Genomic DNA, 144,179 nt, shown 5'->3' on the forward strand with positions numbered 1-144,179 from the left:
ACAAGTTTACGCGAACACGAGTTAACAGATGTTCCATCCAATCGGCTATCCGGGTGGCAACGCATTCAACAGCTAAAACAGCATTTTTGGAAGTGTTGGCATCTAGAATATTTGAACGAGCTGACCAGTCGTAGTAAATGGTTCAAGGGGGATCACCAGATCACTGAGAACTCTATAGTCCTCCTCAGGGAGGATCACGTGCCGTCCATGCAATGGCCGTTGGGGCGAGTCATCAAGGTCCATCCAGGCTCCGACGGCATAATTCGCACAGTTACAGTAAAGACTGCTACGAATGTGTTCGATCGGAGCATAAAAAAACTCGTCCCATTGCCAATCCAACCAGATGACGACAACCAAGGACGCAGCAGATCTTCGACAGAAGATGACCAGCCCGGGAATGTTACATTTAGTAATTCATAGATATAAGGCTCTCAGATACACGTACGCCTACGCGAAACATTACATTCATACACGTTACACATCATATATTAGTCATCCACATTGGTCACCACACATCGATTACACTTTCCTCATTTCACTTTGATCGGTTCCCTCTCAAGGCGGGGAGGATGTTCCGTTCTGTAGGACCTCCCGTAGGCCGCTTTCGCGAAAGTTTATGGCGTGGACCAGCGAGGATCACAAAGAGACGGAAACCTTTTTTCCATCTGCAGATCATCGGAGCAGGGTCTTCTGTCTCTTTAATGACCGCGACGCGTCGTAGGCACGAAAGGTCCGAAAAAACAACCCCGTCGTAAATTTGAGAATTTAACGGGTCTTGAGAAAGTTTAGTCCCAACCGTCGCGGGAACGATATCTCAGGCCCCAGGGGACCTCCCGACCACGCAACTACGCAACACCCCCCTCTCCTAGACAAGGCTCGTGTAGGACGATACGAGAGGGTGGTGTCGAAAAGCTTAGAGGACACTGATTGGAAAATCGCAATCTTCGAGAAAAACCAATCAGTGCGTCCCGGCGTGGAGGTGGAGGTTCCTTCAGGGATCTCAAACGGGGGTGACCGATATAAAATAACGCGACCAGTCGGGGCGCGGACAGAAAAACGCAGAAAAACATAGTCATCAACAATCATTACCAGCTCTGTTACTTTAAGTGGGCACAGAGCATCGCGAACCACATTGTCAATTAGAATCGGGAATTTACAACCCCCGTAGACCGAACAACGGTCGCGGTGTCGGTGCGCGAAAAACAAGCTGAACCTTCTACTTCGCTTTGATTTGAAGGTAAGTCATGTGTTCCGCATTGATTTGAAGCTAAATCATGTGTTTCGCATGGATTTGAAGTTAACTCGTTTGTTTCGCATGCAGTCGAAGTTAAATCATGAATATCACAAGTATGTGAAGACAACCCATTTGTTTCGCAAGAATGTGAAGCTAAACAATGTGTTTCGCATCGTTTTGAAGCTTAATCATGTGTTTCTCTTGGATTTGAAACTAACTCGTTTGTTTGGCATGCAGTTGATGCTAAATCAATTATATCACTAGCATTTGAATTTAAACCATTTCTTTCGCAAGAATATGAAGCTAAAACATGTGTTTCGCATTGATTTGAAGCTAAATCATGTGTTTCGCATGGATTTGAAGTTAACTCGTTTGTTTCGCCTGCATTTGAAGTTACTTCATTTATACAGCAAGCATTTGAAGCTAAATCATTTGTTTCGCATGGATTTGAAGCTAAGCCTTCTACTTCGCATTGATTTGAAACTAAATCATGTGTTTCGCTTAGATTTGAAGCTAAATCGTTTGTTTCGCCTCCATTTGAACCTATATCAATTATATCGCAAGTATTTGAAGCTAAATCAATTGTGTCGCATGACTTTGAAGCTAAGCCTTCTACTTCGCATTGATTTGTAGCTAAATCATTTGTTTCCCTTGGATTTGAAGCTAACTCGATTGTTTCGCATGCAGTTGAAGCTAAATCATGTTTATCACAAGTATATGAAGCTGAACCACTTGTTTCGCAAGTATATGAAGCTAAACCATGTGTATCACATTGATTTGAAGCTAAATCATGTGTTCCGCATGGATTTGAAGCTAACTCGTTTGTTTTGCCTGCATTTGAAGTTATATCATTTATATCGCAAGTATTTGAAGCTAAATCATATGTTTCGCAAGGATTTGAAGCTAAGTCTTCTACATCGCATGAATTTGAAGCTAAATCATGTGTTTCGCATGGATTTGAAGCTAACTTGTTTGTTTCCCCTGCATTTGAAGCTACATCAATTATATCGCTAGTATCTGATGCTAAATCATTTGTTTCTGATGGATTTGATGCAGAATCGTCCACATCGCATTGATTTGCAGCTAAATCATGTGTTTCGCATGGATTTGGAGCTAAACCTTCTATATCGCATTTATTTGAAGTTAGTCATGTTTTTTGCGTGGATTTGCTGCTAACTCGTTTGTTTCGCCTGCATTTGAAGCTATATCACTTCTATCGCAATTATTTGAATCTAAATCATTTGTTTCCCGCGGAGTTGAAGCTAAGCCTTCTACATCGCGTTGATTTAAGGTAATATCATTTGTTTCGCTTTTATTTGAAGCTAAATCATGTGTTTCGCATGAATTTGAAACTAAATCATGCGTTTCCATGAATTTCAAGCTATCGCGTTTGTTTCGCCTGCATTTGAAGCTATTTCATTTATATCGCAAGTATTTGAAGGTAACTCATATATTTCGCATGGATTTGATGCTAAGCTTTCAACTTCGCATTGATTTGAAACTAAATCATGTGATTCCCTTGAATGTGAATCTAACTCGTTTGTTTTTGGTATGCAGATGAAGTTAAATCATGTTTATCGCAATTATCTGAAGCTAAACCATTTGTTTCACATGAATATGAAGCTAAACCATTTGTTTCGCATGAATTTTATTCTAAATTATGAGTTTCCCATGGATTTGGTGCTAAATCATGTGTTTCGCATGGATTTGAAGCTAACTCGTTTGTTTTGCATGTATTTGAAGATACCTCGTTTGTTTCGACTTTATTTGAATCTGTACCATTTATTTCGCAAGCATTTGAAGCTAATTCATTTGTGTCGCATGGATATGATGCTAAGCCTTCTGCTTCGCATTGATTTGAATCTAGATCATGTGTTCCGCTTGGATTTGAAGCGGACTCGTTTGTTTCGCATGCAGTTGAAGCTAAGTCATGTTTATCACAAGTATCTGAAGCTAAACCATATGTCTCGCAAGAATATGAAGCTAATCCATGTGTTTCGCATCAATTTGAAGCTAAATCATGTGTTTCGCATGGTTTTTGAAGTTAAGCTTCCTACTTCGCGTTGATTTGAAGCTAAATCAAATGTTTCGCTTGGATTTGAAGCTAACTCGTTTGTTTCGTCTGCATTTGATGTTATATCACTTACATCTCAAGTGTTTGAACCTAAATCAATTGTTTCTAATAGATTTGAAGCAAAGCCTTCTACCTCGCATTGATTTGAACCTAAATCATGTATATCGCATTGATTTTGAAGGTAAACATTCTACATCGCATTGACTTGAATCTAAATCATGTGTTTCGATTGGATATGAAGCTATACCTTCTACATCGTATTGATTTGAATCTAAATAATGTGTTTCGCTTGGATTTGAAGCTAAGTCGTTTGTTCCGCGTGCATTTGAAGCTATATCACTTATAGCGCAAGTATTTGTAGATAAACCATTTGTTTCGCATTGATTTGAAGCTAAGCCTTCAACTGCGCTTTGATTTGAAGCTGAATCATTTGTTTCCCTTGGATTTGAAGATAACTCGATTGTTTCGCATGCAGTTGAAGCTAAATCATGTTTATCACAAGAATCTGAAGCTAAGCTATTTGTTTCGAAAGAATATGAAGCTAATCCATGTGTTTCGCATGAGTTTGGAGCTAAATCATGTGTTTCGTATGGATTTGAAGCTATCCCATTTGTTTCGCCTGCATTTGAATCTATATCATTTATATCGCAAGTATTTGAAGCTAAAACTTTTGTGTCTCATGGATTTGATGCTAATCCTACATTGATTTGAAGATACATCATGTGTTTCGCTTGGATTTGAAGCTAACTCGTTTGTTTCGCCTGCATTTGAAGCTATTTCATTTATACCGCAAGTATTTGAAGCTAAATCATTCGTTTCGCATAGATTTGAAGCTAAGCCTTCAACATCGCTTTGATTTGAAGCTAAACCATTTGTTTCGCATGGATTTGGAGCTGACTTGTTTGTATCTTCTGCATTTGAAGCTATATCACTTATATCGTAAGTAACTGAACCTAAATCACTAGTTTCGCATAGATTTGAAGCTAAGCTTTCTACTTCGCCTTAATTTGAAGCTAAATCATGTGTATCGCATGGAGTTTGTAGCTAAACGTCCTACATCGCATTGATTTGCAGCTAAATCATGTGTTTCGCTTGGATTTGAAGCGAAATCGTTTGTTTCGTCTGCATATGAAACTATATCACTTATATCGCATGTATCTGACGCCAATTCATTTGTGTCGCATGGATTTGAAGCTAAACCTCTTACATTGCATTGATTTGAAGCTTTATCATGTGTTTCGCATGGATTTGAAGCTATGCCTTCTACTTCGCACTGATTTGAATCTAATTCATTTGTGTCGCATGGATTTGAAGCTATGCTTTCTACTTCCAATTGATTTGAAGCTAAATCATGTGTTTCGCTTGGATTTGAAGCTAACTCGTTTGTTACGCCTGCAGTTGAAGATAAATCATGTATATCACGAGTATTAGAAACTAAACAATTTGATTCGCATGGATTTGAAGCTAAGCCTTCTACTTCGCATTGATTTGAAGCAAAATCATCTGTTACGCATGGATTTGAAGCTAAATCATCTGTTTCGCATGGATTTGAAGCTCACTCGTTTGTTTCGCCTGCTTTTGAAGCTGTTTCTATAATACCGCAAGTATTTGATGGTAAATCATTTGTGTCGCTTGGATTTGAAGCCAAACCTTCTACATCACATTGATTTGAAGCTAAATCATATGTTTCGCTTGGATTTGAACCTAACTCGTTTGTTCCGCATGTAGTTGCAGCTCAATCATGTATATCACAAATTCTTGTAGCTAAACCATTTGTTTCGCATGGATTTGAAGCTACGCCTTATACTTCGCATTGATTTGAAGCTAAATCATGTGCATCGCTTGGATTTGAAGCTAACTCGTTCTTTTCGCCTGCATTTGAAGCTATATCAATTATATCGCAAGTATTGGAATCTAAATCATTTGTCTCGCACGGATTTGGAACTAAACCTTATACATCGAATTGATTTGAATCTAAATAATGTGTTTCGCTTGGATTTGAAGCTAAGTCGTTTGTTCCGCGTGCATTTGAAGCTATATCACTTATAGCGCAAGTATTTGTAGCTAAACCATTTGTTTCGCATTGATTTGAAGCTAACCCTTCAACTGCGCTTTGATTTGAAGCTGAATCATTTGTTTCCCTTGGATTTGAAGCTAACTCGATTGTTTCGCATGCAGTTGAGTCTAAATCATGTTTATCACAAGTATCTGAAGCAAAGCAATTTTTTTCGCAAGAATATGAAGCTAATCCACGTGATTCGCATGAATTTGAAGCTAAATCATGTGTTTCGTATGGAATTGAATCTATCTGGTTTGTTTCGCCTACACTTGATGCTATATCTCTTGTATCGCAAGTATTTGAAGCTAAATCATTTTCTTCGCTCGGATTTGAAGATAAACCTTCTACATCGCTTTGATTTGAAGCTAAATCATGTGTTTCACGTGGACTTGAAACTAACTCGTTTGTTTTGCATGCATTTGAAGCTGTATCACTTATATTTGCAAGTATTTGAAGCCAAATCATTCGTTTCGTATGGGGATGAAGCTAAGCCTTCTACTTCTCATTGATTTGAAGCTAAATCATGTGATCCGCGTGGATTTGAAGCTAACTCGTTTGATTCGCCAGCATTTGAACCTATATCCTTATATCGCAAGTATTTGAAGCTAAATCATTAGTGTCGAATGGATTTGAAGCTAATCCTGCTACATCATATTGATTTAAAGCTAAATCATGTGTTTGCTTGGATATGAAGCTAACTCGTTTGTTTCGTCTGCATTTGAAACTATATCTATTATATCCCAAGTGTTTGAAGCTAAATCATTTGTTTCGCATGGATTTGAAGGTAAACCTCCTACATCGCATTGATTTGAAGCTAAATCATGTGTTTCGCCTGGATATGAAGCTAACTCGTTTGTTTCGTCTGCACATGAAGCCATATCACATATATCGCCAGTATCTGAAGCTAAATCATTAGTTTCTCATGGATTTGAAGCCAAGCATTCTACTTCGCATTGATTTGAAGCGAAATCATGTGTATCGCTTGGATTTGAAGCTAACTCGTTTGTTTCGCCTGCATTTGAAGCTATTTCATTTATATCAAAACTATTTGAAGGTAAATCATTTGTTTCGAATAGATTTTAAGCTAAGACTTCTACTTCGCATTGATTTGAAACTAAATCATGTGTTTCGCTTGGATTTGAAGCTAACTCGTTTGTTTCGCATCCAGTTGAAGCTATATCATTTATATTGCAAGTATTTGAAGCTAAATCATTTGTGTCGCATGGAATTGAAGCTATCTCGTTTGTTTCGCATGCAGTTGAAGCTAAGTCATGTATTTCACAAGTATTTGAAGCTAAATCATTCGTTTTGTATGGGGATGACACTAAGTCTACTACTTCGCATTGATGTGAACCTAAATCATGTGTTTCGCATGCATCTGAAGATAACTCGTTTCTTTCGCCTGCATTTGAAGCTATATCATGTATATCACAAGTATTGGAAGCTAAATCATTTGTGTCGCATGGATTTGAAACTTCGACATCAAGTTCGCATTGATTTGGAACTAAATCATGAAATGGCATGGATTAAAAGCTAACTCGTTTGTTTCGCCTGCTTTCGAAGCTATATCATTTATATCGCAAGTATTTGAAGCTAAATCATTTGTGTCGCATGGATTTGAAGCTAAACCATCTACATAGTATTGATTTGATGTTAAATCATGTATTACGCTTGGATTTGAAGCTAACTCGTTTGTTTCGTCTGCATTTGAAGCTATGTGACTGATATCGCAAGTATCTGAGGCTAAATCACTTGTGTCGCATGGATTTGATGCTAAACCCTCTACATCGCATTGATTTGCAGCTAAATCATGTGTTTCGCATGGATTTGAAGCTATACCTTCTATATCGCATTGATTTGAAGCTTTATCATGTGTTTTGCATGGATTTGAACCTAAATCAAGTGTGTCGCATGGATTTGGAGCCAACTTGTTTGTTTCGCCTGCATTTGAATCTATATCATGCATATCACAAGTATTTGAGACTAAACCATTTGATTCGCATGGATTTGAACCTAAGCCTTCTACTTTGCATTGAATTGAAGCTAACTCGTGTGGATCGCTTGGATTTGAAGCCAACACGTTTGTTTCGCATGGAGTTGAAACTAAATCATGTATATCACAAATGATTGTAGGTAAACCATTTGTTTCGCATGGGTTTGAAGCTAAGCCTTTTACTTCGCATTGATTTGAATTTAAATCATGTGTTTCCCTTGGATTTGAAGGTAACTCGTTTGTTTCGCATCCAGTTGAAGCTATATCATTTATATTGCAAGTATTTGAAGCTAAATCATTTGTGTCGCATGGAATTGAAGCTATCTCGTTTGTTTCGCATGCAGTTGAAGCTAAGTCATGTATTTCACAAGTATTTGAAGCTAAATCATTCGTTTTGTATGGGGATGACACTAAGTCTACTACTTCGCATTGATGTGAACCTAAATCATGTGTTTCGCATGCATCTGAAGATAACTCGTTTCTTTCGCCTGCATTTGAAGCTATATCATGTATATCACAAGTATTGGAAGCTAAATCATTTGTGTCGCATGGATTTGAAGCTAATCCTTCTACTTCGTATTGATTTGAAACTAAATCATGTGTTTCGCTTGGATTGGAAGCTAATTCGTTTGTTTCGCCTGCATTTGATGCTATATCACTTATATCGCAAGTATCTGAAGCTAAATCTTTTGTTTCCCATGGATTTGAAACTTCGACATCAAGTTCGCATTGATTTGGAACTAAATCATGAAATGGCATGGATTAAAAGCTAACTCGTTTGTTTCGCCTGCTTTCGAAGCTATATCATTTATATCGCAAGTATTTGAAGCTAAATCATTTGTGTCGCATGGATTTGAAGCTAAACCATCTACATAGTATTGATTTGATGTTAAATCATGTATTACGCTTGGATTTGAAGCTAACTCGTTTGTTTCGTCTGCATTTGAAGCTATGTGACTGATATCGCAAGTATCTGAGGCTAAATCACTTGTGTCGCATGGATTTGATGCTAAACCCTCTACATCGCATTGATTTGCAGCTAAATCATGTGTTTCGCATGGATTTGAAGCTATACCTTCTATATCGCATTGATTTGAAGCTTTATCATGTGTTTTGCATGGATTTGAACCTAAATCAAGTGTGTCGCATGGATTTGGAGCCAACTTGTTTGTTTCGCCTGCATTTGAATCTATATCATGCATATCACAAGTATTTGAGACTAAACCATTTGATTCGCATGGATTTGAACCTAAGCCTTCTACTTTGCATTGAATTGAAGCTAACTCGTGTGGATCGCTTGGATTTGAAGCCAACACGTTTGTTTCGCATGGAGTTGAAACTAAATCATGTATATCACAAGTATTTGAAGCTATACCTTTTGTTCCGCATGGATTTGAAGCTAAGCCTTCTACTTCGCATTGATTTGGTGCTAAATCGTTGTGTTTCGTATTGATTTGATGCTAACTCGTTTGTTTCGCATGCAGTTGAAGCTAAATCATGTATATCACAAATGATTGTAGGTAAACCATTTGTTTCGCATGGGTTTGAAGCTAAGCCTTTTACTTCGCATTGATTTGAATTTAAATCATGTGTTTCCCTTGGATTTGAAGGTAACTCGTTTGTTTCGCATGCATTTGAAGCTGTGTCCCTTATATTTGCAAGTATTTGAAGCTAAATCATTCGTTTTGTATGGGGATGAAACTAAGTCTTCTCTTATTCGCATTGATTTGAACCTAAATCATGTGTTTCGCATGCATCTGAAGATAACTCGTTTCTTTCGCCTGCATTTGAAGCTATTTCATTTATATCACAACTATTTAAGGTAAATCATTTGTTTCGAATGGATTTGATGCTAATCCTACAACTTCGCATTGATTTGAAGTTAAATCATGTGTTTCGCATGGATTGGAAGCTAACTCGTTTGTTTGGCCTCCATTTGAATCTATATCACTTATATTCGCAAGTATTTGAAGCTAAATCATCCGTTTCGCTTGGACTTGAAGCTAGAGCCTGTTACTACGCATTTATTTGAAGCAAAATCATGTGCTCCGAATGGATTTCTAGCTAACTCGTTTGTTTCGCATGAATTTGAAGCTAAATCATGTGTTTCGCATGAATTTAAACCTAAATCACGTGTTTCGCATGAATTTGGAGCTAACTCGTTTGTTTCGCACACATTCGAAGTTAAAACCTTTAATCGCAAGAATATTAAGCTATATCGTTTGTCTGCCACGGATTTGAAGCTAAATCTTCTACTGCGCATGAAGTTGAAGCTAAATCATGTTTTTTCGCATGAATTTGAAGCTAAATCGAGTGTTTCGCATGAATTTGAAGCTAAATCATGTATTTCGGATGAATTATGAGCAAAATCATGCGTATTGGAATAGTTTGAAGCTAAATAATGCGTTCCGCATGAAGTTCAAGCGAAATCATGTGTTTCGAATGCGCTTGAAGCTAAATCATACATTTCGCATGACTTGTAAGCGAACTTATGTGTATCGGAATAATTTAAAGCGTAATCATGCGTTTCGCATGAATTTGAAGCTATCTCGCTTGTTCGCATGTAGTTGAAGCTAAATCATGTTTATCACAAGTATCTGAATCTAAACCATTTTTTTTCGCAAGAATATGAAGATAAACCATCTGTTTTGCATGAATTTAGAGCTAAATCATGTGTTCCGCATGCATTTGAAACTAAATCATGTATATCATGAGTATTTGAAGCTAAACCATTTGATTCGCATGCATTTGAAGCTAAGCCTTCTACATCCCTTTGGTTTGTAGCTAAATCATGTGTTTCGCTTGGATTTAAAGCTAAGCCTTCTACTTCGCCTTGAGTTGAAGCTATATAATGTGTATCGTATGGATTTTGAAGCTAACTCGTTTGATTCGTCTGCATTTGACGCTATATCACTTATATACAAGTGTTTGAGGCCAAATCATTTGTTTCGCATGGATTTGAAGCTAAACCTTCTACATTGCAATGATCTGAAGCTTAATCATGTGTTTTGCATGGATTTGAAGCTAACTCGTTTGTTTCGTCTGCATTTGAATCTATATAACTTATATAGCAAGTATCTGTAGCTAAATCATTTGTTTTGCATGGATTTGAAGCCAAACCTTCTACTTCGCATTGATTAGAAGATAAATCATGTGTTCCGCTTGGATTTTAAGCTAACTCGTTTGTTTCACCTGCATTTGAAGCTATATCATGTATATCACAAGTATTTCAAGCTAAATCATTTGATTCGCATGTATTTGAAGCTAAGCTTTCTTCTTCGCATTGATTTGCAACTAATCCATGTGTTTCGCATGAATTTGAACCTAAATCTTGTCTTCGGCATGCATTTGAAGCTTAATCATGTGTTTTGGATGGATTTGAAGCTAACTCGTTTGTTTCGCATGCAGTTGAACGTAAATCATATATACCACAAGTATTTAAAGCTAAACCATTTATTTCGCATTGATTTGATGCTATGACTTCAACTTCGCATTGATTTGAAGCTAAATCATTTGTTTCCCTTGCATTTGAAGCTAACGCGACTATTCCGCATGCAGTTTAAGATACATCATGTTTATGACAAGTATCTGCAGCTAACCCACTTGTTTCGCAAGAATATGAAGCTAAACTGTGTGTTTCGCATTGATTTGAAGCTAATCCATGTCTTTCGCATGGATTTGAAATTAACTCGTTTGTTTCGCCTGCATTTGAATGTGAATCATGTATATCACAATCATTTGAAGTTAAACTATTTGTTTCGCATGGATTTGAAGTTACGCCTTCTACTTAGCATTGATTTGAAGCTAACTCATGTGTTTCGCATGGATTTGAAGCTAACTCGTTTGTTTCGCCTGCATTTGAAGCTATATCATTTATATCGCAGGTATCTGAAGCTAAATCATTTGTTTCTCATGGATTTGAAGCTAAACCATCTACATCGCATTGACTTGAAACTGAATCAAGTTGTTCGCTTGGATTTGAATCTAACTCGTTTGTTTCGCCTGCATTTGAAGCTACATCATTTATATCGCAAGTATTCGATGCTAAATCATTTGTTTCGCATGGATATGAAGCTAAGCCTTCTACTTCGCATTGATTTGAAACTAAATCATGTGTATCGCTTGGATTTGAAGCTAACTCGTTTGTTTCGCCTGCATTTCAAGCTATATCAATTATATCGCAAGTATTTGAAGCTAAATCATTTGTGTCGCATGGATTCGAAGTTAACTCCTTTGTTTCGCCTGCATTTGAAGCTATATCACTTATATTCGCAATTATTTAAATCTACTTCATTTGTTTCGCTTTGATTTGTAGCTAACCCATCTAATTCGCATTAATTTGAAGCTAAATCATGTGTTCCGCATGGATTGGAATCTAAATCATGTGTTTTGCATGGATTTGAAGCTATTTCATTTATATCGCAAGTATTTGATGGTAACCCATTTATTTCTCAGAGAATTTGTAGCTAAGCCATCTGCTTCTCATTGATTTGAAGCCAGATCAAGTGTTTCGCATGGATTGGACGCTAACTCGTTTGTTTCGCCTGCATTTGAACCTAAATCATGTATATCACAAGTACTTGAAGCTGATCCATTTGTTTTGCATGGATTTGAAGCCAAGCCTGCAACTTCACATTAATTTGAACCTAAATCATTTGCTCGCATGCATTTCTAGCTTAATCATGTGTTTTGCATGGATTTGTAGCCAACTCGTTTGTTTCGCATGCAGTTGAAGCTATATCATTTATATCGCAAGTATTTGATGCTAAATCATGTGTTTTGCATGGATTTGAAACTAACTCGTTTGTTTCGCCTGCATTTGAAGCTGCATCACTTATATTCGCAAGTATTTGAAGCTAAATCTTTCGTTTCGCAAGGATTTGAAGCGAAGCCTTTTAATTCGCACTGTTTTGAAGCTAAATAATGTGTTTCGCGTGGATTCGATGCTAACTCGTTTGCTTCGTCTTCATTTGAATCTATATCACTTATATCACAAGTATCTGAAGCGTAATCATTTCTGTCGCACGGATTTGAAGCTAACTCGTTTGATTCGTCTGCATTTGAAGCTATATCACTGATATCGTAAGTATCAGAAGCTAAATCATTTGTGTCGCATGGATTTGAAGCTAAACCTTCTATATCGCATTGATTTCCAGCTAAACAATGAGTTTCGCTTGGACTTGAAGCTAATGCGTATGTTTCGCCTGCAGTTGAATCTATATCACTTATATCGCAAGTATTTGAAACTAAACCATTTGTTTCACATGTATTTGAAGCTCAGCCTTCTACTTCGCATTGATTTGAAGCCATATCATGTGCTTTGCATGGATTTGAAGCTAAGTCATGTGTATCGCTTGGATTTAAAGCTAATTCGTTTGTTTCGCCTGCATTTGAAGCTGTATCATTTATATCACAAGTATTTGAAGCTAAATCATGTGTTTCGCATGGGTTTGAAGCCTAGCTTTCTACTTCGCATTGATTGGAAGCTAAATCATGTGATTTGCTTGGATTTGAAGCTAACACGATTGTTTCGCATGCAATTGAAGCTGAGTCATGTATTTCACATGTATTTGAAGATAAACCAGTCGATTCATATGGATTTGAATCTAAGCGTTCTTCATCGCATTGATTTGAAGCAAAATCATGTGTTTCGCATGGATTCGAAGCTAATTCGTTTGTTTCGCATGTATTTGCTGCTAACTCGTTTGTTTTGCATGGATTTGGAGATATCTCGTTTGTTTCGACTTTATTTGAATCTGTGCCATCTATTTCGCAAGCATTTGAAGCTAATGCATTTGTGTCGCATGGATTTGATGTGAAGCCTTCTGCTTCGCATTGACTTGAAGCTAAATCATGTGTTTCGCATGGATTTGAAGCTAACTCGTTTGTTTCGCCTGCATTTGAAGCTGTATCATTTATATCGCAATTATGTGAAGCTAAATCATTTGTTTCGCATGGGTTTGAAGCTGACACGTTTGTTCCACATGCATTTGAAGCTATATCATTTGTGTCGCATGGATTTGAAGCTAAGCCTTCTACTTCGCATTGATTTGAAGCTAAACCACGTGTTTCGCATTGATTTGAAGCTAAATCATGTCTTCCGCATGGATTTGAAGGTAACTCGTTTGTTCGCCTGCATTTGAAGCTATATCATTTATATCGCAAGTATGTGAAGCTAAATCATTTGTTTCGCATGGATTTGAAGCTAAGCTTTCTACTTCGCATTGATTTGAAGCTAAATCATGTGTTTCGCATGGATTTGAAGCTAACTCGCTTGTTTCGCCTCCATTTGAAGCTACATCATTTACATTCGCAAGTATTTGAAGCCAAATCAGTTGTTTCACATTGATTTGAAGCTAAGCTTTCTCCTTCGCTTTGATTTGAAGCTAAATAATGTGTTTCGCATGGATTTGAAGCTAAATCATGTGTTTCGCACAGATTTGAAGCTAACTCGTTTGTTTCGCCTGCATTTGAAGCTATATCAATTATATCGCAAGTATTTGAATCTAAATCATTTGTGTCGCATGGCTGTGAAGATAAGCCTTCTACTTTGCATTAATTTGAAGGTAAATCATGTGTTTCGCTTGGATTTGAAGGTAAATCATGTGTTTCGCACAGATTTGAAGCTAACTCGTTTATTTCGCCTGCATTTGGAGCTATGTTATTTATATCGCAAGTATGTTAAGCTATATCATTTGTTTCGCATGGATTTGAAGCTAAGCCTTCTATTTCGCATTGATTTGAAACTAAATCATGTGTTTCGCTTGGATTTGAAGCTAACTCGTTTGTTTCGCCTGCATTTGAAGCTATATCATTTATATCGCAAGTATTTGAAGCTAAATCAATTGTGTCGCATGGATTTGCAGCAAGGCCTTCTACTTCGCATTGATTTGAAACTAAATCATGTGTTTCGCTTGGATTTGAATCTAACTCGTTTGTTTCGCCTGCATATGAAGCTTTATCAATTATATCGCAAGTATTTGAAGCTACATCATTTGAGTCGCATGGATTTGAAGCTACGCCTTCTACTTCGCATTGATTTGAAGCTAAATCATGCGTTTCGCATGGATTAGAAGCTATATCATTTGTTTCCCTTGCATTTGAAGCTAACTCGATTGTTTCGCATGCAGTTGAAGCTAAATCATGTTTATCACAAGTATCTGAAGATAAACCACTTGTTTCGCAAGAATATGAAGCTAAACCATGTGTTTCGCAGTGTTTTGAAGCTAAATCATGTCTTCCGCATGGATTTGAAGCTAACTCGATTGTTTCGCATGCAGTTGAAGCTAAATCATGTATATCACAAGTATTTGAACCTAAATCAATCGTTTCGCATGGGGATGAACCTAAACCTTCTACTTCGCATTGATTTGAAGGTAAATCATTTGTGTCGCATGGATTTGAAGCTAAGCCTTCTACTTCGCATTGATTTGAAGCTAAACCACGTGTTTCGCATTGATTTGAAGCTAAATCATGTCTTCCGCATGGATTTGAAGGTAACTCGTTTGTTCGCCTGCATTTGAAGCTATATCATTTATATCGCAAGTATGTGAAGCTAAATCATTTGTTTCGCATGGATTTGAAGCTAAGCTTTCTACTTCGCATTGATTTGAAGCTAAATCATGTGTTTCTCTTGAATTTGAAGTTAACTCGTTTTTTTCGCCTGCATTTGAAGCTACTTCATTTATACCGCAAGTATTTGAAGCTAAATCATTCGTATCGTATGGATTTGAAGATAAGCCTTCTACTTTGAATTCATTTGAAGGTAAATCATGTGTTTCGCTTGGATTTGAAGCTAACTCGTTTGTTTCGCCTGCAGTTGAAGCTAAATCATGTTTATCACAAGTATCTGAAGCTAAACCACTTGTTTCGCAAGAATATGAAGCTAAACCATGTGCATCGCATTGATTTGAAGCTAAATCATGTGTTCCGCATGGATTTGAAGCTAACTCGTTTGTTTCGCATGCGGTTGAAGCTAAATCAAGTTTATCACAAGTATATGAAGCTAAACCATTTGTTTTGCAAGAATATGAAACTAAACCATGTGTTTCGCTTGGATTTGAAGCTAAATCATGTGTTTCGCATAGACTTGAAGCTCCCTCGTTTGTTTCGCCTGCATTTGAAGCTATATCAATTATATCGCAAGTATGTGAAGCTAAATCATTTGTTTCGCATGGATATGAAGCTATGCCTACTACTTCGCATTGATTTGAAACTAAATCATTTGTTTCGGATGGAATTGAAGCTAAATCAAGGGATTTCGCATGGATTTGAAACTAACTCGTTTGTTTCGCCTGCATTTGAAGGTAAATCATGTTTATCACAAGTATCTGAATCTAAATCGTTTGTTTCGCAAGAATATGAAGCTAAACCATGTGCATCGCATTGATTTGAAGCTAAATCATGTGTTCCGCATGGATTTGAAGCTAACTCGTTTGTTTCGCATGCGGTTGAAGCTAAATCAAGTTTATCACAAGTATATGAAGCTAAACCATTTGTTTTGCAAGAATATGAAACTAAACCATGTGTTTCGCTTGGATTTGAAGCTAAATCATGTGTTTCGCATAGACTTGAAGCTCCCTCGTTTGTTTCGCCTGCATTTGAAGCTATATCAATTATATCGCAAGTATTTGAAGCTAAATCATTTGCGTCGCTTGGCTTTGAAGATAAGCCTTCTACTTTGAATTCATTTGAAGGTAAATCATGTGTTTCGCTTGGATTTGAAGCTAACTCGTTTGGTTCGCCTGCAGTTGAAGCTAAATCATGTTTATCACAAGTATCTGAAGCTAAACCACTTGTTTCGCAAGAATATGAAGTTAAACCATGTGCATCGCATTGATTTGAAGCTAAATCATGTGTTCCGCATGGATTTGAAGCTAACTCGTTTGTTTTGCCTGCATTTGAAGTTATATCATTTATATCGCAAGTATTTGAAGCTAAATCATTTGTGTCGCATGGCTTTGAGGATAAGCCTTCTACTTCGCATTAATTTGAAGGTAAGTCATGTGTTTCGCTTGGATTTGAAGCTATGTCTACTACTTCGCATTGATTTGAAACTAAATCATGTGTTTCGCATGGATTTGAAGCTAAATCATGTGTTTCGCATGGATGTGAAACTAACTCGATGTTTCGCCTGCATTTGAAGCTAAATCATGTTTATCACAAGAACCTGAATCTAAACCATTTGTTTCGCAAGAATATGAAGCTAAACCATGTGTTTCGCATGAATTTGAAGCTAAGTCATGTGTTTCGCACAGATTTGAAGCTAACTCGTTTGTTTCGCCTGCATTTGAAGCTATATCAATTATATCGCAAGTATTTGAAGCTAAATCATTTGTGTCGCATGGGTTTGAAGATAAGCCTTCTACTTTGCATTAATTTGAAGGTAAATCATGTGTTTCGCTTGGATTTGAAGGTAACTCGTTTGTTTCGCCTGCATTTGAAGCTATATCAATTATATCGCAAGTATTTGAATCTGAATCATTTGTGTCGCATGGCTTTGAGGATAAGCCTTCTACATCGCATTGATTTGAAGCTAAATCATTTGTTTCCCTTTGATTTGAAGCTAAACCATGTGTCTCGCATGAATTTGAAACTAAATCATTTGTGTCCATGGCTTTGAAGGTAAGCCTTCCTCTTTGCATTAATTTGAAGGTAAATCATGTGTTTCGCTTGGATTTGAAGGTAACTCGTTTGTTTCGCCTGCATTTGAAGCTATATCATTTATATCGCAGGTATGTGAAGCTAAATCATTTGTTTCGCATGGATTTGAAGCTAAGCCTTCTGCTTCTCATTGATTTGAAACTAATCCATGTGTTTCGCTTGGATTTGAAGCTAACTCGTTTGTTTCGCCTGCATTTGAAGCTATATCATTTATATCGCAAGTATTTGAAACTAAACCATTTGTTTCACATGTATTTGAAGCTGATCCATTTGTTTTGCATGGATTTGAAGCCAAGCCTGCAACTTCACATTAATTTGAACCTAAATCATTTGCTCGCATGCATTTCTAGCTTAATCATGTGTTTTGCATGGATTTGTAGCCAACTCGTTTGTTTCGCATGCAGTTGAAGCTATATCAATTAGATCGCAAGTATTGGAATCTAAGTCATTTGTCTCGAACGGACTTGAAGCTAAACCTTCTGCATCGCATTGACTTGAAACTGAATCAAGTTTTCGCTTGGATTTGAATCTAACTCGTTTGTTTCGCCTGCATTTGAAGCTACATCATTTATATCGCAAGTATTTGATGCTAAATCATGTGTTTTGCATGGATTTGTAGCTAACTCGTTTGTTTCGCCTGCATTTGAAGCTACATCACTTATATTCGCAAGTATTTGAAGCTAAATCTTTCGTTTCGCAAGGATTTGAAGCGAAGCCTTTTAATTCGCACTGTTTTGAAGCTAAATAATGTGTTTCGCGTGGATTCGATGCTAACTCGTTTGCTTCGTCTTCATTTGAATCTATATCACTTATATCGCAAGTATCTGAAGCGTAATCATTTCTGTCGCACGGATTTGAAGCTAACTCGTTTGATTCGTCTGCATTTGAAGCTATATCACTGATATCGTAAGTATCAGAAGCTAAATCATTTGTGTCGCATGGATTTGAAGCTAAACCTTCTATATCGCATTGATTTCCAGCTAAACAATGAGTTTCGCTTGGACTTGAAGCTAATGCGTTTGTTTCGCCTGCAGTTGAATCTATATCACTTATATCGCAAGTATTTGAAACTAAACCATTTGTTTCACATGTATTTGAAGCACAGCCTTCTACTTCGCATTGATTTGAAGCCATATCATGTGCTTTGCATGGATTTGAAGCTAAGTCATGTGTTTCGCATGGATTTGAAGCTAACTCGTTTGTTTCGCATGCAGTTGAAGCTAAATCATGTATATCACAAGTATTTGAACCTAAATCAATCGTTTCGCATGGGGATGAACCTAAGCCTTCTACTTCGCATTGATTTGAAGGTAAATCATTTGTTTCGCATGGATTAGTAGCTAACTCGTTTGTTTCACCTGCATTTGAAGCTATATCACCTATATTCCAAGTGTTTGAAGCTCAATCATTTGTTCCACATGTATTTGAAGCTAAACCTTATACATCGCATTGATTTGAAGCTAAATCTTGTGTATTGCATGGATTTGAAGCTAAACCTTCTACATAGCATTGATTTACAGCTAAATCATGTGTTTCGCATGGATGTGAAGCTATCTCGTTTGTTTCGCCTGCCGTATAATCTTTATCACTTATATAGCAAGTATTTGAAGCTAAATCATTTGTTCCGCATGGATTTGAAGCTAAGGCTTCTACATCGCATTGATTTGAAGCTAAATCTTGTGTATTGCATGGATTTGAAGCTAAACCTTCTACATAGCATTGATTTACAGCTAAATAATGTGTTTCGCATGGATTTGAAGCTATCTCGTTTGTTTCGCCTGCATTAGAATCTATATCACTTATATAGCAAGTATTTGAAGCTAAATCATTTGTTCCGCATGGATTTGAAGCTAAGGCTTCTACATCGCATTGATTTGAAGCTAAATCTTGTGTATTGCATGGATTTGAAGCTAAACCTTCTACATAGCATTGATTTGCAGCTAAATCATGTGCTTCGCATGGATTTGAAGCTAACTCGTTTGTTTCACCTGCATTTGAAGCTATATCACCTATATTCCAAGTGTTTGAAGCTCAATCATTTGGTCCACGTGGATTTGAAGCTAAACCTTATACATCGCATTGATTTGAAGCTAAATCTTGTGTACTGCATGGGTTTGAAGCTAAACCTTCTACATAGCATTGATTTACAGCTAAATCATGTGTTACGCATGGATGTGAAGCTATCTCGTTTGTTTCGCCTGCATTTGAAGCCATATCACATATATCGCCAGTATCTGAAGCTAAATCATTAGTTTCTCATGGATTTGAAGCCAAGCATTCTACTTCGCATTGATTTGAAGCGAAATCATGTGTATCGCTTGGATTTGAAGCTAACTCGTTTGTTTCGCCTGCATTTGAAGCTATTTCATTTATATCAAAACTATTTGAAGGTAAATCATTTGTTTCGAATAGATTTTAAGCTAAGACTTCTACTTCGCATTGATTTGAAACTAAATCATGTGTTTCGCTTGGATTTGAAGCTAACTCGTTTGTTTCGCATCCAGTGAAGCTATATCATTTATATTGCAAGTATTTGAAGCTAAATCATTTGTGTCGCATGGAATTGAAGCTATCTCGTTTGTTTCGCATGCAGTTGAAGCTAAGTCATGTATTTCACAAGTATTTGAAGCTAAATCATTCGTTTTGTATGGGGATGACACTAAGTCTACTACTTCGCATTGATGTGAACCTAAATCATGTGTTTCGCATGCATCTGAAGATAACTCGTTTCTTTCGCCTGCATTTGAAGCTATATCATGTATATCACAAGTATTGGAAGCTAAATCATTTGTGTCGCATGGATTTGAAACTTCGACATCAAGTTCGCATTGATTTGGAACTAAATCATGAAATGGCATGGATTAAAAGCTAACTCGTTTGTTTCGCCTGCTTTCGAAGCTATATCATTTATATCGCAAGTATTTGAAGCTAAATCATTTGTGTCGCATGGATTTGAAGCTAAACCATCTACATAGTATTGATTTGATGTTAAATCATGTATTACGCTTGGATTTGAAGCTAACTCGTTTGTTTCGTCTGCATTTGAAGCTATGTGACTGATATCGCAAGTATCTGAGGCTAAATCACTTGTGTCGCATGGATTTGATGCTAAACCCTCTACATCGCATTGATTTGCAGCTAAATCATGTGTTTCGCATGGATTTGAAGCTATACCTTCTATATCGCATTGATTTGAAGCTTTATCATGTGTTTTGCATGGATTTGAACCTAAATCAAGTGTGTCGCATGGATTTGGAGCCAACTTGTTTGTTTCGCCTGCATTTGAATCTATATCATGCATATCACAAGTATTTGAGACTAAACCATTTGATTCGCATGGATTTGAACCTAAGCCTTCTACTTTGCATTGAATTGAAGCTAACTCGTGTGGATCGCTTGGATTTGAAGCCAACACGTTTGTTTCGCATGGAGTTGAAACTAAATCATGTATATCACAAATGATTGTAGGTAAACCATTTGTTTCGCATGGGTTTGAAGCTAAGCCTTTTACTTCGCATTGATTTGAATTTAAATCATGTGTTTCCCTTGGATTTGAAGGTAACTCGTTTGTTTCGCATCCAGTTGAAGCTATATCATTTATATTGCAAGTATTTGAAGCTAAATCATTTGTGTCGCATGGAATTGAAGCTATCTCGTTTGTTTCGCATGCAGTTGAAGCTAAGTCATGTATTTCACAAGTATTTGAAGCTAAATCATTCGTTTTGTATGGGGATGACACTAAGTCTACTACTTCGCATTGATGTGAACCTAAATCATGTGTTTCGCATGCATCTGAAGATAACTCGTTTCTTTCGCCTGCATTTGAAGCTATATCATGTATATCACAAGTATTGGAAGCTAAATCATTTGTGTCGCATGGATTTGAAGCTAATCCTTCTACTTCGTATTGATTTGAAACTAAATCATGTGTTTCGCTTGGATTGGAAGCTAATTCGTTTGTTTCGCCTGCATTTGATGCTATATCACTTATATCGCAAGTATCTGAAGCTAAATCTTTTGTTTCCCATGGATTTGAAACTTCGACATCAAGTTCGCATTGATTTGGAACTAAATCATGAAATGGCATGGATTAAAAGCTAACTCGTTTGTTTCGCCTGCTTTCGAAGCTATATCATTTATATCGCAAGTATTTGAAGCTAAATCATTTGTGTCGCATGGATTTGAAGCTAAACCATCTACATAGTATTGATTTGATGTTAAATCATGTATTACGCTTGGATTTGAAGCTAACTCGTTTGTTTCGTCTGCATTTGAAGCTATGTGACTGATATCGCAAGTATCTGAGGCTAAATCACTTGTGTCGCATGGATTTGATGCTAAACCCTCTACATCGCATTGATTTGCAGCTAAATCATGTGTTTCGCATGGATTTGAAGCTATACCTTCTATATCGCATTGATTTGAAGCTTTATCATGTGTTTTGCATGGATTTGAACCTAAATCAAGTGTGTCGCATGGATTTGGAGCCAACTTGTTTGTTTCGCCTGCATTTGAATCTATATCATGCATATCACAAGTATTTGAGACTAAACCATTTGATTCGCATGGATTTGAACCTAAGCCTTCTACTTTGCATTGAATTGAAGCTAACTCGTGTGGATCGCTTGGATTTGAAGCCAACACGTTTGTTTCGCATGGAGTTGAAACTAAATCATGTATATCACAAGTATTTGAAGCTATACCTTTTGTTCCGCATGGATTTGAAGCTAAGCCTTCTACTTCGCATTGATTTGGTGCTAAATCGTTGTGTTTCGTATTGATTTGATGCTAACTCGTTTGTTTCGCATGCAGTTGAAGCTAAATCATGTATATCACAAATGATTGTAGGTAAACCATTTGTTTCGCATGGGTTTGAAGCTAAGCCTTTTACTTCGCATTGATTTGAATTTAAATCATGTGTTTCCCTTGGATTTGAAGGTAACTCGTTTGTTTCGCATGCATTTGAAGCTGTGTCCCTTATATTTGCAAGTATTTGAAGCTAAATCATTCGTTTTGTATGGGGATGAAACTAAGTCTTCTCTTATTCGCATTGATTTGAACCTAAATCATGTGTTTCGCATGCATCTGAAGATAACTCGTTTCTTTCGCCTGCATTTGAAGCTATTTCATTTATATCACAACTATTTAAGGTAAATCATTTGTTTCGAATGGATTTGATGCTAATCCTACAACTTCGCATTGATTTGAAGTTAAATCATGTGTTTCGCATGGATTGGAAGCTAACTCGTTTGTTTGGCCTCCATTTGAATCTATATCACTTATATTCGCAAGTATTTGAAGCTAAATCATCCGTTTCGCTTGGACTTGAAGCTAGAGCCTGTTACTACGCATTTATTTGAAGCAAAATCATGTGCTCCGAATGGATTTCTAGCTAACTCGTTTGTTTCGCATGAATTTGAAGCTAAATCATGTGTTTCGCATGAATTTAAACCTAAATCACGTGTTTCGCATGAATTTGGAGCTAACTCGTTTGTTTCGCACACATTCGAAGTTAAAACCTTTAATCGCAAGAATATTAAGCTATATCGTTTGTCTGCCACGGATTTGAAGCTAAATCTTCTACTGCGCATGAAGTTGAAGCTAAATCATGTTTTTTCGCATGAATTTGAAGCTAAATCGAGTGTTTCGCATGAATTTGAAGCTAAATCATGTATTTCGGATGAATTATGAGCAAAATCATGCGTATTGGAATAGTTTGAAGCTAAATAATGCGTTCCGCATGAAGTTCAAGCGAAATCATGTGTTTCGAATGCGCTTGAAGCTAAATCATACATTTCGCATGACTTGTAAGCGAACTTATGTGTATCGGAATAATTTAAAGCGTAATCATGCGTTTCGCATGAATTTGAAGCTATCTCGCTTGTTCGCATGTAGTTGAAGCTAAATCATGTTTATCACAAGTATCTGAATCTAAACCATTTTTTTTCGCAAGAATATGAAGATAAACCATCTGTTTTGCATGAATTTAGAGCTAAATCATGTGTTCCGCATGCATTTGAAACTAAATCATGTATATCATGAGTATTTGAAGCTAAACCATTTGATTCGCATGCATTTGAAGCTAAGCCTTCTACATCCCTTTGGTTTGTAGCTAAATCATGTGTTTCGCTTGGATTTAAAGCTAAGCCTTCTACTTCGCCTTGAGTTGAAGCTATATAATGTGTATCGTATGGATTTTGAAGCTAACTCGTTTGATTCGTCTGCATTTGACGCTATATCACTTATATACAAGTGTTTGAGGCCAAATCATTTGTTTCGCATGGATTTGAAGCTAAACCTTCTACATTGCAATGATCTGAAGCTTAATCATGTGTTTTGCATGGATTTGAAGCTAACTCGTTTGTTTCGTCTGCATTTGAATCTATATAACTTATATAGCAAGTATCTGTAGCTAAATCATTTGTTTTGCATGGATTTGAAGCCAAACCTTCTACTTCGCATTGATTAGAAGATAAATCATGTGTTCCGCTTGGATTTTAAGCTAACTCGTTTGTTTCACCTGCATTTGAAGCTATATCATGTATATCACAAGTATTTCAAGCTAAATCATTTGATTCGCATGTATTTGAAGCTAAGCTTTCTTCTTCGCATTGATTTGCAACTAATCCATGTGTTTCGCATGAATTTGAACCTAAATCTTGTCTTCGGCATGCATTTGAAGCTTAATCATGTGTTTTGGATGGATTTGAAGCTAACTCGTTTGTTTCGCATGCAGTTGAACGTAAATCATATATACCACAAGTATTTAAAGCTAAACCATTTATTTCGCATTGATTTGATGCTATGACTTCAACTTCGCATTGATTTGAAGCTAAATCATTTGTTTCCCTTGCATTTGAAGCTAACGCGACTGTTCCGCATGCAGTTTAAGATACATCATGTTTATGACAAGTATCTGCAGCTAACCCACTTGTTTCGCAAGAATATGAAGCTAAACTGTGTGTTTCGCATTGATTTGAAGCTAATCCATGTCTTTCGCATGGATTTGAAATTAACTCGTTTGTTTCGCCTGCATTTGAATGTGAATCATGTATATCACAATCATTTGAAGTTAAACTATTTGTTTCGCATGGATTTGAAGTTACGCCTTCTACTTAGCATTGATTTGAAGCTAACTCATGTGTTTCGCATGGATTTGAAGCTAACTCGTTTGTTTCGCCTGCATTTGAAGCTATATCATTTATATCGCAGGTATCTGAAGCTAAATCATTTGTTTCTCATGGATTTGAAGCTAAACCATCTACATCGCATTGACTTGAAACTGAATCAAGTTGTTCGCTTGGATTTGAATCTAACTCGTTTGTTTCGCCTGCATTTGAAGCTACATCATTTATATCGCAAGTATTCGATGCTAAATCATTTGTTTCGCATGGATATGAAGCTAAGCCTTCTACTTCGCATTGATTTGAAACTAAATCATGTGTATCGCTTGGATTTGAAGCTAACTCGTTTGTTTCGCCTGCATTTCAAGCTATATCAATTATATCGCAAGTATTTGAAGCTAAATCATTTGTGTCGCATGGATTCGAAGTTAACTCCTTTGTTTCGCCTGCATTTGAAGCTATATCACTTATATTCGCAATTATTTAAATCTACTTCATTTGTTTCGCTTTGATTTGTAGCTAACCCATCTAATTCGCATTAATTTGAAGCTAAATCATGTGTTCCGCATGGATTGGAATCTAAATCATGTGTTTTGCATGGATTTGAAGCTATTTCATTTATATCGCAAGTATTTGATGGTAACCCATTTATTTCTCAGAGAATTTGTAGCTAAGCCATCTGCTTCTCATTGATTTGAAGCCAGATCAAGTGTTTCGCATGGATTGGACGCTAACTCGTTTGTTTCGCCTGCATTTGAACCTAAATCATGTATATCACAAGTACTTGAAGCTGATCCATTTGTTTTGCATGGATTTGAAGCCAAGCCTGCAACTTCACATTAATTTGAACCTAAATCATTTGCTCGCATGCATTTCTAGCTTAATCATGTGTTTTGCATGGATTTGTAGCCAACTCGTTTGTTTCGCATGCAGTTGAAGCTATATCATTTATATCGCAAGTATTTGATGCTAAATCATGTGTTTTGCATGGATTTGAAACTAACTCGTTTGTTTCGCCTGCATTTGAAGCTGCATCACTTATATTCGCAAGTATTTGAAGCTAAATCTTTCGTTTCGCAAGGATTTGAAGCGAAGCCTTTTAATTCGCACTGTTTTGAAGCTAAATAATGTGTTTCGCGTGGATTCGGTGCTAACTCGTTTGCTTCGTCTTCATTTGAATCTATATCACTTATATCACAAGTATCTGAAGCGTAATCATTTCTGTCGCACGGATTTGAAGCTAACTCGTTTGATTCGTCTGCATTTGAAGCTATATCACTGATATCGTAAGTATCAGAAGCTAAATCATTTGTGTCGCATGGATTTGAAGCTAAACCTTCTATATCGCATTGATTTCCAGCTAAACAATGAGTTTCGCTTGGACTTGAAGCTAATGCGTATGTTTCGCCTGCAGTTGAATCTATATCACTTATATCGCAAGTATTTGAAACTAAACCATTTGTTTCACATGTATTTGAAGCTCAGCCTTCTACTTCGCATTGATTTGAAGCCATATCATGTGCTTTGCATGGATTTGAAGCTAAGTCATGTGTATCGCTTGGATTTAAAGCTAATTCGTTTGTTTCGCCTGCATTTGAAGCTGTATCATTTATATCACAAGTATTTGAAGCTAAATCATGTGTTTCGCATGGGTTTGAAGCCTAGCTTTCTACTTCGCATTGATTGGAAGCTAAATCATGTGATTTGCTTGGATTTGAAGCTAACACGATTGTTTCGCATGCAATTGAAGCTGAGTCATGTATTTCACATGTATTTGAAGATAAACCAGTTGATTCATATGGATTTGAATCTAAGCGTTCTTCATCGCATTGATTTGAAGCAAAATCATGTGTTTCGCATGGATTCGAAGCTAATTCGTTTGTTTCGCATGTATTTGCTGCTAACTCGTTTGTTTTGCATGGATTTGGAGATATCTCGTTTGTTTCGACTTTATTTGAATCTGTGCCATCTATTTCGCAAGCATTTGAAGCTAATGCATTTGTGTCGCATGGATTTGATGTGAAGCCTTCTGCTTCGCATTGACTTGAAGCTAAATCATGTGTTTCGCATGGATTTGAAGCTAACTCGTTTGTTTCGCCTGCATTTGAAGCTGTATCATTTATATCGCAATTATGTGAAGCTAAATCATTTGTTTCGCATGGGTTTGAAGCTGACACGTTTGTTCCACATGCATTTGAAGCTATATCATTTGTGTCGCATGGATTTGAAGCTAAGCCTTCTACTTCGCATTGATTTGAAGCTAAACCACGTGTTTCGCATTGATTTGAAGCTAAATCATGTCTTCCGCATGGATTTGAAGGTAACTCGTTTGTTCGCCTGCATTTGAAGCTATATCATTTATATCGCAAGTATGTGAAGCTAAATCATTTGTTTCGCATGGATTTGAAGCTAAGCTTTCTACTTCGCATTGATTTGAAGCTAAATCATGTGTTTCGCATGGATTTGAAGCTAACTCGCTTGTTTCGCCTCCATTTGAAGCTACATCATTTACATTCGCAAGTATTTGAAGCCAAATCAGTTGTTTCACATTGATTTGAAGCTAAGCTTTCTCCTTCGCTTTGATTTGAAGCTAAATAATGTGTTTCGCATGGATTTGAAGCTAAATCATGTGTTTCGCACAGATTTGAAGCTAACTCGTTTGTTTCGCCTGCATTTGAAGCTATATCAATTATATCGCAAGTATTTGAATCTAAATCATTTGTGTCGCATGGCTGTGAAGATAAGCCTTCTACTTTGCATTAATTTGAAGGTAAATCATGTGTTTCGCTTGGATTTGAAGGTAAATCATGTGTTTCGCACAGATTTGAAGCTAACTCGTTTATTTCGCCTGCATTTGGAGCTATGTTATTTATATCGCAAGTATGTTAAGCTATATCATTTGTTTCGCATGGATTTGAAGCTAAGCCTTCTATTTCGCATTGATTTGAAACTAAATCATGTGTTTCGCTTGGATTTGAAGCTAACTCGTTTGTTTCGCCTGCATTTGAAGCTATATCATTTATATCGCAAGTATTTGAAGCTAAATCAATTGTGTCGCATGGATTTGCAGCAAGGCCTTCTACTTCGCATTGATTTGAAACTAAATCATGTGTTTCGCTTGGATTTGAATCTAACTCGTTTGTTTCGCCTGCATATGAAGCTTCATCAATTATATCGCAAGTATTTGAAGCTACATCATTTGAGTCGCATGGATTTGAAGCTACGCCTTCTACTTCGCATTGATTTGAAGCTAAATCATGCGTTTCGCATGGATTAGAAGCTATATCATTTGTTTCCCTTGCATTTGAAGCTAACTCGATTGTTTCGCATGCAGTTGAAGCTAAATCATGTTTATCACAAGTATCTGAAGATAAACCACTTGTTTCGCAAGAATATGAAGCTAAACCATGTGTTTCGCAGTGTTTTGAAGCTAAATCATGTCTTCCGCATGGATTTGAAGCTAACTCGATTGTTTCGCATGCAGTTGAAGCTAAATCATGTATATCACAAGTATTTGAACCTAAATCAATCGTTTCGCATGGGGATGAACCTAAACCTTCTACTTCGCATTGATTTGAAGGTAAATCATTTGTGTCGCATGGATTTGAAGCTAAGCCTTCTACTTCGCATTGATTTGAAGCTAAACCACGTGTTTCGCATTGATTTGAAGCTAAATCATGTCTTCCGCATGGATTTGAAGGTAACTCGTTTGTTCGCCTGCATTTGAAGCTATATCATTTATATCGCAAGTATGTGAAGCTAAATCATTTGTTTCGCATGGATTTGAAGCTAAGCTTTCTACTTCGCATTGATTTGAAGCTAAATCATGTGTTTCTCTTGAATTTGAAGTTAACTCGTTTTTTTCGCCTGCATTTGAAGCTACTTCATTTATACCGCAAGTATTTGAAGCTAAATCATTCGTATCGTATGGATTTGAAGATAAGCCTTCTACTTTGAATTCATTTGAAGGTAAATCATGTGTTTCGCTTGGATTTGAAGCTAACTCGTTTGTTTCGCCTGCAGTTGAAGCTAAATCATGTTTATCACAAGTATCTGAAGCTAAACCACTTGTTTCGCAAGAATATGAAGCTAAACCATGTGCATCGCATTGATTTGAAGCTAAATCATGTGTTCCGCATGGATTTGAAGCTAACTCGTTTGTTTCGCATGCGGTTGAAGCTAAATCAAGTTTATCACAAGTATATGAAGCTAAACCATTTGTTTTGCAAGAATATGAAACTAAACCATGTGTTTCGCTTGGATTTGAAGCTAAATCATGTGTTTCGCATAGACTTGAAGCTCCCTCGTTTGTTTCGCCTGCATTTGAAGCTATATCAATTATATCGCAAGTATGTGAAGCTAAATCATTTGTTTCGCATGGATATGAAGCTATGCCTACTACTTCGCATTGATTTGAAACTAAATCATTTGTTTCGGATGGAATTGAAGCTAAATCAAGGGATTTCGCATGGATTTGAAACTAACTCGTTTGTTTCGCCTGCATTTGAAGGTAAATCATGTTTATCACAAGTATCTGAATCTAAATCGTTTGTTTCGCAAGAATATGAAGCTAAACCATGTGCATCGCATTGATTTGAAGCTAAATCATGTGTTCCGCATGGATTTGAAGCTAACTCGTTTGTTTCGCATGCGGTTGAAGCTAAATCAAGTTTATCACAAGTATATGAAGCTAAACCATTTGTTTTGCAAGAATATGAAACTAAACCATGTGTTTCGCTTGGATTTGAAGCTAAATCATGTGTTTCGCATAGACTTGAAGCTCCCTCGTTTGTTTCGCCTGCATTTGAAGCTATATCAATTATATCGCAAGTATTTGAAGCTAAATCATTTGCGTCGCTTGGCTTTGAAGATAAGCCTTCTACTTTGAATTCATTTGAAGGTAAATCATGTGTTTCGCTTGGATTTGAAGCTAACTCGTTTGGTTCGCCTGCAGTTGAAGCTAAATCATGTTTATCACAAGTATCTGAAGCTAAACCACTTGTTTCGCAAGAATATGAAGTTAAACCATGTGCATCGCATTGATTTGAAGCTAAATCATGTGTTCCGCATGGATTTGAAGCTAACTCGTTTGTTTTGCCTGCATTTGAAGTTATATCATTTATATCGCAAGTATTTGAAGCTAAATCATTTGTGTCGCATGGCTTTGAGGATAAGCCTTCTACTTCGCATTAATTTGAAGGTAAGTCATGTGTTTCGCTTGGATTTGAAGCTATGTCTACTACTTCGCATTGATTTGAAACTAAATCATGTGTTTCGCATGGATTTGAAGCTAAATCATGTGTTTCGCATGGATGTGAAACTAACTCGATGTTTCGCCTGCATTTGAAGCTAAATCATGTTTATCACAAGAACCTGAATCTAAACCATTTGTTTCGCAAGAATATGAAGCTAAACCATGTGTTTCGCATGAATTTGAAGCTAAGTCATGTGTTTCGCACAGATTTGAAGCTAACTCGTTTGTTTCGCCTGCATTTGAAGCTATATCAATTATATCGCAAGTATTTGAAGCTAAATCATTTGTGTCGCATGGGTTTGAAGATAAGCCTTCTACTTTGCATTAATTTGAAGGTAAATCATGTGTTTCGCTTGGATTTGAAGGTAACTCGTTTGTTTCGCCTGCATTTGAAGCTATATCAATTATATCGCAAGTATTTGAATCTGAATCATTTGTGTCGCATGGCTTTGAGGATAAGCCTTCTACATCGCATTGATTTGAAGCTAAATCATTTGTTTCCCTTTGATTTGAAGCTAAACCATGTGTCTCGCATGAATTTGAAACTAAATCATTTGTGTCCCATGGCTTTGAAGGTAAGCCTTCCTCTTTGCATTAATTTGAAGGTAAATCATGTGTTTCGCTTGGATTTGAAGGTAACTCGTTTGTTTCGCCTGCATTTGAAGCTATATCATTTATATCGCAGGTATGTGAAGCTAAATCATTTGTTTCGCATGGATTTGAAGCTAAGCCTTCTGCTTCTCATTGATTTGAAACTAAACCATGTGTTTCGCTTGGATTTGAAGCTAACTCGTTTGTTTCGCCTGCATTTGAAGCTATATCATTTATATCGCAAGTATTTGAAACTAAACCATTTGTTTCACATGTATTTGAAGCTGATCCATTTGTTTTGCATGGATTTGAAGCCAAGCCTGCAACTTCACATTAATTTGAACCTAAATCATTTGCTCGCATGCATTTCTAGCTTAATCATGTGTTTTGCATGGATTTGTAGCCAACTCGTTTGTTTCGCATGCAGTTGAAGCTATATCAATTAGATCGCAAGTATTGGAATCTAAGTCATTTGTCTCGAACGGATTTGAAGCTAAACCTTCTGCATCGCATTGACTTGAAACTGAATCAAGTTTTTCGCTTGGATTTGAATCTAACTCGTTTGTTTCGCCTGCATTTGAAGCTACATCATTTATATCGCAAGTATTTGATGCTAAATCATGTGTTTTGCATGGATTTGAAGCTAACTCGTTTGTTCCGCCTGCATTTGAAGCTATATCATGAATATCACAAGTATTTGAAGATAAACCGATTGCTTCGCATTGATTGGAAGCTAAGCCTTTTACTTCGTATTGATTTGAAGTTATATCATGTGTTCCGCATTGATTTGAAGCTAAATCATGTGTTTCGTATGGATCTGAAGTCATCTCGTTTGTTTCGCATGCAGTCGAAGTTAAATCATGAATATCACAAGTATTTGAAGATAACCCATTTGTTTCGAAAGAATATGAAGCTAAACAATGTGTTTCGCATCGATATGAAGCTAAATCATGTGTTTCTCTAGAATTTGAAGTTAACTCGTTTTTTTCGCCTGCATTTGAAGCTACTTCATTTATACCGCAAGTATTTGAAGCTAAATCATTCGTATCGTATGGATTTGAATCTAAGCCTTCTACTTCGCATTGATTTGAAGCTAAATCATGTGTTTCTCTTGCATTTTAAACTAACGCGTTTGTTTCGCATGCAGTTGAAGCTAAATCATGTTTATCACAAGTATCTGAAGCTAAACCACTTGTTTCGCAAGAATATGAAGCTATGCCTACTACTTCGCATTGATTTGTATCTAAATCATGTGTTTCGCATGGATTTGAAGGTAAATCATGTGTTTCGCATGGATTTGAAACTAACTCGTTTGTTTCGCCTGCATTTGAAGCTAAATCATGTTTATCACAAGTATCTGAATCTAAACCATTTGTTTCGCAAGAATATGAAGCTAAACCATGTGTTTCGCTTGGATTTGAAACTAACTCGTTTGTTTCGCCTGCATTTGAAGCTATATCAATAATATCGCAAGTATTTGAATCTGAATCATTTGTGTCGCATGGCTTTGAGGATAAGCCTTCTACATCGCATTGATTTGAAGCTAAATCATTTGTTTCGCTTTGATTTGAAGCTAAACCATGTGTCTCGCATGAATTTGAAACTAAATCATTTGTGTCGCATGGCTTTGAAGGTAAGCCTTCCTCTTTGCATTAATTTGAAGGTAAATCATCTGTTTCGCTTGGATTTGAAGGTAACTCGTTTGTTTCGCCTGCATTTGAAGCTATATCAATTATATCGCAAGTATTTGAAGCTAAATCATTTGTGTCGCATGGCTTTGAAGATAAGCCTTCTACTTTGCATTAATTTGAAGGTAAACCATGTGTTTCGCATGAATTTGAAACTAAATCATTTGTGTCGCATGGCTTTGAAGATAAGCCTTCCTCTTTGCATTAATTTGAAGGTAAATCATGTGTTTCGCTTGGATTTGAAGGTAACTCGTTTGTTTCGCCTGCATTTGAAGCTATATCATTTATATCGCAGGTATGTGAAGCTAAATCATTTGTTTCGCATGGATTTGAAGCTAAGCCTTCTGCTTCTCATTGATTTGAAACTAAACCATGTGTTTCGCTTGGATTTGAAGCTAACTCGTTTGTTTCGCCTGCATTTGAAGCTATATCATTTATATCGCAAGTATTTGAATCTGAATCATTTGTGTCGCATGGCTTTGAGGATAAGCCTTCTAATTCGCATTAATTTGAAGGTAAATCATGTGTTTCGCTTGGATTTGAAGCTAACTCGTTTGTTTCGCCTGCATTTGATGCTGTATCAATTATATCGCAAGTATTTGAAGCTAAATCATTTGTGTCGCATTGCTTTGAAGCTAACTCGTTTGTTTCGCCTGCATTGAAGCTATATCAATTCTATCGCAAGTATTTGAAGCTAAATCATTTGTGTCGCATGGCTTTGAAGCTAAGCCTTCTACTTCGCATTGATTTGACGCTAAATCATGTGTTTCGCAGAGATTTGAAGCTAACTCGTTTGTTTCGCCTGCATTTGATGCTATATCAATTATATTGCAAGTATTTGAAGCTAAATCATTTGTGTTGCATGGCTTTGAAGATAAGCCTTCCACTTTGCATTAATTTGAAGGTAAATCATGTGTTTCGCTTGGATTTGAAGCTAAGCCTTCTACTTCGCATCGATTTGGAACTAAATCATGTGTTTCGCTTGGATTTGTAGCTAAGTTGTTTGTTTCGCATGCATTTGAAGCTAAATCAATCATATAGCAAGTATTTGAAGCAGAATCATTTGTGTCGCATGGCTTTGAGGATAAGCCTTCTACTTCGCATTAATTTGAAGGTAAGTCATGTGTTTCGCTTGGATTTGAAGCTATGTCTACTACTTCGCATTGATTTGAAACGAAATCATGTGTTTCGCATGGATTTGAAGCTAAATCATGTGTTTCGCATGGATGTGAAACTAACTCGATGTTTCGCCTGCATTTGAAGCTAAATCATGTTTATCACAAGTACCTGAATCTAAACCATTTGTTTCGCAAGAATATGAAGCTAAACCATGTGTTTCGCATGAATTTGAAGCTAAGTCATGTGTTTCGCACAGATCTGAAGCTAACTCGTTTGTTTCGCCTGCATTTGAAGCTATATCAATTATATCGCAAGTATTTGAAGCTAAATCATTTGTGTCGCATGGCTTTGAAGATAAGCCTTCTACTTTGCATTAATTTGAAGGTAAACCATGTGTTTCGCATGAATTTGAAACTAAATCATTTGTGTCGCATGGCTTTGAAGTTAAGCCTTCCTCTTTGCATTAATTTGAAGGTAAATCATGTGTTTCGCATGGATTTGAAGGTAACTCGTTTGTTTCGCCTGCATTTGAAGCTATATCGTTTATATCGCAAGTATGTGAAGCTAAATCATTTGTTTCGCATGGATTTGAAGCTAAGCCTTCTGCTTCTCATTGATTTGAAACTATACCATGTGTTTCGCTTGGATTTGAAGCTAACTCGTTTGTTTCGCCTTTATTTGAAGCTATATCATTTATATCTTAAGTATGTGAAGCTAAATCATTTGTTTCGCATTGATTAGAAGCTAAGCCTTCTACTTCGCATTAATTTGACACTAAATCATATGTGTTGCATTGCTTTGAAGCTAACTCGTTTGTTTCGCCTGCATTTGAAGCTTTATCAATTATATCGCAAAATATTTGAAGCTAAATATATTGTGTCGCAAGGACTTGAAGCTACTCCTTCTACTTCGCATTGATTTGAAGCAAAATCATGTGTTTCGCGCGGGTTTGAAGCTAAGCCTTCTACATCGAATTGATTTGAATCTAAATCATTTGTTTCGCTTGGATATGAAGCTAAACCATGTGTTTCGCATGAATTTGAAACTAAATCATTTGTGTCGCATGGCTTTGAAGATAAGCCTTCCTCTTTGCATTAATTTGAAGGTAAATCATGTGTTTCGCATGGATTTGATGGTAACTCGTTTGTTTCGCCTGCATTTGAAGCTATATCGTTTATATCGCAAGTATATGAAGCTAAATCATTTGTGTTGAATTGCTTTGAAGCTAACTCGTTTGCTTCGTCTGCATTGAAGCTATATCACTTCTATCGCAAGTATTTGAAGCTAAATCATTTGTGTCGCATGGAGTTGAAGCTAAGGCTTCTACTTCGCATTGATTGGACACTAAATCATGTGTTTCGCTTGGATTTGAAGCTAACTCGTTTGTTTCGCCTGCATTTGATGCTGTATCAATTATATCGCAAGTATTTGAAGCTAAATCATTTGTGTCGCATGGCTTTGAAGCTAACTCGTTTGTTTCGCCTGCGTTGAAGCTATATCACTTCTATCGCAAGTATTTGAAGCTAAATCATTTGTGTCGCATGGATTTGAAGCTAAGCCTTCTACTTCGCATTGATTTGAAACTAAATCATCTGTTTCGCTTGGATTTGAAGCTAACTCGTTTGTTTCGCCTGCATTTGAAGCTTTATCAATTATATCGCAAGTAATTGAAGCTAAACGATTTGTTTCGTATGGCTTTGAGGATAAGCCTTCTACTTCGCATTGATTTGAAAATAAACCATGTGTTTCGCTTGGATTTGAAGGTAACTCGTTTGTTTCGCCTGCATTTGAAGCTAAATCAATCATATCGCAAGTATTTGAAGCAGAATCATATGTATCACATGGCTTTGAGGATAAGCCTTCTAATTCGCATTAATTTGAAGGTAAATCATGTGTTTCGCTTGGATTTGAAGCTAACTCGTTTGTTTCGCCTGCATTTGATGCTGTATCAATTATATCGCAAGTATTTGAAGCTAAATCATTTGTGTCGCATTGCTTTGAAGCTAACTCGTTTGTTTCGCCTGCATTGAAGCTATATCAATTCTATCGCAAGTATTTGAAGCTAAATCATTTGTGTCGCATGGCTTTGAAGCTAAGCCTTCTACTTCGCATTGATTTGACGCTAAATCATGTGTTTCGCAGAGATTTGAAGCTAACTCGTTTGTTTCGCCTGCATTTGATGCTATATCAATTATATTGCAAGTATTTGAAGCTAAATCATTTGTGTTGCATGGCTTTGAAGATAAGCCTTCCACTTTGCATTAATTTGAAGGTAAATCATGTGTTTCGCTTGGATTTGAAGCTAAGCCTTCTACTTCGCATCGATTTGGAACTAAATCATGTGTTTCGCTTGGATTTGTAGCTAAGTTGTTTGTTTCGCATGCATTTGAAGCTAAATCAATCATATAGCAAGTATTTGAAGCAGAATCATTTGTGTCGCATGGCTTTGAGGATAAGCCTTCTACTTCGCATTAATTTGAAGGTAAGTCATGTGTTTCGCTTGGATTTGAAGCTATGTCTACTACTTCGCATTGATTTGAAACGAAATCATGTGTTTCGCATGGATTTGAAGCTAAATCATGTGTTTCGCATGGATGTGAAACTAACTCGATGTTTCGCCTGCATTTGAAGCTAAATCATGTTTATCACAAGTACCTGAATCTAAACCATTTGTTTCGCAAGAATATGAAGCTAAACCATGTGTTTCGCATGAATTTGAAGCTAAGTCATGTGTTTCGCACAGATCTGAAGCTAACTCGTTTGTTTCGCCTGCATTTGAAGCTATATCAATTATATCGCAAGTATTTGAAGCTAAATCATTTGTGTCGCATGGCTTTGAAGATAAGCCTTCTACTTTGCATTAATTTGAAGGTAAACCATGTGTTTCGCATGAATTTGAAACTAAATCATTTGTGTCGCATGGCTTTGAAGTTAAGCCTTCCTCTTTGCATTAATTTGAAGGTAAATCATGTGTTTCGCATGGATTTGAAGGTAACTCGTTTGTTTCGCCTGCATTTGAAGCTATATCGTTTATATCGCAAGTATGTGAAGCTAAATCATTTGTTTCGCATGGATTTGAAGCTAAGCCTTCTGCTTCTCATTGATTTGAAACTATACCATGTGTTTCGCTTGGATTTGAAGCTAACTCGTTTGTTTCGCCTTTATTTGAAGCTATATCATTTATATCTTAAGTATGTGAAGCTAAATCATTTGTTTCGCATTGATTAGAAGCTAAGCCTTCTACTTCGCATTAATTTGACACTAAATCATATGTGTTGCATTGCTTTGAAGCTAACTCGTTTGTTTCGCCTGCATTTGAAGCTTTATCAATTATATCGCAAAATATTTGAAGCTAAATATATTGTGTCGCAAGGACTTGAAGCTACTCCTTCTACTTCGCATTGATTTGAAGCAAAATCATGTGTTTCGCGCGGGTTTGAAGCTAAGCCTTCTACATCGAATTGATTTGAATCTAAATCATTTGTTTCGCTTGGATATGAAGCTAAACCATGTGTTTCGCATGAATTTGAAACTAAATCATTTGTGTCGCATGGCTTTGAAGATAAGCCTTCCTCTTTGCATTAATTTGAAGGTAAATCATGTGTTTCGCATGGATTTGATGGTAACTCGTTTGTTTCGCCTGCATTTGAAGCTATATCGTTTATATCGCAAGTATATGAAGCTAAATCATTTGTGTTGAATTGCTTTGAAGCTAACTCGTTTGCTTCGTCTGCATTGAAGCTATATCACTTCTATCGCAAGTATTTGAAGCTAAATCATTTGTGTCGCATGGAGTTGAAGCTAAGGCTTCTACTTCGCATTGATTGGACACTAAATCATGTGTTTCGCTTGGATTTGAAGCTAACTCGTTTGTTTCGCCTGCATTTGATGCTGTATCAATTATATCGCAAGTATTTGAAGCTAAATCATTTGTGTCGCATGGCTTTGAAGCTAACTCGTTTGTTTCGCCTGCGTTGAAGCTATATCACTTCTATCGCAAGTATTTGAAGCTAAATCATTTGTGTCGCATGGATTTGAAGCTAAGCCTTCTACTTCGCATTGATTTGAAACTAAATCATCTGTTTCGCTTGGATTTGAAGCTAACTCGTTTGTTTCGCCTGCATTTGAAGCTTTATCAATTATATCGCAAGTAATTGAAGCTAAACGATTTGTTTCGTATGGCTTTGAGGATAAGCCTTCTACTTCGCATTGATTTGAAAATAAACCATGTGTTTCGCTTGGATTTGAAGCTAACTCGTTTGTTTCGCCTGCATTTGAGGCTATATCATTTATATCGCTAGTATGTGAAGCTAAATCATTTGTTTCGCATCGATATGAAGCTATGTCTACTACTTCGCATTGATTTGAAACTAAATCATGTGTTTCGCATGGATTTGAAGCTAAATCATGTATTTCGCACAGATTTGAAGCTAACTCGTTTGTTCCGTCCTTATTTGAAGCTATATCATTTATATCGCAAGTCTGTGAAGCTAAATCATTTGTTTCGCATGGAGTTGAAGCTAAGGCTTCTACTTCGCATTGATTTGACACTAAATCATGTGTTTCGCTTGGATTTGAAGCTAACTCGTTTGTTTCGCCAGCATTTGAAGCTAAATCATGTTTATCACAAGTATCTGAAGCTAAACCACTTGTTTCGCAAGTATATGAAGCTAAACCATGTGCTTCGCATTGATTTGAAGCTAAATCATGTGTTTCGCATGGAATTGAAGCTACCTGGATTGTTTCGCCTGCATTTGAAGCTATATCATTTAATCGCAAGTATGTGAAGCTAAATAATCTGTTTCGCATGAATCTTAAGCTAAATCATGTGTTTCGCATGGAATTGAAGCTACCTGGTTTGTTTCGCCTGCATTTGAAGCTAGTTCAATTGTATCGCAAGTATTTGAAGCTAAATCATTTGTTTCGTATAAATCTTAAGCTAAATCATGTGTTTCGCATGGAATTGAAGCTACCTGGTTTGTTTCGCCTGCATTTGAAGCTATATCACTTCTATCGCAGGTATTTGAAGCTAAATCATTCGTATGGCATCGATTTGAAGCTAAGCCTTCTACTTCGCATTGATTTGAAGCTAAATCGTGCGTTTCGCTTGGATTTGAAGTTAAGCCATCTATTTCGCATTGATTTGAATCTAAATCATGTGTTTCGTCTGGATTTGAAGCTAACACGTTTGTTTCGCCTGCATTTGAAGCTATATCATTTAATCGCAAGTATGTGAAGCTAAATAATCTGTTTCGCATGAATCTTAAGCTAAATCATGTGTTTCGCATGGAATTGAAGCTACCTGGTTTGTTTCGCCTGCATTTGAAGCTAGATCAATTGTATCGCAAGTATTTGAAGCTAAATCATTAGTTTCGTATGAATTTTAAGCTAGATCATGTGTTTCGCATGGAATTGAAGCTACCTGGTTTGTTTCGCCTGCATTTAAAGCTATATCATTTACGTCGCAAGTATTTGAAGCTAAATCATTTGTTTCTCATGGATTTGAAGTTAAGCCATCTACTTCGCATTGATTTGAAACTAAATCATGTGTTTCGCTTGGATTTGAAGCTAACACGTTTGATTCGCCTGCATTTGAAGCTATATCATTTAATCGCAAGTATGTGAAGCTAAATAATCTGTTTCGCATGAATCTTAAGCTAAATCATGTGTTTCGCATGGAATTGAAGCTACCTGGTTTGTTACGCCTGCATTTGAAGCCATATCATTTACGTCGCAAGTATTTGAAGCTAAATCATTTGTTTCGCATGGATTTGAAGTTAAGCCATCTACTTCGCATTTATTTGAAACTAAATCATGTGTTTCGCTTGCATTTTAAACTAACTCGTTTGTTTCGCCTGCATTTGAAGCTTTATCAATTATATCGCAAAATATTTGAAGCTAAATATATTGTGTCGCATGGACTTGAAGCTACTCCTTCTACTTCGCATTGATTTGAAGCAAAATCATGTGTTTCGCGCGGGGTTGAAGCTAAGCCTTCTACATCGCATTGATTTGAAGCTAAATCATTTGTTACGCTTGGATTTGAAGCTAAGCCTTCTGCTTCTCATTGATTTGAAACTAAACCATGTGTTTCGCTTAGATTTGAAGCTAACTTGTTTGTTTCGCCTGCATTTGAAGCTATATCATTTATATCGCAAGTATATGAAGATAAATCATTTGTGTTGAATTATTTTTTTGATTTGATTGAATTGAATTTTTTTTGATTTGATGCTAACTCGTTTGTTTCGTCTGCATTGAAGCTATATCACTTCTATCGCAAGTATTTGAAGCTTAATCATTTGTGTCGCATGGATTTAAAGCTAAGCCTTCTATTTCGCATTGATTGGAAACTAAACCATGTGTTTCGCTTGGATTTGAAGCTAACTCGTTTGTTTCGCCTTTATTTGAAGCTATATCATTTATATCTTAAGTATGTGATGCTAAATCATTTGTTTCGCATTGATTAGAAGCTAAGCCTTCTACTTCGCATTGATTTGAAGCAAAATCATGTGTTTCGCGCGGGTTTGAAGCTAAGCCTTCTACATCGAATTGATTTGAATCTAAATCATTTGTTTCGCTTGGATTTGAAGCTAAACCGTGTGTTTCGCATGAATGTGAAACTAAATCATTTGTGTCGCATGGCTTTGAAAATAAGCCTTCCTCTTTGCATTAATTTGAAGGTAAATCATGTGTTTCGCATGGATTTGAAGGTAACTCGTTTGTTTCGCCTGCATTTGAAGCTATATCGTTTATATCGCAAGTATATGAAGCTAAATCATTTGTGTTGAATTGCTTTGAAGCTAACTCGTTTGCTTCGTCTGCATTGAAGCTATATCACTTCTATCGCAAGTATTTGAAGCTAAGTCATTTGTGTCGCATGGCTTTGAAGATAAACCTTCTACTTCGCATTAATTTGAAGGTAAATCATGTGTTTCGTATGGATTTGAAGCTAACTCGTTTGTTTCGACTGCATTTGAAGCTATATCACTTCTATCGCAGGTATTTGAAGCTAAATCATTCGTATAGCATCGATTTGAAGCTAAGCCTTCTTCTTCGCATTGATTTGAAGCTAAATCGTGTGTTTCGCTTGGATTTTAAACTAACTCGTTTGTTTCGCATGCAGTTGAAGCTAAATCATGTTTATCACAAGTATCTGAAGCTAAACCACTTGTTTCGCAAGTATATGAAGCTAAACCATGTGCTTCGCATTGATTTGAAGCTAAATCATGTGTTTCGCATGGAATTGAAGCTACCCGGTTTGTTTCGCCTGCATTTGAAGCTATATCATTTACGTCGCAAGTATTTGAAGCCAAATCATTTGTTTCGCATGGATTTGATGTTAAGCCATCTATTTCGCATTGATTTGAAATTAATTCATGTGTTTCGCTTGGATTTGAAGCTAACACGTTTGTTTCGCCTGCATTTGAAGCTATATCAATTAATCGCAAGTATGTGAAGCTAAATAATCTGTTTCGCATGAATCTTAAGCTAAATCATGTGTTTCGCATGGAATTGAAGCTACCTGGTTTGTTACGCCTGCATTTGAAGCCATATCATTTACGTCGCAAGTATTTGAAGCTAAATCATTTGTTTCGCATGGATTTGAAGTTAAGCCATCTACTTCGCATTTATTTGAAACTAAATCATGTGTTTCGCTTGCATTTTAAACTAACTCGTTTGTTTCGCATGCAGTTGAAGCTAAATCATGTTTATCACAAGTATCTGAAACTAAACCACTTGTTTCGCAAGCATATGAAGCTAAACCGTGTGCTTCGCATTGATTTGAAGCTGAATCATGTGTTCCGCATGGATTTGAAGCTAACTCGTTTGTTTTGCCTACATTTGAAGGTATATCGTTTACATCGCAAGTATTTGAAGCTAAATCATTAGTTTCGTATGAATTTTAAGCTAAATCATGTGTTTCGCATGGAATTGAAGCTACCTGGTTTGTTTCGCCTGCATTTGAAGCTATATCATTTACGTCGCAAGTATTTGAAGCTAAATCATTTGTTTCGCATGGATTTGAAGTTAAGCCATCTACTTCGCATTGATTTGAAACTAAATCTTGTGTCTCGCTTGGTTTTAAAGCTAACCCGTTTGTTTCGCATGCGGTTGAAGCTAAATCATGTTTATCACAAGTATATGAAGCTAAACCATTTGTTTCGCAAGAATATGAAGCTAAACCATGTGCTTCGCATTGATTTGGAGCTAAATCATGTGTCTCGCTTGGTTTTAAAGCTAACCCGTTTGTTTCGCATGCGGTTGAAGCTAAATCATGTTTATCACAAGTATATGAAGCTAAACCATTTGTTTCGCAAGAATATGAAGCTAAACCATGTGTTTCGCTTGGCTTTGAAGCTAAATCGTGTGTTCCGCATGGATTTGAAGCTAACTCGTTTGTTTCGCCTGCATTTGTAGCTAGTTCACTTGTATCGCAAGTATTTGAAGAAAAATCATTTGTTTCGCATGGATTTGAAGCTACCTCGTTTGTTTCGCCTGCAGTTGAATCTATATCACTTATATCGCAAGTATTTGAAGCTAAATCATTTGTTCCGCATGGATTTGAGGCTGCGCCTTCTACTTCGCATTGATTTTTAGCTAAATCATGTGTTTCGCATGGATTTGATGCTAACTCGTTTGTTTCGCATGCATTTGAAGCAGTATCACTTATATTCGCAAGTATTTGGAGCTAAGTCATTTGTTTAGCTTGGATATGAAGCTAAGCCAACTACTCCGCATTGATTTGAAGCTAAATCATGTGTCTCGCTTGGTTTTAAAGCTAACTCGTTTGTTTCGCATGCGGTTGAAGCTAAATCATGTTTATCACAAGTATATTAAGCTAAATCATTTGTTTCGCAAGAATATGAAGCTAAACCATGTGTTTCGCTTGGATTTGAAGCTAAATCATGTGTTTCCCATGGATTTGAAGCTAAATCACGTGTTTCGCATAGACTTGAAGCTAACTCGTTTGTTTCGCATGCATTTGAAGCTATATCACTTCTATCGCAGGTATTTGAAGCTAAATCATTTGTTTCGCATGGATTTGAAGCTAAACCTTCTACATCGCATTGATTTGAAGCTAAACCATGTGTTTCGCATGAATTTGAAGCTAAATCACGTGTTTCGCATAGACTTGAAGCTAACTCGTTTGTTTCGCATGCATTTGAAGCTATATCACTTCTATCGCAGGTATTTGAAGCTAAATCATTTGTTCCGCATGGATTTGAAGCTACGCCTTCTACTTCGCATTGGTTTTTAGCTAAATCATGTCTTCCGCATGGATTTAAAGCTATCTCGTTTGTTTTGCCTGCATTTGATATTATATCATTTGTATCGCAAGTATTTGAAGCTAAATAATTTGTTTCGCAAGAAATTTAAGCTAAATCATGTGTTTCGCATGGAATTGAAGCTACCTGGTTTGTTTCGCCTGCATTTGAAGCTAGTTCACTTGTATCGCAAGTATTTGAAGAAAAATCATTTGTTTCGCATGGATATGAAGCTAAGCCATCTACTTCGCATTGATTTGAAGCTAAATCATGTGTCTCGCTTGATTTTAAAGCTAACTCGTTTGTTTCGCCTGCGGTTGAAGCTAAATCATGTTTATCACAAGTATCTGAATCTAAACCATTTGTTTCGCAAGAATATGAAGCTAAACCATGTGTTTCGCATGAATTTGAAGCTAAATCATGTGTTTCTCTTGGATTTGAAGCTAACTCGTTTGTTTCGCCTGCATTTGAAGCTATATCACTTATATCGCAAGTATCTGAACCTAAATCATTTGTTTCGCATGGATTTGAAGCTAAGCCTTCTACTTCGCATTGATTTGAAGCTAAAGCATGTGTATAGCATGGATTTGAAGCTAACTCGTTTGTTTCGCCTGCATTTGAAGCTTTATCAATTATATCGCAAGTATCTGAAGCTAAATCATTTGTTTCTCATGTATGTGAAGCTAAGCCTTCTACTTCGCATTGATTTGAAACTAAACCATGTGTTTCGCTGGGATTTGAAGCTAACTCGTCTGTTTCGCCTGCATTTGAAGCTATATCATTTATATCTCAAGTATATGAAGCTAAACCATTTGTTTCGGAAGAATATGAAGCTAAACCATGTGTTTCGCACAGATTTGAAGCTAACTCGTTTGTTTCGCCTGCATTTGATGCTATATCAATTATATCGCAAGTATTTGAAGCTAAATCATTTGTGTCGCATGGCTTTGAGAATAAGCCTTCTACTTCGCATTAATTTGAAGGAATATCATGTGTTTCGCTTGGATTTGAAGCTAAACCTTCTACTTCGCATTGATTTTGTACTAAATCATGTGTTTCGCTTGGATTTGAAGCTAAATCATTTGTGTCGCATTGCTTTGAGGATAAGCCTTCTACTTCGCATTAATTTGAAGGTAAATCACGTGCTTCGCTTGGATTTGAAGCTAACTCGTTTGTTTCGCCTGCATTTGAAGCTATATCATTTATATCGCAAGTATGTGAAACTAAATCATTTGTTTCGCATGGATTTGAAGCTAAGCCTTCTGCTTCGCATTGATTTGAAATTAAATCACGTGTTTCGCATGGATTTGAAGCTAGGCCTTCTACTTCACATTGATTTGAAACTAAATCATGTGGTTCGCATGGATTTGAAGCTAAATCATGTGTTTCGCACAGATTTGAAGCTAACTCGTTTATTTCGCCTGCATTTGAAACTATATCATTTATATCGCAAGTATATGAAGCTAAATCATTTGTGTTGCATGGCTTTGAAGCTAACTCGTTTCTTTCGCCTGCATTGAAGCTATATCACTTCTATCGCAAGTATTTGAAGCTAAAACATTTGTGTCGCATGGATTTGAAGCTAAGCCTTCTACTTCGCATTGATTTGGAACTAAATCATGTGTTTCGCTTGGATTTGAAGCTAACTCGTTTGTTTCGCATGCATTTGAAGCTATATCATTTATATCGCAAATATATGAAGCTAAACCATTTGTTTCGCAAGAATATGAAGCTAAACCATGTGTTTCGCATGAATTTGAAGCTAAATCATGTGTTTCGCACAGATTTGAAGCTAACTCGTTTGTTTCGCCCTTATTTGAAGCAATATCATTTATATCGCAAGTCTGTGAAGCTAAATCATTTGTTTCGCATGGAGTTGAAGCTAAGGCTTCTACTTCCCATTGATTTGACACTAAATCATGTGTTTCGCTTGGATTTGAAGCTAACTCGTTTGTTTCGCCTGCATTTGATGCTGTATCAATTATCAATTATATCGCAAGTATTTGAAGCTAAATCATTTGTGTCGCATGGCTTAGAAGCTAAATCGTTTGTTTCGCCTGCATTGAAGCTATATCACTTCTATCGCAAGTATTTGAATCTAAATCATTTGTGTCGCACGGATTTGAAGCTAAGCCTTCTACTTCGCATTGATTTGAAACTATATCATCTGTTTTGCTTGGATTTGAATCTAACTCGTTTGTTTCGCCTGCATTTGAAGCTTTATCAATTATATCGCAATTATCTGAAGCTAAATCATTTGTTTCTCATGTATGTGAAGCTAAGCCTTCAACTTCGCATTGATTTGAAACTAAACCTTGTGTTTCGCTGGGATTTGAAGCTAACTCGTCTGTTTCGCCTGCATTTGAAGCTATATCATTTATATCGCAAGTATATGAAGCTAAACCATTTCTTTCGGCAGAATATGAAGCTAAACCATGTGTTTCGCCTGGATTTGAAGCTAACTCGTTTGTTTCGCCTGCATTTGAGGCTATATCATTTATATCGCTAGTATGTGAAGCTAAATCATTTGTTCCGCATGGATATGAAGCTATGTCGACTACTTCGCATTGATTTGAAACTAAATCATGTGTTTCGCATGGATTTGAAGCTAAATCATGTGTTTCGCATGGATGTGAAACTAACTCGTTTGTTTCGCCTGCATTTGAAGCTAAATTATGTTTATCACAAGTATCTGAATCTAAACCATTTGTTTCGCAAGATTATGAAGCTAAACCATGTGTTTCGCATGAATTTGAAGCTAAATCATGTGTTTCGCACAGATTTGAAGCTAACTCGTTTGTTTCGCCTGCATTTGAAGCTATATCAATTATATCGCAAGTATTTGAAGCTAAATCATTTGTGTCGCATGGCTTTGAAGATAAGCCTTCTACTTTGCATTAATTTGAAGGTAAATCAGGTGTTTAGCTTGAATTTGAAGGCAACTCGTTTGTTTCGCCTGCATTTGAAGCTAAATCATGTTTATCACAATTATCTGAATCTAAACCATTTGTTTCGCAAGAATATGAAGCTAAACCATGTGTTTCGCATGAATTTGAAGCTAAATCATGTATTTCGCACAGATTTGAAGCTAACTCGTTTGTTTCGCCTGCATTTGAAGCTATATCATTTATATCGCATGTATTTGAAGCTAAATCGTTTGTGTCGCATGGCTTTGAGGACAAGCCTTCCACTTTGCATTAATTTGAAGGTAAATCATGTGTTTAGCTTGGATTTGAAGCTAAGCCTTCTACTTCAAATTGATTTGGAACTAAATCATGTGTTTCGCTTGGATTTGAAGCTAACTCGTTTGTTTCGCATGCATTTGAAGCTATATCAATTGTATCGCATGTATTTGAAGCTAAACCATTTGTGTCGCATGGCTTTGAGGATAAGCCTTCTACTTCGCATTAATTTGAATCTAAATCATGTGTTTCCCTTGAATTTGAAGCTAACTCGTTTGTTTCGTATGCAGTTGAAGCTAAATCATGTTTATCACAATTATCAGAAGCAAAACCATTTGTTTCACAAGAATATGAAGCTAAACCATATGTTACGCATGAATTTGAATCTAAATCATTTTTCTCCCATGGAATTGATGCTAAATCATGTGTTTCGCATGGATTTGAAGCTAAGCCTTCTACGACGCATTGGTTTGTATCTAAATTATGTGTTTCGCCTGCATTTGAAGCTAAATAATGTTTATCACAATTATCGGAATCTAAACCATTTGTTTCGCAAGAATATGAAGCTAAACCATGTGTTTCGCATGAATTAGAAGCTGACTCATGTGTTTCACATAGATTTGAGGCTAACTCGTTTATTTCGCCTGCATTTGAAGCTATATCTATTATATCGCAAGTATTTGAAGTTAAATTATTTGTGTCGCATGGCTTTGAGGATAAGCCTCCTACTTCGCATTGATTTGGAACTAAATCATGTGTTTCGCTTGGATTTGAAGCTACCTCGTTTGTTTCGCCTGCATTTGAAGCTATATCAATTATATTGCAAGTATTTGAATCTGAATCATTTGTGTCGCATGGATTTGAAACTACGCTTTCTACTTCACATTGATTTGAAACTAAATCATTTGTTTCGCGCGAATTTGAAGCTAATCCATGTGTTTCGCATGAATTTTAAACTAAATCATGTGTTTCGCATAGAACTGAAGCTAACTGGTGTGTTTCGCCTGCACATTGAAGCTATATCGCTTGAATCGCAAGTACTTGAAGTAAAATCATTTACTTCGCTGGATTTGAAGCTATCCTGTTTGTTTCGCCAGCAGTTGAATCTATATCACTTATATCGTAAGTGTTTGAAGCTAAATCATTTGTTCCGCATGGATTTGAAGCTAACTCGTTTGTTTCGCCTGCAGTTGAAGCTACGTCATGTATATCACAAGTATTTGAAGCTAAACCATTTGATTCGCATGGATTTGAAGGTAAGCCTTCTACTACGCATTGATTTGTATATAAATCATTCGTTTCGCATGGATTTGAAGCTAACTCGTTTGTTTCGCATGCATTTCAAACTGTTTCATTTATACCGCAAGTATTTGAAGGTAAAACATTTGTTTCGCATGGATTTGAAGTTAAACCTTCTACTTCGCTTTGATTTGCAGCCAAATCATGTGTTCCGCATTGATTTGAAGCTAAATCATGTGTTTCGCATGGATTTGAAGTTAACTCGTTTGTTTCGCATGCAGTCGAATTTAAATCATGAATATCACAAGTATTTGAAGATAACCCATTTGTTTGGCAAGAATATGAAGCTAAACAATGTGTTTCGCATCGTTTTGAAGCTAAATCATGTGTTTCTCTTGGATTTGAAACTAACTCGTTTGTTTCGCCTGCATTTAAAGCTGTTTCATTGATATCGCAAGTATTTGAAGGTAAATCATTTGTTTCGCACGGATTTGAAGCTGTGTTCCGTTCTGTAGGACCTCCCGTACGCCGCTTTCGCGAAAGTTTATGGCGTGGACCAGCGAGGATCACAAAGAGACGGAAACCTTTTTTCCATCTGCAGAACATCGGTGCAGGGTCTTCCGTCTCTTTAATGTCCGCGACGCATCGTAGGCACGAAAGGTCCGAAAAAACAACCCCGTCGTAAATTTGAGAATTTAACGGGTCTTGAGAAAGTTTAGTCCCAACCGTCGCGGGGACGATATCTCAGGCCCCAGGGGACCTCCCGACCACGCAACTACGCAACACCCCCCTCTCCTAGACAAGGCTCGTGTAGGACGATACGAGAGGGTGGTGACGAAAAGCTTAGAGGACACTGATTGGAAAATCGCAATCTTCGAGAAAAACCAATCAGTGCGTCCCGGCGTGGAGGTGGAGGTTCCTTCAGGGATCTCAAACGGGGGTGACCGATATAAAATAACGCGACCAGTCGGGGCGCGGACAGAAAAACGCAGAAAAACATAGTCATCAACAATCATTACCAGCTCTGTTACTTTAAGTGGGCACAGAGCATCGCGAACCACATTGTCAATTAGAATCGGGAATTTACAACCCCCGTAGACCGAACAACGGTCGCAGTGTCGGTGCGCGAAAAACATTGGTCCTTCGAGCCGGATGTGAGCGTTCCTACAACAAACACATCAAACACAGCATCCCGATTGAATCAGTGCCACCACAACGGACGTCCACCCGAGCATCTCTTTTCAAGACGACAGGACTTCGTGACATCACCGGAGTTCAACCTTCCTGGCGTCCTCACTCCGTAAAGGTAGGCTTGTTTAGAGTATCACTGATTCCCGTGTCGCGCTCCCATTACCATCATGTCCATTCAGAAGCCCGACGGTACTCAATCCAGCACTCTACGACGCAGACGCAATCAAATAATCAAACAACTCGCGGAGATCACTAAATTCCTTGACAATAGCGAACAAACCGGTAATTTAGAAAAACACGTCCTCGACTTTTATACAAACTCAGTAGAGAAGGCATGGAAGGATTACGAGTTCCTTCTAGAAGACCTCGAAGATCCTGAATCCGAAGACGACCGCAAGTTTGAAATTCAAGCAAAATATTTTGCAACACATGGCAGAGCAAAACGAATGCGTGAAGCAATTCAACCGCAAGATGTTCCACGTGACCAAGTCACTAATTCACCTGCTCCTACCATATCGGGTCCGATGGCGATAAAGTTACCTGAAATGCGGCTACCCACGTTCGATGGTTCTATTGAAAGGTGGGCGTCATTTTACGATCTGTTCACTTCAATGATTGATCGCAATGAGAGTCTTTCTCCGGTTCAGAAATTACAATACCTGCGTTCGACCCTTACCGGCAAAGCCGCGGCATGCATTCAATCTCACAACACCACAGATGCTAATTATCTTGACGCGATCGCGATATTGAAAGAGAAATTTGACTGCCCGCGACTAGTCTTACTGCGACATTGCAACGCTATTCAGGAGATTCCGAAACTAGCGAAAGACACACCGCAAGCACTGGGAGATTTATTAGACTGTTTGAAGCAACATCTGCGGGCGTTGCAGAATCTCGGAGAACCCGTGACATCCTGGAACACTCTCCTAATTTCAATTGTTCTCGCGAAACTGAATCCCGATACCATCTGGCAATGGGAACTTACACTACCCGATAAAAAAATGCCTTCGTACGAGCATCTGATCGAGTTCCTCCAGAAACGAGCAAATTGCTCACCTGCAGCTTTTGACAGGGTTGCATCCGCGCCCGGGATACGTGTTTCGACCGGACGCCAAACATTGTCATCAGAGAACTCACGAGTACCTAACCGGGGATTTCCGCGCGTTCAAACTTACGTCACCACAAACACATTCCAATGCTCAATCTGTGAAGGGAGCCACAGAATCGGGAACTGCGAAGCGTTTAATGAATTGTCCGTCAATGAGCGAATGAAGGCCGTTGCTGAGGCCGCACTATGTCAAAACTGCCTGGGTAACGGACACACGTCCAGTGTATGTCGATCGAAGTTTCATTGCCGAATATGCCAACAACGATACCACACTCTCCTACACCGACAAGAACATTCAACACGTGAACGAACTGTCACTCCACCAAGCTCAACACACGATCCGCCCATCCCCACATCACTTCAAGACAAGGCAGCAACCGACGAGAAACCAAGGCCCACATGACTACCATCGCAGAAAATCCCAAGACCCATCCAGACACACACCTTCATAATAAATTCCGACACCAACGAATTATTAGTCACAGCTCAGATTAATGTCGCCGATGTCGATCAGAACATAATACCATGCCGTGCCTTAGTTGACACTTGCTCTACCACCAATTTTATGACAGAAGATCTAGCCAAGAGGCTCCGTTTGCCGCAAGATCGATGCACCATCTCTGTGGGCGCTCTCAATGCGCTGTCGACCATATCTAACCATACCATTAGGGCAAACATTCAATCTAAGGTCAGCAATTATCATCGAACCCTTACATTTTTGATCGTACCAAACATCGCTCCATTAGTACCAGACCAGACAGTCGACCGCACAATGCTCAGAATCCCTCGCAACATCGAGCTCGCCGACTCAACGTTCCATCGACCAGCACCAATCGACATATTACTGGGGGCTGGAACAGCGCTATCGATATTATGCGTAGGGCAAATTGATCTTTCTCAACCAGACGGCCCAGATCTTTTCCTCCAAAAGACAATGCTTGGATGGGTCATCGGAGGCAGTGTGCCAACAGCACAACCAAGGCAGAAGGTCACATGCCATACAACAACGGCACTACAACGCGAGCTAGCACGTTTCTGGGAAATCGAAGAAGGTCCGCAATCTCAGCATCTATCCAAATCAGAATCGACGTGCGAACTGTTGTCGCACTTCCATTTAACGAAAACAAGGACAAGCTGGGTGAATCCAAGACGCAAGCACTGAAGCGTCTCATCTCATTAGAACGGATATTCAAACGCGATCCAGACTTCAAACAGCAGTACCAATCAATCATTCAAGAATATCTCGATCTTGGCCACATGTCCGAAGTGCAGATATCTCACCAAGGATACTATCTTCCACATCACGGGGTCATCAAAATGTCGAGCGATACAACTAAATTACGCGTAGTCTTCGACGGGTCTGCAATCACAAGCACTGGATTTTCACTTAACGACACCTTACACATTGGACCCAAAATACAGGACGATCTGTTCTACATTTTGCTCCGATTTCGCATCCATCAGTATGTTATTACTGGCGACATCGAGAAGATGTATAGGCAATTTCTCGTGCGCCCAGAAGACAGAAGGTACCAGAGAATCCTCTGGCGTGACACCGACAATTGCGTAAAAACTTATGAACTAAATACGGTTACATTCGGCCTATCAGCCGCCCCATATCTGGCTATCAGATGCCTCCAACAAGTGGCACAAGACGAAGGTCACCGCTTTCCTTCCGCCGCGAAAATCTTGCAGCAGGATTTCTATGTGGATGATGCACTCACCGGCGCGTCCACGATCCAAGAGGCCCTCGCGTCACGAAACGAACTTATACAACTCCTTCGCTTATCCGGTCTAAATATCAGGAAATGGGCTTCCAATAACCAAGAATTGTTAAGCGGGTTGTCCGATCAAAATATCAACCAGAAACTTCACCTCGGTGAATCTTCAACAATCAAAACGCTCGGGATCGTTTGGTATTCAGTCGAGGACTCCATTACATACACAGTCAAGCCTCTCACACATGCATCTCGAGTCACCAAACGATTGATCAGTTCTGAAATAGCAAAGGTTTATGACCCGTTGGGTCTCCTAGGCCCAGTCATCATCGTGGCAAAAATCCTCCTCCAGAAAATATGGACTTTGAAAGTTGATTGGGACGAATCGCTACCCATGAGCTTACACACGGAATGGACACGATACTACACGCAACTACCATTGCTCAACAATGTGACATTTAATCGAAAAACCGTAATCACTGCGGCTTCAACCATCCAGTTACATGGATTCTGCGACGCCAGCGAGAAGGCGTACGGAGCCTGTGTATACCTCCGTTCTACAGATGCAGAGGGTCAAACGCAGGTGGAACTCCTAGCAGCCAAATCGAAGGTTGCACCGTTAAAGAGTCAATCTATCCCGCGACTCGAATTGTGTGGAGCCTTATTACTATCATCGCTCATTAATACTATTCATAAAGCATTACACATACACATCGACCGCACGATTTTATGGACAGATTCAACAATAGTTTTGCATTGGCTTAATTCGTCACCTCATACATTAAAAACATTCGTCGCCAACCGGGTGTCCGAGATCCAATCCAAAACAAAGATTGAAGAATGGCGCCACGTTAGCTCAGCTGATAACCCAGCAGATCTCATTTCTCGAGGACAATCAATAGAGGAGTTCCTTCGACCATCCATCTGGTGCAATGGCCCAACTTGGCTTCACCAGGATGAGTCATACTGGCCAAATGGGAAATTAGTACCTGTTCTCGATGACTCGGAGCAACGGGTGGCTGTCTGCTTAGCTATGACCACCATCGACGCAAGTTTACTCGAACGGTTCTCGTCGTGGAGCAGGCTTTTGCGGGTCGTTGCATGGTGCCTACGGTGGAAGCCAGGACGGATGACGAAGGGTACTCTACAGGCAACCGAGCTAGCTCGAGCAAGGACAACCGTTATAAAATTATTGCAACGGTCTTACTTCGCAGACGAATTCCATCTCATACGACAGCATCGGCATCATAAGATCACCGGAAAATTAGCGAGACTACATCCATTCATTGACCAAGACGGGATACTACGAGTCGGAGGTAGACTGAGAAATTCAACGTTGACATTCACGCAAAAACACCCTATTATCCTACCAAAGTCGCACACAACCAACCTCATCATCCAGAACGAACACATAATTCACATGCACGCCGGTACTCAAGCTACATTATATGCAACAAGAAGAGCGTACTGGCCCATAGACGGGCGAAGTCAAGTTTGGAAAACAATTCGGAGTTGCGTCCGCTGTTGTCGAGCCAATCCACCTCATGCCAATTACGTAATGGGTGATTTACCAAAGGCCAGAGTCACAGAATCTCGTCCGTTTACAAATGTAGGAGTGGACTACTGTGGGCCTTTTTTCGTGAAAGAACGAACATACAGGAATCAGCGTCGTATAAATGTATACGTAGCCGTTTTTGTATGCCTCGCGGTAAAGGCCGTCCACCTCGAGCTTGTCGGCGACTTGACCAGTGAAGCCTTTGTTGCAGCTTTGGGACGATTCATAGCAAGACCAGGTTTTTGCAAAAATCTATACTCCGACAACGGTTCCAATTTTATCGGAGCTAATAACGAATTCAAAGAACTTCGAGAATTGTTGCGCTCCGACAATCATTACAACAACGTAGCTTCGTTCCTCGCAGATCGCTCAATTAATTGGCATTTCATTCCACCTCAAGCTCCGCATTTCGGCGGCCTCTGGGAAGCAGCAGTAAAGTCATTTAAGAAACATTTGAAACGCGTTATGGGTGCTGAATTGTTTACCTTCGAAAACTTGAATACCTTAATTATCAACATTGAAGCTATTCTCTATTCCCGTCCTCTGACTCCAATCTCATCCGAACCAAACTATCTTCTTGTTCTTACCCCCGGTCATTTCCTTATCGGTGATGCTCTCACAAGTTTACGCGAACACGAGTTAACAGATGTTCCATCCAATCGGCTATCCGGGTGGCAACGCATTCAACAGCTAAAACAGCATTTTTGGAAGTGTTGGCATCTAGAATATTTGAACGAGCTGACCAGTCGTAGTAAATGGTTCAAGGGGGATCACCAGATCACTGAGAACTCTATAGTCCTCCTCAGGGAAGATCACGTGCCGTCCATGCAATAGCCGTTGGGGCGAGTCATCAAGGTCCATCCAGGCTCCGACGGCATAATTCGCACAGTTACAGTAAAGACTGCTACGAATGTGTTCGATCGGAGCATAAAAAAACTCGTCCCATTGCCAATCCAACCAGATGACGACAACCAAGGACGCAGCAGATCTTCGACAGAAGATGACCAGCCCGGGAATGTTACATTTAGTAATTCATAGATATAAGGCTCTCAGATACACGTACGCCTACGCGAAACATTACATTCATACACGTTACACATCATATATTAGTCATCCACATTGGTCACCACACATCGATTAGACTTTCCTCATTTCACTTTGATCGGTTCCCTCTCAAGGCGGGGAGGATGTTCCGTTCTGTAGGACCTCCCGTAGGCCGCTTCGCGAAAGTTTATGGCGTGGACCAGCGAGGATCACAAAGAGACGGAAACCTCTTTTCCATCTGCAGATCATCGGAGCAGGGTCTTCTGTCTCTTTAATGACCGCGACGCGTCGTAGGCACGAAAGGTCCGAAAAAAACAACCCCGTCGTAAATTTGAGAATTTAACGGGTCTTGAGAAAGTTTAGTCCCAACCGTCGCGGGGACGATATCTCAGGCCCCAGGGGACCTCCCGACCACGCAACTACGCAACACCCCCCTCTCCTAGACAAGGCTCGTGTAGGACGATACGAGAGGGTGGTGACGAAAAGCTTAGAGGACACTGATTGGAAAATCGCAATCTTCGAGAAAAACCAATCAGTGCGTCCCGGCGTGGAGGTGGAGGTTTTTCTTCAGGGATCTCAAACGGGGGTGACCGATATAAAATAACGCGACCAGTCGGGGCGCGGACAGAAAAACGCAGAAAAACATAGTCATCAACAATCATTACCAGCTCTGTTACTTTAAGTGGGCACAGAGCATCGCGAACCACATTGTCAATTAGAATCGGGAATTTACAACCCCCGTAGACCGAACAACGGTCGCGGTGTCGGTGCGCGAAAAACAAGCTGAACCTTCTACTTCGCTTTGATTTGAAGGTAAGTCATGTGTTCCGCATTGATTTGAAGCTAAATCATGTGTTTCGCATGGATTTGAAGTTAACTCGTTTGTTTCGCATGCAGTCGAAGTTAAATCATGAATATCACAAGTATGTGAAGACAACCCATTTGTTTCGCAAGAATATGAAGCTAAACAATGTGTTTCGCATCGTTTTGAAGCTTAATCATGTGTTTCTCTTGGATTTGAAACTAACTCGTTTGTTTGGCATGCAGTTGATGCTAAATCAATTATATCACTAGCATTTGAATTTAAACCATTTCTTTCGCAAGAATATGAAGCTAAAACATGTGTTTCGCATTGATTTGAAGCTAAATCATGTGTTTCGCATGGATTTGAAGTTAACTCGTTTGTTTCGCCTGCATTTGAAGTTACTTCATTTATACAGCAAGCATTTGAAGCTAAATCATTTGTTTCGCATGGATTTGAAGCTAAGCCTTCTACTTCGCATTGATTTGAAACTAAATCATGTGTTTCGCTTAGATTTGAAGCTAAATCGTTTGTTTCGCCTCCATTTGAACCTATATCAATTATATCGCAAGTATTTGAAGCTAAATCAATTGTGTCGCATGACTTTGAAGCTAAGCCTTCAACTTCGCATTGATTTGTAGCTAAATCATTTGTTTCCCTTGGATTTGAAGCTAACTCGATTGTTTCGCATGCAGTTGAAGCTAAATCATGTTTATCACAAGTATCTGAAGCTGAACCACTTGTTTCGCAAGTATATGAAGCTAAACCATGTGTTTCACATTGATTTGAAGCTAAATCATGTGTTCCGCATGGATTTGAAGCTAACTCGTTTGTTTTGCCTGCATTTGAAGTTATATCATTTATATCGCAAGTATTTGAAGCTAAATCATTTGTTTCGCATGAATTTTAAGCCAAATCATGTGTTTCGCATGGAATTGAATCTACCTGGTTTGTTTCGCTTCCAGTTGAATCTATATCACTTATATCGCAAGTATTTGAAACTAAATCATGTGTTTCGCATGGATTTGAAGCTAAGCCTTCTACTTCACATTGATTTGAAACTAAATCATATGTTTCCCTTGGATTTGAAGCTAATTCGTTTGTTTCGCCTGCATTTGAAGCTTTATCAATTATATCGCAAAATATTTAAAGCTAAATCAATTGTGTCGCATGGATTTGAAGCTAAGCCTTCTACTTCGCATTGATTTGAAGCTAAATCAAGTGTTTCGGTTAGATTTGAAGCTAACTCGTTTGTTTCGCATGCAGTTGAATCTAAATCATGTATATTACAAGTATGTGAAGCTAAACCATTTGATTCGCACGGATTTGATGCTAATTCACGTGTTTCCAATGAATTTGAACCTTAATCGTGTCTTTCGCATGTACTTGAAGCTTAATCATGTCTTCTGAATGGATTTGAAGCTAAGTCGTTTGTGTCGCCTGCATTTGTAGCTATTTCATTTATGTGGCAAGTATTTGAAGCTAAATCATTTGTTTCGCATGGATTTGAAGCTAAACTTTCTGCATAGCATTGATTTGAAACTGAATCAAGTTTTTCTCTTGGATTTGAAGAAAACGCACTGGTTTCGCATGTAGTTGAAGCTAAATCATGTATATCACAAATGTTTGTAGCTAAACCATTTGTTTCGCATGGATTTGAAGCTTACTCCTTTGTTCCGCCTGCATTTGAAGCTATATCATGTATATGACAAGCATTTGTTTCTAAATAATTCGTTTCGCATGGATTTGAATCCAAGCCTTCTACTTCGCATTGATTTGAAGCTAAATCATGTGTTTCGCTTGGATTTGAAGCTAACTCGTTTGTTTCGCATGCATTTCAAGCTATATCATTTTTATCGCAAGTATTTGAAGCTAAACCATTTGATTCGCTTGGATTTGAAGCTAACTCGTTTGTTTCGCATGCAGTTGAAGCTAAATCATGTATATCACAAGTATTTGATGCTAAAATATTTGTTCCGCATGCATTTGAAGCTAAGCCTTCTATTTCGCATTGATTAGAAGCTAAATCATGTGTTTCGCATGGACTTGAAGCTAACTCGTTTGCTTCTCCTGCATTTGAAGCTGTATCACTTATATCGCATGAATTGGAAGCTAAATCATTTGTTTCGCATGGATTTGAAGCCAAACCTTCTGCATCGCATTGATTTGAAACTGAATTAAGTTTTTCGCTTGGATTTGAAACTAACTCACTGGTTTCGCATGCTGTTGAAGCTAAATCATGTATATCATAAGGATCTGAAGCTAAACAATTTGTTTCGCATGTACTTGAAGCTAAACCACGTGTTTCCCACGAATTTGAACCTAAATCATGTGTTTCACAAGCACTTGAAGCTAAATCATATGTTTCGCTTGGATTTGAAGCAAACTTGCTTGCTCCGCACGCAGTTCAATCTAAATCATGTATATCACAAGTATTTAAAGCTAAACCATCTGATTCGCATGGATTTGATGCTAAACCACGTGTTTCCCATGAATTTGAACCTAAATCATGTGTTTCGCATGCAGTTGAAGCTAACTCGTTTTTTTTCGCCTGCATTTGAAGCTATATCATCTATATCGCAAGTATCTGAAACTAAACCATTTGTTTCGCAAGAATGTGAATCTAATCCATCTGTTTCCCATGCAGTTGAAGATAAATCATGTATATCACAAGTATTTGAAGCTAAACCATTTGGTCTACATGTATTTGAAGCTAAGCCTTCTACTTCGCATTGATTAGATGCTAAATCATGTGTTTCTCATGGACTTGAAGCTAACTCGTTTGCTTCGCCTGCATTTGAAGCTATATCAATTATATCGCAAGTATTTGAAGCTAAATCATTTGTGTCGCACGGATTTGAAGCTAAACCTTCTACTTCGCATTGATTTGAAGCTAAATCATGTGTTCGCATGGATTTGAATCTAACTCGTTTGTTTCGCACGCTGTTGAAGTTAAATCAAGTGTATCACAAGTATTTGAAGCTAAACCCTTTGCTTCGCAATTGATTCGAATATCAGCCTTCTACTTCGCATTTATTACATGCTAAATCATGTGTTTCGCATGGATTTGAAGCTAACTCGTTTGTTTTGCATGCTGTTGAAGCTAACTCAAGTGTATCACAAGTATTTGAAGCTAAACCATCTATTTCGCATGGATTCGAAGATAAGCCTCCTACTTCGCATTGATTTGAAGCTTAATCATGTGTTTCCCATGGATTTGAAGCTAACTCGTTTGTTTCGCATGCAGTTGAAGCTAACTCAAGTGTATCACTAGCATTTGAAGCTAAACCATTTATTTCGCATGGATTCGAAGATAAGCCTCCTACTTCGCATTGATTTGAAGCTAAATCATGTGTTTCGCATGTATTTGAAGCTAACTCGTTTGTTTCGCATACTGTTGAAGCTCAATCAAGTGTATCACCAGTATTTGAAGCTAAACCATTTGCTTCGCATGGATTCGTAGATCTGCCTACTACTTCGCATTCATTTGATGCTAAATCATGTGTTTCGAATGGATTTGAAGCTAACTCGTTTATTTCGCATGCAGTTGAAGCTAAATCATGTATATCACAAGTATTTGAAGGTAAACCATTAGTTTCGCATGGATTCGAAGATCAGCCTTCTACTTCGCATTGATTTGATGCTAAATCATGTAAATCACAAGTATTTGAAGCTAAACCATTTGATTCGCATGGATTTGAAGCTAAGCCTTCTACTTCGCATTGATTTGAAGCTAAATCAAGTGTTTCGGTTAGATTTGAAGCTAACTCGTTTGTTTCGCATGCAGCTGAATCTAAATCATGTATATTAGAAGTATGTGAAGCTAAACCATTTGATTCGCACGGATTTGATGCTAAACCACGTGTTTCCAATGAATTTGAACCTTAATCGTGTGTATCGCATGTATTTGAAGCTTAATCATGTCTTCTGAATGGATTTGAAGCTAAGTCGTTTGTGTCGCCTGCATTTGTAGCTATTTCATTTATGTGGCAAGTATTTGAAGCTAAATCATTTGTTTCGCATGGATTTGAAGCAAAACTTTCTGCATCGCATTGATTTGAAACGGAATCAAGTTTTTCTCTTGGATTTGTAGAAAACTCACTGGTTTCGCATGTAGTTGAAGCTAAATCATGTATATCACAAATGTTTGTAGCTAAACCATTTGCTTCGCATGGATTTGAAGCCGAGCCTTCTACTTCGCATTGATTTGAAACTAAGTCATGTATTTCGCTTGGATTTGAAGCTATCTCGTTTGTTTCGCATGCATTTGGAGCTAAATCATGTTTATCACAAGTATCTGAACCTGAACCATTTGTTTCGCAAGAATTTGAAGCTAAACCATTTGTTTCGCATTGATTTTAAGCTAAGCCTTCAACATCGCATTGATTTGAAGCTAAATTAATTGGTTCCCTTGGATTTGAAGCGAACGCGATTGTTTCGCATGCAGTTGAAGCTAAATCATGTTTATCATAAATATCTGAAGCTAAACCATCTGTTTCTCAAGATTATGAAGCTAAACCATGTGTTTCTCATGGACTTGAAGCTAAATCATGTGTTTCGCATCGATTTGAAGCAAACTCGTTTGTTTCACCTGCATTTGAAGCTATATCATTTAATCGCAAACATGTAAAGCTAAATCATTTGTTTCGCATGAATTTGAAGCTGAGCCTTCTACTTCGCATTGATTTGAAGCTAAATCATGTGTTTGGCTTGGATTTGAAGCTAACTTGTTTGTTTCGCATGCAGTTGGATCCAAATCATGTATATCACAAGTATTTGAAGCTAAACCATTTGATTCGCATGGATTTGAAGCTAAGACTTCTACTTTGCATTGAATTGAAGCTAACTCGTGTGTATCGCTTGGATTTGAAGCTAATTCGTTTGTTTGCCTGCATTTGAATCTGTATCATTTATATCGCAAGTATGTGAAGCTAAATCATTTGTTTCGCATGGATTTGAAGCTATGCCTTCTACTTCACATTGATTTGAAGCTTAAACATCTGATTCGCCTGGATTTGAAGCTAACTCGTTTGTTTCGCCTGCATTTGAAGCTATATCATGCATATCACAAGTATTTGAGACTAAATCATGAGATTCGCGTGGATTTGAAGCTAAGCTTTCTACTTCGCATTGATTTGAAGCTAAATCATGTGTTTCGCTTGGATTTGCAGCTAAGCCTTCTACTTCGCATTCATTTAAAGCTAAGTCATGGGTTTCGCATGGATTTGAAGCTAAGCTTTCTACTTCGCATTCATTTGAAGCTAAATCATGTGTTCCGCTTGGATTTGAAGCAAACTCGTTTGTTTCGCCTGCATTTGAAGCTATAACATTTAATCGCAAGTATCTGTAGCTAAATCATTTGTGTCGCATGGATTTGATGCTAAACCTTCTACATAGCACTGATTTGAAGCTTAATCATGTGTTTCGCATGGATTTGATGCTAACTCGTCTGTTTCGCCTGCTTTTGGTGCTATATCACTTATATCGCAATTATCTGAAGCTAAATCATTTGTTTCTCATGTATTTGTAGCTAAGCCTTCTACTTCGCATTGATTTGGAGCTACAACATTTGTTTCGCATGGATTTGAATCTAACTCGTTTGTTTCGCATGCAGTTGAATCTAAATCATGTTTATCACAAGTATCTGAAACTAAACCATTGGTTCCGCATGGATTTGGAGCTATGCCTTCTACTTCGCATTGATTTCTAGCTAAATAATTTGTTTCGCATGGATTTAAAGCTAACTCGTTTGTTTCGCATGCAGTTGAAGCTAAATCATGTTTATCACAAGTATCTGAAACTAATCCATATGTTTCGCAAGAATATGAAGCTAAACCATGTGTTTCCCATGAATTTGAAGCTAAATCATGTGTTTTGCATGGATTTGTAGTTAACTCGATTGTTTCCTCTGCATTTGAAGCTACATCACTTATATCGCAAGTATCTGATGCTAAATCATTTGTTTCGCATGGATTTGAAGCAGAATCTTCCACATCGCATTGATTTGCAGCAAAATCATGTGTTTCGGATGGATTTGGAGCTAGACCTTTTATATCGCATTGATTTGCAGCAAAATCATGTGTTTCGCATGGATTTGGAGCTAGACCTTTTATATCGCATTGATTTGATGTTAGTCATGTTTTTTGCATGGATTTGTAGCTAACTCGTTTGTTTCGCCTGCAGTTGACACTATATCACTTACATCGCAAGTATTTGAATCTAAATCATTGGTTCCGCATTGATTTGAAGCTAAGCCTTCTACTTCGCATTGATTTGAATCTAAATCATGTGTTTCGCATGGATTTGAAGCAAAGCCTTCTACTTCGACTTGATTTGAAACTAAATCATGTGTTTCGCTTGGATTTGAAACTAACTCGTTTGTTTCGCCTGCATTTGAAGTTTTATCAATTATATCGCAAAATATTTGAAGCTAAATAAATTGTGTCGCATGGATTTGAAGCTACGCCTTCTACTTCACATTGATTTGGAACTAAATCATGTGTTTCGCATGGATTTGAAGCAGAATCTTCCACATCGCATTGATTTGCAGCTAAATCATGTGTTTCGCATGGATTTGGTGCTAGACCTTCTATATCGCATTGATTTGAAGTTTGTCATGTTTTTGCATGGATTTGTAGCTAACTCGATTGCGTCGCCTGCAGTTGACTCTATATCACTTATATCGCATGTATTTGAATCTAAATCATTGGTTCCGCATGAATTTGAAGCTAAGACTTCTACTTCGCATTGATTTGTAGCTAAATCATTTGTTTCGCATGCATTTGGAGCTAACTCGATAGTTTCTCCTGCATTTGAAGATATATCACTTATATCATAAGTATCTGAACCTAAAGCATTTGTTTCGCATGGCTTCGAAGATAAGCCTTCTATTTCGCATTAATTTGAAGGTAAATCATGTGTTTCGCTTGAATTTGAAGGTAACTCGTTCGTTTCGCCTGCGTTTGAAGCTATATCACTTCTATCGCAAGTATTTGAAGCTAACTCGTTTGTTTCGCCTGCAATGCAGCTATATCACTTCTATAGCAAGTATTTGAAGCTAAATCATTTGTGACGCATGGATTTGAAGCTATATCATTTATATCGCAAGTATGTGAAGTTAAATCATTTGTTTCGCATGGATTTGAAGCTAAGCCTTCTACTTCGCATTGATTTGAATCTAAATCATGTGTTTCGCTTGGATTTGAATCTGAGCCTTCTACTTCGCATTGATTTGAAGCTAAATCATGTCTTCCGCTTGGATTTGGAGCTAACTCGATAGTTTCTCCTGCATTTGAAGCTCCATCCCTTATATCGCAAGTATCTGAACCTAAAGCATTTGTTTCGCATGGATTTGATGCTAACTCGTCTGTTTCGCCTGCTTTTGGTGCTATATCACTTATATCGCAATTATCTGAAGCTAAATCATTTGTTTCTCATGTATTTGTAGCTAAGCCTTCTACTTCGCATTGATTTGGAGCTACGACATTTGTTTCGCATGGATTTGAATCTAACTCGTTTGTTTCGCATGCAGTTGAATCTAAATCATGTTTATCACAAGTATCTGAAACTAAACCATTGGTTCCGCATGGATTTGGAGCTATGCCTTCTACTTCGCATTGATTTGTAGCTAAATAATTTGTTTCGCATGGATTTAAAGCTAACTCGTTTGTTTCGCATGCAGTTGAAGCTAAATCATGTTTATCACAAGTATCTGAAACTAAACCATATGTTTCGCAAGAATATGAAGCTAAACCATGTGTTTCCCATGAATTTGAAGCTAAATCATGTGTTTTGCATGGATTTGTAGTTAACTCGATTGTTTCCTCTGCATTTGAAGCCACATCACTTATATCGCAAGTATCTGATGCTAAATCATTTATTTCGCATGGATTTGAAGCAGAATCTTCCACATCGCATTGATTTGCAGCAAAATCATGTGTTTCGCATGGATTTGGAGCTAGACCTTTTATATCGCATTGATTTGCAGCAAAATCATGTGTTTCGCATGGATTTGGAGCTAGACCTTTTATATCGCATTGATTTGATGTTAGTCATGTTTTTTGCATGGATTTGTAGCTAACTCGTTTGTTTCGCCTGCAGTTGACACTATATCACTTACATCGCAAGTATTTGAATCTAAATCATTGGTTCCGCATGAATTTGAAGCTAAGACTTCTACTTCGCATTGATTTGTAGCTAAATCATTTGTTTCGCATGCATTTGGAGCTAACTCGATAGTTTCTCCTGCATTTGAAGCTATATCACTTATATCATAAGTATCTGAACCTAAAGCATTTGTTTCGCATGGCTTCGAAGATAAGCCTTCTATTTCGCATTAATTTGAAGGTAAATCATGTGTTTCGCTTGAATTTGAAGGTAACTCGTTCGTTTCGCCTGCGTTTGAAGCTATATCACTTCTATCGCAAGTATTTGAAGCTAACTCGTTTGTTTCGCCTGCAATGCAGCTATATCACTTCTATAGCAAGTATTTGAAGCTAAATCATTTGTGACGCATGGATTTGAAGCTATATCATTTATATCGCAAGTATGTGAAGTTAAATCATTTGTTTCGCATGGATTTGAAGCTAAGCCTTCTACTTCGCATTGATTTGAATCTAAATCATGTGTTTCGCTTGGATTTGAAGCTAACTCGTTTGTTTCGCCTGCATTGCAGCTATATCACTTCTATAGCAAGTATTTGAAGCTAAATCATTTGTGTCGCATGGATTTGAAGCTATATCACTTATATCGCAAGTATATGAAGCTAAACCATGTGTTTCGCTTGGATTTGAAGCTAAATCATGTGTTTCGCATGGATTTGGAATTAACTCGTTTCTTTCGCCTGCATTTGAAGCTATATCAATTATATCGCAAGTATTTGAAGCTAAATCAATTTTGTCGCGTGTATTTCAAGCTACGCCTTCTACTTCGCATTGATTTGCAGCTACATCATGCGTTTCGCATGGATTTGAATCTAACTCGTTCATTTCGCATTGATTTGATGCTAAGCCTTCAACTTCGCATTGATTCGAAGCTAAATCGTTTGTTTCCCTTGCATATGAAGCTAACGCGATTGTTTCGCATGCGGTTGAAGCTAAATCATGTTTATCACAAGTATATGAAGCTAAACCATTTGTTTCTCAAGAATATGAAGCTAAACCATGTGTTTCGCTTGGATTTGAAGCTAAATCATGTGTTTCGCATAGATTTGAAGCTAACTCGTTTGTTTCTCCTGCATTTGAAGCTATATCATTTATATCGCAAGTATGTGAAGCTAAATCATTTGTTTCGAATGGATTTGAAGCTAAGCCTTCTACTTCGTATTGGTTTGAAGCCATATCATGTGCTTTGCATGGATTTGAAGCTAAGTCATGTATTTCGCATGGATTTGAAGAAAACTCATTCGCTTCGCCTGCATTTGAAGCTATATCATTTATATCACAAGTATCTGAAGCTAAATCATTTGTTTCTCATGGATTTGAAGCTAAACCATCTACATCGCATTGATATGAAGCAAAATCAAGTGTTTCAGTTGGATTTGAAGCTAACTCGTTTGTTTCACATGCAGTTGAAGCTATATCATTTATATCGCAAGTATTTTAAGCTAAACCTTTCGATTCGCATGGATTTGAAGCTAATCCTTCTACTTCGCATTGATTTGAAGCTAAATCATGTGTTTCGCTTGTATTTGAAGCTAACTCGTTGTTTCGCCTGCCGTTGAAGCTAAATCATGTATATCACAAGTATTTGAAGCTAAACCATTTGATTCGAGTGGATTTGAAGCTAAGCGTTCTACTTCGCAATGTTTTGAAGCTAAATCATGTGTTTCACTTGGATTTGATGTTACCTCGTTAGTTTCGCATGCAGTTGATGCGAAACCATGCCTATCACAAGTATTTGAAGCTAAACCATTTGATTCGCATGGATATGATGGTAAGCCTTCTACTACGCATTGATTTGAAGATAAATCATGTGTTTCGCATGGATTTGAAGCTAACTCGTTTGTTTCGCATGCAGTTGAAATTAAATCATGTATATCACAAGTATTTGAAGCTAAACCATTTGTTTCGCATTGATTTGAAGCTAAGCCTTCAACTTCGCATTGATTTGAAGCTAAATCATTTGTTTCCCTTGGATTTGAAGCTAACGCGATTGTTTCGCCTGCGTTTGAAGCTATATCAATTATATCGCAAGTATTTGAAGCTAAATCATTTGTGTCGAATGGCTTTGAAGCTAAGCCTTCTACTTCGGATTGATTTGAAGCTAAATCATGTGTTTCGCATGGATTTGAAGCTAAATCATGTGTTTCGCACAGATTTGAAGCTAACTCGTTTGTTTCGCCTGCATTTTAAGCTATATCAATTATATCGCAAGTATTTGAAGCTAAATCATTTGTGTCGCATGGCTGTGAAGATAAGCCTTCTACTTTGCATTAATTTGTAGGTAAATCATGTGTTTCGCTTGGATATGAAGGTAAATCATGTGTTTCGCACAGATTTGAAGCTAACTCGTTTGTTTCGCCTGCATTTGAAGCTATATTATTTATATCGCAAGTATGTAAAGCTAAATCATTTGTTTCGCATGGATTTGAAGCTATGCCTTCTATTTCGCATTGATTTGAAACTAAATCATGTGTTTCGCTTGGATTTGAAGCTAACTCGTTTGATTCGCATGGATTTGAAGCTCATCTTTCTACCTCAAATTGATTTGAAGCTAAATCATGTGTTTCGCTTGGATTTGAAGCTAAGCCTTCTACTTCGCATTGATTTGAAGCTAAATCATGTGTTTTGCATGGATTTGAAGCTAACTCGTTTGTTTCGCCTCCATTTGAAGCTACATCATTTATATTCTCAAGTATTTGAAGCCAAATCAGTTGATTCGCATTGATTTGAAGCAAAGCTATCTCCTTCGCATTGATTTGAAGCGAAATCATGTGTCTCGCTTGGATTTGAAGCTAAGTCATTTGTTTCGCATGGATTAGAAAGAAATTCGTTTGTTTCGCCTGCATTTGAAGCCTTATCAATTATATCGCAAGTATTTGAAGCTAAATCATTTTTGTCGCGTGGATTTGAAGCTAACGCGATTGTTTCGCATGCAGTTGAAGCTAAATCATGTTCATCACAACTATCTGAAGCTAAACCATTTGCTTCGCAAGAATATGAAGCTAAACCATGTGTTTCTCATGGATTTGAAGCTAAATCATGTTTTTCGCGTGGATTTGAAGCCAACTCGTTTGCTTCGCCTGCACTTGAAGCTATATCATTTATATCGCAAGAATGTGAAGCTAAATCATTTGCTTCGCATGGATTTGAAGCGAAGCCTTCTACTTCGCATTGATTTGAATCTAAATCATGTGTTTCGCTTGCATTTTAAGTTAACTCGTTCGATTTTCCTTCATTTGAAGCTATATCATTTAATCGCTAGTATGTGAAGCTAAATCAAATGTGTCGCATGTATTTGAAGCTACGCCGCCTACTTCGCATTGATTTGAATCTAGATCATGTGTTTCGCATTCATTTGAAGCTAACTCGTTTGTTTCGCATGCAGTTGAAGGTAAATCATGTATACCACAAGTATTTGAAGCTAAACCATTTGTTTCGCATTGATTTGAAGCTAAGCCTTCAACTTCGCATTGATTTGAAGCTAAATTATTTGGTTCCCTTGGATTTGAAGCTAACGCGATTGTTTCGCATGCAGTTGAAGATAAATCATGTTTATCATAAATATCTGAAGATAAACCATCTGTTTCTCAAGATTATGAAGCTAAACCATGTGTTTCTCATGGACTTGAAGCTAAATCATGTGTTTCGCATGGATTTGAAGCAAACTCGTTTGTTTCGCCTGCATTTGAAGCTATAAAATTTAATCGCAAGCATGTAAAGCTAAATCATTTGTTTCGCATGGATTTGAAGCTAAATCATGTGTTTCGCACAGATTTGAAGCTAACTCGTTTGTTTCGCCTGCATTTTAAGCTATATCAATTATATCGCAAGTATTTGAAGCTAAATCATTTGTGTCGCATGGCTGTGAAGATAAGCCTTCTACTTTGCATTAATTTGTAGGTAAATCATGTGTTTCGCTTGGATATGAAGGTAAATCATGTGTTTCGCACAGATTTGAAGCTAACTCGTTTGTTTCGCCTGCATTTGAAGCTATATTATTTATATCGCAAGTATGTAAAGCTAAATCATTTGTTTCGCATGGATTTGAAGCTATGCCTTCTATTTCGCATTGATTTGAAACTAAATCATGTGTTTCGCTTGGATTTGAAGCTAACTCGTTTGATTCGCATGGATTTGAAGCTCATCTTTCTACCTCAAATTGATTTGAAGCTAAATCATGTGTTTCGCTTGGATTTGAAGCTAAGCCTTCTACTTCGCATTGATTTGAAGCTAAATCATGTGTTTTGCATGGATTTGAAGCTAACTCGTTTGTTTCGCCTCCATTTGAAGCTACATCATTTATATTCTCAAGTATTTGAAGCCAAATCAGTTGATTCGCATTGATTTGAAGCAAAGCTTTCTCCTTCGCATTGATTTGAAGCGAAATCATGTGTCTCGCTTGGATTTGAAGCAAACCATTTGTTCCACATGGATTTGCAGCTAAGTCGTCTACTTCGCCTTGATTTGAAGCTAAACAGTGTGTTTCGTTTGCATTTGTGGCTACCTCGTTTGTTTCGCATGCAGTTGGAGCTAAATCATGTATATCACAAGTATTTGAAGCAAAACCATTTGTTTCGGATGGATTTGAAGCTAATACTTCTACTTCACATTCATTTGAAGCTTAAACATCTGTTTCGCTTGGATTTGAAGCTAAGCCTTCTACTTCGCATTGATTTGAAGCTAAATCATGTGTTTTGCATGGATTTGAAGCTAACTCGTTTGTTTCGCCTCCATTTGAAGCTACATCATTTATATTCTCAAGTATTTGAAGCCAAATCAGTTGATTCGCATTGATTTGAAGCAAAGCTTTCTCCTTCGCATTGATTTGAAGCGAAATCATGTGTCTCGCTTGGATTTGAAGCAAACCATTTGTTCCACATGGATTTGCAGCTAAGTCGTCTACTTCGCCTTGATTTGAAGCTAAACAGTGTGTTTCGTTTGCATTTGTGGCTACCTCGTTTGTTTCGCATGCAGTTGGAGCTAAATCATGTATATCACAAGTATTTGAAGCAAAACCATTTGTTTCGGATGGATTTGAAGCTAATACTTCTACTTCACATTCATTTAAAGCTTAAACATCTGTTTCGCCAGGATTTGAAGCTAACTCGTTTGCTTCCCCTGGATTTGAAGCTAAATCATGTTTATCACAAGGATCTGAATCTGAACCATTTGTTTCGCAAGAATATGAAGCTATATCAACTATATCGCTAGTATTTGAAGCTAAATCATTTGTTTCGCATGGCTTTGAGGATAAGCCTTCTACTTCGCATTAATTTGAAACTAAATCATGTGTTTCGCTTGGATTTGAAGCTAACTCGTCTGTTTCGCCTGCTTTTGGTGCTATATCACTTATATCGCAATTATCTGAAGCTAAATCATTTGTTTCTCATGTATTTGTAGCTAAGCCTTCTACTTCGCATTGATTTGGAGCTACAACATTTGTTTCGCATGGATTTTAATCTAACTCGTTTGTTTCGCATGCAGTTGAATCTAAATCATGTTTATCACAAGTATCTCAAACTAAACCATTGGTTCCGCATGGATTTGGAGCTATGCCTTCTACTTCGCATTGATTTGTAGCTAAATAATTTGTTTCGCATGGATTTAAAGCTAACTCGTTTGTTTCGCATGCAGTTGAAGCTAAATCATGTTTATCACAAGTATCTGAAACTAAACCATATGTTTCGCAAGAATATAAAGCTAAACCATGTGTTTCCCATGAATTTGAAGCTAAATCATGTGTTTTGCATGGATTTGTAGTTAACTCGATTGTTTCCTCTGCATTTGAAGCTACATCACTTATATCGCAAGTATCTGATGCTAAATCATTTGTTTCGCATGGATTTGAAGCAGAATCTTCCACATCGCATTGATTTGCAGCAAAATCATGTGTTTCGCATGGATTTGGAGCTAGACCTTTTATATCGCATTGATTTGATGTTAGTCATGTTTTTTGCATGGATTTGTAGCTAACTCGTTTGTTTCGCCTGCAGTTGACACTATATCAATTATATCGCAAGTATGTGAATCTAAATCATTGGTTCCGCATTGATTTGAAGCTAAGCCTTCTACTTCGCATTGATTTGAATCTAAATCATGTGTTTCGCATGGATTTGAAGCAAAGCCTTCTACTTCGACTTGATTTGAAACTAAATCATGTGTTTCGCTTGGATTTGAAACTAACTCGTTTGTTTCGCCTGCATTTGAAGTTTTATCAATTATATCGCAAAATATTTGAAGCTAAATAAATTGTGTCGCATGGATTTGAAGCTACGCCTTCTACTTCACATTGATTTGGAACTAAATCATGTGTTTCGCATGGATTTGGAGCAGAATCTTCCACATCGCATTGATTTGCAGCTAAATCATGTGTTTCGCATGGATTTGGTGCTAGACCTTCTATATCGCATTGATTTGAAGTTTGTCATGTTTTTGCATGGATTTGTAGCTAACTCGATTGCGTCGCCTGCAGTTGACTCTATATCACTTATATCGCATGTATTTGAATCTAATTCATTGGTTCCGCATGAATTTGAAGCTAAGACTTCTACTTCGCATTGATTTGTAGCTAAATCATTTGTTTCGCATGCATTTGAAGCTAACTCGTTTGTTTCGCATGCAGTTGAAGCTAAATCATGTTTATTACAGTTATCTGAAGCTAAACCATTTGTTTCGCAAGAATATGAAGCTAAACCATGTGTTTCGCATGAATTTGAAGCTAAATCATGTGTTTCGCATATATTTGAAGCTGACTCGTTTGTGTTGCCCGCATTTGGAGCTATATCATTTATATCGCAAGTATTTGAAGCGAAATCATTTGTTTCGCACGGTTTATGAAGCCAAACTTTCTACATCGCGTTTATTTGAAGCTAAATCATGTGTTTCGCTTTGATTTGAAGCTAAATCATGTGTTTCGCATGGATTGGGAGCTAACTCGTTTGTTTCGCATGTATTTGAAGATATATCAATTATATCGCAAGTATTTGAAGCTAAATCATTTGTTTCGCATGGCTTCGAAGATAAGCCTTCTATTTCGCATTAATTTGAAGGTAAATCATGTGTTTCGCTTGAATTTGAAGGTAACTCGTTCGTTTCGCCTGCGTTTGAAGCTATATCACTTCTATCGCAAGTATTTGAAGCTAACTCGTTTGTTTCGCCTGCAATGCAGCTATATCACTTCTATAGCAAGTATTTGAAGCTAAATCATTTGTTTCGCATGGATTTGAAGCAGAATCTTCCACATCGCATTGATTTGCAGCAAAATCATGTGTTTCGCATGGATTTGGAGCTAGACCTTTTATATCGCATTGATTTGCAGCAAAATCATGTGTTTCGCATGGATTTGGAGCTAGACCTTTTATATCGCATTGATTTGATGTTAGTCATGTTTTTTGCATGGATTTGTAGCTCACTCGTTTGTTTCGCCTGCAGTTGACACTATATCACTTACATCGCAAGTATTTGAATCTAAATCATTGGTTCCGCATTGATTTGAAGCTAAGCCTTCTACTTCGCATTGATTTGAATCTAAATCATGTGTTTCGCATGGATTTGAAGCAAAGCCTTCTACTTCGACTTGATTTGAAACTAAATCATGTGTTTCGCTTGGATTTGAAACTAACTCGTTTGTTTCGCCTGCATTTGAAGTTTTATCAATTATATCGCAAGTATGTGAAGTTAAATCATTTGTTTCGCATGGATTTGAAGCTAAGCCTTCTACTTCGCATTGATTTGAATCTAAATCATGTGTTTCGCACGGATTTGAAGCTAACTCGTTTGTTTCGCATGCAGTTGAAATTAAATCATGTATATCACAAGTATTTGAAGCTAAACCATTTGTTTCGCATTGATTTGAAGCTAAGCCTTCAACTTCGCATTGATTTGAAGCTAAATCATTTGTTTCCCTTGGATTTGAAGCTAACGCGATTGTTTCGCCTGCGTTTGAAGCTATATCAGTTATATCGCAAGTATTTGAAGCTAAATCATTTGTGTCGCATGGCTTTGAAGCTAAGCCTTCTACTTCGGATTGATTTGAAGCTAAATCATGTGTTTCGCATGGATTTGAAGCTAAATCATGTGTTTCGCACAGATTTGAAGCTAACTCGTTTGTTTCGCCTGCAGTTGAAGCTATATGATTTATATCGCAAGTATTTGAAGCTAAATCATTTGTGTCGCATGGCTTTGAGAATAAGCCTTCTACTTCGCATTAATTTGAAGGAAAATCATGTGTTTCGCTTGGATTTGAAGCTAAACCTTCTACTTCGCATTGATTTGGAACTAAATCATGTGTTTCGCTTGTATTTGAAGCTAACTCGTTTGTTTCGCCTGCAGTTGAAGCTATATCATTTACATTGCAAGTATTTGAAGCTAAATCATTTGTGTCGCATGGCTTTGAGAATAAGCCTTCTACTTCGCATTAATTTGAAGGAAAATCATGTGTTTCGCTTGGATTTGAAGCTAAACCTTCTACTTCGCATTGAATTGGAACTAAATCATGTGTTTCGCTTGGATTTGAAGCTAACTCGTTTGTTTCGCATGCATTTGAAGCTGTATCAATTGTATCGCAAGTATTTGAAGCTAAATCATTTGTGTCGCATGGCTTTGAGGATAAGCCTCCTACTTCTCATTGATTTGAAACTAAACCATGTGTTTCGCTTGGATTTGAAGCTAACTCGTTTGTTTCGCCTGCATTTGAAGCTATATCATTTATATCGCAAGTATATGAAGCTAAATCATTTGTGTTGCATGGCTTTGAAGTTAACTCGTTTGTTTCGCCTGCATTGAAGCTATATCACTTCTATCGCAAGTATTTGAAGCAAAATCATTTGTGTCGCATGGCTTTGAGGATAAGCCTCCTACTTCGCATTGATTTGAAACTAAACCATGTGTTTCGCTTGGATTTGAAGCTAACTCGTTTGTATCGCCTGCATTTGAAGCTATATCAATTGTATCGCAAGTATTTGAATCTAAATCATTTGTGTCGCACGGATTTGAAGCTAAGCCTTCTACTTCGCATTGATTTGAAACTAAATCATCTGTTTTGCTTGGATTTGAATCTAACTCGTTTGTTTCGCCTGCATTTGTAGCTTTATCAATTATATCGCAATTATCTGAAGCTAAATCATTTGTTTCTCATGTATGTGAAGCTAAGCCTTCTACTTCGCATTGATTTGAAACTAAACCATGTATTTCGCTGGGATTTGAAGCTAACTCGTCTGTTTCGCCTGCATTTGAAGCTATATCATTTATATCTCAAGTATATGAAGCTAAACCATTTGTTTCGGAAGAATATGAAGCTAAACCATGTGTTTCGCCTGGATTTGAAGCTAACTCGTTTGTTTCGCCTGCATTTGAAGCTAAATCAATTATATCGCAAGTATTTGAAGCTGAATCATTTGTGTCGCATGGCTTTGAGGATCAGCCTTCTACTTCGCATTAATTTGAAGGTAAATCATGTATTTCGCTTGGATTTGAAGCTAAGCCTTCTACTTCGCATTGATTTGTTGCTAAATCATTTGTTTCGCATGCATTTGGAGCTAACTCGATAGTTTCTCCTGCATTTGAAGCTATATCACTTATATCATAAGTATCTGAACCTAAAGCATTTGTTTCGCATGGATATGATGCTTACTCGTCTGTTTCGCCTGCTTTTGGTGCTATATCACTTATATCGCAATTATTTGAATCTAAATCATCTGCTTCTCATGTATTTGAAGCTAAGCCTACTACTTCACATGGATTTGAAGTTACAACATGCGTTCCGCATGGATTTGAAGCTAACTCGTTTGTTTCGCATGCAGTTGAAGCTAAATCATGTTTATTACAGTTATCTGAAGCTAAACCATTTGTTTCGCAAGAATATGAAGCTAAACCATGTGTTTTGCATGAATTTGAAGCTAAATCATGTGTTTCGCATATATTTGAAGCTGACTCGTTTGTGTTGCCTGCATTTGGAGCTATATCATTTATATCGCAAGTATTTGAAGCGAAATCATTTGTTTCGCACGGTTTATGAAGCCAAACTTTCTACATCGCGTTTATTTGAAGCTAAATCATGTGTTTCGCATTGATTTGAAGCTAAATCATGTGTTTCGCATGGATTGGGAGCTAACTCGTTTGTTTCGCATGTATTTGAAGATATATCAATTATATCGCAAGTATTTGAAGCTAAATCATTTGTTTCGCATGGCTTCGAAGATAAGCCTTCTATTTCGCATTAATTTGAAGGTAAATCATGTGTTTCGCTTGAATTTGAAGGTAACTCGTTCGTTTCGCCTGCGTTTGAAGCTATATCACTTCTATCGCAAGTATTTGAAGCTAACTCGTCTGTTTCGCCTGCAATGCAGCTATATCACTTCTATAGCAAGTATTTGAAGCTAAATCATTTGTGACGCATGGATTTGAAGCTATATCATTTATATCGCAAGTATGTGAAGCTAAACCATGTGTTTCGCTTGGATTTGAAGCTAGATCATGTGTTTCGCATGGATTTGGAACTAACTCGTTTCTTTCGCCTGCATTTGAAGCTATATCAATTATATCGCAAGTATTTGAAGCTAAATCAATTTTGTCGCGTGTATTTCAAGCTACGCCTTCTACTTCGCATTGATTTGAAGCTACATCATGCGTTTCGCATGGATTTGAATCTAACTCGTTTATTTCGCATTGATTTGATGCTAAGCCTTCAACTTCGCATTGATTCGAAGCTAAATCGTTTGTTTCCCTTGCATATGAAGCTAACGCGATTGTTTCGCATGCGGTTGAAGCTAAATCATGTTTATCACAAGTATATGAAGCTAAACCATTTGTTTCGCAAGAATATGAAGATAAACCACGTGTTTCGCTTGGATTTGTAGCAAAATCATGTGTTTCGCATGGATTTGAAACTAATTCGTTTGTTTCGCCTGCATTTGAAGCTAAATCATGTTTATCACAAGTATTTGAATCTAAACCATTTGTTTCGCAAGAATATGAAGCTAAACCATGTGTTTCGCTTGGATTTGAAGCTAAATCATGTGTTTCGCATAGATTTGAAGCTAACTCGTTTGTTTCTCCTGCATTTGAAGCTATATCATTTATATCGCAAGTATGTGAAGCTAAATCATTTGTTTCGCATCGATTTGAAGCTAAGCCTTCTACTTCGCATTGATTTGAAACTAAATCATGTGTATCGCTTGGATTTGAAGCTAACTCGTTTGTTTCTCCTTGCATTTGAAGCTATATCATTTATATCGCAAGTATGTGAAGCTAAATCATGTGGTCGCATGGATTTGAAGCAGAATCTTCCACATCGCATTGATTTGCAGCTAAATTATGTGTTTCGCATGGATTTGGATCTAGACATTCTATATCGCATTGATTTGAAGTTAGCCATGTTTTATGAATGGATTTGTAGCTAACACGTTTGTATCGCCTGCAGTTGACTCTATATCACTTAATCGCAAGTATTTGAATCTAAATCATTGGATCCGCATGGATTTGGAGCTAAGCCTTCTACTTCGCATTTATTTGCAGCTAACTCATTTGTTTCGCATGGATTTGAAGCTAACTCGTTTGTTTCTCCTGCACTTGAAGCTCCATCCCTTATATCGCAAGTATCTGAACCTAAAGCATTTGTTTCGCATGGATTTGATGCTAACTCGTCTGTTTCGCCTGCTTTTGGTGCTATATCACTTATATCGCAATTATCTGAAGCTAAATCATTTGTTTCTCATGTATTTGTAGCTAAGCCTTCTACTTCGCATTGATTTGGAGCTATAACATTTGTGTCGCATGGATTTGAAGCTAACTCGTTTGTTTCGCATGCAGTTGAATCTAAATCATGTTTATCACAAGTATCTGAAACTAAACCATTGGTTCCGCATGGATTTGGAGCTATGCCTTCTACTTCGTATTGATTTGTAGCTAAATAATTTGTTTCGCATGGATTTGAAGCTAACTCGTTTGTTTCGCATGCAGTTGAAGCTAAATCATGTTTATCACAAGTATCTGAAACTAAACCATATGTTTCGCAAGAATATGAAGCTAAACCATGTGTTTCAGATGAATTTGAAGCTAAATCATGTGTTTTGCATGGATTTGTAGCTAACTCGATTGTTTCCTCTGCATTTGAAGCTACATCACTTATATCGCAAGTATCTGATGCTAAATCATGTGTTTCGCATGGATTTGAAGCAGAATCTTCCACATCGCATTGATTTGCAGCTAAATCATGTGTTTCGCATGGATTTGGTGCTAGACCTTCTATATCGCATTGATTTGAAGTTTGTCATGTTTTTGCATGGATTTGTAGCTAACTCGATTGCGTCGCCTGCAGTTGACTCTATATCACTTATATCGCATGTATTTGAATCTAAATCATTGGTTCCGCATGAATTTGAAGCTAAGCCTTCTACTTCGCATTGATTTGTAGCTAAATCATTTGTTTCGCATGCATTTGGAGCTAACTCGATAGTTTCTCCTGCATTTGAAGCTATATCACTTATATCATAAGTATCTGAACCTAAAGCATTTGTTTCGCATGGATATGATGCTTACTCGCCTGTTTCGCCTGCTTTTGGTGCTATATCACTTATATCGCAATTATTTGAATCTAAATCATCTGCTTCTCATGTATTTGAAGCTACGCCTACTACTTCACATGGATTTGAAGCTACAACATGCGTTTCGCATGGATTTGAAGCTAACTCGTTTGTTTCGCATGCAGTTGAAGCTAAATCATGTTTATTACAGGTATCTGAAGCTAAACCATTTGTTTCGCAAGAATATGAAGCTAAACCATGTGTTTCGCATGAATTTGAAGCTAAATCATGTGTTTCGCATATATTTGAAGCTGACTCGTTTGTGTTGCCTGCATTTGGAGCTATATCATTTATATCGCAAGTATTTGACGCGAAATCATTTGTTTCGCACGGTTTATGAAGCGAAACTTTCTACATCGCGTTTATTTGAAGGTAACTCGTTCGTTTCGCCTGCGTTTGAAGCTATATCACTTCTATCGGAAGTATTTGAAGCTAACTCGTTTGTTTCGCCTGCATTGCAGCTATATCACTTCTATAGGAAGTATTTGAAGCTAAATCATTTGTGACGCATGGATTTGAAGCTATATCATTTATATCGCAAGTATGTGAAGTTAAATCATTTGCTTCGCATGGATTTGAAGCTAAGCCTTCTACTTCGCATTGATTTGAAACTAAAGCATTTGTTTCGCATAGATTTGATGCTAACTCGTCTGTTTCGCCTGCTTTTGGTGCTATATCACTTATATCGCAATTATCTGACGCTAAATCATTTGTTTCTCATGTATTTGTAGCTAAGCCTTCTACTTCGCATTGATTTGGAGCTACAACATTTGTTTCGCATGGATTTGAAGCTAACTCGTTTGTTTCGCATGCAGTTGAATGTAAATCATGTTTATCACAAGTATCTGAAAATAAACCATTGCTTCCGCATGGATTTGGAGCTATGCCTTCTACTTCGCATTGATTTGTAGCTAAATAATTTGTTTCGCATGGATTTGAAGCTAACTCGTTTGTTTCGCATGCAGTTGAAACTAAATCATGTTTATCACAAGTATCTGAAACTAAACCATATGTTTCGCAAGAATATGAAGCTAAACCATGTGTTTCCCATGATTTTGAAGCTAAATCATGTGTTTTGCATGGATTTGAAGCTAAGCCTTCTGCTTCGCATTGATTTGAAACTAAATCATGTGTTTCGCTTGGATTTGAAGCTAACTCGTTTGTTTCGCCTGCATTTGAAGCTATATCAATTGTATCGCAAGTATTTGAAGCTAAATCATTTGTGTCGCATGGCTTTGTGGATAAGCCTTCTACTTCGCATTAATTTGAAGGTAAATCACGTGCTTCGCTTGGATTTGAAGCTAACTCGTTTGTTTCGCCTGCATTTGAAGCTATATCATTTATATCGCAAGTATGTGAAACTAAATCATTTGTTTCGCATGGATTTGAAGCTAAGCCTTCTACTTCGCATTGAATTGGAACTAAATCATGTGTTTCGCTTGGATTTGAAGCTAACTCGTTTGTTTCGCATGCATTTGAAGCTATATCATTTATATCGCAAGTATGTGAAACTAAATCATTTGTTTCGCATGGATTTGAAGCTAAGCCTTCTGCTTCGCATTGATTTGAAACTAAATCATGTGTTTCGCATGGATTTGAAGCTAAGCCTTCTACTTCACATTGATTTGAAACTAAATCATGTGGTTCGCATGGATTTGAAGCTAAATCATGTGTTTCGCACAGATTTGAAGCTAACTCGTTTATTTCGCCTACATTTGAAGCTATATCAGTTATATCGCAAGTAGTTGAAGCTAAATCATTTGCGTCGCATGGCTTTGAGGATAAGCCTCCTACTTCGCTTTGATTTGAAACTAAACCATGTGTTTCGCTTGGATTTGAAGCTAACTCGTTTGTTTCGCCTGCATTTGAAGCTATATCATTTATATCGCAAGTTTTTGAAGCTAAATCATTTGTGTCGCATGGATTTGAAGCTAAGCCTTCTACTTCGCATTGATTTGAAACTAAATCATCTGTTTTGCTTGGATTTGAATCTAACTCGTTTGTTTCGCTTGCATTTGAAGCTAAATCAATTATATCGCAAGTATTTGAAGCTGAATCATTTGTGTCGCATGGCTTTGAGGATAAGCCTTCTACTTCGCATTAATTTGAAGGTAAATCATGTGTTTCGCTTGGATTTGAAGCTAAGCCTTCTACTTCGCATTGATTTGGAACTAAATCATGTGTTTCGCTTGGATTTGAAGCTAACTCGTTTGTTTCGCATGCATTTGAAGCTATATCAATTGTATCGCAAGTATTTGAAGCTAAACCATTTGTGTCGCATGGCTTTGAAGCTAAGCCTCCTACTTCGCATTGATTTGAAGCTACATCATGCGTTTCGCATGGATTTGAATCTAACTCGTTTATTTCGCATTGATTTGATGCTAAGCCTTCAACTTCGCATTGATTCGAAGCTAAATCGTTTGTTTCCCTTGCATATGAAGCTAACGCGATTGTTTCGCATGCGGTTGAAGCTAAATCATGTTTATCACAAGTATATGAAGCTAAACCATTTGTTTCGCAAGAATATGAAGATAAACCACGTGTTTCGCTTGGATTTGTAGCAAAATCATGTGTTTCGCATGGATTTGAAACTAATTCGTTTGTTTCGCCTGCATTTGAATATAAATCATGTTTATCACAAGTATTTGAATCTAAACCATTTGTTTCGCAAGAATATGAAGCTAAACCATGTGTTTCGCTTGGATTTGAAGCTAAATCATGTGTTTCGCATAGATTTGAAGCTAACTCGTTTGTTTCTCCTGCATTTGAAGCTATATCATTTATATCGCAAGTATGTGAAGCTAAATCATTTGTTTCGCATCGATTTGAAGCTAAGCCTTATACTTCGCATTGATTTGAAACTAAATCACGTGCTTCGCTTGGATTTGAAGCTAACTCGTTTGTTTCGCCTGCATTTGAAGCTATATCATTTATATCGCTAGTATGTGAAACTAAATCATTTGTTTCGCATGGATTTGAAGCTAAGCCTTCTGCTTCGCATTGATTTGAAACTAAATCATGTGTTTCGCTTGGATTTGAAGCTAACTCGTTTGTTTCGCCTGCATTTGAAGCTATATCATTTATATCGCAAGTATATGAAGCTAAATCATTTGTGTTGCATGGCTTTGAAGCTAACTCGTTTGTTTCGCCTGCTTTGAAGCTATATCACTTCTATCGCAAGTATTTGAAGCTAAATCATTTATGTCGCATGGATTTGAAGCTAAGCCTTCTACTTCGCATTGATTTGGAACTAAATCATGTGTTTCGCTTGGATTTGAAGCTAACTCGTTTGTTTCGCATGCATTTGAAGCTATATCAATTGTATCGCAAGTATTTGAAGCTAAATCATTTGTGTCGCATGGCTTTGTGGATAAGCCTTCTACTTCGCATTAATTTGAAGGTAAATCACGTGCTTCGCTTGGATTTGAAGCTAACTCGTTTGTTTCGCCTGCATTTGAAGCTATATCATTTATATCGCAAGTAGTTGAAGCTAAATCATTTGCGTCGCATGGCTTTGAGGATAAGCCTCCTACTTCGCTTTGATTTGAAACTAAACCATGTGTTTCGCTTGGATTTGAAGCTAACTCGTTTGTTTCGCCTGCATTTGAAGCTATATCATTTATATCGCAAGTATTTGAAGCTAAATCATTTGTGTCGCATGGATTTGAAGCTAAGCCTTCTACTTCGCATTGATTTGAAACTAAATCATCTGTTTTGCTTGGATTTGAATCTAACTCGTTTGTTTCGCTTGCATTTGAAGCTAAATCAATTATATCGCAAGTATTTGAAGCTGAATCATTTGTGTCGCATGGCTTTGAGGATAAGCCTTCTACTTCGCATTAATTTGAAGGTAAATCATGTGTTTCGCTTGGATTTGAAGCTAAGCCTTCTACTTCGCATTGATTTGGAACTAAATCATGTGTTTCGCTTGGATTTGAAGCTAACTCGTTTGTTTCGCATGCATTTGAAGCTATATCAATTGTATCGCAAGTATTTGAAGCTAAACCATTTGTGTCGCATGGCTTTGAAGCTAAGCCTCCTACTTCGCATTGATTTGAAGCTAAATCATGTGTTTCGCACAGATTTGAAGCTAACTCGTTTGTTTCGCCTGCATTTGATGCTATATCAATTATATCGCAAGTATTTGAAGCTAAACCATTTGTGTCGCATGGCTTTGAAGCTAAGCCTCCTACTTCGCATTGATTTGAAGCTAAATCATGTGTTTCGCACAGATTCGAAGCTAACTCGTTCGTTTCGCCTGCATTTGATGCTATATCAATTATATCGCAAGTATTTGAAGCTAAATCATTTGTGTCGCATGGCTTTGAGAATAAGCCTTCTACTTCGCATTAATTTGAAGGAAAATCATGTGTTTCGCTTGGATTTGAAGCTAAACCTTTTACTTCGCATTGATTTGGAACTAAATCATGTGTTTCGCTTGGATTTGAAGCTAACTCGTTTGTTTCGCATGCATTTGAAGCTATATCAATTGTATCGCAAGTATTTGAAGCTAAATCATTTGTGTCGCATGGCTTTGAGGATAAGCCTCCTACTTCGCATTGATTTGAAACTAAACCATGTGTTTCGCTTGGATTTGAAGCTAACTCGCTTGTTTCGCCTGCATTTGAAGCTATATCATTTATATCGCAAGTATATGAAGCTAAATCATTTGTGTTGCATGGCTTTGAAGTTAACTCGTTTGTTTCGCCTGCATTGAAGCTATATCACTTCTATCGCAAGTATTTGAAGCTAAATCATTTGTGTTGCATGGCTTTGAAGCTAACTCGTTTGTTTCGCCTGCATTGAAGCTATATCACTTCTATCGCAAGTATTTGAAGCTAAATCATTTGTGTCGCATGGATTTGAAGCTAAGCCTTCTACTTCGCATTGATTTGGAACTAAATCATGTGTTTCGCTTGGATTTGAAGCTAACTCGTTTGTTTCGCATGCATTTGAAGCTATATCAATTGTATCGCAAGTATTTGAAGCTAAATCATTTGTGTCGCATGGCTTTGTGGATAAGCCTTCTACTTCGCATTTATTTGAAGGTAAATCACGTGCTTCGCTTGGATTTGAAGCTAACTCGTTTGTTTCGCCTGCATTTGAACCTATATCATTTATATCGCAAGTATGTGAAACTAAATCATTTGTTTCGCATGGATTTGAAGCTAAGCCTTCTGCTTCGCATTGATTTGAAACTAAATCATGTGTTTCGCTTGGATTTGAAGCTAACTCGTTTGTTTCGCCTGCATTTGAAGCTATATCATTTATATCGCAAGTATATGAAGCTAAATCATTTGTGTTGCATGGCTTTGAAGCTAACTCGTTTGTTTCGCCTGCATTGAAGCTATATCACTTCTATCGCAAGTATTTGAAGCTAAATCATTTGTGTCGCATGGATTTGAAGCTAAGCCTTCTACTTCGCATTGATTTGGAACTAAATCATGTGTTTCGCTTGGATTTGAAGCTAACTCGTTTGTTTCGCAAGCATTTGAAGCTATATCAATTGTATCGCAAGTATTTGAAGCTAAATCATTTGTGTCGCATGGCTTTGTGGATAAGCCTTCTACTTCGCATTAATTTGAAGGTAAATCACGTGCTTCGCTTGGATTTGAAGCTAACTCGTTTGTTTCGCCTGCATTTGAAGCTATATCATTTATATCGCAAGTATGTGAAACTAAATCATTTGTTTCGCATGGATTTAAAGCTAAGCCTTCTACTTCACATTGATTTGAAACTAAATCATGTGGTTCGCATGGATTTGAAGCTAAATCATGTGTTTCGCGCAGATTTGAAGCTAACTCGTTTATTTCGCCTGCATTTGAAGCTATATCAGTTATATCGCAAGTATTTGAAGCTAAATCATTTGCGTCGCATGGCTTTGAGGATAAGCCTCCTACTTCGCATTGATTTGAAACTAAACCATGTGTTTCGCTTGGATTTGAAGCTAACTCGTTTGTTTCGCCTGCATTTGAAGCTATATCATTTATATCGCAAGTATATGAAGCTAAATCATTTTTGTTGCATGGCTTTGAAGCTAACTCGTTTGTTTCGCCTGCATTGAAGCTATATCACTTCTATCGCAAGTATTTGAAGCTAAATCATTTGTGTCGCATGGATTTGAAGCTAAGCCTTCTACTTCGCATTGATTTGGAACTAAATCATGTGTTTCGCTTGGATTTGAAGCTAACTCGTTTGTTTCGCATGCATTTGAAGCTATATCAATTGTATCGCAAGTATTTGAAGCTAAATCATTTGTGTCGCATGGCTTTGTGGATAAGCCTTCTACTTCGCATTTACTTGAAGGTAAATCACGTGCTTCGCTTGGATTTGAAGCTAACTCGTTTGTTTCGCCTGCATTTGAACCTATATCATTTATATCGCAAGTATGTGAAACTAAATCATTTGTTTCGCATGGATTTGAAGCTAAGCCTTCTGCTTCGGATTGATTTGAAACTAAATCATGTGTTTCGCTTGGATTTGAAGCTAACTCGTTTGTTTCGCCTGCATTTGAAGCTATATCATTTATATCGCAAGTATATGAAGCTAAATCATTTGTGTTGCATGGCTTTGAAGCTAACTCGTTTGTTTCGCCTGCATTGAAGCTATATCACTTCTATCGCAAGTATTTGTAGCTAAATCATTTGTGTCGCATGGATTTGAAGCTAAGCCTTCTACTTCGCATTGATTTGAAACTAAATCATGTGGTTCGCTTGGATTTGAAGCTAACTCGTTTGTTTCGCAAGCATTTGAAGCTATATCAATTGTATCGCAAGTATTTGAAGCTAAATCATTTGTGTCGCATGGCTTTGTGGATAAGCCTTCTACTTCGCATTAATTTGAAGGTAAATCACGTGCTGCGCTTGGATTTGAAGCTAACTCGTTTGTTTCGCCTGCATTTGAAGCTATATCATTTATATCGCAAGTATGTGAAACTAAATCATTTGTTTCGCATGGATTTGAAGCTAAGCCTTCTGCTTCGCATTGATTTGAAACTAAATCATGTGTTTAGCTTGGATTTGAAGCTAAGCCTTCTACTTCACATTGATTTGAAACTAAATCATGTGGTTCGCATGGATTTGAAGCTAAATCATGTGTTTCGCACAGATTTGAAGCTAACTCGTTTATTTCGCCTGCATTTGAAGCTATATCAGTTATATCGCAAGTAGTTGAAGCTAAATCATTTGCGTCGCATGGCTTTGAGGATAAGCCTCCTACTTCGCTTTGATTTGAAACTAAACCATGTGTTTCGCTTGGATTTGAAGCTAACTCGTTTGTTTCGCCTGCATTTGAAGCTATATCATTTATATCGCAAGTATATGAAGCTAAATCATTTGTGTTTCATGGCTTTGAAGCTAACTCGTTTGTTTCGCCTGCATTGAAGCTATATCACTTCTATCGCAAGTATTTGAAGCTAAACCATTTGTGTCGCATGGCTTTGAAGCTAAGCCTCCTACTTCGCATTGATTTGAAGCTAAATCATGTGTTTCGCACAGATTTGAAGCTAACTCGTTTGTTTCGCCTGCATTTGATGCTATATCAATTATATCGCAAGTATTTGAAGCTAAATCATTTGTGTCGCATGGCTTTGAGAATAACTCTTCTACTTCGCATTAATTTGAAGGAAAATCATGTGTTTCGCTTGGATTTGAAGCTAAACCTTCTACATCGCATTGATTTGGAACTAAATCATGTGTTTCGCTTGGATTTGAAGCTAACTCGTTTGTTTCGCATGCATTTGAAGCTATATCAATTGTATCGCAAGTATTTGAAGCTAAATCATTTGTGTCGCATGGCTTTGAGGATAAGCCTCCTACTTCGCATTGATTTGAAACTAAACCATGTGTTTCGCTTGGATTTGAAGCTAACTCGTTTGTTTCGCCTGCATTTGAAGCTATATCATTTATATCGCAAGTATATGAAGCTAAATCATTTGTGTTGCATGGCTTTGAAGTTAACTCGTTTGTTTCGCCTGCATTGAAGCTATATCACTTCTATCGCAAGTATTTGAAGCTAAATCATTTGTGTCGCATGGCTTTGAGGATAAGCCTCCTACTTCGCATTGATTTGAAACTAAACCATGTGTTTCGCTTGGATTTGAAGCTGACTTGTTTGTATCGCCTGCATTTGAAGCTATATCATTTATATCGCAAGTATATGAAGCTAAATCATTTGTGTTGCATGGCTTTGAAGCTAACTCGTTTGTTTCGCAAGCATTTGAAGCTATATCAATTGTATCGCAAGTATTTGAAGCTAAATCATTTGTGTCGCATGGCTTTGTGGATAAGCCTTCTACTTCGCATTAATTTGAAGGTAAATCACGTGCTTCGCTTGGATTTGAAGCTAACTCGTTTGTTTCGCCTGCATTTGAAGCTATATCATTTATATCGCAAGTATGTGAAACTAAATCATTTGTTTCGCATGGATTTGAAGCTAAGCCTTCTGCTTCGCATTGATTTGAAACTAAATCATGCGTTTCGCATGGATTTGAAGCTAACTCGTTTGTTTCGCCTGCATTTGAAGCTATATCATTTATATCGCAAGTATATGAAGCTAAATCATTTGTGTTGCATGGCTTTGAAGCTAACTCGTTTGTTTCGCCTGCATTGAAGCTATATCACTTCTATCGCAAGTATTTGAAACTAAATCATTTGTGTCGCATGGATTTGAAGCTAAGCCTTCTACTTCGCATTGATTTGGAACTAAATCATCTGTTTCGCTTGGATTTGATGCTAACTCGTTTGTTTCGCATGCATTTGAAGCTATATCAATTGTATCGCAAGTATTTGAAGCTAAATCATTTGTGTCGCATGGCTTTGTGGATAAGCCTTCTACTTCGCATTAATTTGAAGGTAAATCACGTGCTTCGTTTGGATTTGAAGCTAACTCGTTTGTTTCGCCTGCATTTGAAGCTATATCATTTATATCGCAAGTATGTGAAACTAAATCATTTGTTTCGCATGGATTTGAAGCTAAGCCTTCTGCTTCGCATTGATTTGAAACTAAATCATGTGTTTCGCATGGATTTGAAGCTAAGCCTTCTACTTCGCATTGATTTGGAACTAAATCATGTGTTTCGCTTGGATTTGAAGCTAACTCGTTTGTTTCGCATGCATTTGAAGCTATATCAATTGTATCGCAAGTATTTGAAGCTAAATCATTTGTGTCGCATGGCTTTGAGGATAAGCCTCCTACTTCGCATTGATTTGAAACTAAACCATGTGTTTCGCTTGGATTTGAAGCTAACTCGTTTGTTTCGCCTGCATTTGAAGCTATATCATTTATATCGCAAGTATATGAAGCTAAATCATTTGTGTTGCATGGCTTTGAAGTTAACTCGTTTGTTTCGCCTGCATTGAAGCTATATCACTTCTATCGCAAGTATTTGAAGCTAAATCATTTGTGTCGCATGGATTTGAAGCTAAGCCTTCTACTTCGCATTGATTTGGAACTAAATCATGTGTTTCGCTTGGATTTGAAGCTAACTCGTTTGTTTCGCATGCATTTGAAGCTATATCAATTGTATCGCAAGTATTTGAAGCTAAATCATTTGTGTCGCATGGCTTTGTGGATAAGCCTTCTACTTCGCATTAATTTGAAGGTAAATCACGTGCTTCGCTTGGATTTGAAGCTAACTCGTTTGTTTCGCCTGCATTTGAAGCTATATCATTTATATCGCAAGTATGTGAAACTAAATCATTTGTTTCGCATGGATTTGAAGCTAAGCCTTCTGCTTCGCATTGATTTGAAACTAAATCATGTGTTTCGCTTGGATTTGAAGCTAAGCCTTCTACTTCACATTGATTTGAAACTAAATCATGTGTTTCGCTTGGATTTGAAGCTAACTCGTTTGTTTCGCATGCATTTGAAGCTATATCAATTGTATCGCAAGTATTTGAAGCTAAATCATTTGCGTCGCATGGCTTTGAGGATAAGCCTCCTACTTCGCATTGATTTGAAACTAAACCATGTGTTTCGCTTGGATTTGAAGCTAACTCGTTTGTTTCGCCTGCATTTGAAGCTATATCATTTATATCGCAAGTATATGAAGCTAAATCATTTGTGTTGCATGGCTTTGAAGTTAACTCGTTTGTTTCGCCTGCATTGAAGCTATATCACTTCTATCGCAAGTATTTGAAGCTAAATCATTTGTGTCGCATGGCTTTGAGGATAAGCCTCCTACTTCGCATTGATTTGAAACTAAACCATGTGTTTCGCTTGGATTTGAAGCTGACTTGTTTGTATCGCCTGCATTTGAAGCTATATCATTTATATCGCAAGTATATGAAGCTAAATCATTTGTGTTGCATGGCTTTGAAGCTAACTCGTTTGTTTCGCAAGCATTTGAAGCTATATCAATTGTATCGCAAGTATTTGAAGCTAAATCATTTGTGTCGCATGGCTTTGTGGATAAGCCTTCTACTTCGCATTAATTTGAAGGTAAATCACGTGCTTCGCTTGGATTTGTAGCTAACTCGTTTGTTTCGCCTGCATTTGAAGCTATATCATTTATATCGCAAGTATGTGAAACTAAATCATTTGTTTCGCATGGATTTGAAGCTAAGCCTTCTGCTTCGCATTGATTTGAAACTAAATCATGCGTTTCGCATGGATTTGAAGCTAACTCGTTTGTTTCGCCTGCATTTGAAGCTATATCATTTATATCGCAAGTATATGAAGCTAAATCATTTGTGTTGCATGGCTTTGAAGCTAACTCGTTTGTTTCGCCTGCATTTGAAGCTATATCATTTATATCGCAAGTATGTGAAACTAAATCATTTGTTTCGCATGGATTTGAAGCTAAGCCTTCTGCTTCGCATTGATTTGAAACTAAATCATGTGTTTCGCATGGATTTGAAGCTAAGCCTTCTACTTCACATTGATTTGAAACTAAATCATGTGGTTCGCATGGATTTGAAGCTAAATCATGTGTTTCGCACAGATTTGAAGCTAACTCGTTTGTTTCGCCGGCATTTGAAGCTATATCATTTATATCGCAAGTATATGAAGCTAAATCATTTGTGTTGCATGGCTTTGAAGCTAACTCGTTTGTTTCGCCTGCATTGAAGCTATATCACTTGTATCGCAAGTATTTGAAGCTAAATCATTTGTGTCGCATGGATTTGAAGCTAAGCCTTCTACTTCGCATTGATTTGAAACTAAATCATCTGTTTTGCTTGGATTTGAATCTAACTCGTTTGTTTCGCTTGCATTTGAAGCTAAATGAATTATATCGCAAGTATTTGAAGCTGAATCATTTGTGTCGCATGGCTCTGAGGATAAGCCTTCTACTTCGCATTAATTTGAAGGTAAATCATGTGTTTCGCTTGGATTTGAAGCTAAGCCTTCTACTTCGCATTGATTTGGAACTAAATCATGTGTTTCGCTTGGATTTGAAGCTAACTCGATGTTTCGCATGCATTTGAAGCTATATCAATTGTATCGCAAGTATTTGAAGCTAAACCATTTGTGTCGCTTGGCTTTGAAGCTAAGCCTCCTACTTCGCATTGATTTGAAGCTAAATCATGTGTTTCGCACAGATTTGAAGCTAACTCGTTTGTTTCGCCTGCATTTGATGCTATATCAATTATATCGCAAGTATTTGAAGCTAAATCATTTGTGTCGCATGGCTTTGAGAATAAGTCTTCTACTTCGCATTAATTTGAAGGAAAATCATGTGTTTCGCTTGGATTTGAAGCTAAACCTTCTACTTCGCATTGATTTGGAACTAAATCATGTGTTTCGCTTGGATTTGAAGCTAACTCGTTTGTTTCGCATGCATTTGAAGCTATATCAATTGTATCGCAAGTATTTGAAGCTAAATCATTTCTGTCGCATGGCTTTGAGGATAAGCCTCCTACTTCGCATTGATTTGAAACTAAACCATGTGTTTCGCTTGGATTTGAAGCTAACTCGTTTGTTTCGCCTGCATTTGAAGCTATATCATTTATATCGCAAGTATATGAAGCTAAATCATTTGTGTTGCATGGCTTTGAAGCTAACTCGATTGATTCGCCTGCATTGAAGCTATATCACTTCTATCGCAAGTATTTGAAGCTAAATCATTTGTGTCGCATGGATTTGAAGCTAAGCCTTCTACTTCGCATTGATTTGAAACTAAATCATCTGTTTTGCTTGGATTTGAATCTAACTCGTTTGTTTAGCTTGCATTTGAAGCTAAATCAATTATATCGTAAGTATTTGAAGCTGAATCATTTGTGTCGCATGGCTTTGAGGATAAGCCTTCTACTTCGCATTAATTTGAAGGTAAATCATGTGTTTCGCTTGGATTTGAAGCTAAGCCTTCTACTTCGCATTGATTTGGAACTAAATCATGTGTTTCGCTTGGATTTGAAGCTAACTCGTTTGTTTCGCATGCATTTGAAGCTATATCAATTGTATCGCAAGTATTTGAAGCTAAACCATTTGTGTCGCATGGCTTTGAAGCTAAGCCTCCTACTTCGCATTGATTTGAAGCTAAATCATGTGTTTCGCACAGATTTGAAGCTAACTCGTTTGTTTCGCCTGCATTTGATGCTATATCAATTATATCGCAAGTATTTGAAGCTAAATCATTTGTGTCGCATGGCTTTGAGAATAAGCCTTCTACTTCGCATTAATTTGAAGGAAAATCATGTGTTTCGCTTGGATTTGAAGCTAAACCTTCTACTTCGCATTGATTTGGAACTAATTCATGTGTTTCGCTTGGATTTGAAGCTAACTCGTTTGTTTCGCATGCATTTGAAGCTATATCAATTGTATCGCAAGTATTTGAAGCTAAATCATTTGTGTCGCATGGCTTTGAGGATAAGCCTCCTACTTCTCATTGATCTGAAACTAAACCATGTGTTTCGCTTGGATTTGAAGCTAACTCGTTTGTTTCGCCTGCATTTGAAGCTATATCATTTATATCGCAAGTATATGAAGCTAAATCATTTGTGTTGCATGGCTTTGAATTTAACTCGTTTGTTTCGCCTGCATTGAAGCTATATCACTTCTATCGCAAGTATTTGAAGCTAAATCATTTGTGTCGCATGGCTTTGAGGATAAGCCTCCTACTTCGCATTGATTTGAAACTAAATCATCTGTTTTGCTTGGATTTGAATCTAACTCGTTTGTTTAGCTTGCATTTGAAGCTAAATCAATTATATCGTTAGTATTTGAAGCTGAATCATTTGTGTCGCATGGCTTTGAGGATAAGCCTTCTACTTCGCATTAATTTGAAGGTAAATCATGTGTTTCGCTTGGATTTGAAGCTAAGCCTTCTACTTCGCATTGATTTGGAACTAAATCATGTGTTTCGCTTGGATTTGAAGCTAACTCGTTTGTTTCGCATGCATTTGAAGCTATATCAATTGTATCGCAAGTATTTGAAGCTAAACCATTTGTGTCGCATGGCTTTGAAGCTAAGCCTCCTACTTCGCATTGATTTGAAGCTAAATCATGTGTTTCGCACAGATTTGAAGCTAACTCGTTTGTTTCGCCTGCATTTGATGCTATATCAATTATATCGCAAGTATTTGAAGCTAAATCATTTGTGTCGCATGGCTTTGAGAATAAGCCTTCTACTTCGCATTAATTTGAAGGAAAATCATGTGTTTCGCTTGGATTTGAAGCTAAACCTTCTACTTCGCATTGATTTGGAACTAATTCATGTGTTTCGCTTGGATTTGAAGCTAACTCGTTTGTTTCGCATGCATTTGAAGCTATATCAATTGTATCGCAAGTATTTGAAGCTAAATCATTTGTGTCGCATGGCTTTGAGGATAAGCCTCCTACTTCTCATTGATCTGAAACTAAACCATGTGTTTCGCTTGGATTTGAAGCTAACTCGTTTGTTTCGCCTGCATTTGAAGCTATATCATTTATATCGCAAGTATATGAAGCTAAATCATTTGTGTTGCATGGCTTTGAATTTAACTCGTTTGTTTCGCCTGCATTGAAGCTATATCACTTCTATCGCAAGTATTTGAAGCTAAATCATTTGTGTCGCATGGCTTTGAGGATAAGCCTCCTACTTCGCATTGATTTGAAACTAAACCATGTGTTTCGCTTGGATTTGAAGCTAACTCGTTTGTATCGCCTGCATTTGAAGCTATATCATTTATATCGCAAGTATATGAAGCTAAATCATATGTGTTGCATGGCTTTGAAGCTAACTCGTTTGTTTCGCCTGCATTGAAGCTATATCACATCTATCGCAAGTATTTGAAGCTAAATCATTTGTGTCGCATGGATTTGAAGCTAAGCCTTCTACTTCGCATTGATTTGGAACTAAATCATGTGTTTCGCTGGGATTTGAAGCTAACTCGTTTGTTTCGCATGCATTTGAAGCTATATCAATTGTATCGCAAGTATTTGAAGCTAAATCATTTGTGTCGCATGGCTTTGAGGATAAGCCTTCTACTTCGCATTAATTTGAAGGTAAATCACGTGCTGCGCTTGGATTTGAAGCTAACTCGTTTGTTTCGCCTGCATTTGAAGCTATATCATTTATATCGCAAGTATGTGAAACTAAATCATTTGTTTCGCATGGATTTAAAGCTAAGCCTTCTGCTTCGCATTGATTTGAAACTAAATCATGTGTTTCGCAAGGATTTGAAGCTAAGCCTTCTACTTCACATTGATTTGAAACTAAATCATGTGGTTCGCATTGATTTGAAGCTAAATCATGTGTTTCGCACAGATTTGAAGCTAACTCGTTTATTTCGCCTGCATTTGAAGCTATATCAGTTATATCGCAAGTATTTGAAGCTAAATCATTTTTGTCGCATGGCTTGGAGGATAAGCGTCCTACTTCGCATTGATTTGAAACTAAACCATGTGTTTCGCTTGGATTTGAAGCTAACTCGTTTGTTTCGCATGCATTTGAAGCTATATCATTTATGTCGCAAGTATATGAGCTAAATCATTTGTGTTGCATGGCTTTGAAGCTAACTCGTTTCTTTCGCCTGCATTGAAGCTATATCACTTCTATCGCAAGTATTTGAAGCTAAATCATTTGTGTCGCATGGATTTGAAGCTAAGCCTTCTACTTCGCATTGATTTGAAACTAAATCATGTGTTTCGCTTGGATTTGAAGCTAACTCGTTTGTTTCGCAAGCATTTGAAGCTATATCAATTGTATCGCAAGTATTTGAAGCTAAATCATTTGTGTCGCATGGCTTTGTGGATAAGCCTTCTACTTCGCATTAATTTGAAGGTAAATCACGTGCTGCGCTTGGATTTGAAGCTAACTCGTTTGTTTCGCCTGCATTTGAAGCTATATCATTTATATCGCAAGTATGTGAAACTAAATCATTTGTTTCGCATGGATTTAAAGCTAAGCCTTCTGCTTCGCATTGATTTGAAACTAAATCATGTGTTTCGCAAGGATTTGAAGCTAAGCCTTCTACTTCACATTGATTTGAAACTAAATCATGTGGTTCGCATTGATTTGAAGCTAAATCATGTGTTTCGCACAGATTTGAAGCTAACTCGTTTATTTCGCCTGCATTTGAAGCTATATCAGTTATATCGCAAGTATTTGAAGCTAAATCATTTGCGTCGCATGGCTTTGAGGATAAGCCTCTTACTTCGCATTGATTTGAAACTAAACCATGTGTTTCGCTTGGATTTGAAGCTAACTCGTTTGTTTCGCCTGCATTTGATGCTATATCAATTATATCGCAAGTATTTGAAGCTAAATCATTTGTGTCGCATGGCTTTGAGAATAACTCTTCTACTTCGCATTAATTTGAAGGAAAATCATGTGTTTCGCTTGGATTTGAAGCTAAACCTTCTACTTCGCATTGATTTGGAACTAAATCATGTGTTTCGCTTGGATTTGAAGCTAACTCGTTTGTTTCGCATGCATTTGAAGCTATATCAATTGTATCGCAAGTATTTGAAGCTAAATCATTTGTGTCGCATGGCTTTGAGGATAAGCCTCCTACTTCGCATTGATTTGAAACTAAACCATGTGTTTCGCTTGGATTTGAAGCTAACTCGTTTGTTTCGCCTGCATTTGAAGCTATATCATTTATATCGCAAGTATATGAAGCTAAATCATTTGTGTTGCATGGCTTTGAAGTTAACTCGTTTGTTTCGCCTGCATTGAAGCTATATCACTTCTATCGCAAGTATTTGAAGCTAAATCATTTGTGTCGCATGGCTTTGTGGATAAGCCTTCTACTTCGCATTAATTTGAAGGTAAATCACGTGCTTCGCTTGGATTTGAAGCTAACTCGTTTGTTTCGCCTGCATTTGAAGCTATATCATTTATATCGCAAGTATGTGAAACTAAATCATTTGTTTCGCATGGATTTGAAGCTAAGCCTTCTGCTTCGCATTGATTTGAAACTAAATCATGTGTTTCGCATGGATTTGAAGCTAAGCCTTCTACTTCACATTGATTTGAAACTAAATCATGTGGTTCGCATGGATTTGAAGCTAAATCATGTGTTTCGCACAGATTTGAAGCTAACTCGTTTGTTTCGCCTGCATTTGAAGCTATATCATTTATATCGCAAGTATATGAAGCTAAATCATTTGTGTTGCATGGCTTTGAAACTAACTCGTTTGTTTCGCCTGCATTGAAGCTATATCACTTGTATCGCAAGTATTTGAAGCTAAATCATTTGTGTCGCATGGATTTGAAGCTAAGCCTTCTACTTCGCATTGATTTGAAACTAAATCATCTGTTTTGCTTGGATTTGAATCTAACTCGTTTGTTTCGCTTGCATTTGAAGCTAAATGAATTATATCGCAAGTATTTGAAGCTGAATCATTTGTGTCGCATGGCTCTGAGGATAAGCCTTCTACTTCGCATTAATTTGAAGGTAAATCATGTGTTTCGCTTGGATTTGAAGCTAAGCCTTCTACTTCGCATTGATTTGGAATTAAATCATGTGTTTCGCTTGGATTTGAAGCTAACTCGTTTGTTTCGCATGCATTTGAAGCTATATCAATTGTATCGCAAGTATTTGAAGCTAAACCATTTGTGTCGCTTGGCTTTGAAGCTAAGCCTCCTACTTCGCATTGATTTGAAGCTAAATCATGTGTTTCGCACAGATTTGAAGCTAACTCGTTTGTTTCGCCTGCATTTGATGCTATATCAATTATATCGCAAGTATTTGAAGCTAAATCATTTGTGTCGCATGGCTTTGAGAATAAGTCTTCTACTTCGCATTAATTTGAAGGAAAATCATGTGTTTCGCTTGGATTTGAAGCTAAACCTTCTACTTCGCATTGATTTGGAACTAAATCATGTGTTTCGCTTGGATTTGAAGCTAACTCGTTTGTTTCGCATGCATTTGAAGCTATATCAATTGTATCGCAAGTATTTGAAGCTAAATCATTTCTGTCGCATGGCTTTGAGGATAAGCCTCCTACTTCGCTTTGATTTGAAACTAAACCATGTGTTTCGCTTGGATTTGAAGCTAACTCGTTTGTTTCGCCTGCATTTGAAGCTATATCATTTATATCGCAAGTATATGAAGCTAAATCATTTGTGTTGCATGGCTTTGAAGCTAACTCGATTGATTCGCCTGCATTGAAGCTATATCACTTCTATCGCAAGTATTTGAAGCTAAATCATTTGTGTCGCATGGATTTGAAGCTAAGCCTTCTACTTCGCATTGATTTGAAACTAAATCATCTGTTTTGCTTGGATTTGAATCTAACTCGTTTGTTTAGCTTGCATTTGAAGCTAAATCAATTATATCGTAAGTATTTGAAGCTGAATCATTTGTGTCGCATGGCTTTGAGGATAAGCCTTCTACTTCGCATTAATTTGAAGGTAAATCATGTGTTTCGCTTGGATTTGAAGCTAAGCCTTCTACTTCGCATTGATTTGGAACTAAATCATGTGTTTCGCTTGGATTTGAAGCTAACTCGTTTGTTTCGCATGCATTTGAAGCTATATCAATTGTATCGCAAGTATTTGAAGCTAAACCATTTGTGTCGCATGGCTTTGAAGCTAAGCCTCCTACTTCGCATTGATTTGAAGCTAAATCATGTGTTTCGCACAGATTTGAAGCTAGCTCGTTTGTTTCGCCTGCATTTGAAGCTATATCAATTGTATCGCAAGTATTTGAAGCTAAATCATTTCTGTCGCATGGCTTTGAGGATAAGCCTCCTACTTCGCTTTGATTTGAAACTAAACCATGTGTTTCGCTTGGATTTGAAGCTAACTCGTTTGTTTCGCCTGCATTTGAAGCTATATCATTTATATCGCAAGTATATGAAGCTAAATCATTTGTGTTGCATGGCTTTGAAGCTAACTCGATTGATTCGCCTGCATTGAAGCTATATCACTTCTATCGCAAGTATTTGAAGCTAAATCATTTGTGTCGCATGGATTTGAAGCTAAGCCTTCTACTTCGCATTGATTTGAAACTAAATCATCTGTTTTGCTTGGATTTGAATCTAACTCGTTTGTTTAGCTTGCATTTGAAGCTAAATCAATTATATCGCAAGTATTTGAAGCTAAATCATTTGTGTCGCATGGCTTTGAGAATAAGCCTTCTACTTCGCATTAATTTGAAGGAAAATCATGTGTTTCGCTTGGATTTGAAGCTAACTCGTTTGTTTCGCATGCATTTGAAGCTATATCAATTGTATCGCAAGTATTTGAAGCTAAATCATTTCTGTCGCATGGCTTTGAGGATAAGCCTCCTACTTCGCTTTGATTTGAAACTAAACCATGTGTTTCGCTTGGATTTGAAGCTAACTCGTTTGTTTCGCCTGCATTTGAAGCTATATCATTTATATCGCAAGTATATGAAGCTAAATCATTTGTGTTGCATGGCTTTGAAGCTAACTCGATTGATTCGCCTGCATTGAAGCTATATCACTTCTATCGCAAGTATTTGAAGCTAAATCATTTGTGTCGCATGGATTTGAAGCTAAGCCTTCTACTTCGCATTGATTTGAAACTAAATCATCTGTTTTGCTTGGATTTGAATCTAACTCGTTTGTTTAGCTTGCATTTGAAGCTAAATCAATTATATCGCAAGTATTTGAAGCTAAATCATTTGTGTCGCATGGCTTTGAGAATAAGCCTTCTACTTCGCATTAATTTGAAGGAAAATCATGTGTTTCGCTTGGATTTGAAGCTAAACCTTCTACTTCGCATTGATTTGGAACTAATTCATGTGTTTCGCTTGGATTTGAAGCTAACTCGTTTGTTTCGCATGCATTTGAAGCTATATCAATTGTATCGCAAGTATTTGAAGCTAAATCATTTGTGTCGCATGGCTTTGAGGATAAGCCTCCTACTTCTCATTGATCTGAAACTAAACCATGTGTTTCGCTTGGATTTGAAGCTAACTCGTTTGTTTCGCCTGCATTTGAAGCTATATCATTTATATCGCAAGTATATGAAGATAAATCATTTGTGTTGCATGGCTTTGAATTTAACTCGTTTGTTTCGCCTGCATTGAAGCTATATCACTTCTATCGCAAGTATTTGAAGCTAAATCATTTGTGTCGCATGGCTTTGAGGATAAGCCTCCTACTTCGCATTGATTTGAAACTAAACCATGTGTTTCGCTGGGATTTGAAGCTAACTCGTTTGTTTCGCATGCATTTGAAGCTATATCATTTATATCGCAAATATATGAAGCTAAACCATTTGTTTCGCAAGAATATGAAGCTAAACCATGTGTTTCGCATGAATTTGAAGCTAAATCATGTCTTTCGCACAGATTTGAAGCTAACTCGTTTGTTTCGCCCTTATTTGAAGCAATATCATTTATATCGCAAGTCTGTGAAGCTAAATCATTTGTTTCGCATGGAGTTGAAGCTAAGGCTTCTATTTCGCATTGATTTTACACAAAATCATGTGTTTCGCTTGGATTTGAAGCTAACTCGTTTGTTTCGCCTGCATTTGAAGCTATATCATTTTTATCGCAAGTATATGAAGCTAAACCATTTGTTTCGGAAGAATATGAAGCTAAACCATGTGTTTCGCCTGGATTTGAAGCTAACTCGTTTATTTCGCCTGCATTTGAAGCTATATCAATTATATCGCAAGTATTTGAAGTTAAATCATTTGTGTCGCATGGCTTTGAGGATAAGCCTCCTACTTCGCATTGATTTGGAACTAAATCATGTGTTTCGCTTGGATTTGAAGCTACCTCGTTTGTTTCGCCTGCATTTGAAGCTATATCAATTATATTGCAAGTATTTGAATCTGAATCATTTGTGTCGCATGGCTTTGAGGATAAGCCTTCTACTTCGCATTAATTTGAAGGTAAATCATGTGTTTCGCTTGGATTTGAAGCTAACTCGTTTGTTTCGCCTGCATTTGAAGCTATATCATATATATCGCAAGTATGTGAAACTAAATCATTTGTTTCGCATGGATATGAAGCTATGCCTACTACTTCGCATTGATTTGTAACTAAAACATGTGTTTCGCATGGATTTGAAAGTAAATCATGTGTTTCGCGTGGATTTGAAACTAATTCGTTTGTTTCGCCTGCATTTGAAGCTAAATCATGTTTATCACAAGTATCTGAATCTGAACCTTTTTTTTCGCAAGAATATGAAGCTAAACCATGTGTTTCGCATGAATTTGAAGCTAAATCATGTGTTTCGCCTGCATTTGAAGCTAAATCATGTTTATCACAAGTATCTGAATCTAAACCTTTTTTTTCGCAAGAATATGAAGCTAAACCATGTGTTTCGCATGAATTTGAAGCTAAATCATGTGTTTCGCACAGATTTGAAGCTAACTCGTTTGTTTCGCCTGCATTTGAAGCTATATCAATTATATCGCAAGTATTTGAAGCTAAATCATTTGTGTCCCATGGCATTGAAGATAAGCCTTCTACTTTGCATTGATTTGAAGCTAAATCATGTGTTTCGCACAGATTTGAAGCTAACTCGTTTGATTCGCATGCATTTGATGTTATAACAATTATATCGCACGTATTTGAAGCTAAATCATTTGTGTCGCATGGCTTTGAGAATAAGCCTTCTACTTCGCATTAATTTGAAGGAATATCATGTGTTTCGCTTGGATTTGAAGCTAAACCTTCTACTTCGCATTGATTTGGTACTAAATCATGTGTTTCGCTTGGATTTGAAGCTAACTCGTTTGTTTCGCATGCATTTGAAGCTATATCAATTGTATCGCAAGTATTTGAAGCTAAATCATTTGTGTCGCATTGCTTTGAGGATAAGCCTTCTACTTCGCATTAATTTGAAGGTAAATCACGTGCTTCGCTTGGATTTGAAGCTAACTCGTTTGTTTCGCCTGCATTTGAAGCTATATCATTTATATCGCAAGTATGTGAAACTAAATCATTTGTTTCGCATGGATTTGAAGCTAAGCCTTCTGCTTCGCATTGATTTGAAACTAAATCATGTGTTTCGCATGGATTTGAAGCTAAGCCTTCTACTTCACATTGATTTGTAACTAAATCATGTGGTTCGCATGGATTTGAAGCTAAATCATGTGTTTCGCACAGATTTGAAGCTAACTCGTTTATTTCGCCTGCATTTGAAGCTATATCAGTTATATCGCAAGTATTTGAAGCTAAATCATTTGTTTCGCATGGATTTGAAGCTAAGCCTTCTGCTTCGCATTGATTTGAAACTAAATCACGTGTTTCGCATGGATTTGAAGCTAAGCCTTCTACTTCACATTGATTTGAAACTAAATCATGTGGTTCGCATGGATTTGAAGCTAAATCATGTGTTTCGCACAGATTTGAAGCTAACTCGTTTATTTCGCCTGCATTTGAAGCTATATCAGTTCTATCGCAAGTATTTGAAGCTAAATCATTTTTGTCGCATGGCTTTGAGGATAAGCGTCCTACTTCGCATTGATTTGAAACTAAACCATGTGTTTCGCTTGGATTTGAAGCTAAATCATGTTTATCACAAGTATCTGAATCTAAACCTTCTTTTTCGCAAGAATATGAAGCTAAACCATGTGTTTCGCATGAATTTGAAGCTAAATCATGTGTTTCGCACAGATTTGAAGCTAACTCGTTTGATTCGCATGCATTTGATGCTATAACAATTATATCGCAAGTATTTGAAGCTAAATCATTTGTGTCCCATGGCATTGAAGATAAGCCTTCTACTTTGCATTGATTTGAAGCTAAATCATGTGTTTCGCACAGATTTGAAGCTAACTCGTTTGATTCGCATGGATTTGATGCTATAACAATTATATCGCAAGTATTTGAAGCTAAATCATTTGTGTCGCATGGCTTTGAGAATAAGCCTTCTACTTCGCATTAATTTGAAGGAATATCATGTGTTTCGCTTGGATTTGAAGCTAAACCTTCTACTTCGCATTGATTTGGTACTAAATCATGTGTTTCGCTTGGATTTGAAGCTAACTCGTTTGTTTCGCATGCATTTGAAGCTATATCAATTGTATCGCAAGTATTTGAAGCTAAATCATTTGTGTCGCATTGCTTTGAGGATAAGCCTTCTACTTCGCATTAATTTGAAGGTAAATCACGTGCTTCGCTTGGATTTGAAGCTAACTCGTTTGTTTCGCCTGCATTTGAAGCTATATCATTTATATCGCAAGTATGTGAAACTAAATCATTTGTTTCGCATGGATTTGAAGCTAAGCCTTCTGCTTCGCATTGATTTGAAACTAAATCATGTGTTTCGCATGGATTTGAAGCTAAGCCTTCTACTTCACATTGATTTGTAACTAAATCATGTGGTTCGCATGGATTTGAAGCTAAATCATGTGTTTCGCACAGATTTGAAGCTAACTCGTTTATTTCGCCTGCATTTGAAGCTATATCAGTTATATCGCAAGTATTTGAAGCTAAATCATTTGTTTCGCATGGATTTGAAGCTAAGCCTTCTGCTTCGCATTGATTTGAAACTAAATCACGTGTTCCGCATGGATTTGAAGCTAAGCCTGCTACTTCACATTGATTTGAAACTAAATCATGTGGTTCGCATGGATTTGAAGCTAAATCATGTGTTTCGCACAGATTTGAAGCTAACTCGTTTATTTCGCCTGCATTTGAAGCTATATCAGTTATATCGCAAGTATTTGAAGCTAAATCATTTTTGTCGCATGGCTTTGAGGATGAGCGTCCTACTTCGCATTGATTTGAAACTAAACCATGTGTTTCGCTTGGATTTGAAGCTAAATCATGTTTATCACAAGTATCTGAATCTAAACCTTTTTTTTCGCAAGAATATGAAGCTAAACCATGTGTTTCGCATGAATTTGAAGCTAAATCATGTGTTTCGCACAGATTTGAAGCTAACTCGTTTGATTCGCATGCATTTGATGCTATAACAATTATATCGCAAGTATTTGAAGCTAAATCATTTGTGTCCCATGGCATTGAAGATAAGCCTTCTACTTTGCATTGATTTGAAGCTAAATCATGTGTTTCGCACAGATTTGAAGCTAACTCGTTTGATTCGCATGCATTTGATGCTATAACAATTATATCGCAAGTATTTGAAGCTAAATCATTTGTGTCGCATGGCTTTGAGAATAAGCCTTCTACTTCGCATTAATTTGAAGGAATATCATGTGTTTCGCTTGGATTTGAAGCTAAACCTTCTACTTCGCATTGATTTGGTACTAAATCATGTGTTTCGCTTGGATTTGAAGCTAACTCGTTTGTTTCGCATGCATTTGAAGCTATATCAATTGTATCGCAAGTATTTGAAGCTAAATCATTTGTGTCGCATTGCTTTGAGGATAAGCCTTCTACTTCGCATTAATTTGAAGGTAAATCACGTGATTCGCTTGGATTTGAAGCTATCTCGTTTGTTTCGCCTGCATTTGAAGCTATATCATTTATATCGCAAGTATGTGAAACTAAATCATTTGTTTCGCATGGATTTGAAGCTAAGCCTTCTGCTTCGCATTGATTTGAAACTAAATCATGTGTTTCGCATGGATTTGAAGCTAAGCCTTCTACTTCACATTGATTTGTAACTAAATCATGTGGTTCGCATGGATTTGAAGCTAAATCATGTGTTTCGCACAGATTTGAAGCTAACTCGTTTATTTCGCCTGCATTTGAAGCTATATCAGTTATATCGCAAGTATTTGAAGCTAAATCATTTGTTTCGCATGGATTTGAAGCTAAGCCTTCTGCTTCGCATTGATTTGAAACTAAATCACGTGTTTCGCATGGATTTGAAGCTAAGCCTGCTACTTCACATTGATTTGAAACTAAATCATGTGGTTCGCATGGATTTGAAGCTAAATCATGTGTTTCGCACAGATTTGAAGCTAACTCGTTTATTTCGCCTGCATTTGAAGCTATATCAGTTATATCGCAAGTATTTGAAGCTAAATCATTTTTGTCGCATGGCTTTGAGGATAAGCGTCCTACTTCGCATTGATTTGAAACTAAACCATGTGTTTCGCTTGGATTTGAAGCTAACTCGTTTGTTTCGCATGCATTTGAAGCTATATCATTTATACCGCAAGTATATGAAGCTAAATCATTTGTGTTGCACAGCTTTGAAGCTAACTCGTTTCTTTCGCCTGCATTGAAGCTATATCACTTCTATCGCAAGTATTTGAAGCTAAAACATTTGTGTCGTATGGATTTGAAGCTAAGCCTTCTACTTCGCATTGATTTGGAACTAAATCATGTGTTTCGCTTGGATTTGAAGCTAACTCGTTTGTTTCGCAAGCATTTGAAGCTATATCAATTGTATCGCAAGTATTTGAAGCTAAATCATTTGTGTCGCATGGCTTTGTGGATAAGCCTTCTACTTCGCATTAATTTGAAGGTAAATCACGTGCTGCGCTTGGATTTGAAGCTAACTCGTTTGTTTCGCCTGCATTTGAAGCTATATCATTTATATCGCAAGTATGTGAAACTAAATCATTTGTTTCGCATGGATTTAAAGCTAAGCCTTCTGCTTCGCATTGATTTGAAACTAATTCATGTGTTTCGCAAGGATTTGAAGCTAAGCCTTCTACTTCACATTGATTTGAAACTAAACCATGTGGTTCGCATTGATTTGAAGCTAAATCATGTGTTTCGCACAGATTTGAAGCTAACTCGTTTATTTCGCCTGCATTTGAAGCTATATCAGTTATATCGCAAGTATTTGAAGCTAAATCATTTGCGTCGCATGGCTTTGAGGATAAGCCTCTTACTTCGCATTGATTTGAAACTAAACCATGTGTTTCGCTTGGATTTGAAGCTAACTCGTTTGTTTCGCCTGCATTTGAAGCTATATCATTTATATCGCAAGTATATGAAGCTAAATCATTTGTGTTGCATGGCTTTGAAGCTAACTCGTTTGTTTCGCCTGCATTGAAGCTATATCACTTCTATCGCAAGTATTTGAAGCTAAATCATTTGTGTCGCATGGATTTGAAGCTAAGCCTTCTACTTCGCATTGATTTGAAACTAAATCATCTGTTTTGCTTGGATTTGAATCTAACTCGTTTGTTTCGCTTGCATTTGAAGCTAAATCAATTATATCGCAAGTATTTGAAGCTGAATCATTTGTGTCGCATGGCTTTGAGGATAAGCCTTCTACTTCGCATTAATTTGAAGGTAAATCATGTGTTTCGCTTGCATTTGAAGCTAAGCCTTCTACTTCGCATTGATTTGGAACTAAATCATGTGTTTCGCTTGGAGTTGAAGCTAACTCGTTTGTTTGGCATGCATTTGAAGCTGTATCAATTGTATCGCAAGTATTTGAAGCTAAATCATTTGTGTCGCATGGCTTTGAGGATAAGCCTTCTACTTCGCATTAATTTGAAGGTAAATCACGTGCTTCGCTTGGATTTGAAGCTAACTCGTTTGTTTCGCCTGCATTTGAAGCTATATCATTTATATCGCAAGTATGTGAAACTAAATCATTTGTTTCGCATGGATTTGAAGCTAAGCCTTCTGCTTCGCATTGATTTGAAACTAAATCATGTGTTTCGCTTGGATTTGAAGCTAACTCGTTTGTTTCGCCTGCATTTGAAGCTATATCATTTATATCGCAAGTATATGAAGCTAAATCATTTGTGTTGCATGGCTTTGAAGCTAACTCGTTTGTTTCGCCTGCATTGAAGCTATATCACTTCTATCGCAAGTATTTGAAGCTAAATCATTTGTGTCGCATGGATTTGAAGCTAAGCCTTCTACTTCGCATTGATTTGGAACTAAATCATGTGTTTCGCTTGGATTTGAAGCTAACTCGTTTGTTTCGCATGCATTTGAAGCTATATCAATTGTATCGCAAGTATTTGAAGCTAAATCATTTGTGTCGCATGGCTTTGTGGATAAGCCTTCTACTTCGCATTAATTTGAAGGTAAATCACGTGCTTCGCTTGGATTTGAAGCTAACTCGTTTGTTTCGCCTGCATTTGAAGCTATATCATTTATATCGCAAGTATGTGAAACTAAATCATTTGTTTCGCATGGATTTGAACTAAGCCTTCTGCTTCGCATTGATTTGAAACTAAATCATGTGTTTCGCTTGGATTTGAAGCTAAGCCTTCTACTTCACATTGATTTGAAACTAAATCATGTGGTTCGCATGGATTTGAAGCTAAATCATGTGTTTCGCACAGATTTGAAGCTAACTCGTTTATTTCGCCTGCATTTGAAGCTATATCAGTTATATCGCAAGTAGTTGAAGCTAAATCATTTGCGTCGCATGGCTTTGAGGATAAGCCTCCTACTTCGCTTTGATTTGAAACTAAACCATGTGTTTCGCTTGGATTTGAAGCTAACTCGTTTGTTTCGCCTGCATTTGAAGCTATATCATTTATATCGCAAGTATATGAAGCTAAATCATTTGTGTTTCATGGCTTTGAAGCTAACTCGTTTGTTTCGCCTGCATTGAAGCTATATCACTTCTATCGCAAGTATTTGAAGCTAAACCATTTGTGTCGCATGGCTTTGAAGCTAAGCCTCCTACTTCGCATTGATTTGAAGCTAAATCATGTGTTTCGCACAGATTTGAAGCTAACTCGTTTGTTTCGCCTGCATTTGATGCTATATCAATTATATCGCAAGTATTTGAAGCTAAATCATTTGTGTCGCATGGCTTTGAGAATAACTCTTCTACTTCGCATTAATTTGAAGGAAAATCATGTGTTTCGCATGGATTTGAAGCTAAACCTTCTACTTCGCATTGATTTGGAACTAAATCATGTGTTTCGCTTGGATTTGAAGCTAACTCGTTTGTTTCGCATGCATTTGAAGCTATATCAATTGTATCGCAAGTATTTGAAGCTAAATCATTTGTGTCGCATGGCTTTGAGGATAAGCCTCCTACTTCGCATTGATTTGAAACTAAACCATGTGTTTCGCTTGGATTTGAAGCTAACTCGTTTGTTTCGCCTGCATTTGAAGCTATATCATTTATATCGCAAGTATATGAAGCTAAATCATTTGTGTTGCATGGCTTTGAAGTTAACTCGTTTGTTTCGCCTGCATTGAAGCTATATCACTTCTATCGCAAGTATTTGAAGCTAAATCATTTGTGTCGCATGGCTTTGAGGATAAGCCTCCTACTTCGCATTGATTTGAAACTAAACCATGTGTTTCGCTTGGATTTGAAGCTGACTTGTTTGTATCGCCTGCATTTGAAGCTATATCATTTATATCGCAAGTATGTGAAACTAAATCATTTGTTTCGCATGGATTTGAAGCTAAGCCTTCTGCTTCGCATTGATTTGAAACTAAATCATGTGTTTCGCATGGATTTGAAGCTAACTCGTTTGTTTCGCCTGCATTTGAAGCTATATCATTTATATCGCAAGTATATGAAGCTAAATCATTTGTGTCGCATGGCTTTGTGGATAAGCCTTCTACTTCGCATTAATTTGAAGGTAAATCACGTGCTTCGCTTGGATTTGAAGCTAACTCGTTTGTTTCGCCTGCATTTGAAGCTATATCATTTATATCGCAAGTATGTGAAACTAAATCATTTGTTTCGCATGGATTTGAAGCTAAGCCTTCTGCTTCGCATTGATTTGAAACTAAATCATGTGTTTCGCATGGATTTGAAGCTAAGCCTTCTACTTCACATTGATTTGAAACTAAATCATGTGGTTCGCATGGATTTGAAGCTAAATCATGTGTTTCGCACAGATTTGAAGCTAACTCGTTTATTTCGCCTGCATTTGAAGCTATATCAGTTATATCGCAAGTATTTGAAGCTAAATCATTTGCGTCGCATGGCTTTGAGGATAAGCCTCCTACGTCGCATTGATTTGAAACTAAACCATGTGTTTCGCTTGGATTTGAAGCTAACTCGTTTGTTTCGCCTGCATTTGAAGCTATATCATTTATATCGCAAGTATATGAAGCTAAATCATTTGTGTTGCATGGCTTTGAAGCTAACTCGTTTGTTTCGCCTGCATTGAAGCTATATCACTTGTATCGCAAGTATTTGAAGCTAAATCATTTGTGTCGCATGGATTTGAAGCTAAGCCTTCTACTTCGCATTGATTTGAAACTAAATCATCTGTTTTGCTTGGATTTGAATCTAACTCGTTTGTTTCGCTTGCATTTGAAGCTAAATGAATTATATCGCAAGTATTTGAAGCTGAATCATTTGTGTCGCATGGCTCTGAGGATAAGCCTTCTACTTCGCATTAATTTGAAGGTAAATCATGTGTTTCGCTTGGATTTGAAGCTAAGCCTTCTACTTCGCATTGATTTGGAACTAAATCATGTGTTTCGCTTGGATTTGAAGCTAACTCGTTTGTTTCGCATGCATTTGAAGCTATATCAATTGTATCGCAAGTATTTGAAGCTAAACCATTTGTGTCGCTTGGCTTTGAAGCTAAGCCTCCTACTTCGCATTGATTTGAAGCTAAATCATGTGTTTCGCACAGATTTGAAGCTAACTCGTTTGTTTCGCCTGCATTTGATGCTATATCACTTCTATCGCAAGTATTTGAAGCTAAATCATTTGTGCCGCATGGATTTGAAGCTAAGCCTTCTACTTCGCATTGATTTGAAACTAAATCATCTGTTTTGCTTGGATTTGAATCTAACTCGTTTGTTTAGCTTGCATTTGAAGCTAAATCAATTATATCGTAAGTATTTGAAGCTGAATCATTTGTGTCGCATGGCTTTGAGGATAAGCCTTCTACTTCGCATTAATTTGAAGGTAAATCATGTGTTTCGCTTGGATTTGAAGCTAAGCCTTCTACTTCGCATTGATTTGGAACTAAATCATGTGTTTCGCTTGGATTTGAAGCTAACTCGTTTGTTTCGCATGCATTTGAAGCTATATCAATTGTATCGCAAGTATTTGAAGCTAAACCATTTGTGTCGCATGGCTTTGAAGCTAAGCCTCCTACTTCGCATTGATTTGAAGCTAAATCATGTGTTTCGCACAGATTTGAAGCTAGCTCGTTTGTTTCGCCTGCATTTGAAGCTATATCAATTATATCGCAAGTATTTGAAGTTAAATCATTTGTGTCGCATGGCTTTGAGGATAAGCCTTCTACTTCGCATTGATTTGGAACTAAATCATGAGTTTCGCTTGGATTTGAAGCTACCTCGTTTGTTTCGCCTGCATTTGAAGCTATATCATATATATCGCAAGTATGTGAAACTAAATCATTTGTTTCGCATGGATATGAAGCTATGCCTACTACTTCGCATTGATTTGTAACTAAAACATGTGTTTCGCATGGATTTGAAGGTAAATCATGTGTTTCGCGTGGATTTGAAACTAATTCGTTTGTTTCGCCTGCATTTGAAGCTAAATCATGTTTATCACAAGTATCTGGATCTAAACCTTTTTTTTCGCAAGAATATGAAGCTAAACCATGTGTTTCGCATGAATTTGAAGCTAAATCATGTGTTTCGCCTGCATTTGAAGCTAAATCATGTTTATCACAAGTATCTGAATCTAAACCTTTTTTTTCGCAAGAATATGAAGCTAAACCATGTGTTTCGCATGAATTTGAAGCTAAATCATGTGTTTCGCACAGATTTGAAGCTAACTCGTTTGTTTCGCCTGCATTTGAAGCTATATCAATTATATCGCAAGTATTTGAAGCTAAATCATTTGTGTCCCATGGCATTGAAGATAAGCCTTCTACTTTGCATTGATTTGAAGCTAAATCATGTGTTTCGCACAGATTTGAAGCTAACTCGTTTGATTCGCATGCATTTGATGTTATAACAATTACATCGCAAGTATTTGAAGCTAAATCATTTGTGTCGCATGGATTTGAAGCTAAACCATCTACATAGTATTGATTTGATGTTAAATCATGTATTACGCTTGGATTTGAAGCTAACTCGTTTGTTTCGTCTGCATTTGAAGCTATGTGACTGATATCGCAAGTATCAGAGGCTAAATCACTTGTGTCGCATGGATTTGATGCTAAACCCTCTACATCGCATTGATTTGCAGCTAAATCATGTGTTTCGCATGGATTTGAAGCTATACCTTCTATATCGCATTGATTTGAAGCTTTATCATGTGTTTTGCATGGATTTGAACCTAAAACAAGTGTATCGCATGAATTTGAAGCTAACGCGATTGTTTCGCATGCAGTTGAAGCTAAATCACGTTTACCAAAAGTATCTGAAGCTAAACCATTTGTTTCGCAAGATTATGAAGCTAAACCATGTGTTTCGCATGAATTTGAAGTTAAATCATGTTTTTCGCTTAGATTTGAAGATAACTCGTTTATGTCGCCTGCATTTGGAGCTATATCATTTATATCGCAAGTTTTTTATGCGAAATCATTTGTTTCGCACGGATTTTGAAGCCAAACTTTCTACATCGCGTTTATTTGAAGCTAAATCATGTGTTTCGCTTGGATTTGAAGCTAAATCAAGTGTTTCGCATGGATTTGAAGCTAACTCGTTTGTTTCTCCTGCATTTGATGATATATCACTTATACCGCAAGTATTTGAAGCTAAATCATTTGTGTCGCATGGATTTGAAGCTAAGCCTTCTACTTCGCATTGATTTGAAACTAAGTCATGTGTTTCGATTGGATTTGAAGCTAACTCGTTTGTTTCGCCTGCATTTGAAGCTATTTCATTTATATCAAAACTATTTGAAGGTAAATCATTTATTTCGAATAGATTTTAAGCTAAGACTTCTACTTCGCATTGATTTGAAACTAAATCATGTGTTTCGCTTGGATTTGAAGCTAACTCGTTTGTTTCGCATGCAGTTGAAGCTAAGTCATGTATTTCACAAGTATTTGAAGCTAAATCATTCGTTTTGTATGGGGATGACCCTAAGTCTTCTACTTCGCATTGATGTGAACCTAACTCATGTGTTTCGCATGCATCTGAAGATAACTCGTTTCTTTCGCCTGCATTTGAAGCTATATCATGTATATCACAAGTATTGGAAGCTAAATCATTTGTGTCGCATGGATTTAAAGCTAATCCTTCTACTTCGTATTGATTTGAAACTAAATCATGTGTTTCGCTTGGATTTGAAGCTAATTCGTTTGTTTCGCCTGCATTTGATGCTATATCACTTATATCGCAAGTATCTGAAGCTAAATCTTTTGTTTCCCATGGATTTGAAACTTCGACATCAAGTTCGCATTGAAATGGCATGGATTAAAAGCTAACTCGTTTGTTTCGCCTGCTTTCGAAGCTATATCATTTATATCGCAAGTATTTGAAGCTAAATCATTTGTGTCGCATGGATTTGAAGCTAAACCATCTACATAGTATTGATTTGATGTTAAATCATGTATTACGCTTGGATTTGAAGCTAACTCGTTTGTTTCGTCTGCATTTGAAGCTATGTGACTGATATCGCAAGTATCAGAGGCTAAATCACTTGTGTCGCATGGATTTGATGCTAAACCCTCTACATCGCATTGATTTGCAGCTAAATCATGTGTTTCGCATGGATTTGAAGCTATACCTTCTATATCGCATTGATTTGAAGCTTTATCATGTGTTTTGCATGGATTTGAACCTAAAACAAGTGTATCGCATGGATTTGGAGCTAACTTGTTTGTTTCGCCTGCATTTGAATCTATATCATGCATATCACAAGTATTTGAGACTAAACCATTTGATTCGCATGGATTTGAACCTAAGCCTTCTACTTTGCATTGAATTGAAGCTAACTCGTGTGGATCGCTTGGATTTGAAGCCAACACGTTTGTTTCGCATGGAGTTGAAACTAAATCATGTATATCACAAGTATTTGAAGCTAAACCTTTTGTTCCGCATGGATTTGAAGCTAAGCCTTCTACTTCGCATTGATTTGGTGCTAAATCATGTGTTTCGTATTGATTTGATGCTAACTCGTTTGTTTCGCATGCAGTTGAAGCTAAATCATGTATATCACAAATGATTGTAGGTAAACCATTTGTTTCGCATGGGTTTGAAGCTAAGCCTTTTACTTCGCATTGATTTGAATTTAAATCATGTGTTTCCCTTGGATTTGAAGGTAACTCGTTTGTTTCTCCTGCATTTGATGATATATCACTTATACCGCAAGTATTTGAAGCTAAATCATTTGTGTCGCATGGATTTGAAGCTATGCCTTCTACTTCGCATTGATTTGAAACTGAATCATGTGTTTCGCTTGGATTTGAAGCTAACTCGTTTGTTTCGCCTGCATTTGAAGCTATTTCATTTATATCACAACTATTTAAGGTAAATCATTTGTTTCGAATGGATTTGAAGCTAATCCTACAACTTCGCATTGATTTGAAGTTAAATCATGTGTTACGCATGGATTGGAAGCTAACTCGTTTGTTTGGCCTCCATTTGAATCTATATCACTTATATTCGCAAGTATTTGAAGCTAAATCATCCGTTTCGCTTGGACTTGAAGCTAGAGCCTGTTACTTCGCACTTATTTGAAGAAAAACCATGTGTTTCGAATGGATTTCTAGCTAACTCGTTTGTTTCGCATGCAGTTGAAGCTAAATCATGTGTTTCGCATGAATTTAAACCTAAATCACGTGTTTCGCATGAATTTGCAGCTAACTCGTCTGTTTCGCACACATTCGAAGTTAAAACATTTAATCGCAAGAATATTAAGCTATATCGTTGGTCTGCCACGGATTTGAAGCTAAATCTTCTACTGCGCATGAAGTTGAAGCTAAATCATGTATTTTCGCATGAATTTGAAGCTAAATCAAGTGTTTCGCGTGAATTTGAAGCTAAATCATGTATTTCGGATGAATTATGAGCAAAATCATGCGTATTGGAATAGTTTGAAACTAAATAATGCGTTCCGCATGAAGTTCAAGCGAAATCGTGTGTTTCGAATGCGCTTGAAGCTAAATCATACATTTCGCATGAATTGTAAGCGAACTTATGTGTATCGGAATAATTTAAAGCGTAATCATGCGTTCCGCATGAATTTGAAGCTATCTCGCTTGTTCGCATGTAGTTGAAGCTAAATCATGTTTATCACAAGTATCTGAATCTAAACCATTTGTTTCGCAAGAATATGAAGATAAACCATCTGTTTTGCATGAATTTAGAGCTAAATCATGTGTTCCGCATGGATTTGAAGCTAAAGCGTTTGTTTCGCCTGCATTTGAAGCTATATCAAATATATCGCAAGTATTTGTAGCTAAGTCATTTGTGTCGCATGGCTTTGTAGCTAAGACTTCTACTTCGCATTGATTTGAAGATAAATCATGTGTTTCGCATGAATTTGAAGCTAACGCGATTGTTTCGCATGCAGTTGAAGCTAAATCACGTTTACCAAAAGTATCTGAAGCTAAACCATTTGTTTCGCAAGATTATGAAGCTAAACCATGTGTTTCGCATGAATTTGAAGTTAAATCAAGTTTTTCGCATAGATTTGAAGCTAACTCGTTTATGTCGCCTGCATTTGGAGCTATATCATTTATATCGCAAGTTTTTTATGCGAAATCATTCGTTTCGCACGGATTTTGAAGCCAAACTTTCTACATCGCGTTTATTTGAAGCTAAATCATGTGTTTCGATGGATTTGAAGCTAAATCAAGTGTTTCGCATGGATTTGAAGCTAACTCGTTTGTTTCTCCTGCATTTGATGATATATCACTTATACCGCAAGTATTTGAAGCTAAATCATTTGTGTCGCATGGATTTGAAGCTAAGCCTTCTACTTCGCATTGATTTGAAACTAAATCATGTGTTTCGCTTGGATTTGAAGCTAACTCGTTTGTTTCGCCTGCATTTGAAGCTATTTCATTTATATCAAAACTATTTGAAGGTAAATCATTTGTTTCGAATAGATTTTAAGCTAAGACTTCTACTTCGCATTGATTTGAAACTAAATCATGTGTTTCGCTTGGATTTGAAGCTAACTCGTTTGTTTCGCATGCAGTTGAAGCTATATCATTTATATTGCAAGTATTTGAAGCTAAATCATTTGTGTCGCATGGAATTGAAGCTATCTCGTTTGTTTCGCATGCAGTTGAAGCTAAGTCATGTATTTCACAAGTATTTGAAGTTAAATCATTCGTTTTGTATGGGGATGACCCTAAGTCTTCTACTTCGCATTGATGTGAACCTAAATCATGTGTTTCGCATGCATCTGAAGATAACTCGTTTCTTTCGCCTGCATTTGAAGCTATATCATGTATATCACAAGTATTGGAAGCTAAATCATTTGTGTCGCATGGATTTGAAGCTAATCCTTCTACTTCGTATTGATTTGAAACTAAATCATGTGTTTCGCTTGGATTTGAAGCTAATTCGTTTGTTTCGCCTGCATTTGATGCTATATCACTTATATCGCAAGTATCTGAAGCTAAATCTTTTGTTTCCCATGGATTTGAAACTTCGACATCAAGTTCGCATTGATTTGGAACTAAATCATGAAATGGCATGGATTAAAAGCTAACTCGTTTGTTTCGCCTGCTTTCGAAGCTATATCATTTATATCGCAAGTATTTGAAGCTAAATCATTTGTGTCGCATGGATTTGAAGCTAAACCATCTACATAGTATTGATTTGATGTTAAATCATGTATTACGCTTGGATTTGAAGCTAACTCGTTTGTTTCGTCTGCATTTGAAGCTATGTGACTGATATCGCAAGTATCTGAGGCTAAATCACTTGTGTCGCATGGATTTGATGCTAAACCCTCTACATCGTATCGATTTGCAGCTAAATCATGTGTTTCGCATGGATTTAAAGCTATACCTTCTATATCGCATTGATTTGAAGCTTTATCATGTGTTTTGCATGGATTTGAACCTAAATCAAGTGTATCGCATGGATTTGGAGCTAACTTGTTTGTTTCGCCTGCATTTGAATCTATATCATGCATATCACAAGTATTTGAGACTAAACCATTTGATTCGCATGGATTTGAACCTAAGCCTTCTACTTTGCATTGAATTGAAGCTAACTCGTGTGGATCGCTTGGATTTGAAGCCAACACGTTTGTTTCGCATGGAGTTGAAACTAAATCATGTATATCACAAGTATTTGAAGCTAAACCTTTTGTTCCGCATGGATTTGAAGCTAAGCCTTCTACTTCGCATTGATTTGGTGCTAAATCATGTGTTTCGTATTGATTTGATGCTAACTCGTTTGTTTCGCATGCAGTTGAAGCTAAATCATGTATATCACAAATGATTGTAGGTAAACCATTTGTTTCGCATGGGTTTGAAGCTAAGCCTTTTACTTCGCATTGATTTGAATTTAAATCATGTGTTTCCCTTGGATTTGAAGGTAACTCGTTTGTTTCGCATGCATTTGAAGCTGTGTCCCTTATATTTGCAAGTATTTGAAGCTAAATCATTCGTTTTGTATGGGGATGAAACTAAGTCTTCTCTTATTCGCATTGATTTGAACCTAAATCATGTGTTTCGCATGCATCTGAAGATAACTCGTTTCTTTCGCCTGCATTTGAAGCTATTTCATTTATATCACAACTATTTAAGGTAAATCATTTGTTTCGAATGGATTTGAAGCTAATCCTACAACTTCGCATTGATTTGAAGTTAAATCATGTGTTTCGCATGGATTGGAAGCTAACTCGTTTGTTGGCCTCCATTTGAATCTATATCACTTATATTCGCAAGTATTTGAAGCTAAATCATCCGTTTCGCTTGGACTTGAAGCTAGAGCCTGTTACTTCGCATTTATTTGAAGAAAAACCATGTGTTTCGAATGGATTTCTAGCTAACTCGTATGTTTCGCATGAATTTCAAGCTAAATCATGTGTTTCGCATGAATTTAAACCTAAATCACGTGTTTCGCATGAATTTGGAGCTAACTCGTTTGTTTCGCACACATTCGAAGTTAAAACCTTTAATCGCAAGAATATTAAGCTATATCGTTTGTCTGCCACGGATTTGAAGCTAAATCTTCTACTGCGCATGAAGTTGAAGCTAAATCATGTTTTTTCGCATGAATTTGAAGCTAAATCAAGTGTTTCGCATGAATTTGAAGCTAAATCATGTATTTCGGATGAATTATGAGCAAAATCATGCGTATTGGAATAGTTTGAAGCTAAATAATGCGTTCCGCATGAAGTTCAAGCGAAATCATGTGTTTCGAATGCGCTTGAAGCTAAATCATGCATTTCGCATGAATTGTAAGCGAACTTATGTGTATCGGAATAATTTAAAGCGTAATCATGCGTTCCGCATGAATTTGAAGCTATCTCGCTTGTTCGCATGTAGTTGAAGCTAAATCATGTTTATCACAAGTATCTGAATCTAAACCATTTGTTTCGCAAGAATATGAAGATAAACCATCTGTTTTGCATGAATTTAGAGCTAAATCATGTGTTCCGCATGGATTTGAAGCTAAAGCGTTTGTTTCGCATGCATTTGAAGCTATATCAAATATATCGCAAGTATTTGAAGCTAAGTCATTTGTGTCGCATGGCTTTGTAGCTAAGACTTCTACTTCGCATTGATTTGAAGCTAAATCATGTGTTTCGCATGAATTTGAAGCTAACGCGATTGTTTCGCATGCAGTTGAAGCTAAATCACGTTTACCAAAATTATCTGAAGCTAAACCATTTGTTTCGCAAGATTATGAAGCTAAACCATGTGTTTCGCATGAATTTGAAGTTAAATCATGTTTTTCGCTTAGATTTGAAGATAACTCGTTTATGTCTCCTGCATTTGGAGCTATATCATTTATATCGCAAGTTTTTTATGCGAAATCATTTGTTTCGCACGGATTTTGAAGCCAAACTTTCTACATCGCGTTTATTTGAAGCTAAATCATGTGTTTCGATGGATTTGAAGCTAAATCAAGTGTTTCGCATGGATTTGAAGCTAACTCGTTTGTTTCTCCTGCATTTGATGATATATCACTTATACCGCAAGTATTTGAAGCTAAATCATTTGTTTCGAATAGATTTTAAGCTAAGACTTCTACTTCGCATTGATTTGAAACTAAATCATGTGTTTCGCTTGGATTTGAAGCTAACTCGTTTGTTTCGCATGCAGTTGAAGCTATATCAATATATTGCAAGTATTTGAAGCTAAATCATTTGTGTCGCATGGAATTGAAGCTATCTCGTTTGTTTCGCATGCAGTTGAAGCTAAGTCATGTATTTCACAAGTATTTGAAGTTAAATCATTCGTTTTGTATGGGGATGACCCTAAGTCTTCTACTTCGCATTGATGTGAACCTAAATCATGTGTTTCGCATGCATCTGAAGATAACTCGTTTCTTTCGCCTGCATTTGAAGCTATATCATGTATATCACAAGTATTGGAAGCTAAATCATTTGTGTCGCATGGATTTGAAGCTAATCCTTCTACTTCGTATTGATTTGAAACTAAATCATGTGTTTCGCTTGGATTTGAAGCTAATTCGTCTGTTTCGCCTGCATTTGATGCTATATCACTTATATCGCAAGTATCTGAAGCTAAATCTTTTGTTTCCCATGGATTTGAAACTTCGACATCAAGTTCGCATTGATTTGGAACTAAATCATGAAATGGCATGGATTAAAAGCTAACTCGTTTGTTTCGCCTGCTTTCGAAGCTATATCATTTATATCGCAAGTATTTGAAGCTAAATCATTTGTGTCGCATGGATTTGAAGCTTAACCATCTACATAGTATTGATTTGATGTTAAATCATGTATTACGCTTGGATTTGAAGCTAACTCGTTTTGTTTCGTCTGCATTTGAAGCTATGTGACTGTATCGCAAGTTATCTGAGGCTAAATCACTTGTGTCGCATGGATTTGATGCTAAACCCTCTACATCGCATTGATTTGCAGCTAAATCATGTGTTTCGCATGGATTTAAAGCTATACCTTCTATATCGAATTGATTTGAAGCTTTATCATGTGTTTTGCATGGATTTGAACCTAAATCAAGTGTATCGCATGGATTTGAGCTAACTTGTTTGTTTCGCCTGCATTTGAATCTATATCATGCATATCACAAGTATTTGAGACTAAACCATTTGATTCGCATGGATTTGAACCTAAGCCTTCTACTTTGCATTGAATTGAAGCTAACTCGTGTGGATCGCTTGGATTTGAAGCCAACACGTTTGTTTCGCATGGAGTTGAAACTAAATCATGTATATCACAAGTATTTGAAGCTAACCTTTTGTTCCGCATGGATTTGAAGCTAAGCCTTCTACTTCGCATTGATTTGGTGCTAAATCATGTGTTTCGTATTGATTTGATGCTAACTCGTTTGTTTCGCATGCAGTTGAAGCTAAATCATGTATATCACAAATGATTGTAGGTAAACCGTTTGTTTCGCATGGGTTTGAAGCTAAGCCTTTTACTTCGCATTGATTTGAATTTAAATCATGTGTTTCCCTTGGATTTGAAGGTAACTCGTTTGTTTCGCATGCATTTGAAGCTGTGTCCCTTATATTTGCAAGTATTTGAAGCTAAATCATTCGTTTTGTATGGGGATGAAACTAAGTCTTCTCTTATTCGCATTGATTTGAACCTAAATCATGTGTTTCGCATGCATCTGAAGATAACTCGTTTCTTTCGCCTGCATTTGAAGCTATTTCATTTATATCACAACTATTTAAGGTAAATCATTTGTTTCGAATGGATTTGAAGCTAATCCTACAACTTCGCATTGATTTGAAGTTAAATCATGTGTTTCGCATGGATTGGAAGCTAACTCGTTTGTTTGGCCTCCATTTGAATCTATATCACTTATATTCGCAAGTATTTGAAGCTAAATCATCCGTTTCGCTTGGACTTGAAGCTAGAGCCTGTTACTTCGCATTATTTGAAGCAAAATCATGTGTTCCGAATGGATTTCTAGCTAACTCGTATGTTTCGCATGAATTTCAAGCTAAATCATGTGTTTCGCATGAATTTAAACCTAAATCACGTGTTTCGCATGAATTTGGAGCTAACTCGTTTGTTTCGCACACATTCGAAGTTAAAACCTTTAATCGCAAGAATATTAAGCTATATCGTTTGTCTGCCACGGATTTGAAGCTAAATCTTCTACTGCGCATGAAGTTGAAGCTAAATCATGTTTTTTCGCATGAATTTGAAGCTAAATCGAGTGTGTCGCATGAATTTGAAGCTAAATCATGTATTTCGGATGAATTATGAGCAAAATTATGCGTATTGGAAATAGTTAGAAGCTAAATAATGCGTTCCGCATGAAGTTCAAGCGAAATCATTTGTTTCGAATGCGCTTGAAGCTAAATCATACATTTCGCATGAATTGTAAGCTAACTTATGTGTATCGGAATAATTTAAAGCGTAATCATGCGTTCCGCATGAATTTGAAGCTATCTCGCTTATTCGCATGTAGTTGAAGCTAAATCATGTTTATCACAAGTATCTGAATCTAAACCATTTGTTTCGCAAGAATATGAAGATAAACCATCTGTTTTGCATGAATTTAGAGCTAAATCATGTGTTCCGCATGGATTTGAAGCTAAAGCGTTTGTTTCGCCTGCATTTGAAGCTATATCAAATATATCGCAAGTATTTGAAGCTAAGTCATTTGTGTGGCATGGCTTTGTAGCTAAGACTTCTACTTCGCATTGATTTGAAGCTAAATCATGTGTTCGCATGAATTTGAAGCTAACGCGATTGTTTCGCATGCAGTTGAAGCTAAATCACGTCCCCCAAAGTATCTGAAGCTAAACCATTTGTTTCGCAAGATTATGAAGCTAAACCATGTGTTTCGCATGAATTTGAAGTTAAATCATGTTTTTCGCATAGATTTGAAGCTAACTCGTTTATGTCGCCTGCATTTGGAGCTATATCATTTATATCGCAAGTTTTTTATGCGAAATCATTCGTTTCGCACGGATTTTGAAGCCAAACTTTCTACATCGCGTTTATTTGAAGCTAAATCATGTGTTTCGATGGATTTGAAGCTAAATCAAGTGTTTCGCATGGATTTGAAGCTAACTCGTTTGTTTCTCCTGCATTTGATGATATATCACTTATACCGCAAGTATTTGAAGCTAAATCATTTGTGTCGCATGGATTTGAAGCTAAGCCTTCTACTTCGCATTGATTTGAAACTAAATCACGTGTTTCGCTTGGACTTGAACCTAACTCGTTTGTTTCGCCTGCATTTGAAGCTATTTCATTTATATCAAAACTATTTGAAGGTAAATCATCTGTTTCGAATAGATTTTAAGCTAAGACTTCTACTTCGCATTGATTTGAAACTAAATCATGTGTTTCGCTTGGATTTGAAGCCAACTCGTTTGTTTCGCATGCAGTTGAAGCTATATCATTTATATTGCAAGTATTTGAAGCTAAATCATTTGTGTCGCATGGAATTGAAGCTATCTCGTTTGTTTCGCATGCAGTTGAAGCTAAGTCATGTATTTCACAAGTATTTGAAGCTAAATCATTCGTTTTGTATGGGGATGACCCTAAGTCTTCTACTTCGCATTGATGTGAACCTAAATCATGTGTTTCGCATGCATCTGAAGATAACTCGTTTCTTTCGCCTGCATTTGAAGCTATATCATGTATATCACAAGTATTGGATGCTAAATCATTTGTGTCGCATGGATTTGAAGCTAATCCTTCTACTTCGTATTGATTTGAAACTAAATCATGTGTTTCGCTTGGATTTGAAGCTAATTCGTTTGTTTCGCCTGCATTTGATGCTATATCACTTATATCGCAAGTATCTGAAGCTAAATCTTTTGTTTCCCATGGATTTGAAACTTCGACATCAAGTTCGCATTGATTTGGAACTAAATCATGAAATGGCATGGATTAAAAGCTAACTCGTTTGTTTCGCCTGCTTTCGAAGCTATATCATTTATATCGCAAGTATTTGAAGCTAAATCATTTGTGTCGCATGGATTTGAAGCTAAACCATCTACATAGTATTGATTTGATGTTAAATCATGTATTACGCTTGGATTTGAAGCTAACTCGTTTGTTTCGTCTGCATTTGAAGCTATGTGACTGATATCGCAAGTATCTGAGGCTAAATCACTTGTGTCGCATGGATTTGATGCTAAACCCTCTACATCGCATTGATTTGCAGCTAAATCATGTGTTTCGCATGGATTTAAAGCTATACCTTCTATATCGCATTGATTTGAAGCTTTATCATGTGTTTTGCATGGATTTGAACCTAAATCAAGTGTATCGCATGGATTTGGAGCTAACTTGTTTGTTTCGCCTGCATTTGTATCTATATCATGCATATCACAAGTATTTGAGACTAAACCATTTGATTCGCATGGATTTGAACCTAAGCCTTCTACTTTGCATTGAATTGAAGCTAACTCGTGTGGATCGCTTGGATTTGAAGCCAACACGTTTGTTTCGCATGGAGTTGAAGCTAAATCATGTATATCACAAGTATTTGAAGCTAAACCTTTTGTTCCGCATGGATTTGAAGCTAAGCCTTCTACTTCGCATTGATTTGGTGCTAAATCATGTGTTTCGTATTGATTTGATGCTAACTCGTTTGTTTCGCATGCAGTTGAAGCTAAATCATGTATATCACAAATGATTGTAGGTAAACCGTTTGTTTCGCATGGGTTTGAAGCTAAGCCTTTTACTTCGCATTGATTTGAATTTAAATCATGTGTTTCCCTTGGATTTGAAGGTAACTCGTTTGTTTCGCATGCATTTGAAGCTGTGTCCCTTATATTTGCAAGTATTTGAAGCTAAATCATTCGTTTTGTATGGGGATGAAACTAAGTCTTCTCTTATTCGCATTGATTTGAACCTAAATCATGTGTTTCGCATGCATCTGAAGATAACTCGTTTCTTTCGCCTGCATTTGAAGCTATTTCATTTATATCACAACTATTTAAGGTAAATCATTTGTTTCGAATGGATTTGAAGCTAATCCTACAACTTCGCATTGATTTGAAGTTAAATCATGTGTTTCGCATGGATTGGAAGCTAACTCGTTTGTTTGGCCTCCATTTGAATCTATATCACTTATATTCGCAAGTATTTGAAGCTAAATCATCCGTTTCGCTTGGACTTGAAGCTAGAGCCTGTTACTTCGCATTTATTTGAAGCAAAATCATGTGTTCCGAATGGATTTCTAGCTAACTCGTTTGTTTCGCATGAATTTGAAGCTAAATCATGTGTTTCGCATGAATTTAAACCTAAATCACGTGTTTCGCATGAATTTGGAGCTAACTCGTTTGTTTCGCACACATTCGAAGTTAAAACCTTTAATCGCAAGAATATTAAGCTATATCGTTTGTCTGCCACGGATTTGAAGCTAAATCTTCTACTGCGCATGAAGTTGAAGCTAAATCATGTTTTTTCGCATGAATTTGAAGCTAAATCGAGTGTTTCGCATGAATTTGAAGCTAAATCATGTATTTCGGATGAATTATGAGCAAAATCATGCGTATTGGAATAGTTTGAAGCTAAATAATGCGTTCCGCATGAAGTTCAAGCGAAATCATGTGTTTCGAATGCGCTTGAAGCTAAATCATACATTTCGCATGAATTGTAAGCGAACTTATGTGTATCGGAATAATTTAAAGCGTAATCATGCGTTCTGCATGAATTTGAAGCTATCTCGCTTGTTCGCATGTAGTTGAAGCTAAATCATGTTTATCACAAGTATCTGAATCTAAACCATTTGTTTCGCAAGAATATGAAGATAAACCATCTGTTTTGCATGAATTTAGAGCTAAATCATGTGTTCCGCATGGATTTGAAGCTAAAGCGTTTGTTTCGCCTGCATTTGAAGCTATATCAAATATATCGCAAGTATTTGAAGCTAAGTCATTTGTGTCGCATGGCTTTGTAGCTAAGACATCTACTTCGCATTGATTTGAAGCTAAATCATGTGTTTCGCATGAATTTGAAGCTAACGCGATTGTTTCGCATGCAGTTGAAGCTAAATCACGTTTACCAAAAGTATCTGAAGCTAAACCATTTGTTTCGCAAGATTATGAAACTAAACCATGTGTTTCGCATGAATTTGAAGTTAAATCATGTTTTTCGCATAGATTTGAAGCTAACTCGTTTATGTCGCTTGCATTTGGAGCTATATCATTTATATCGCAAGTTTTTTATGCGAAATCATTCGTTTCGCACGGATTTTGAAGCCAAACTTTCTACATCGCGTTTATTTGAAGCTAAATCATGTGTTTCGCTTGGATTTGAAGCTAAATCAAGTGTTTCGCATGGATTTGAAGCTAACTCGTTTGTTTCTCCTGCATTTGATGATATATCACTTATACCGCAAGTATTTGAAGCTAAATCATTTGTGTCGCATGGATTTGAAGCTAAGCCTTCTACTTCGCATTGATTTGAAACTAAATCATGTGTTTCGCTTGGATTTGAAGCTAACTCGTTTGTTTCGCCTGCATTTGATGCTATATCACTTATATCGCAAGTATCTGAAGCTAAATCTTTTGTTTCCCATGGATTTGAAACTTCGACATCAAGTTCGCATTGATTTGGAACTAAATCATGAAATGGCATGGATTAAAAGCTAACTCGTTTGTTTCGCCTGCTTTCGAAGCTATATCATTTATATCGCAAGTATTTGAAGCTAAATCATTTGTGTCGCATGGATTTGAAGCTAAACCATCTACATAGTATTGATTTGATGTTAAATCATGTATTTCGCTTGGATTTGAAGCTAACTCGTTTGTTTCGTCTGCATTTGAAGCTATGTGACTGACATCGCAAGTATCTGAGGCAAAATCACTTGTGTCGCATGGATTTGATGCTAAACCCTCTACATCGTATTGATTTGCAGCTAAATCATGTGTTTCGCATGGATTTAAAGCTATACCTTCTATATCGCATTGATTTGAAGCTTTATCATGTGTTTTGCATGGATTTGAACCTAAATCAAGTGTATCGCATGGATTTGGAGCTAACTTGTTTGTTTCGCCTGCATTTGTATCTATATCATGCATATCACAAGTATTTGAGACTAAACCATTTGATTCGCATGGATTTGAACCTAAGCCTTCTACTTTGCATTGAATTGAAGCTAACTCGTGTGGATCGCTTGGATTTGAAGCCAACACGTTTGTTTCGCATGGAGTTGAAACTAAATCATGTATATCACAAGTATTTGAAGCTAAACATTTTGTTCCGCATGGATTTGAAGCTAAGCCTTCTACTTCGCATCGATTTGGTGCTAAATCATGTGTTTCGTATTGATTTGATGCTAACTCGTTTGTTTCGCCGGCATATGAAGCTATATCAATTATATCGCAAGTATTGGAATCTAAATCATTTGTCTCGCACGGATTTGAAGCAAAACCTTCTACATCGCATTGATTTGAAGCTAGAACATGTGGTTCGCTTGGATTTGAAGCTAATTCGTTTGTTTCGCCTGCATTTGATGCTATATCACTTATATCGCAAGTATCTGAAGCTAAATCTTTTGTTTCCCATGGATTTGAAACTTCGACATCAAGTTCGCATTGATTTGGAACTAAATCATGAAATGGCATGGATTAAAAGCTAACTCGTTTGTTTCGCCTGCTTTCGAAGCTATATCACTTATATCGCAAGTATTTGAAGCTAAATCATTTGTGTCGCATGGATTTGAAGCTAAACCATCTACATAGTGTTGATTTGATGTTAAATCATGTATTACGCTTGGATTTGAAGCTAACTCGTTTGTTTCGTCTGCATTTGAAGCTATGTGACTGACATCGCAAGTATCTGAGGCAAAATCACTTGTGTCGCATGGATTTGATGCTAAACCCTCTACATCGTATTGATTTGCAGCTAAATCATGTGTTTCGCATGGATTTAAAGCTATACCTTCTATATCGCATTGATTTGAAGCTTTATCATGTGTTTTGCATGGATTTGAACCTAAATCAAGTGTATCGCATGGATTTGGAGCTAACTTGTTTGTTTCGCCTGCATTTGTATCTATATCATGCATATCACAAGTATTTGAGACTAAACCATTTGATTCGCATGGATTTGAACCTAAGCCTTCTACTTTGCATTGAATTGAAGCTAACTCGTGTGGATCGCTTGGATTTGAAGCCAACACGTTTGTTTCGCATGGAGTTGAAACTAAATCATGTATATCACAAGTATTTGAAGCTAAACCTTTTGTTCCGCATGGATTTGAAGCTAAGCCTTCTACTTCGCATTGATTTGGTGCTAAATCATGTGTTTCGTATTGATTTGATGCTAACTCGTTTGTTTCGCCGGCATATGAAGCTATATCAATTATATCGCAAGTATTGGAATCTAAATCATTTGTCTCGCACGGATTTGAAGCAAAACCTTCTACATCGCATTGATTTGAAGCTAGAACATGTGGTTCGCTTGGATTTGAAGCTAATTCGTTTGTTTCGCCTGCATTTGATGCTATATCACTTATATCGCAAGTATCTGAAGCTAAATCTTTTGTTTCCCATGGATTTGAAACTTCGACATCAAGTTCGCATTGATTTGGAACTAAATCATGAAATGGCATGGATTAAAAGCTAACTCGTTTGTTTCGCCTGCATTCGAAGCTATATCACTTATATCGCAAGTATTTGAAGCTAAATCATTTGTGTCGCATGGATTTGAAGCTAAACCATCTACATAGTGTTGATTTGATGTTAAATCATGTATTACGCTTGGATTTGAAGCTAACTCGTTTGTTTCGTCTGCATTTGAAGCTATGTGACTGATATCGCAAGTATCTGAGGCTAAATCACTTGTGTCGCGTGGATTTGATGCTAAACCCTCTACATCGCATTGATTTGCAGCTAAATCATGTGTTTCGCATGGATTTGAAGCTATACCTTCTATATCGCATTGATTTGAAGCTTTATCATGTGTTTTGCATGGATTTGAACCTAAATCAAGTGTATCGCATGGATTTGGAGCTAACTTGTTTGTTTCGCCTGCATTTGAATCTATATCATGCATATCACAAGTATTTGAGACTAAACCATTTGATTCGCATGGATTTGAACCTAAGCCTTCTACTTTGCATTGAATTGAAGCTAACTCGTGTGGATCGCTTGGATTTGAAGCCAACACGTTTGTTTCGCATGGAGTTGAAACTAAATCATGTATATCACAAGTATTTGAAGCTAAACCTTTTGTTCCGCTTGGATTTGAAGCTAAGCCTTCTACTTCGCATTGATTTGGTGCTAAATCATGTGTTTCGTATTGATTTGATGCTAACTCGTTTGTTTCGCATGCAGTTGAAGCTAAATCATGTATATCACAAATGATTGTAGGTAAACCATTTGTTTCGCATGGGTTAAAGGTAAGCCTTTTACTTCGCATTGATTTGAATTTAAATCATGTGTTTCCCTTGGATTTGAAGGTAACTCGTTTGTTTCGCATGCATTTGAAGCTGTGTCCCTTATATTTGCAAGTATTTGAAGCTAAATCATTCGTTTTGTATGGGGATGAAACTAAGTCTTCTCTTATTCGCATTGATTTGAACCTAAATCATGTGTTTCGCATGCATCTGAAGATAACTCGTTTCTTTCGCCTGCATTTGAAGCTATTTCATTTATATCACAACTATTTAAGGTAAATCATTTGTTTCGAATGGATTTGAAGCTAATCCTACAACTTCGCATTGATTTGAAGTTAAATCATGTGTTTCGCATGGATTGGAAGCTAACTCGTTTGTTTGGCCTCCATTTGAATCAATATCACTTATATTCGCAAGTATTTGAAGCTAAATCATCCGTTTCGCTTGGACTTGAAGCTAGAGCCTGTTACTTCGCATTTATTTGAAGCAAAATCATGTGTTCCGAATGGATTTCTAGCTAACTCGTTTGTTTCGCATGAATTTGAAGCTAAATCATGTGTTTCGCATGAATTTAAACCTAAATCACGTGTTTCGCATGAATTTGGAGCTAACTCGTTTGTTTCGCACACATTCGAAGTTAAAACCTTTAATCGCAAGAATATTAAGCTATATCGTTTGTCTGCCACGGATTTGAAGCTAAATCTTCTACTGCGCATGAAGTTGAAGCTAAATCATGTTTTTTCGCATGAATTTGAAGCTAAATCGAGTGTTTCGCATGAATTTGAAGCTAAATCATGTATTTCGGATGAATTATGAGCAAAATCATGCGTATTGGAATAGTTTGAAGCTAAATAATGCGTTCCGCATGAAGTTCAAGCGAAATCATGTGTTTCGAATGCGCTTGAAGCTAAATCATACATTTCGCATGAATTGTAAGCGAACTTATGTGTATCGGAATAATTTAAAGCGTAATCATGGGTTTCGCATGAATTTGAAGCTATCTCGCTTGTTCGCATGTAGTTGAAGCTAAATCATGTTTATCACAAGTATCTGAATCTAAACCATTTGTTTCGCAAGAATATGAAGATAAACCATCTGTTTTGCATGAATTTAGAGCTAAATCATGTGTTCCGCATGGATTTGAAGCTAAAGCGTTTGTTTCGCCTGCATTTGAAGCTATATCAAATATATCGCAAGTATTTGAAGCTAAGTCATTTGTGTCGCATGGCTTTGTAGCTAAGACTTCTACTTCGCATTGATTTGAAGCTAAATCATGTGTTTCGCATGAATTTGAAGCTAACGCGATTGTTTCGCATGCAGTTGAAGCTAAATCACGTTTACCAAAAGTATCTGAAGCTAAACCATTTGTTTCGCAAGATTATGAAGCTAAACCATGTGTTTCGCATGAATTTGAAGTTAAATCATGTTTTTCGCATAGATTTGAAGCTAACTCGTTTATGTCGCCTGCATTTGGAGCTATATCATTTATATCGCAAGTTTTTTATGCGAAATCATTCGTTTCGCACGGATTTTGAAGCCAAACTTTCTACATCGCGTTTATTTGAAGCTTAAACATCTCATTCGCCTGGATTTGAAGCTAACTCGTTTGTTTCGCCTGCATTTGAAGCTATATCATGCATATCACAAGTATTTGAGACTAAATCATTTGATTCGCGTGGATTTGAAGCTAAGCTTTCTACTTCGCGTTGATTTGAAGCTAAATCATGTGTTTCGCTTGGATTTGCAGCTAAGCCTTCTACTTCGCATTCATTTAAAGCTAAGTCATGGGTTTCGCATGGACTTGAAGCTAAGCCTTCTACTTCGCATTGATTTGAAGCTAAATCATGTGTTTGCCGTGGATTTGAAGCTAACTCGTTTATTTAGCCTGCATTTGAAACTATATTATGCATATCACAAGTATTTAAGACTAAATCATTTGATTCTCATGGATTTGAAGCTAAGCTTTCTACTTCGCATTCATTTGAAGCTAAATCATGTGTTTCGCTTGGATTTGATGCTATCTCGTGTGTTTCTTATGGAGTTGAATTTAAATCATGTATATCGCAAGTATTTGAAGCTAAACCATTTTTTTCGCATTGATTTGAAGCTAAGCCTTCAACTTCGCATTGACTTGAAGCTAAATCATTTGTTTCCCTTGGATTTGAAGCTAACGCGATTGTTTCGCATGCAGTTGAAGCTAAATCATGTTCATCACAACTATCTGAAGCTAAACCATTTGTTTCGCAAGAATATGAAGCTAAACCATGTGTTTCTCATGGATTTGAAGCTAAACCATGTTTTTCGCGTGGATTTGATGCCAACTCGTTTGCTTCGCCTGCACTTGAAGCTATATCATTTATATCGCAAGAATGTGAAGCTAAATCATTTGCTTCGCATGGATTTCAAGCGAAGCCTTCTACTTCGCATTGATTTGAATCTAAATCATGTGTTTCGCTTGCATTTTAAGTTAACTCGTTCGATTTTCCTTCATTTGAAGCTATATCATTTAATCGCTAGTATGTGAAGCTAAATCAAATGTGTCGCATGTATTTGAAGCTACGCCTCCTACTTCGCATTGATTTGAATCTAGATCATGTGTTTCGCATTCATTTGAAGCTAACTCGTTTGTTTCGCATGCAGTTGAAGGTAAATCATGTATACCACAAGTATTTGAAGCTAAACCATTTGTTTCGCATTGATTTGAAGCTAAGCCTTCAACTTCGCATTGATTTGAAGCTAAATTATTTGGTTCCCTTGGATTTGAAGCTAACGCGATTGTTTCGCATGCAGTTGAAGATAAATCATGTTTATCATAAATATCTGAAGATAAACCATCTGTTTCTCAAGATTATGAAGCTAAACCATGTGTTTCTCATGGACTTGAAGCTAAATCATGTGTTTCGCATGGATTTGAAGCAAACTCGTTTGTTTCGCCTGCATTTGAAGCTATAAAATTTAATCGCAAGCATGTAAAGCTAAATCATTTGTTTCGCATGAATTTGAAGCTAAGCCTTCTACTTCGCATTGATTTGAAACTAAATCATAAATTCGCTTGGATTTGAAGCTATACCTTCTATATCGCATTCATTTGAAATTAGTCATGTTTTTTGCATGGATTTGTTGCTAACTCGTTTGTTTCGCCTGCAGATGAAGCTATATCACTTATATCGCAAGTATCTGATGCTAAATCATTTGTTTCGCATGGATTTGATGCTGAACCTTCTACATAGCATTGATTTGAAGCTTAATCATGTGTTTTGCATGGATTTTAAGCTAACTCGTTTGTTTCGCCTGCATTTGAAGCTATATCATTTATACCGCAAGTATATGAAGCTAAACCATTTGTTACGCAAGAATATGAAGCTAAACCATGTGTTTCGCTTGGATTTGAAGCTAACTCGTTTGTTTCGCCTGCATTTGATGCTATATCAATTATATCGCAAGTATTTTAAGCTAAATCATTTGTGTCGCATAGCTTTGAAGCTAACTCGTTTGTTTCGCCTGCATTTGATGCGATATCAATTATATCGCAATTATTTGAAGCTGAATCATTTGTGTCGCATAGCATTGAAGCTACCTCGTTTGATTCGCATGCAGTTGAAGCTAAATCATGTTTACCACAAGTATCTGAAGCTAAACCACTTGTTTCGCAAGAATATGAAGCTAGACCATGTGTTTCGCATTGATTTGAAGCTAAATCATGCGCTTCGCATGGATTTGAAGCTAACTCGTTTGTTTCGCATGCAGTTGAACGTAAATCATATATACCACAAGTATTTAAAGCTAAACCATTTATTTCGCATTGATTTGATGCTATGACTTCAACTTCGCATTGATTTGAAGCTAAATCATTTGTTTCCCTTGCATTTGAAGCTAACGCAATTGTTTCGCATGCAGTTGATGCTAAATCATGTTTATCACAAGTATCTGAAACAAAATCATTTGTTTCGCATGGATTTGAAGCTAAGCCTTCTACTTCACATTGATTTGAAACTAAATCATATGTTCCGCTTGGATTTGAAGCTAACTCTTTTTTTTGACTGCATTTGAAGCTATATCAATTATATCGCAAGTATTTGAAGCTAAATCATTTGTGTCGCATGGCTTTGAAGATAAGCCTTCTACTTTGCATTAATTTGAAGGTAAATCATGCGTTTCGCTTGGATTTGAAGGTAACTCGTATGTTTCGCCTGCATTTGAAGCTAAATCATGTCTATCACAAGTATCTGAATCTAAACCATTTGATTCGCAAGAATATGAACTATACCATGTGTTTCGCATGAATTTGAAGCTAAATCATGTGTTTCGCAAAGATTTGAAGCTAACTCGTTTGTTTCGCCTGCATTTGAAGCTATATCAATTATATCGCAAGTATTTGGAGCTAAATCATTTGTGTCACATGGCTTTGAAGATAAGTCTTCTACTTTGCATGAATTTGAAGGTAAATCATGTGTTTCGCTTAAATTTGAAGGTAACTCGTTTGTTTCGCCTGCAGTTGATGCTATATCATTTATATCGCAAGTATGTGAAGCTAAATCATTTGTTTCCCATGGAGTTGAAGCTTAGCCTTCTACTTCGCCTTGATTTGAAACTAAATCATGTGTATCGCTTGGATTTGAAGCTAACTCGTTTGTTTCGCCTGCATTTGAAGCTTTATCAATTATATCGCAAGTATTTGAAGCTAAATCATTTGTGTCGCATGGTTTTGAAGTTAATTCGTTTGTTTTTCATGCATTTGAAGCTATTTCACTTATATCGCAAGTATTTGAAGCTAAATCATTTGTTTCGCATGAATTTTAAGCTAAGCCTTCTACATCGCATTCATTTGTAGCTAATTCATTTGTTTCGCTTGGATTTGAAGCTAAACCATGTGTTTTGCATGAATTTGAAACTAAATCATGAGTTTCCATGAATTTCAATCTATCGCATTTGTTTCGCCTGCATTTGTAGCTATTTCATACATGAGGCAAGTATTTGAAGCTAAATCATTCGTTTTCCACGGATTTGAAGCCAAGCCTTCTACTTCGTATTGATTTGAAAATAAATCATGTGTTTCGCTTCGATTCGAAGCTAACTCGTTTGTTTCGCCTTCCGAAGCTTCATCAATTATATCGCAAGTATTTGAAGCTAAATCATTTGTGTCGCATGGATTTTAAGCTACGCCTTCTCCTTCGCATTTATTTGAAGCTAAATCATGCGTTTCGCATGGATTTGAAGCTAACTCGTTTGTTCCGCATGCAGTTGAAGGCAAATCCTGTATACCACATGTATTTGAAGCTAAACCATTTGTTTCACATTGATTTGATGCTAAGCCTTCAACTTCGCATTGATTTGAAGCAAAATCATTTGTTTCCCTTGCATTTGAAGCTAACGCGACTGTTCCGCATGCAGTTTAAGATACATCATGTTCATGACAAGTATCTGCAGCTAACCCACTTGTTTCGCAAGAATATGAAGCTAAACTGTGTGTTTCGCATTGATTTGAAGCTAATCCATGTCTTTCGCATGGATTTGAAATTAACTCGATTGTTTCGCCTGCATTTGAAGCTGAATCATGTATATCACAATCATTTGAAGTTAAACTATTTGTTTCGCATGGCTTTGAAGTTACGCCTTCTACTTAGCATTGATTTGAAGCTAAATCATGTGTTTCGCATGGATTTGAAGCTAACTCGTTTGTTTCGCCTGCATTGCAGCTATATCATTTAAATCGCAAGTATATGAAGCTAAACCATGTGTTTCGCTTGGATTTGAAGCTAAATCATGTGTTTCGCATGGATTTGGTACTAACTCGTTTGTTTCGCCTGCATTTGAAGCTATATCAATTATATCGCAAGTATTTGAAGCTAAATCATTTGTGTCGCATAGCATTGAAGCTAACTCGTTTGTTTCGCATGCAGTTGAAGCTAAATCATGTTTACCACAATTATCTGAAGCTAAACGACTTGTTTCGCAAGAATATGAAGCTAAACCATGTGCATCGCATTGATTTGAAGCTAAATCATGTGTTCCGCATGGATTTGAAGATAACTCGTTTGTTTGGCATGCAGTTGAAGCTAAATCAAGTATATCACAAACATTTGAATTTAAACCATTTGTTTCGCAAGAATATGAAGCTAGACCATGTGTTTCGCATTGATTTGAAGCTAAATCATGCGTTTCGCATGGATTTGAAGCTAACTCGTTTGTTTCGCATGCAGTTGAACGTAAATCATATATACCACAAGTATTTAAAGCTAAACCATTTATTTCGCATTGATTTGATGCTATGACTTCAACTTCGCATTGATTTGAAGCTAAATCATTTGTTTGCCTTGCATTTGAAGCTAACGCAATTGTTTCGCATGCAGTTGATGCTAAATCATGTTTATCACAAGTATCTGAAGCAAAATCATTTGTTTCGCATGGATTTGAAGCTAAGCCTTCTACTTCACATTGATTTGAAACTAAATCATATGTTCCGCTTGGATTTGAAGCTAACTCTTTTTTTTGACTGCATTTGAAGCTATATCAATTATATCGCAAGTATTTGAAGCTAAATCATTTGTGTCGCATGGCTTTGAAGATAAGCCTTCTACTTCGCATTGATTTGAAACTAAATCATGTGTTCCGCCTGCATTTGAAGCTATATCATGAATATCACAAGTATTTGAAGATAAACCGATTGCTTCGCATTGATTGGAAGCTAAGCCTTTTACTTCGGATTGATTTGAAGTTATATCATGTGGTCCGCATTGATTTGAAGCTAAATCATGTGTTTCGTATGGATTTGAAGTCATCTCGTTTGTTTCGCATGCAGTCGAAGTTAAATCATGAATATCACAAGTATTTGAAGATAACCCATTTGTCTCGAAAGAATATGAAGCTAAACAATGTGTTTCGCATCGATATGAAGCTAAATCATGTGTTTCTCTTGAATTTGAAGTTAACTCGTTTTTTTCGCCTACATTTGAAGCTACTTCATTTATACCGCAAGTATTTGAAGCTAAATCATTCGTATCGTATGGATTTGAAGATAAGCCTTCTACTTTGAATTCATTTGAAGGTAAATCATGTGTTTCGCTTGGATTTGAAGCTAACTCGTTTGTTTCGCCTGCATTTGAAGCTATATTACTTATATCGCAAGTATTTGAAGCTAAGTCATTTGATTCGCATGGATATGAAGCTAAGCCTTCTACTTCGCATCGCTTTGAAGCAAAATAATGAGTTTCGGATGGATTAGAAGCTAACTCGTTTGTATCGCCTGCATTTGGAGCTATATCATTTATATCGCAAGTATTTGAAGCTAAAACATTTGTCTCGCTTGGATTTGTAGCTAACTCATTTGTTTCGCCGGCATTTGAAGCTATATCATTTATATCGCAAGTATGTGAAGCTAAATCATTTGTTTCGCATGGATATGAAGCTATGCCTACTACTTCGCATTGATTTGAAACAAAATCATGTGTTTCGCATGGAATTGAAGCTAAATCAAGGGGTTTCGCATGGATTTGAAACTAACTCGTTTGTTTCGCCTGCATTTGAAGGTAAATCATGTTTATCACAAGTATCTGAATCTAAATCGTTTGTTTCGCAAGTATATGAAGCTAAACCACGTGTTTCGCATTGATTTGAAGCTAAATCATGTCTTCAGCATGGATTTGAAGGTAACTCGTTTATTTCGCCTGCATTTGGAGCTCTATTATTTATATCGCAAGTGTGTGAAGCTAAATCATTTGTTTCGCATGGATTAGAAGCTAAGACATCTAGTTTGCATTGATTTGAAGCAAAATCATGAATTTCGCATGGATTCGAAGTTAACTCGTTTGTATCGCCTGCATTTGGAGCTATATTTGAAGCAAGTGTTTGAAGCTAAAACATTTGTGTCGCATGGATTTGAAGCTAAACCTTCTACATAGCATTGATTTGCAGCTAAATCATGTGCTTCGCATGGATTTGAAGCTAACTCGTTTGTTTCACCTGCATTTGAAGCTATATCACCTATATTCCAAGTGTTTGAAGCTCAATCATTTGGTCCACGTGGATTTGAAGCTAAACCTTATACATCGCATTGATTTGAAGCTAAATCTTGTGTACTGCATGGGTTTGAAGCTAAACCTTCTACATAGCATTGATTTACAGCTAAATCATGTGTTACGCATGGATGTGAAGCTATCTCGTTTGTTTCGCCTGCATTTGAAGCTATATCAATTATATGGCAAGTATTTGAAGCTGAATCATTTGTGTCGCGTGGCTTTGATGATAAGCCTTCTACTTCGCATTAATTTGAAGGTAAATCATGTGTCTCGCTTGGATTTGTAGCTAACTCGTTTGTTCGGCCTGCATTTGAGGCTATATCATGTATATGACAAGCATTTGAAGCTCAATCATTTGATTCGGATGGATTCGAAGCTAAGCCTTCTACTTCTCATTGTTTTGGATCTAAATCATGTGTTTGGCTTGGATTTTAAGCTAAATCGTTTGTTTTGCTTGCAGTTGAAGCTAAATCATGTATACCACAAGTATTTGAAGCTAAACCATTTGTTTCACATGGATTTGAAGTTAAACCTTCTACTTCGCTTTGATTTGCAGCCAAATCATGTGTTTTGCATGAAATTGAAGCTAAACCTTCTACATCGCCTTGATTTGAAGCTAAACCATGTGTTTTGCATGGATTTGAAGCTAACTCGTTTGTTTCGCCTGCATTGAAAGCTGTTTCATTTATACCGCAAGTATTTGAAGGTAAATCATTTGTCTCGCCCGGATTTGAAGCTGAACCTTCTACTTCGCTTTGATTTGAAGGTAAATCATGTTTTTCGCATGGATTTGAAGCTAACTCGTTTGTTCCGCCTGCATTTGAAGCTATATCATGAATATCACAAGTATCTGAAGCTAAACCACTTGTTTCGCAAGAATATGAAGCTAAACCATGTGCATCGCATTGATTTGAAGCTAAATCATGTGTTCCGCTTGGATTTGAAGCTAACTCGTTTGTTTTGCCTGCATTTGAAGTTATATCATTTATATCGCAAGTATTTGAAGCTAAATCATTTGTGTCGCATGGCTTTGAGGATAAGCCTTCTACTTCGCATTAATTTGAAGGTAAGTCATGTGTTTCGCTTGGATTTGAAGCTATGTCTACTACTTCGCATTGATTTGAAACTAAATCATGTGTTTCGCATGGATTTGAAGCTAAATCATGTGTTTCGCATGGATGTGAAACTAACTCGATGTTTCGCCTGCATTTGAAGCTAAATCATGTTTATCACAAGAACCTGAATCTAAACCATTTGTTTCGCAAGAATATGAAGCTAAACCATGTGTTTCGCATGAATTTGAAGCTAAGTCATGTGTTTCGCACAGATTTGAAGCTAACTCGTTTGTTTCGCCTGCATTTGAAGCTATATCAATTATATCGCAAGTATTTGAAGCTAAATCATTTGTGTCGCATGGCTTTGAAGATAAGCCTTCTACTTTGCATTAATTTGAAGGTAAATCATGTGTTTCGCTTGGATTTGAAGGTAACTCGTTTGTTTCGCCTGCATTTGAAGCTATATCAATTATATCGCAAGTATTTGAATCTGAATCATTTGTGACGCATGGCTTTGAGGATAAGCCTTCTACTTCGCATTAATTTGAAGGTAAATCATGTGTTTCGCTTGGATTTGAAGCTAACTCGTTTGTTTCGCCTGCATTTGAAGCTATATCAATTATATCGCAAGTATTTGAATCTGAATCATTTGTGTCGCATGGCTTTGAGGATAAGCCTTCTACATCGCATTGATTTGAAGCCAAATCATTTGTTTCCCTTTGATTTGAAGCTAAACCATGTGTCTCGCATGAATTTGAAACTAAATCATTTGTGTCGCATGGCTTTGAAGGTAAGCCTTCCTCTTTGCATTAATTTGAAGGTAAATCATGTGTTTCGCTTGGATTTGAAGGTAACTCGTTTGTTTCGCCTGCATTTGAAGCTATATCAATTATATCGCAGGTATGTGAAGCTAAATCATTTGTTTCGCATGGATTTGAAGCTAAGCCTACTGCTTCTCATTGATTTGAAACTAAACCATGTGTTTCGCTTGGATTTGAAGCTAACTCGTTTGTTTCGCCTGCATTTGAAGCTATATCATTTATATCGCAAGTATTTGAATCTGAATCATTTGTGTCGCATGGCTTTGATGATAAGCCTTCTACTTCGCGTTAATTTGAAGGTAAATCATGTGTTTCGCTTGGATTTGAAGCTAACTCGTTTGTTTCGCCTGCATTGAAGCTATATCACTTCTATCGCAAGTATTTGAAACTAAATCATTTGTGTCCCATGGCTTTGAAGCTAAGCCTTCTACTTCGCATTGATTTGACGCTAAATCATGTGTTTCGCATGGATTTGAAGCTACCTCGTTTGTTTCGCCTCCATTTGAAGCTATATCACTTATATTCGCAATTATTTGAATCTACTTCATTTGTTTCGCTTTGATTTGTAGCTAACCCATCTAATTCGCATTAATTTGAAGCTAAATCATGTGTTTCGCATGGATTGGAAGCTAAATCATGTGTTTTGCATGGATTTGAAGCTATTTCATTTATATCGCAAGTATTTGATGGTAACCCATTTATTTCTAATAGAATTTGTAGCTAAGCCATCTGCTTCTCATTGATTTGAAGCCAGATCAAGTGTTTCGCATGGATTGGAAGCTAACTCGTTTGTTTCGCCTGCATTTGAACCTAAATCATGTATATCACAAGTATTTGAAGCTGATCCATTTGTTTTGCATGGATTTGAAGCCAAGCCTGCAACTTCACATTAATTTGAATCGGAATCATTTGCTCGCATGCATTTCTAGCTTAATCATGTGTTTTGCATGGATTTGTAGCCAACTCGTTTGTTTCGCATGCAGTTGAAGCTATATCAATTAGATCGCAAGTATTTGAAACTAAACCACTTGTTTCGCAAGTATATGAAGCTAAACCATGTGCTTCGCATTGATTTGAAGCTAAATCTTGTGTTCCGCATGTATCTGAAGCTAACTCGTCTGTTTTGCCTGCATTTGATGTTATATCATTTATAACGCAAGTATTTGAAACTAAATCATTTGTTTCGCAAGTATTTGAAGAAATATCATTTGTTTCGCATGGATTTGAAGTTACCTCGTTTGTTTCGCCTGCAGTTGAACCTATATCACTTATATCGCAAGTATTTGAAGCTAAATCATTTGTTACGCATGGATTTGAAGTTAAGCCATCTACTTCGCATTGATTTGAAACTAAATCATGTGTTTCGCTTGGATTTGAAGCTAACACGTTTGATTCGCCTGCAGTTGGAGCTAAATCATGTTTATCACAAGTATCTGAAGCTAAACCACTTGTTTCGCAAACATATGAAGCTAAACCATGTGCTTCGCGTTGATTTGAAGCTAAATCGTGTGTTCCGCATCGATTTGAAGCTAACTCGTTTGTTTCGCCTGCATTTGTAGCTAGTTCACTTGTATCGCAAGTATTTGAAGAGAAATCATTTGTTTCGCATGGATTTGAAGCTACCTCGTTTGTTTCGCCTGCAGTTGAATCTATATCACTTATATCGCAAGTATTTGAAGCTAAATCATTTGTTCCGCATGGATTTGAGGCTGCGCCTTCTACTTCGCATTGATTGTTAGCTAAATCATGTGTTTCGCATGGATTTGATGCTAACTCGTTTGTTTCGCATGCATTTGAAGCAGTATCACTTACATTCGCAAGTATTTGAAGCTAAGTCATTTGTTTCGCATGGATATGAAGCTAAGCCAATTACTTCGCATTGATTTGAAGCTAAATCATGTGTCTCGCTTGGTTTTAAAGCTAACTCGTTTGTTCCGCATGCGGTTGAAGCTAAATCATGTTTATCACAAGTATATTAAGCTAAACCATTTGTTTCGCAAGAATATGAAGCTAAACCATGTGTTTCGCTTGGATTTGAAGCTAAACCATGTGTTTCGCTTGGATTTGAAGCTAAATCATGTGTTTCCCATGGATTTGAAACTAACTCGTTTGTTTCGCCTGCATTTGAAGCTAAATCATGTTTATCACAAGTATCTGTATCTAAACCATTTGTTTCGCAAGAATATGAAGCTAAACCACGTGTTTCGCATGAATTTGAAGCTAAATCATGTCTTTCGCATAGACTTGAAGCTAACTCGTTTGTTTCGATTGCATTTGAAGCTATAACACTTCTATCGCAGGTGTTTGAAGCTAAATCGTTCGTATGGCATCGATTTGAAGCTAAGCCTTCTACTTCGCATTGATTTGAAGCTAAATCATTTGTCTCGTAGGGGTTTTAAAGCTAACTCATTTGTTTCGCATGCGGTTGAAGCTAAATCATGTTTATCACAAGTACCTGAATCTAAACCATTTGTTTCGCAAGAATATGAAGCTAAACCATGTGTTTCGCATGAATTTGAAGCTAAGTCATGTGTTTCGCACAGATTTGAAGCTAACTCGTTTGTTTCGCCTGCATTTGAAGCTATATCAATTATATCGCAATTATTTGAAGCTAAATCATTTGTGTCGCATGGATATGAAGCTATACCTACTACTTCGCATTGATTTGTAACTAAATCATGTGTTTCGCATGGATTTGAAGGTAAATCATGTGTTTCGCATGGATTTGAAACTAACTCGTTTGTTTCGCCTGCATTTGAATCTAAATCATGTTTATCACAATTATCTGAATCTAAACCATTTGTTTCGCAAGAATATGAAGCTAAAGCATGTGTTTCGCATGAATTTGAAGCTAAATCATGTATTTCGCACAGATTTGAAGCAAACTCGTTTGTTTCGCCTGCATTTGAAGCAATATTAATTATATCGCAAGTATTTGAAGCTAAATCATTTGTGTCACTTGGCTTTGAAGATAAGCCTTCTACTTTGCATTAATTTGAAGGTAAATCATGTGTTTCGCTTGGATTTGAAGGTAACTCGTTTGTTTCGCCTGCATTTGAAGCTATATCAATTATATCGCAAGTATTTGAATCTGTATCATTTGTGTCGCATGGTTTTGAGGATAAGCCATCTACTTCGCATTAATTTGAAGGTAAATCATGTGTTTCGCTTGGATTTGAAGCTAACACGTTTGTTTCGCCTGCATTTGAAGCTATATCAATTAATCGCAAGTATGTGAAGCTAAATAATCTGTTTCGCATGAATCTTAAGCTAAATCATGTGTTTCGCATGGAATTGAAGCTACCTGGTTTGTGTCGCCTGCATTTGAAGCTATATCACTTCTATCGCAGGTATTTGAAGCTAAATCATTCGTATGGCATCGATTTGAAGCTAAGCCTTCTACTTCGCATTGATTTGAAGCTAAATCGTGTGTTTCGATTGGATTTTAAACTAACTCGTTTGTTTCGCATGCAGTTGAAGCTAAATCATGTTTATCACAAGTATCTGAAGCTAAGCAACTTGTTTCGCAAGCATATGAAGCTAAACCGTGTGCTTCGCATTGATTTGAAGCAGAATCATGTGTTCCGCATGGATTTGAAGCTAACTCGTTTGTTTTGCCTACATTTGAAGGTATATCGTTTACATCGCAAGTATTTGAAGCTAAATCATTAGTTTCGTATGAATTTTAAGCTAAATCATGTGTTTCGCATGGAATTGAAGCTACCTGGTTTGTTTCGCCTGCATTTGAAGCTATATCATTTACGTCGCAAGTATTTGAAGCTAAATCATTTGTTTTGCATGGATTTGAAGTTAAGCCTTCTACTTCGCATTGATTTGAAACTAAATCATGTGTTTCGCTTGGATTTGAAGCTAACACGTTTGATTCGCCTGCATTTGAAGCTATATCATTTAATCGCAAGTATGTGAAGCTAAATAATCTGTTTCGCATGAATCTTAAGCTAAATCATGTGTTTCGCATGGAATTGAAGCTACCTGGTTTGTTACGCCTGCATTTGAAGCCATATCATTTACGTCGCAAGTATTTGAAGCTAAATCATTTGTTTCGCATGGATTTGAAGTTAAGCCATCTACTTCGCATTTATTTGAAACTAAATCATGTGTTTCGCTTGCATTTTAAACTAACTCGTTTGTTTCGCATGCAGTTGAAGCTAAATCATGTTTATCACAAGTATCTGAAACTAAACCACTTGTTTCGCAAGTATATGAAGCTAAACCATGTGCTTCGCATTGATTTGAAGCTAAATCTTGTGTTCCGCATGTATCTGAAGCTAACTCGTCTGTTTTGCCTGCATTTGATGTTATATCATTTATAACGCAAGTATTTGAAACTAAATCATTTGTTTCGCAAGTATTTGAAGAAATATCATTTGTTTCGCATGGATTTGAAGTTACCTCGTTTGTTTCGCCTGCAGTTGAACCTATATCACTTATATCGCAAGTATTTGAAGCTAAATCATTTGTTACGCATGGATTTGAAGTTAAGCCATCTACTTCGCATTGATTTGAAACTAAATCATGTGTTTCGCTTGGATTTGAAGCTAACACGTTTGATTCGCCTGCAGTTGGAGCTAAATCATGTTTATCACAAGTATCTGAAGCTAAACCACTTGTTTCGCAAACATATGAAGCTAAACCATGTGCTTCGCGTTGATTTGAAGCTAAATCGTGTGTTCCGCATGGATTTGAAGCTAACTCGTTTGTTTCGCCTGCATTTGTAGCTAGTTCACTTGTATCGCAAGTATTTGAAGAAAAATCATTTGTTTCGCATGGATTTGAAGCTACCTCGTTTGTTTCGCCTGCAGTTGAATCTATATCACTTATATCGCAAGTATTTGAAGCTAAATCATTTGTTCCGCATGGATTTGAGGCTGCGCCTTCTCCTTCGCATTGATTGTTAGCTAAATCATGTGTTTCGCATGGATTTGATGCTAACTCGTTTGTTTCGCATGCATTTGAAGCAGTATCACTTACATTCGCAAGTATTTGAAGCTAAGTCATTTGTTTCGCATGGATATGAAGCTAAGCCAATTACTTCGCATTGATTTGAAGCTAAATTATGTGTCTCGCTTGGTTTTAAAGCTAACTCGTTTGTTCCGCATGCGGTTGAAGCTAAATCATGTTTATCACAAGTATATTAAGCTAAACCATTTGTTTCGCAAGAATATGAAGCTAAACCATGTGTTTCGCTTGGATTTGAAGCTAAATCATGTGTTTCCCATGGATTTGAAACTAACTCGTTTGTTTCGCCTGCATTTGAAGCTAAATCATGTTTATCACAAGTATCTGTATCTAAACCATTTGTTTCGCAAGAATATGAAGCTAAACCACGTGTTTCGCATGAATTTGAAGCTAAATCATGTCTTTCGCATAGACTTGAAGCTAACTCGTTTGTTTCGATTGCATTTGAAGCTATAACACTTCTATCGCAGGTGTTTGAAGCTAAATCGTTCGTATGGCATAGATTTGAAGCTAAGCCTTCTACTTCGCATTGATTTGAAGCTAAATCATTTGTCTCGCAGGGGTTTTAAAGCTAACTCATTTGTTTCGCATGCGATTGAAGCTAAATCATGTTTATCACAAGTACCTGAATCTAAACCATTTGTTTCGCAAGAATATGAAGCTAAACCATGTGTTTCGCATGAATTTGAAGCTAAGTCATGTGTTTCGCACAGATTTGAAGCTAACTCGTTTGTTTCGCCTGCATTTGAAGCTATATCAATTATATCGCAATTATTTGAAGCTAAATCATTTGTGTCGCATGGATATGAAGCTATGCCTACTACTTCGCATTGATTTGTAACTAAATCATGTGTTTCGCATGGATTTGAAGGTAAATCATGTGTTTCGCATGGATTTGAAACTAACTCGTTTGTTTCGCCTGCATTTGAATCTAAATCATGTTTATCACAATTATCTGAATCTAAACCATTTGTTTCGCAAGAATATGAAGCTAAACCATGTGTTTCGCATGAATTTGAAGCTAAATCATGTATTTCGCACAGATTTGAAGCAAACTCGTTTGTTTCGCCTGCATTTGAAGCAATATTAATTATATCGCAAGTATTTGAAGCTAAATCATTTATGTTGCATGGCTTTGAAGATAAGCCTTCCACTTTGCATTAATGTGAAGGTAAATCATGTGTTTCGCTTGGTTTTGAAGCTAAGCCTTCTACTTCGCATTGATTTGGAACTAAATCATGTGTTTCACTTGGATTTGTAGCTAAATTGTTTGTTTTGCATGCATTTGAAGCTAAATCAATCATATAGCAAGTATTTGAAGCAGAATAATTTGTGTCGCATGGCTTTGAGGATAAGCCTTCTACTTCGCATTAATTTGAAGGTAAGTCATGTGTTTCGCTTGGATTTGAAGCTATGTCTACTACTTCGCATTGATTTGAAACTAAATCATGTGTTTCGCATGGATTTGAAGCTAAATCATTTGTGTCGCATGGATATGAAGCTATGCCTACTACTTCGTATTGATTTGTAACTAAATCATGTGTTTCGCATGGATTTGAAGGTAAATCATGTGTTTCGCATAGATTTGAAACTAACTCGTTTGTTTCGCCTGCATTTGAATCTAAATCATGTTTATCACAATTATCTGAATCTAAACCATTTGTTTCGCATGAATATGAAGCTAAACCATGTGTTTCGCATGAATTTGAAGCTAAATCATGTATTTCGCACAAATTTGAAGCAAACTCGTTTGTTTCGCCTGCATTTGAAGCTATATCAATTATATCGCAAGTATTTGAATCTGTATCATTTGTGTCGCATGGTTTTGAGGATAAGCCATCTACTTCGCATTAATTTGAAGGTAAATCATGTGTTTCGCTTGGATTTGAAGCTAACTCGTTTGTTTCGCCTGCATTTGAAGCTATATCATTTATATCGCAAGTATGTGAAACTAAATCATTTGTTTCCCATGGATATGAAGCTATGCCTACTACTTCGCATTGATTTGTAACTAAATCATGTGTTTCGCATGGATTTGAAGGTAAATCATGTGTTTCGCATGGATTTGAAGGTAAATCATGTGTTTCGCAGGGATTTGAAACTAACTCGTTTGTTTCGCCTGCATTTGAAGCTAAATCATGTTTATCACAAGTATCTGAATCTAAACCATTTGTTTTGCAAGAATATGAAGCTAAACCATGTGTTTCGCATGAATTTGAAGCTAAATCATGTGTCTCGCACAGATTTGAAGCTAACTTGTTTGTTTCGTCGGCATTTGAAGCTATATCAATTATATCGCAAGTATTTGAAGCCAAATCATTTGCGTCGCATGGCTTTGAAGATGAGCCTTCTGCTATGCATTAATTTGAAGGTAAATCATGTGTTTCGCTTGGATTTGAAGGTAACTCGTTTGTTTCGCCTGCATTTGAAGCTATATCATTTATATCGCAGGTATGTGAAGCTAAATCATTTGTTTCGCATGGATTTGAAGCTAAGCCTTCTGCTTCTCATTGATTTGAAACTAAACCATGTGTTTCGCTTGGATTTGAAGCTAACTCGTTTGTTTCGCCTGCATTTGAAGCTATATCATTTATATCGCAAGTATTTGAATCTGAATCATTTGTGTCGCATGGCTTTGAGGATAAGCCTTCTACTTCGCATTAATTTGAAGGTAAATCATGTGTTTCGCTTGGATTTGAAGCTAACTCGTTTGTTTCGCCTGCATTTGATGCTATATCAATTATATTGCAAGTATTTGAAGCTAAATCATTTGTGTTGCATGGCTTTGAAGATAAGCCTTCCACTTTGCATTAATTTGAAGGAAAATCATGTGTTTCGATTGGATTTGAAGCTAAGCCTTCTACTTCGCATTGATTTGGAACTAAATCATGTGTTTCGCTTGGATTTGTAGCTAAGTCGTTTGTTTCGCATGCATTTGAAGCTAAATCAATCATATAGCAAGTATTTGAAGCAGAATCATTTGTGTCGCATGGCTTTGAGGATAAGCCTTCTACTTCGCATTAATTTGAAGGTAAGTCATGTGTTTCGCTTGGATTTGAAGGTAACTCGTTTGTTTCGCCTGCATTTGAAGCTATATCAATTATATCGCAAGTATTTGAATCTGAATCATTTGTGTCGCATGGCTTTGAGGATAAGCCTTCTACTTCGCATGGATTTGAAGGTAAATCATGTGTTTCGCATGGATTTGAAACTAACTCGTTTGTTTCGCCTGCATTTGAAGCTAAATCATGTTTATCACAAGTATCTGAATCTAAACCATTTGTTTCGCAAGAATATGAAGCTAAACCATGTGTTTCGCTTGGATTTGAAACTAACTCGTTTGTTTCTCCTGCATTTGAAGCTATATCAATAATATCGCAAGTATTTGAATCTGAATCATTTGTGTCGCATGGCTTTGAGGATAAGCCTTCTACATCGCATTGATTTGAAGCTAAATCATTTGTTTCGCTTTGATTTGAAGCTAAACCTTGTGTCTCGCATGAATTTGAAACTAAATCATTTGTGTCGCATGGCTTTGAAGGTAAGCCTTCCTCTTTGCATTAATTTGAAGGTAAATCATGTGTTTCGCTTGGATTTGAAGGTAACTCGTTTGTTTCGCCTGCATTTGAAGCTATATCATTTATATCGCAGGTATGTGAAGCTAAATCATTTGTTTCGCATGGATTTGAAGCTAAGCCTTCTGCTTCTCATTGATTTGAAACTAAACCATGTGTTTCGCTTGGATTTGAAGCTAACTCGTTTGTTTCGCCTGCATTTGAAGCTATATCATTTATATCGCAAGTATTTGAATCTGAATCATTTGTGTCGCATGGCTTTGAGGATAAGCCTTCTACTTCGCATTAATTTGAAGGTAAATCATGTGTTTCGCTTGGATTTGAAGCTAACTTGTTTGCTTCGCCTGCATTTGAAGCTAAATCAATCATATCGCAAGCATATGAAGCAGAATCATTTGTGTCGCATGGCTTTGAGGATAAGCCTTCTACTTCGCATTAATTTGAAGGTAAGTCATGTGTTTCGCTTGGATTTGAAGCTCTGTCTACTACTTCGCATTGATTTGAAACTAAATCATGTGTTTCGCATGGATTTGAAGATAAGCCTTCTACTTTGCATTAATTTGAAGGTAAATCATGTGTTTCGCTTGGATTTGAAGGTAACTCGTTTGTTTCGCCTGCATTTGAAGCTATATCAATTATATCGCAAGTATTTGAAGCTAAATCATTTGTGTCGCATGGCTTTGAAGATAAGCCTTCTACTTTGCATTAATTTGAAGGTAAATCATGTGTTTCGCTTGGATTTGAAGGTAACTCGTTTGTTTCGCCTGCATTTGAAGCTATATCAATTATATCGCAAGTATTTGAATCTGAATCATTTGTGTCGCTTGGCTTTGAGGATAAGCCTTCTACTTCGCTTTGATTTGAAGCTAAATCGTGTGTTTCGCTTGGATTTTAAACTAACTCGTTTGTTTCGCATGCAGTTGAAGCTAAATCATGTTTATCACAAGTATCTGAAGCTAAACCACTTGTTTCGCAAGTATATGAAGCTAAACCATGTGCTTCGCATTGATTTGAAGCTAAATCATGTGTTTCGCATGGAATTGAAGCTACCTGGTTTGTTTCGCCTGCATTTGAAGCTATATCATTTACGTCGCAAGTATTTGAAGCCAAATCATTTGTTTCGCATGGATTTGATGTTAAGCCATCTATTTCGCATTGATTTGAAACTAATTCATGTGTTTCGCTTGGATTTGAAGCTAACACGTTTGTTTCGCCTGCATTTGAAGCTATATCAATTAATCGCAAGTATGTGAAGCTAAATAATCTGTTTCGCATGAATCTTAAGCTAAATCATGTGTTTCGCATGGAATTGAAGCTACCTGGTTTGTGTCGCCTGCATTTGAAGCTATATCACTTCTATCGCAGGTATTTGAAGCTAAATCATTCGTATGGCATCGATTTGAAGCTAAGCCTTCTACTTCGCATTGATTTGAAGCTAAATCGTGTGTTTCGATTGGATTTTAAACTAACTCGTTTGTTTCGCATGCAGTTGAAGCTAAATCATGTTTATCACAAGTATCTGAAGCTAAGCAACTTGTTTCGCAAGCATATGAAGCTAAACCGTGTGCTTCGCATTGATTTGAAGCAGAATCATGTGTTCCGCATGGATTTGAAGCTAACTCGTTTGTTTTGCCTACATTTGAAGGTATATCGTTTACATCGCAAGTATTTGAAGCTAAATCATTAGTTTCGTATGAATTTTAAGCTAAATCATGTGTTTCGCATGGAATTGAAGCTACCTGGTTTGTTTCGCCTGCATTTGAAGCTATATCATTTACGTCGCAAGTATTTGAAGCTAAATCATTTGTTTTGCATGGATTTGAAGTTAAGCCTTCTACTTCGCATTGATTTGAAACTAAATCATGTGTTTCGCTTGGATTTGAAGCTAACACGTTTGATTCGCCTGCATTTGAAGCTATATCATTTAATCGCAAGTATGTGAAGCTAAATAATCTGTTTCGCATGAATCTTAAGCTAAATCATGTGTTTCGCATGGAATTGAAGCTACCTGGTTTGTTACGCCTGCATTTGAAGCCATATCATTTACGTCGCAAGTATTTGAAGCTAAATCATTTGTTTCGCATGGATTTGAAGTTAAGCCATCTACTTCGCATTTATTTGAAACTAAATCATGTGTTTCGCTTGCATTTTAAACTAACTCGTTTGTTTCGCATGCAGTTGAAGCTAAATCATGTTTATCACAAGTATCTGAAACTAAACCACTTGTTTCGCAAGTATATGAAGCTAAACCATGTGCTTCGCATTGATTTGAAGCTAAATCTTGTGTTCCGCATGTATCTGAAGCTAACTCGTCTGTTTTGCCTGCATTTGATGTTATATCATTTATAACGCAAGTATTTGAAACTAAATCATTTGTTTCGCAAGTAGTTGAAGAAATATCATTTGTTTCGCATGGATTTGAAGTTACCTCGTTTGTTTCGCCTGCAGTTGAACCTATATCACTTATATCGCAAGTATTTGAAGCTAAATCATTTGTTACGCATGGATTTGAAGTTAAGCCATCTACTTCGCATTGATTTGAAACTAAATCATGTGTTTCGCTTGGATTTGAAGCTAACACGTTTGATTCGCCTGCAGTTGGAGCTAAATCATGTTTATCACAAGTATCTGAAGCTAAACCACTTGTTTCGCAAACATATGAAGCTAAACCATGTGCTTCGCGTTGATTTGAAGCTAAATCGTGTGTTCCGCATGGATTTGAAGCTAACTCGTTTGTTTCGCCTGCATTTGTAGCTAGTTCACTTGTATCGCAAGTATTTGAAGAAAAATCATTTGTTTCGCATGGATTTGAAGCTACCTCGTTTGTTTCGCCTGCAGTTGAATCTATATCACTTATATCGCAAGTATTTGAAGCTAAATCATTTGTTCCGCATGGATTTGAGGCTGCGCCTTCTACTTCGCATTGATTGTTAGCTAAATCATGTGTTTCGCATGGATTTGATGCTAACTCGTTTGTTTCGCATGCATTTGAAGCAGTATCACTTACATTCGCAAGTATTTGAAGCTAAGTCATTTGTTTCGCATGGATATGAAGCTAAGCCAATTACTTCGCATTGATTTGAAGCTAAATCATGTTTCTCGCTTGGTTTTAAAGCTAACTCGTTTGTTCCGCATGCGGTTGAAGCTAAATCATGTTTATCACAAGTATATTAAGCTAAACCATTTGTTTCGCAAGAATATGAAGCTAAACCATGTGTTTCGCTTGGATTTGAAGCTAAATCATGTGTTTCCCATGGATTTGAAACTAACTCGTTTGTTTCGCCTGCATTTGAAGCTAAATCATGTTTATCACAAGTATCTGTATCTAAACCATTTGTTTCGCAAGAATATGAAGCTAATCCACGTGGTTCGCATGAATTTGAAGCTAAATCATGTCTTTCGCATAGACTTGAAGCTAACTCGTTTGTTTCGATTGCATTTGAAGCTATAACACTTCTATCGCAGGTGTTTGAAGCTAAATCGTTCGTATGGCATCGATTTGAAGCTAAGCCTTCTACTTCGCATTGATTTGAAGCTAAATCATTTGTCTCGCAGGGGTTTTAAAGCTAACTCATTTGTTTCGCATGCGGTTGAAGCTAAATCATGTTTATCACAAGTATATGAAGCTAAACCATTTGTTTCGCAAGAATATGAAGCTAAACCATGTGTTTCGCTTGGATTTGAAGCTAAGTCATGTGTTTCGCACAGATTTGAAGCTAACTCGTTTGTTTCGCCTGCATTTGAAGCTATATCAATTATATCGCAAGTATATGAAGCTAAACCATTTGTTTCGCAAGGATATGAAGCTAAACCATGTGTTTCGCTTGGATTTGAAACTAACTCGTTTGTTTCGCCTGCATTTGATGCTATATCAATTATATCGCAAGTATTTGAATCTGAATCATTTGTGTCGCATGGAATTGAAGCTACCTGGTTTGTTTCGCCTGCATTTGAAGCTATATCATTTACGTCGCAAGTATTTGAAGCCAAATCATTTGTTTCGCATGGATTTGATGTTAAGCCATCTATTTCGCATTGATTTGAAACTAATTCATGTGTTTCGCTTGGATTTGAAGCTAACACGTTTGTTTCGCCTGCATTTGAAGCTATATCAATTAATCGCAAGTATGTGAAGCTAAATAATCTGTTTCGCATGAATCTTAAGCTAAATCATGTGTTTCGCATGGAATTGAAGCTACCTGGTTTGTGTCGCCTGCATTTGAAGCTATATCACTTCTATCGCAGGTATTTGAAGCTAAATCATTCGTATGGCATCGATTTGAAGCTAAGCCTTCTACTTCGCATTGATTTGAAGCTAAATCGTGTGTTTCGATTGGATTTTAAACTAACTCGTTTGTTTCGCATGCAGTTGAAGCTAAATCATGTTTATCACAAGTATCTGAAGCTAAGCAACTTGTTTCGCAAGCATATGAAGCTAAACCGTGTGCTTCGCATTGATTTGAAGCAGAATCATGTGTTCCGCATGGATTTGAAGCTAACTCGTTTGTTTTGCCTACATTTGAAGGTATATCGTTTACAT

The sequence above is a fragment of the Megalopta genalis genome, unplaced genomic scaffold, assembly GCF_051020955.1.
Source record: "Megalopta genalis isolate 19385.01 unplaced genomic scaffold, iyMegGena1_principal scaffold0494, whole genome shotgun sequence".
Lineage (NCBI taxonomy): Eukaryota > Metazoa > Arthropoda > Insecta > Hymenoptera > Halictidae > Megalopta > Megalopta genalis.